Source organism: Triticum aestivum, chromosome 6B, assembly GCF_018294505.1.
Source record: "Triticum aestivum cultivar Chinese Spring chromosome 6B, IWGSC CS RefSeq v2.1, whole genome shotgun sequence".
Taxonomy (NCBI): Eukaryota; Viridiplantae; Streptophyta; class Magnoliopsida; order Poales; family Poaceae; genus Triticum; species Triticum aestivum.
This window is the reverse complement of record NC_057810.1, coordinates 253,506,059-253,650,237: the sequence shown is the minus strand read 5'-3', so window position 1 is coordinate 253,650,237 and position 144,179 is coordinate 253,506,059. Positions and strand designations below refer to the sequence as shown.

The 144,179-nt window shown below is 45.3% G+C and overlaps 1 protein-coding gene across 1 annotated transcript; it reads right to left on the bottom strand.

The window, feature by feature from the left end:
* Positions 1-85,536: 85,536 nt before the first annotated feature.
* LOC123139137 (uncharacterized) lies at positions 85,537-133,453 on the bottom strand. Its single transcript, XM_044558936.1, has 9 exons — positions 133,283-133,453; positions 132,581-132,668; positions 132,414-132,484; positions 88,428-89,070; positions 87,930-88,048; positions 87,111-87,297; positions 86,763-86,945; positions 86,459-86,651; positions 85,537-85,925 (listed from the first exon to the last, which is right to left on the bottom strand). The coding sequence occupies exons 1-9, from the start codon at positions 133,451-133,453 to the stop codon at positions 85,877-85,879; spliced, it is 1,704 nt and encodes a 567-aa protein (XP_044414871.1). The 3' UTR covers positions 85,537-85,876.
* Between the last annotated feature and the right edge of the window lie 10,726 nt (positions 133,454-144,179).

The following is a 144,179-nucleotide window of genomic DNA, read 5'->3' as shown; positions in this document are numbered from 1 at the left end:
GCACAGCCATCGTGGCCGGCAAGCACGGAACGCGCTCTCTGTCGCCGACGGGCCCGCGCCACCCCGTTCCGTCGAGCTCGCCCTTAACACCCAAACCCCGGCCAGTTTAACACCAAAACGGACCCATTGAACCTCCGTGATGACGCTCGACCCCCTAACCACCCCGACCGAGCACTGCGCCACCGTAATCGCTCGCCGGTGATCCTCGTTCACGGCAACCGCCTCGGACCGCCTATATAAAGGGGTCCCGAGCTCACTCTCGTGCACGCAGCACCTCCACTACTCACCAACACCCCGCCAGGCCACTAGGGGGACCCCGAGGAGGTCTCCTCCCCCAGCTCCGGCCGCCTCGCCCCGCCTCGGCCTCTAGCCCGATTCGTTCTGGTGAGGCCATCTCCGGCGCTCAAACCCCGTTTGTTACCCTCTCTAGCTTCCAGGAGCATAATCCCCTCTTCAATTTAACCTTTGCAGCCCTCTCCGACGAGCCCCTCGACCACCCGAGCCGCCGTCCGCCGGAGCAGAGCTCGCCGTCGACGTGGTGCTCGCCGACCGACTCCACCACCATCAACTGACGCGGAAGGGTACCCTGGGCACGGAGGTACTCTCCGATCTCTCTGCCTTGCCGTGGATCGCCGCCGGCGACCACCGCGGCTCTCGGGCGCCGGCGAACTCTGCCGCCCCGTTTGAACATTTGAACCTGACGGGTGGGACCCCACCGTCAGCCCCTCTGCTCTCTCTTCGAATCGTTTTCTGGAAGCGCCTTCGGGCAGAATGCGTTTTCTCTTCGGGCTGGCGTAATCGCTACCGAAGCGTTTTCTGTTTTTATAAACTAGCCCCTGGAAATCTTCTGTTTCATTACAGATAAGTCCCTGGACAAAAACCCTTATAACTTTTAATCAGAAAAGTATTTTTGATTGATTCTTTTTCCGTTCTCTTTAAAATTTTGTCTAGTTTTTTATCAGATTTATTTAAGAAATATTTGGTTTACCTTCTGTGCTCTCCTTGGTATTTACGTTAGCGCATATATTTTCTTTAAACCGTAGATACCGAAGGAGGTGACGGAGCCGCGAACTTCACCGAGCTAGGCTCCAACTATTCTGAACCAGGCAAGCATGTTTGAACTTTTGATATGATGAGTGTCTTGGCATGTTTTGCATTTAGTTAGTTTCATGGCATGTCGGTGAGCATACCGATGAACATTATTTTATGTGATAATGAGGTAAGTGAGTTCGATGATCCATATGTGGATGAATGTGAATATGAATGGCCATGTGTTGGCATGAGGATGGGTACGATGGCAGTGTTGTAGCATGCCAGTCTTACGCCAGACTGTGAGACTTCAGTGTCAAACCATATCGGTCCAGTACCTATCATTTTCCTTCCTTGTACTACCACATGTTTTCCGCAAGGAATATGGTTTAGTAAGTTGCAAACCGCTTTCATGGTACACACCAAAGAGGAGAGGCCGTGATGATGGTTCCATGGCCCTGGATTAAAGCCAGTCATCCGGTCAGGGGGCATGGGTGTTTCCGGTTGGGACTGAGAGGGGGGCACCCCTTAGAGCGCGCGTATATAAATTTTGATCCCATGCTATTCGAGATTGTGATCTCCCCGTCTCAAAAGTTTTTCTTGGACGATGACTAGGGTGATTCCTAGCATCGAGAGGTAGGATGGGTGTGTACCGGTTAGCTGTGTTTTCTTCCGAAATACCATAAACGGAACTAGTCCTTCGTGACTACGGAAATCCGTTGGCTATGGGAAAAATTTTGTACAAACTCTGCAGAGTCATATATTTCCCCAAATCATCCATTCCATGCCCATATTCGTATTATCTTATCCTGATCAAATGTCAGTTTTGGTGACAGACTCCGGTGAATCGCATGAGTGCTAAGTCCGGTTAAATGATTACTCCTGTGGATGGACTAACCCGTTTGTTTTCATGAATTGAATGTTTATTATGAGTATTATTTACTTGTGAATAAAAGCCCTTTCCGCGATGTCGCTCAGACGTCCGACTGTGGCAATTCTTTTAAAGCCCTTTATGTGATGTCGCTCAGACGTCCGACTATGGCATTTCTTTTAAAGCCCTTTATGTGATGTCGCTCAGACGTCCGACTGTGGCATTTCTTTTAAAGCCCTTTATGTGATGTCGCTCAGACATCCGACTGTGGCATTTCTTTTAAAGCCCTTTATGTGATGTCGCTCAGACGTCCGACTGTGGCATTTCTTTTAAAGCCCTTTCTGCGATGTCGCTCAGACGTCCGACTGTGGCATTTCTTTTAAAGCCCTTTAAGCGATGTCGCTCAGACGTCCGACTGTGGCATTTCTTTTAAAGCCCTTTCTGTGATGTTGCTCAGACGTCCGACTGTGGCATTTCTTTTAAAGCCCTTTTTGTGATGTCGCTCAGACGTCCGACTGTGGTATTTCTTTTAAAGCCCTTTATGTGGTGTCGCTAAGACGCCCGACTGTGGCATCTTTTTTCCTTATTTTTATTTTGTTCACCTTTCGAGGCATCGCTTCAGACACCCGATCGGTCTTCATTTGTGTTATGTTGGGATCTCAGGCGGACTACCGCCGTTTCCCTTTTTTCTTACCCCGTTATGCTATTTTTATTTTAATGTGCACTGATGAATTAATCATGTCGCATCCATGCATGCATTTGTTATATCTTACGTCCGAACTGTCTTGCGAGTACTTTCAAAGTACTCACTGGCTTGTTGATTTGGCCAGATGCTGACGAAGGCGATCTCATGGATGAAGAGTTTGATAGCGAGTCCGACACCTAGAGGAGTCCCAGTCAGTCTTGTGCGACCCTGGATTTGGTCACTATATTATATCCGCTTCCGCTACCAAATAAATTCATCGAGCCTCTCCTCGACGCTCGATGAGATGACAGACGTAGAGTCTTGTATTTCTCTCCCCGCTGTGTTTTTCCACCACCGTCCTATCCTCGAGTCAGTAGTATGCCTACACACCCCTGTGTCATGTCCGCCATTATGTATAATTATTGGCATGCTTGTAATAATTTGGTTGAGCAACCGTAGTTCGACCCTGTAATATATTTTATGCTACTGGCTTATTGTATCAAGAATTTGTCTGCCAGTGTGGAGGATTTCTCTCATACTGGACTTAAAAGATTGGCTTTTCAATAAATATTTTTATTGGAAAACCGGTCGTGACAGTCCGGCGCCTGCGCAACAAGAAAGGAGGTGCCAGGAAATCCCTTGTCCCCACGAAGGTGCCCGTGTGCTCCTAGCACCGGTGTGCCATGATCGCATCCCTGCGCCACCACGTCAAGAACCCGCGCTGCTCCAGGCAACGGCACACGGGAATCCCCAGGAGCAAGCCCTGCATCAGCAGAGAGCTCCGGTGGCCACTTTAGGCTGCCGCGCCTTCACCTCTGAGATGCGTAGCATCGCATGGCCCGGGAAGCTCAAGCCAGACCTGCCTCCTCGCTATGATGGCACCGCCGACCCCGTGGAGTTCCTCCAGCTCTACGAGCTGGGCATCGAAGCTGCCAACGGGGACGAAAAGGTCATGGTGAATTGGTTCCCCATGGCGCTCAAGGACGGTGCCCGCACCTGGCTCCTGAACCTGGCTCCTGGCACGATCTCCTCCTGGGACGAGATGCGCACCCGCTTCATCGCCAACTTCCAAGGCACTCGCGACCGGCCCCCGGCCATGAGTGACCTACGCCGCATCAAGCAACAGCCAGAAGAGACCCTGCAGAAGTACATCCAGCGCTTCAACAAAGCCCGCCTCAAGATCCCCAGGGTGACTGAGGAGGCCATCATCTCAGCCTTCTCCGGTGGTGTGCGTGACATCAAGATGAAAGAGGAACTAGCAATCCATGAAGACCTATGCACATCCCTGGAGCTGTTCAACTTGGTGACCAAGTGCGCCAGGGCTGAGGAAGGGCGCCTCTCCCTCCTCGAGCTTCTGGCTGCCGATCCAGAAGAGAAGAAGCCCAAGGTCAAGGACGTGAAGCGCAAGGGGGCTGCTGTGCTCGCAGCAGAGCCAGACACCAAGCGAGGCAGGGATCAGCCTGAGTCATCCAAGGGCATCCGGTACTGCGTGTACCACGACCTCCACACCCACACCACCAACGAATGCCAAGAGCTCAGGGCCGTGCGAGATGGGCGTATCGGCCGACGCCCCGAGCGCAATGATCGGGGCTATGGCCGAGGACGAGGAAGAGGTGGAGGACGCTGGGAAGACCGTGGCCCTCGCCAAGGGTGGCGCGACCGACCTCGCAAGGACCACTGGCAGGACCAGCCTCGCTAGGGAGGTTGGAGGGATCAGCCTCGTGAGGACCGCCCTCAAGGCAACGCAGGCCTCCCTCTTCTGCCACCACTGCCAAGGAGGAATGAAGACCGTCATCAGGACGAGGGGGCTGGGGGCTTCCAAGAGCCGCGTGCAATCGCTTGCATCCTGGCCGGCGCTCAGGCCCCAGCCTCTCAGCGCATCTTCAAGTAGTTTGCTCGCGATGTGAATGCAGTCCTCCCCAAGCTTGAGGCCACGCGCCCTCTCAGGTGGTCTGCGTGTGCTATCACGTTCAGCTGAGCGGATCAGCTCAAGTGCGCAGCAACGGCCGGTGTCCTCCCAATGCTTTGTTCCCCAGTCGTCAGCAGTGTGCATGTCACTAGGACCCTCATCGATGGCGGAGCTAGACTCAACATCCTCTCTGTCGAGACATTCAACAATCTCTAAGTGCCATACGATCAGCTTCAGCCAACCAAGCCTTTCTCAGGAGTCACTGATGGTTCCACTGTTCCGATAGGGCAAGTTCGCCTTCCTGTCACCTTTGGGCAGCACAGCAACTACCGCACCAAGCTCATTGACTTCGACGTCGCCCACATTCGCCTGCCATACAATGCCATCCTCGGGTACCTAGCCCTGGCCAAGTTCATGGCAGTGACTCACCATGGCTACAATATCCCCAAGATGCCAGGAAGTGGTGGAGTCATCACAGTGCCTTGTGAGGAAAGGGATGCAGTGTTTTCTCTTGAGCGTGCCTTCCAAGCCGCGGCAATCGAAGACCCAGATCACAGGAGCGGGAGACTTCCCGCGGCGGTCCCTAAGAAGAAGAAGGCTTCACCTGGCCCAAACCCTCATGAGGTAGGCATCTCCGGAGGCGTTGCATCAGGATTCGCGCCCGTTCAAGGGGCGCCATCCTCTGTCGCTTAGGAAGGCACGCCCGGCGCCCTCCTTGGGCAGGGCTCGGGGGCTCTGTCTTGGAGAGCCACCGACTTTGCCAAGGTCACGAGGGAGGCGCTCGGGCACCACTTGGAGGCGTGCTTCAAGGCACGTTTCCCTCAGTAAAGTATGAGGCAAGGAGGGCCAAACCCTCAGGAATTCATCGTGAGGAACATTCAGGAGCTACAAGAGTCAAGAGTCTTGCACGGCAGCCGCTGCCTACCCATCGCAGCCCCCCATCCAGGCGAGGATGGCGGGCTACACGTCTGCATCGATGTGCCAGGGCTCAACCGAGCCGCGTCTCAGGAGCGCCTCTGGCCTTCACGCGTGGGGTGTTGCGAGGGTCCACCTCACAGCTAAGTTCGCATGCCTTTCGGCCTGCCGAATGCTGCCACTGCTCATTAGCGCCTGATGAGGAGCATTCTGGAGGCTCGGGAGGTCAGACATCACGCGGTCTTGGCGGAGATGGAGATGGCCCTCGAAGATCCACCTGTGCCACCGGAGCCTCCCGAGGCTCCTGGGCTCGGGAGCTCATGAAGGTCGGCCTCCTCGCCGTGCGTCATCCGCTACTTCAGCATCCTTTCATCTTCAACCGTATTAGGTGACATCTTTCAAAGTTCCATTTTTAGCTGGGAGCGCCCGCAGGGCTGCATCATTCCCAAGTCGCGTGGGTTCGTCCCTGCGGCATGTATCTGTTTTGCTTATGTTCTTTACCTACCTTGTTGGGGGCGTCCCTCGGGCTGCATCATCCCCAAGCTGCTCGGGCCTGACCCAGTGGCGTTTGCTTTCCCACATCTATCTAAATGGATTTGCTCCTCCGCACTTAACCTGATTCCCATGGTTATCATCTGTTGCTTACCGCGGACTGCTCTGCTCTCATGCAAAGCGCTTGCACGTTAAAAGGGGGGTACCTGAGCATCGCGACTCATGGGCTCTTACTGGCTCTCCAGCCCTCACCCCCTGGCCTTGACCTACGGCATCGCGACCCGTCATACCAGCGGCGGCTGAGCTCGCTCGAGGGTCGGGACCTGAGGACGTAGAGCATTTGCACTCTAACCACCCTGTAGGAACACACCATTGATAAAGGCCCAGAGCCAGACGCAACCCGCCTCGAGGTAGGGCCTCGTGAGTCCCGCGCTGGCTCACGGGTGCCCAGATACACCTCTCCTAGCCCTACTGTGCCGGCCACGTGTTAGGGCGGGGCTGTACACGCCCTGGGGGCTCCTCCCGGAGGGAAGCCCCCTCCCACGTACCAGTGGAAGCACCATGCTCCGTGCTGGCTGACTACACCGCCGAGGAGCGGCTATGCCTGTACACGTATGGAAGCACTATGCTCCACACTGGTGATAAACAACTAAGGGCGGCCCATGGCCGTATCAACCTCAGGGAGCCCAGAGCTCAATGTCTGGCACCATCGCAAAGCCTCCCCTTGGGAGTGCCGCGCGAGGGGGCTGGACACGGGGGCTGCACCCAGGCCACGCCTGAGCACATGCCACCCAGCCAGGTCCCTCAGACCTGGTCATCGCGTGCCCCTCCCCGAGCGGAGCCAAGGTATGAAGACTCGTTTGAGCGTCAAGGGGACCTCCTGAGCATCGCGACTCAGGAGCCTAACTGGTCACGTAGCCCCTCACTCCTTAGTCCCGTCCTGGTTTCTGGTCGGGGCTAACGGCGGCTGAGGTATGCGCGGGGCCGGGCCCTGCCGACGTAGAACAACAAATCCACTCCTACGCCTCCCTTCCCTACTTGCTATTTGCGCGTCAAGGGGGACTCCTGAGCATCGCGACTCAGGAGCCTAACTTGCCACGTAACCCCTCACTCCTTAGTCCTGTCCTGGTTTCCGGTCGGGGCTAACGGCGGCTGAGGTATGCGCGGGGTCGGGACCTGCCGACGTAGAACACAAGCAAATAGGAGGGGGAAAATGCAAATTCTAGGGAATTCGAAAGAAAATATTACAGGCCATAAATTGTTTCACAACGCCAAACACAAGTTTAAACGCCTCCACGAGGCATGGTGCATGTTGCAGGAATTAAAACAGAACAGAAGCTGCGAAGGGATCACTTTCCAGTGGCGCCGCCGCCTGTGGTGGAGTCGTGCTGGGCGGCTCCGCCTCCTGAGGCCGCGGAGCTGACGGCACCGCGCCCGGGCAAGGTGCTGAAGGCACGGAACCTCCCCAGCAAAGCCTTGGCTCGGCCTTTCACGGCCTCAGCGGCAGCAGCGGCAAGGTCGCCGCTCACAGGCTCCAGCAGGCTATCGAGGTTGACGTTGGGGTCGCGAAGGTAGATGTGGCTGAGGACATGCGTCAACGATGCAGAAGACAGGGCACGCGCCTCGGCTTCGGCCGTGGGGCCAAGGTCGTCCGCGACATATTCAAGTGCACGGACCAGGAAGGGAGGCATCTCGGCAGGGCCGTCCTCTGCACCAGCCAACGGCTTCTCTAAGCCACCCTCATAGAGCGTCTTCAGCGCGGCGCAAGCTTTCTCCTCCAGCCTGGCGAAGGCCACTCGATCCTCAGCCAGGACCTTTGCCTTGTTGTCTAGCTCGGTCCTCTCCGCCTTCAGCGATTGCTCCAGCGTCTCCAACCGGCCATGGCAGTCATCAAGCTCGGCGTCCCGGTCCCTGACGGTTGCCTCCCGAGCCTTCATCTCCTCCTCCTTCTCCTGGCGGCCGTGTACCTCCTTGGCAAGCCATCGCGCAGGCCTTGCAGCTCAACCTCCAGCGCCTTGCAGCGGCCCCAGGCATCCGCAGCGTTGCCCTGGGCAGCATCGCGAGCGGCCTTGTCCTGGCAGGCGGCTTGCTTCTCCTCATCGGAGGCCGACATGGCCTGGCTCAGCGCCGCTCGGATGGAGGCGGCAGAACGGGCCCAGCCAGAAGCTAGCTCCAGGCGCCCGACCATCAGGCGGGGGTCTGCGCTCCGAATATCCTCCCGCAGCCGGCTCAGTTCGTTGGCAGCCTGGTCTAGGACGCCAGAGGGATCATAAGAGATGGGAGCTGGTGGAGCAGGCGGAGAGGATGGCGGTGTGATCATGGCTTGGGAGGAAGGAGCCCCCTGGGCCTTGGACAACTCAGCGGCAGCATCAAGCACAGGCACCTCCAGAGTCGGCGAGGCCACGGGGGCTGACTCCTCGCCAGAGTGTCCCTGCTGGGCTCGCGAGGACGACCAGGCAGGGGAGGCACAAGCCTCGCTGCCTCCTTTCCCCGCGGATGAAGGCACTTCCCCGGCAGACGAATCCACCTCAAGCAGGGCTGCAGAAGCCCCTTTCACCCTTTTTGCTGCAGGTGCCGGCCTGGCCAAGAGAATCCATACGTCAAGCCTCGGCAGCAGAAACAAAGCAAAGCACGGATCGAGCACTTACTGGTCGTCGTTCGCGGACTCAAGCAGCCTCCGGCCAAACTTGAAGCCCGAGAGCCTGCAGCTGGGATCGGCTTTGGCAGGCCCGGAGGCAGAAGGCGCGCCGGGAGGGCCGGAGCTGGCCTCAGACCACCCTGGGACTAGAGCAGACCCAAGGAGAACCAGCCACGACCTGCCCTTCCTCGGGACCAAAGGAGAATCCTCCCCTCCACGCCTGGCGCCGGCCTCGTCGTCGTCCGGCATGGAGCGGAGGGCGCAGGACCTGTGCCGGGGGAAGGACTCCTCCGACTCCTCGCCAGTCACCTTGGGGTCAAACTCTTCTTCCTCCTCCTCCTCTTCTTCCTCCTCACTCCCACTGGAGTCGCCGGAGGACACGTTCACCGTCGTCAACGCCGCCAGATCCCTGGGAGCTTCTGCGGGCACCAGCCCCTCACCGTTGAAGGTGGGCATGGCGTTCACCACCTGCTCCCAGTCGCCGCAAAGGAACAGGGGGACGGGAGCACCCTCCGGCCTCGCCATGTCTCCCCCAACCTAGGAGTGGAGAGCCGCAACCAGATCTTCGTCGGCCAGGGCCTCGGAGCTCAGGCGAAGGGCAGCACCCGCTTGCCCCAGCCTCCACAATGGGAGTGAGTGCTCCCGGAGTGGAGCCACCCGATGCTCCAGGAACTCCCTCAGGAGCGTAGCCTCGGTCAGCTTCGCCGCCCCCAAGTTGCTTGGCCTCAGGTCCGCATTCATCCTCTTCAGCACCGCCCTCGCACGGGGGTCGACAAGCTCCGCGCGAGACCATGCATCAGCAGCCTTGGGCTGCCCCGTAGGCAGCAGTCGGGGGTGGAGACGCCCGATATCCACCATGACCCACTTGCTCCGGAAGCCTTCAATCCTCTTCCTGGGCATCGAGATGGCGTTGGAGTTGGAATATGCGATAAAGCTCGCGCATGCAGTGATGGGGCCACGAGAAACCCGGAGGTAAAAGTAATGGCGCAGCAAGGCCACTGAGGGCTTTACCCCAACATGAGCCTCACAGTAGTAGGCGAAAATCGCCAGGAGAAGAACAGAGTTGGGGTGGAGGTGCAGAGCTTGCAAGTTGTATTGGCGAAGAACAGTAAAGAAGAACTCGGAAAAAGGGGCACCAGACCGGCGATGATGGCACTCACAAAGAGCGGTAGAAGGTGCTCCCCTTGCCTTCAGGCTGGTCGGAGCCGGCCTTGAGCACAGTCGCTCCCTCGTTGCCCTGTGCCACCATCCTCACGCGCATGAGGGCGGGATTCTTCTCCGACACATTCAGGGGATCCAGAGCTGGCGAGTACCAGGCCTTGGTCGGAGTCTTGCGAGGCGCCATGGCTTGCCAGATGGGAAGGATTGAGACAGATCTGGAGGATTTCAGAAGCAGGAAAGAGAAGGGCAAGAAAGGGGATCTGGAGCAAGGTGAGCGAGAGCACGGCAAGTAAGTCTGGCCCGGGCACCCCTTTTGTCAGAAGGACGATTGTCGAGGCGTCGTGGGGAAGCGGAGACGCCCACGTCCAATCAACTGCCATGCGGCGCCCAAGGCCGCAGGCTGTTGGGGCCTGCGGCGCTTCGCACTTGCCCCTTCGCTTCTCTGCTAAGCCAAGCCCGGGCGCGCCTTGGGCCCGGGGGCTACTGTCGGCATTCTGGGAACGGGGGTCCCCAGACTTGCCTGTCTGCGGCCTGCGGCATGGCTCAAGTGGGGGCCCAGTGCGGCCCAGCTTCATCAGCTCAAGCTCAAGACCCTCGCGAGGGGCCAAGCCTCGCAGGGCAGACGACAGGAAGCTTCCTCAGGAGCAGCCTCACCAGGCAGGCTCGCGAGGAGGCGGAGAAATCAAGGCAGGGTACCTCGCGAGGAGCCCGTGACGCAAGCCATGACGATCGAGACCAGGCGGGCGCCAGGCGGGTGCCGGCCTGTGCAGTGTCCTTGTTTCCCCTTCGGTGCAAAGGGGGCAAGCACAGGCCAAGGCATCAGGCAAAGGTTACCGTTTTGGTGCAACAAGACCAAGACCAGCAGAACAGCAAGATGGAGGTCATCGTGGAGCCCAGGACAGCGTCATCGTCAGAGCCTTTGGCAGCCAAAGACCAACTTTAGTCAGGATAAGTGTACTAGATGTTCCCCTTCAAAATGGCCAATTGTTGGCGCCCTTCCCGCTCATTATTTGGGAAGAGGCCCAGGGCCTCCCTCTATAAATAGGACTAGCCACCACAGAGTAGAGGCATCTGGGAGATCAACGAATCAACTAGAGAGAGAGAGAGAGAGAAGCGGCTGAACTCACTGTCGGGGATATACCCCGCGGTGTAAACCGCCAGAATTATGACCCGCCTGGAGCTTGGAAATTCACGGGTAATCCGCCCGAACTTGGCGGCTCATAGTAACCCGGTGGGCGGGTCAGATGGATGACAAGGCCCAAGGCCCAGAAGGCCGGCTCATGTTAATGGTGAGCCGGTTTATGAGGAAAGCACAAGGAATATTCTCTTAAAAAGGAAGCAAGACTAGGACTCCACTTGTAATAGAGTAATTCAAATCCTACTAAGACTAGTCATGTAACCCGCCCCTTCAACTTATATAAGGAGGGGCAGGGCTCCCCAAAGAGGGACAGGCAAGAAGAACAATCTCTAGGGCTAGACACAAAGAGCCGGCTTACCGGCGACTCCCTCATGATCATAATGAGACCTAGCCACAAACAGCATGTAGGGTTATTACCGGATGATGTTTCCCGGGGCCCGAAGCTGTCTATCCCCTTGTCTTGTGTGTTGATCCACGACGCGTCTCTCGATTCCGCCCAACCCCTCTCAAGCTACCGCATAGATGCGTTGGCCTCGCGACTAAGTCCTCACACTAAGGACATCTGCCGTGACAATTCCACGACAGTTGGCGCCCACCGTGGGGCTTGCGCGCGGTGGTGTTGAGTTCTTGGAGGGATCTTAATTAGGGTTTCAAGAAAGCTCGTAAATTTTTGGATGAAGAAAAGTCAATTTTGGAAGAAGCTTACAATCTGTCGGGTCAGCATATAGAAGGACTTGCATCAACTCTAGTCTCATCAGTTGAGATCGAGGAAATTATGTTGAGTCGCCATGGACGCAACCTGTGTGTATCTATTTGAACCGATCTACAGCAAAACCGATTTGAAGTATAAGGAACCGAGGGCTTGACCCTGGCTTGGTCATCATACACTATGGATTAGAAAAAGGAGAAAAATAGGCACGCAGGATAACCCAGCATAGGGTAACTTTGGGCCAGAGCCAGCAAAGTTCATAGTTGGATCATGACTAACTTTTGGAGCGGATAGTACAAGGTTGAAATTCAAGAAGAGTTAGGGTTGCTGCGCTTATGTGCGTCCGCTGCTGCCGTCCTACGATCTGTCGAGTCCGAGTCGAAAGAGATTCTGACTATGTCGTTGCAAGTCCCAAGGAATTCCATAGCAACGATGGCAGACAAAAACCGAAAGCGTATCGTCGCTGTTACTTTTTATGGAAATACAAGGTTGAACCATCAGACTAGAAGAAAGTATTAGGCCAGACTAATTCCATCTCAAGCCAATCAATCATGGGTTGATGTCATCGGCCGTCCTGTTCCAAGCTAAAGCTGCTACTCCACACCACGTGATCTACTGAGATACCGCCTTACTACTGTCATTACAAGCAATTACAGGACTAGGTTCCCGAGAAGAAAAATCCGTTGGTTGTGGCCGCTGTTCTACACGTGAAGGGCAACTATCGAAAAGTCAATCATCATATACCCAGTCAAAAAAGGGGGGTTGGTCAAAGCAACTAGTATGACCTGGAGTAAGACGGGAACTTGGGTTAGTCTCTGCCGCGGTCTCTGCCTCCGCTGCAACCGCGACTGCGCCCAGACCCGCTGGGTTTGCCTTGGGCATTGACCCGCTGGTGCGCTCTTGCTGCTGTACTCCAGGCACGGGCTCGTTTTCTGCCGCTCTCGCTGACCGCCCACGGCAGACTCCGACTCATTTTTTCTGCAGTCGTTCGCCTTCAAGCGTCGTCATGGCCGTTGGGCCGCCAGTGCCCAGCAGGACTTGCCTCCGCCTTGAGCCGCTGTTGAGTCGTTGTATCCCGGTCTCCCCCGCCGGGTTACCAATGTTGCCCCGCTGGCTTACTGCCTCTCTGAGCGGCCTCACCTTGCCGCTGTGAGCCGCCCCGGTCGTGGGCACTTGAGAAATAACAGATGGGATCCAATCGAAAAAGTTTGCAGATGGTGGCAGTGGAGTGCACGGAAATGCGTGAAGACTTAATCTGCCGCTAAGTTTTTCATCACAGAGCCGGCCCGTCGACCCCGTGTCAAGCGGCCTGCCATCGTTGTCTCCGCCACTGCTTTGAGCCGCCAAGATTATATTGAGCCGCCTCTGACGCGGCATACAGATCATTTATCATTCACAAACATCAGGTGATATCTATCTGAACTTATCTTATTAAACACTTATTATTTTTTGTCAAAAGAACAATTACTCTGCCCTGTAACATTTTTACACAGGACAATTGTTTATGCCATTATACCGCGGATGCACGTTCGTCTGTGCCGCACAGTTTCACGGACATGTGTGTTGCGGTCCATTTTGCATCAACACGTCGGCCGACTAGCTCGTCCGCACCGCCTTACAACGCCGCAGACGACTCACCCGTCCGCCCTCGCGTCTAGTTCACGCGTCCGCACCGGCTTACAACGCGGAGGACAACTTGCTCGTCCGCACCGGCTTACAACACCGGGCCGACTCATCTATCTGCTCCCGCGGCCGACTCACCCGTGGGTGATTTCGGTTTCACCTAGTGATCATCAACTTCATGGCGGGTTATTTCCGGCCTAAATGAATCAGGTGCTATTCATCCAAGTTTATTTTAGTGAACATATTGTTTTCATCAAAGAACAATTACTTTGGTCTGTATATTTTTATGAGCAAAGGTGGTGCCATGTTGTGCCTATGAAATGTGCGTCAGCACCATCACGCACCAGCGTCTGCGCCCGCTTACTAATGGAACAGGTGTGCGCAAATCGCCACCCGCGCAGCTTAATCTACATCAACCTGCCCGAGCCACGTTGAGCAGTCCTGCCGCTTTGAGCCGCCGGGGTTATACTAAGTCACCGGTCTGCCTGAGCCGCTGGAACTATATTGAGTCGCTAGTCTGTCTGAGCTACCTCTGTCGCGATAAACGGGTCATCCGTCGTCCAAACAAATCAGGTGATCTCCATCCGAGTTTGTTTTATTAGCATGTGTTGTTTTTGCCAAAGAACAAGTTTGTCTTGGCCTTGGTCTGCAGTATTGTTTATGCAGGGCAATTATTTATGATATATTATACCGCGGAGATGGAGGGCATGCCAACATCTTTGGGCATAGGCGGTCGTTGTTACTCAACGGACTCCCACACCGGCTTACAACGCCGTGGCCGTCTCCCACGACCACGCCGGCTTACAACAAGGAGGACAACTTGCCCATCCGCACCGGCTTACAACGCCACAGTCGGTTTATCTGTCTGTGCCGCCTCAGATGTTGCAGCCGTCTTTACCGTCCGTCTCTCGTGGCCTGGTCTACATCAACACATCGGGCCGCACCTGTCTACATGAGTTGTGTATTGAGTATGAGCAAGTCACTACTTGGGAAGCCCGGTTTTCTTCCAACAAATTGGAGGCAAATTATCATGTATTATTAGCCGCTGTCTGCACTGGATGGCTCAATGGGCAGGCGCACAAGTCGCCGCACTACGGTTTGGTTAACTTCAAACAGCCAGTTGGAAGGAACCATTGGCCGAGTTGCTGACACGGTTCATACGGGATCATTTATAACCCGCTGCAGTCACCTCAACCTTCTGTGGATTCACATCGCGCTATCAACGCCAATGATATACACCTTCTGCTATGGTCAAATATGGAGAATCTCAAGCCAACACTTCGAGTCATCTTGAGACTCGGGGGCTACAATGGTATGGCCCGGCAAAATTAGCCGGTTTCAATGAATTCAGGAACTCCGGGTCAAGAACTCCCACAAAGCTTTGAAGCTCTCAAAACTAGTTCAACATCCAGATCAAGGTAAATTTGTCCCTCACAAAGCTTTGAGGATCTCAATATCCGGTTTAAGAATTTACGGTTCAAAAATTAATCTCTCGCAAGTTCGAGTTCTCAGTCAAATTAATGGTTACCAAAGAGAATTTGCTGCCATGATGCACGGTTCAAAACATGGGTATCCTACCTTATGGCTTATCTTATTATGGTCTCTTGGGGGCTTCTTGCTCATCGGGCATAGCTATTAGTACCCTCTTGATCGGTGCAATGCCAAAATTTATATGGTCACTTGGGGGCTTCCTGTTCAAACATAGGTCGTATTCGAACCAAAGAGAACATAGCTGTCGATACCCTTTTGATTAGCAAACTGTTGTACCTACTTGGGGGCTTCTTGATCATATCTGAATCATAGCTCAACCCCTTTGGGAATCAACGTGGATCGTATTCGAATCAGCGTCGTTAAACAACTTTTAAGGTCATTTGGGGGCTTCCTGTTCAGACATAGGTCGTATTCGAACCAAAGAGAACATAGCTGTCGGTACCCACTTTGATCGGCAACGCCAATGCCACTAGGGGCTATATGATCGTATTCGAATCTTAGCTTAACCCCTTTGGAATGGTTTACTGATCGTATTCGAATCAGAAGCCTAAAAAATTTTATCTGTTTTTATTCAATCGCAAGTATTTGAGTTTTCACAAATATCATATGTGTCGGCTCTTACATAGTTGAGTTATCAACTTCACTGTCCGGGTCAAATAAGCCGGCGGTATCATTCAAAGGATCATAGGGATCTTGTGATCTACTTGTGTGCAGGATAAGACTACATTTGGGTGGTTATCCACCCTGGCTTTTGACATTAAGTCACCAGGGCATATGTTGTTTAAACTCTTTGTAGGGTTTGCAGAAATATGACATATAAATGATTAAGTTCAAGCTCATTACCAAAGTTGATGCTGCAAAATGATTATTTGTTCTGGATTTTTCTCAAAGGCTATAAACCTCCGGGTTATAAAAATTTCGGCCAAGAGCCGCTGGTTATTTAAACTCTGGATTTACATATCAATAGATGAGGTATTCAAAGTCGCTTTGGCGCAATAGCTATTATTTTATTAATGGATATGATTTATTCTACAATGGAAGGAATAGTCCCGAGTCGCTGCAGGCTTACGACCCGGCACTTGGGGGCTAATGCAATGTCATTTTTGTTCACGTCATTGAAGACCCGACTCATCACATCGTAATGAGCCGGCCCTTGGGGGCTACCAATTGCTCCTGTCAACAATGCAAGGTACACCAGTCTTAATCCATTATATTGAAGGATCCACTGCTCAGTTGGTAAAGCACAAAGCTCTTAACCTTGTGGACGTGGGTTCAAGCCCCATGGTGGAGATTACATCATATGATGTTATTATCAATGAATTATGTACAAAGTCCTAGCTCAGTAATATCTTACTGAGCCAGCCCTTGGGGGCTACACGTTGCTGCTCCAGTTTACATGATAATATTTACAAAGTCCCTGCTCATTATTGCATAATGACCCGGCCCTTGGGGACTACCAATTGCTCCTGTCAACAATGCAAGGTACACTAGTCTTAATCCATTATGTTGAAGGATCCATTGCTCAGTTGGTAAAGCACAAAGCTCTTAACCTTGTGGACGTGGGTTCAAGCCCCATGGTGGAGATTACATCATATGATGTTATTATCAATGAATTATGTACAAAGTCCTAGCTCAGTAATATCTTACTGAGACGGCCCTTGGGGGCTACACGTTGCTGCTCCAGTTTACATGATAATATTTACAAAGTCCCTGCTCATTATTGCATAATGACCCGGCCCTTGGGGGCTACACTGGTTGAAATTTTATGAGCATAAGGCAATTACAAGTCCCAGGTTGCTGCAAGCATGACAACCCGGCACTTGGGGGCTACAGGTCATATACATATATAAGAAAAAAATCTTCAAATTCTTAGTTTTGAGTAGGTCAGATTGACCCGGTGTTTGCAGCAATCATGATCCGGTGTCACCAATAATTATGACCCGACGTCGGAAACAGTTATTACCCAGTGTTATCAATATTTACAAGCTGGCAATTTTGGCAGTTATAACTAGCCAGCCTTTACATCTTTAAACCGGCGGATCACCAGATGAATCTTGAGTCCAATATGTTTATTAAGCCGGAGCTTTGGAAACCGACTCAAATGGATTATTTCTTATAATATTTCTCAACAAGAGATCAATGTCAACAAATTAACTCTGAAGCTGGCCTGTTGACCCAGATTTCTCAAAGGAAGTATCTGGATCTTTTACATTGGTAAAATTGGGACATATCTGCTAAGGAGATTTGCTATGACATCATGGATACATATCAAGGAAGAAATGTCAAGGACTTAAGGATGATTAGGTGCCGGCTTACAAGAATATTTAACCTGGAGTACAACCTATCAAATTTGTTCTTGTCTTTATGTTACAGATCAGTTTAACATGGATAAAATCCAAATTAAACTAGGGGCTAATATCGGGGATATACCCCGCGGTGTAAACCGCCAGAATTATGACCAGCCCGGAGCTTGGCGATTCACGGGTAATCCGCCCGAACTTGGCAGCTCATAGTAACCCAATGGGTGGGTCAGATGGATGACAAGGCCCAAGGCCCAGAAGGCCGGCTCATGTTAATGGTGGGCCGGTTTATGAGGAAAGCACAAGGAATATTCTCTTATAAAGGAAGCAAGACTAGGACTCCACTTGTAATAGAGTAATTCAAATCCTACTAGGACTAGTCATGTAACCCGCCCCTTCAACTTATATAAGGAGGGGCAGGGCTCCCCAAAGAGGGACAGGCAAGAAGAACAATCTCTAGGGCTAGACACAAAGAGCCGGCTTACCGGCGACTCCCTCATGATCATAATGAGACCTAGCCATAAACAGCATGTAGGGTTATTACCGGATGATGTTTCCTGGGGCCCGAAGCTGTCTAAACCCTTGTCTTGTGTGTTGATCCGCGACGCGTCTCTCGATTCCGCCAAACCCCTCTCAAGCTACCGCATAGATGTGTTGGCCTCACGACTAAGTCCTCACACTAAGGACATCTGCCGTGACAATTCCACGACACTCACCCAAGCAGTTCATCGCACCAGCTCAAGAACAGCCCTCGCGAGGCTGTTCTCCTTTTGTATTGTTCATCATCAGCCCCTGAGGCAATCCACCACACCACAAACTAGAGTAGGGTATTACACCACAACGGTGGCCCGAACTAGTATAAACCTCGTGTCCCTTGTGTGTTCTTCTTTCTAGCCTAGATCCTTTGTGAGACTTCGAGACATGAGCTGGTAGGGGAAAGATCTTCGCGCGCACCCCAGATTTCGAACCTCCAGGGTCTGCCGGAACCCGAAATCTGACAAAGTGTTCGGGAGTTGAGCGCTTACCGAGATATCCACACGGTTGCAGTCGAGGCCGATGTCCTTGGTGGTGTCCATCCATTGTTGTCGTTTCCCGAAAAACAACTTCCACATCCCTTTGTGCGTAGTGACGAAGAAGTGCTGGAGGGTATGTGGTCCTTCCGGATTAAACTCCCACATGCAGAGGGGCCTACGCTGGCATGGCAGGGCTCGGTGTACTAGCATTACTTGAATCACATTGACGAGATCGATGTCCTTCTCAAGGAGGGTTCGGACGCAGATCTGTAGAGTCTGCACTTCATCAACTGATCCGCAGTCCAGCTCCTTATTAATCCATGATGCAAGTTGTAAGGAGGGCCAGAACAGAATGCAGGTATAGCCTCCCACTTGGTACCACAGGGTTCCATGACGTAAAACCACTCCCATTGCCATTGGTTGGAAGTTTCGGTGAAAGAGCCTTTTGGCCACAGAGTATTGGTAAGCTTGCTCACTACAGCACCGCCACACTCCGCCTGTTTCCCGTCGACCACCTTCGGCTTCACACTAAAGGTCTTGAGCCATAAGCCGGAGTGTGGGGGAATTCATAGTAAGGCCTCACACGTGATGATGAACGCCGAGACGTGGAGGAAAGAATCTGGGGCTAGATCATGAAAATCTAGTCCGTAATAAAACATGAGCCCCCGGAGGAAGGGGTGAAGAGCGAACCCTAGCCCTCGGAGGAAGTAAGAGATGAATACGACCCTCTCGACGGATCTAGGGGTCGGAATAACCTGTCCTTGAGCAGGAAGCCTATGGGGGATCTCCACGGTAAGGTATCTGGCCGCCCGAAGCTTCGCAATGTCCTCCTCTGTAATAGAGGAAGCCATCCATCAGCCCTGTGGGCTGGGTCCGGACATGATTGGGAAGCTTGAAGCAATAAAGTTGAACCTAGGGTGCTAGAACTTGAGGTTGGAAAGGCCGAGGAGAGGTTTGGTGTAAACAGAGATGGCCCTTGGCTCCTTTATAAAGGCAACGGGTATCGAACGATTCCTCCTAAGCCTGAAAACCAGCCTATTCTTAAGGATTCTTCCCAGTGGAACGGTTGGCTTACCCACGCTCATATTGATGAGAATCCTGCAATAAGGGTACATGATCTTTGATTCGACAAGACATGCCAATAAAACCTGTGCCTCAAAACATGGAACGGCAGGACAAGAAACAGTTCGAAATAATGACCGGGCAAGCGTGATGTCACGTTACGAAAAGTTGTCAGCAGATGGGACTCGTTAGATATTACACTCTCTATGGCTGTGTGTGTGGTACTTGTGTTACAGATCCAAACACATTTGTTGCGTCCAAAGACTATCTTGGAGTATTCGGAAAGGGGAACCCGCCTTGCAATGCCGAAGACAATCTGCATGCCGGACACCTCGTCATTGAAGCCTGGTTCAGGGGCTACTGAGGGAATCCTGGACTAAGGGGTCCTCGGGCGTCCGCCCTGTTGGACATGGGCCGGACTAATGGGCTACGAAGATACAAGACCGAAGACTCTCTCCCGTGTCCGGATGGGACTCTCCTTGGCGTGGAAGGCAAGCTTGGCGACCAAATATGAAGATTCCTTTCTCTGTAACCAACTTTGTACAACCCTAGTCCCCTCCGATGTCTATATAAACCAGGAGGGCTTAGTCCAGAACGGATACAGTCATACAGGCTAGACTTCTAGGGTTTTAGCCATTACGATCTCATGGTAGATCAACTCTTGTAATATTCATATTCATCAAGATCAATTAAGCAGGAAGTAGGGTATTACCTCCATAGAGAGGGCCCGAACCTGGGTAAACATTGTGTCCTCTGTCTCTTGTTACCATCGACCTTAGACGCACAGTTCGGGACCCCCAACCCAAGATCCGCCGGTTTTGACACCGACAGGCTCCAAGCAGAGGGAGACCTCACCCACGCACTAGAGGAAGCACCATGCTCCATCCTGGCAGTCGACACGGTCGAGGAGCGGCTATGCCCGTGCAAGTGCGAAAGCACTACGCTCCGCGCTGGTGATAAAAAACTGAGGGCGGCCCCATGGCCGTACCAACCTCAAGGAGCCTTCGGGCTCAGTGTCCAGCCTCGTCGCAACACCTCCCCTCGGGAGAGTCGCGCGAGGGGGCTGGGCACGGGGACTGCACTCGGGTCACGACCGAGCGTACGCCACCCTGCCAGGTCCCTCGGACCTAGTCATCACGCGTCCCTCCCGGCGGAGCCTCGGCGAAGGAAAAGGTACGAAGGCCGTTTGGACGTCAAGGGGGACTCCTGAGCATCGCGACTCAGGAGCCTAACTGGCCACGTAGCCCCTCACTCCTTGGTCCCGTCCTGGTGATCCGGACGGCCCAACGGCGGCTGAGGTATGCGCAAGGTCGGGCCCTGCCGACGTAGAACACTAAGGCCGACTTTCGCATCTCCTTCCCGTAAGTCGTTTGCGCGTCAAGGGGGACTCCTGAGCATCACGACTCAGGAGCCTAACTGGCCACGTAGCCCCTCACCCCTTGGTCTCGTCCTGGTAATCCGGACGACCCAACAGCGGCTGAGGTATGCGCGGGGTTGGGCCTGATACGTCTCCAATGTATCTATAATTTTTGATTGTTCCATGCTATTATATTACCCCTTTTGGATGTTTATGGGCTTTATTTTACACATTTATATCATTTTTGGGACTAACCTACTAACAGGTGGCCCAGCCCGTATTGCTATTTTTTTGCCTATTTCAGTATTTCGAAGAAAAGGAATATCAAACGGAGTCCAAACGGAATGAAACCTCCGGGAGCGTGATTTTTGGAACCAACATGATCCGGAGAACTTGGAGTGCAAGTCAAGAAGCTTGCGAGGCGGCCAGGAGACAGGAGGGCGCGCCCACCCCCTCTGGGCGCGCCCCCTATCTCCTGGGCCCCACAGGCGGCCACCGATGTACTCCTTCCCCCTATATATACCTACGTACCCCGAAAACATCCAGGGTGCCAACGAAACACAATTTCCACCACTGTAACCTTCTGTATCCGCGAGATCCCATCTTGGAGCCTTCGTCGGTGCTCCGCCGGAGGGGGAATCGACCACGGAGGGCTTCTACATCAACACCATAGCCCCTCCGATGAGTTGTGAGTAGTTTACCATAGACCTTCGAGTCCATAGTTATTAGCTAGATGGCTTCTTCTCTCTTTTTGGATCTCAATACAATATTCTCCCCCTCCCTTGTGGAGATGTATTCGATGTAAACTCTTTTTGCGGTGTGTTTGTTGAGATCCGATGAATTGTGGGTTTATGGTCAAGTTTATCTATGAGAAATATTTGAATCTCCTCTGAATTCTTTTATGTATGATTGAGTTATCTTTGCAAGTCTCTTCGAATTATCAGTTTGGTTTGGCCTACTAGATTGATCTTTCTTGCCATGGGAGAAGTGCTTAGCTTTGGGTTCAATCTTGCGGTGTCCTTTCCCAGTGACAGCAGGGGCAGCAAGGCACGTATTGTATTGTTGCCATCGAGGATAAAAGGATGGGTTTTATATCATATTGCTTGAGTTTATCCCTCTACATCATGTCATCTTTCTTAATGTGTTACTCTGTTCTTTATGAACTTAATACTCTAGATGCAGGCAGGAGTCGGTCGATGTGTGGAGTAATAGTAGTAGATGCAGGCAGGAGTCGGTCTACTTGTTGCAGACGTGATGCCTATATACATGATCATGCCTAGATAATCTCATAAGTATTCACTTTTCTATCAATTGCTCAACAGTAATTTGTTCACCCACTGTAATACTTATGCTATCTCGAGAGAAGCCACTAGTGAAACCTATGGCCCCCGGGTCTATCTTTTATCATATAAGCTTTCAATCTACTTTTATTTCCATCTTTACTTTTTGCATCTATATTATAAACTACCAAAAATATATTTATCTTATCATACTATCTCTATCAGATCTCACTATCGCAAGTGGCCGTGAAGGGATTGAGAACCCCTTTATTGTGTTGGTTGCGAGTTCTTTGTTTGTTTGTGTAGGTGCGTGGGACTTTTGAGGAGACTCCTACTGGATTGATACCTTGGTTCTCAAAAACAGAGGGATATACTTACGCTACTATTGCTGCATCACCCTTTCGTCTTCAAGGAAAACCAACGCAAGCTCAAGACGTAGCAAGAAGGATTTCTGGCACCGTTGCCAGGGAGGTCTTCGCTCAAGTCAAGACATACCAAGTACCCATCACAAACTCATCTCCCTCGCATTTACATTATTTGCCATTTGCCTCTCGTTTTCCTCTCCCCCACTTCACCCTTGCCATTTTATTTGCCCTCTCTTTCCCAATCTTCTCCTCTTTCTTTCGCTTGCCTTTTTCTGTTTGCTTATGTGTAGGATTACTTGTTGCCATGGCGCAAGATAATACCAAATTGTGTGATTTCTCCAATACCAATAATAATGATTTCCTTAGTACTCCGATTGCTCCTCTTAATGATGTTGAGTCTTGTGAAATCAATACTGCTTTGCTGAATCTTGTTATGAAAGATCAATTCGCCGGCCTTCCTAGTGAAGATGCCACTACTCATCTAAACAACTTTGTTGATTTGTGTGATATGCAAAAGAAGAAAGATATGGATAATTATATTGTTAAATTCAAGTTATTTCCATTTTCACTTAGAGATCGTGCTAAAGTGTGGTTTTCGTCTTTGCCTAAAAATAGTATTGATTCTTGGAACAAGTGCAAAGATGCTTTTATCTCTAAGTATTTTCCTCCCGCTAAGATTATCACTCTTAGGAACAATATTACGAATTTTAAACAACTTGATCATGAGCATGTTGCCCAATCTTGGGAAAGAATGAAATTGATGATTTGCAATTGCCCTACTCATGGCTTGAATTTATGGATGATCATACAAAAATTTTATGCCGGTTTGAACTTTGCTTCTAGAAATCTTTTAGATTCGGCCGCGGGAGGCACGTTTATGGAAATCACATTAGGAGATGCTACAAAACTTCTTGATAATATTATGGCTAACTATTCTCAATGGCACACTGAAAGATCTTCTAGTAAAAAAGTGCATGCTATAGAAGAAATCAATGTTTTGAGTGGAAAGATGGATGAACTTATGAAGTTATTTTCTACTAGAAATACTCCTCTTGATCCCAATGATATGCCTTTGCCTACTTTGATTGAGAATAATAATGAATCTATGGATGTGAATTTTGTTGGTAGAAATAGTTTCGGTAACAATGCTTATAGAGGAAACTTTAATTCTAGACCGTTCCCTAGCAATTCCTCTAATAATTATGGAAATTCCTACAATAATTCTTATGGTAATTTTAATAAGATGCCCTCTGATTTTTAGAATATTGTGAAAGAATTTATGATTTCTCAAAAGAATTTTAATGCCTTGCTTGAAGAAAAATTGCTCAAAGTTGATGATTTGGCTAGGAACATTGATAGACTTTCGCTTGATGTTGATTCTCTTAAAGTTAGATCTTCTTCTCCTAAGCATGATACCAACGAGTCTCTCAAAGCCATGAGAATTTCCATTGATGAGTGCAAGGAAAGAACCGCTAGATTGCGTGCTAAGAAAGATTGCTTTATAAAGGCGTGTTCCTCTAGTTTCAATGAAAATAATGATGAAGATCTTAAAGTTATTGATGCGTCTCCTATTATATCTTTGTTTTGCAATATGAATCTTGATAATAATGGGACTGGAGATGAGTCAACTTTAGTTGGAAGGCGTCCCAAGAATTCGGAGTTTTTTGATCTTGATGCTAAATTTGGTAAAAATGGGATTGGAGAGGTCATGACTTTAAATAGTATTGAACCCACTATCTCGGATTTCAAGGAATTTGATTATGATAATTGTTCTTTAGAAGGTTGTATTTCCTTGTTGCAATCCGTTGTTAATTATCCTCATGCTTATAGTCAAAATAAAGCTTTTACCAAACATATCGTTGATGCCTTGATGCAATCTTATGATGAAAAACTTAATTTGGAAGTTTCTATACCTAGAAAACTTAATGATGAGTGGGAACCAACTATAAAGATTAGAATTAAAGATCATGAGTGTTTTTCTTTGTGTGATTTGGGTGCTAGTGTTTCCATGATTCCGAAACTTTATGTGATATTCTAGGTCTCCATGATCTTGATGATTGCTCTTTAAATTTGCACCTTGCGGATTCCACCATTAAAAAGCCAATGGGAAGGATCAATGATGTTCTCATTGTTGCAAATATAAATTTGGTGCCCGTAGATTTTATGGTTCTTGATATATATTGCAATCTTTCTTGCCCTATTATTCTTGGTAGACCTTTCCTCAGAACGATTGGTGTGATTATTGATATGAAGGAAGGGAATATTAGATTCCAATTTCCATTAAGGAAAGGCATGGAGCACTTTCCAAGAAAGAAAGTCAAATTACCTTATGAATCTATCATGCGAGCGACTTATGAATTCAGTGCCAAAGATGGCACTACTTAGATCTATCTTCGCTTTTATGCCTAGCTAGGGGTGTTAAACGATAGCGCTAGTTGGGAGGCAACCCAATTTTATTTGTGTTTTTTGTTTTTGTTCATATTTAGTAATAAATTTTGCATCTACCTTCTGTTTAGATGTGTTTTTATCTTTTAATTAGTGTTTGTGCCAAGTAGAACCTATAGGATAACCTATGATGATACTTGATTTGATTCTGCTGAAAAACAGAAACTTTGCACGCACGAAATTAGTTTTGTTAAATAAAAAAACGTGATTTTGCATTGATTCTTCTTTATTATGATCAATAAACAAATTTTCCAGGACTTCCTATTTTCGTAGGATTTTTAGTGTTCCATAAATTTGCGTCAGTTACAGATTGCTACAGACTGTTCTGTTTTTGACAGATTCTGTTTTTCGTGTGTTGTTTGCTTATTTTGATGCATCTATGGCTAGTAAAATAGTTTATAAACCATATAGAAGTTGGAATACAGTAGGTTTAACACCAAAATAAATAAAGAATGATTTCATTACAGTACCTTATGTGGTGGTTTTGTTTTCTTTCACTAACGGAGCTTATAAGATTTCCTGTTGAGTTTTGTGTTGTGAAGTTTTCAAGTTTTGGGTAAAGCTTTGATGGACTATGGAATAAGGAGTGGCAAGAGCCTAAGCTTGGGGATGCCCAAGGCACCCCAAGATATTCAAGAATAACCAAAAGCCTAAGCTTGGGGATGCCCCAGGAAGGCATCCCCTCTTTCGTCTTCCTTCATTGGTAACTTTACTTGGAGCTATATTTTTATTCGCCACATGATATGTGTTTTTCTTGGAGCGTCGTGTATTATATTAGTCTTTGCTTTTAAGTTTACCACAATCATCCTTGTTGTACACACCTTTTGGGAGAAGCCCACTTGATTAGAATTTGCTAGAATACTCTATGTGCTTCACTTATATGTTTTGAGCTTGATAGTTTTTGCTCTAGTGCTTCACTTATATCTTTTAGAGCACGGTGGTGGCTTAATTTTGAAGAAATTGCTACTCTCATGCTTCACTTATATTATTTTGAGAGTCTTTTAAACAGCATGGTATTTTCTATGGTTACAAATGTGGTCCTAGAATGATGAGCATCCAAGTTGGGTATAATAAAAACTACCATAGAAAGTGCATAAAACACTAGGATCAATTTGTTGCTTGATAATTGTTTTGAGATATAAAGGTAGTAATGTTAGGGTCATGCTAGTGGGTAATTATGAAATTGAGAAATACTTTTGTTGAAGTTGGCAAGTCCCGTAGCATGCACGTATGGTAAAAGTTGTGTGAGCAATTTGTTGCATGAGGTGCTCTTTTGATTGCCTCCTTATGAGTGGAGGTCGGGATCGCGCGATGGTTAACTCCTACCAACCCTTCCCCTAGGAGCATGCATAGTAGTACTTTGCTTCGAGGGCAAGTAGACTTTTGCAATAAGTATATGAGTTCTTTATGACTAATGTGAGTCCATGGATATACGCACACTCATCCTTCCACTTTGCTAGCCTCTATTATAACCGCGCAACTTTCGCCGGTATCATGAACCCATTATTTACCTTCCTCAAAATAGCCACCATACCTACCTATTATGGCATTTCCATAGCCATTCCGAGATATATTGCCATGCAACTTTCCACTGTTCCGTTTATTATGACACACTTCATCATTGTCATATTGCTCTTTTCATGATCATGTAGTTGACATCATATTTGTGGCAAGGCCACATTCATAATTTTCATACATGTCACTCTTGATTCATTGCATATCCCGGTACACCGCCGGAGGCATTCATATAGAGTCATATATTGTTCTAGCCTTGAGCTATAATTCTTGAGTTGTAAATCAATAAAAGTGTGATGATCTTCATTATTAGAGCATTGTCTCAGTGAGGAAAGGATGATGAAGAGTACGATTCCCCCACAAGTCGGGATGAGACTTCGGACTTTAAAAAAGAAAAAAAGAAAAAGGGAAAAAAGAGAAAGGCCAGAGAAAAGAAAAGAAAAGGAGGACAAAAAGAAAAAAATAAAATGAGAGAAAAAGAGAGAAGGGACAATGCTACTATCTCTTTTTCCACACTTGTGCTTCAAAGTAGCACCATGATCTTCATGATAGAGAGTCTCCTATGTTGTCACTTTCATATACTAAGTGGGAATTTTTTCATTATAGAAGTTGGCTTGTATATTCCAATGATGGGCTTCCTCAAAATGCCCTAGGTCTTCGTGAGCAAGCAAGTTGGATGCACACTCATTTAGTTTCTTTTGTTGAGCTTTCACATATTTATAGCTCTAGTGCATCCATTAAATGGCAATCCCTACTCACTCACATTGATATCTATTGATGGGCATCTCCATAGCCCATTGATACGCCTAGTTGATGTGAGACTATCTTCTCCCTCTTTTTGTCCTCACAACCACCACCTTATACCACCATAGTGCTATGTCCATTGCTTGCGCTCATGTATTGTGCAAGAGTTGAAAAAGCTGAAGCGTGTTAAAAAGTATGAACCAATTGCTTGGATGAAACCAGGGTTGTGCATGATGGGAGTATTTTGTGTAATGAAAATGAAGCATGGCCTAACTATATGATTTTGTAGGGATAAGCTTTCTTTGGCTATGCTATTTTGATAGGACATGATTATTTGTTAGTATGCTTCGAAGCATTATTGTTTTTATGTTTTATAAGCTTTTATCTTGAATCATTTGGATCTGAACTTTCATTCCACAATAAAGAAAATTACATTGAGAGTTATGCTAGGTAGCATTCCACATCAAAAATTCTGTTTTTATCATTTACCTACTCGAGGACGAGCAGGAATTAAGCTTGGGGATGCTTGATACGTCTCCAACGTATCTATAATTTTTGATTGTTCCATGCTATTATATTACCCCTTTTGGATGTTTATGGGCTTTATTTTACACATTTATATCATTTTTGGGACTAACCTACTAACCAGAGGCCCGGCCCGTATTGCTGTTTTTTTGCCTATTTCAGTATTTCGAAGAAAAGGAATATCAAATGGAGTCCAAACGGAATGAAACCTCCGGGAGCATGATTTTTGGAATGAACATGATCCGGAGAACTTGGAGTGCAAGTCAAGAAGCTTTTATGTATGACTGAGTTATCTTTGCATGTCTCTTCGAATTGTCAGTTTCGTTTGGCCTACTAGATTGATCTTCCTTGCCATGGGAGAAGTGCTTAGCTTTGGGTTCAGTCTTGCGGTGTCCTTTCCCAGTGACAGCAGGGGAAGCAAGGCACGTATTGTATTGTTGCCATTGAGGATAAAAAGATGGGGTTTATATCATATTGCATGAGTTTATCCCTCTACATCATGTCATCTTGCTTAATGTGTTACTCTGTTCTTTATGAACTTAATACTCTAGATGCAGGCAGGAGTCGGTCGATGTGTGGAGTAATAGTAGTAGATGCAGGCAGGAGTCGGTCTACTTGTTGCGGATGTGATGCCTATATACATGATCATGCCTAGATAATCTCATAATTATTCGCTTTTCTATCAATTGCTCGACAGTAATTTGTTCACCCACCGTAATACTTATGCTATCTTAAGAGAAGCCACTAGTGAAACCTATGGCCCCCGGGTCTATATTTTATCATATAAGCTTTCAATCTACTTTTATTTGCATCTTTACTTTTTGCATCTATATTATAAAATACCAAAAATATATTTATCTTATCATACTATCTCTATCAGATCTCACTATCGCAAGTGGCCGTGAAGGGATTGACAACCCCTTTACTGTGTTGGCTGCGAGTTCTTTGTTTGTTTGTGTAGGTGCGTGGGACTTTTGAGGAGCCTCCTACTGGATTGATACCTTGGTTCTCAAAAACTGAGGGAAATACTTACGCTACTATTGCTGCATCACCCTTTCCTCTTCAAGGAAAACCAACGCAAGCTCAAGACGTAGCAGGGCCTCGCCGACGTAGAACATCAAGGAAATGGAAAGGAAATCACGGAATCTTAACCAAATACTTTAAAGCATATTGTTCCCCAAACACCAAACAAAGTTTTAACGCCTCAACGAGGCACGTTGCAAACTGCAAGGAAGTTCGTAGGGAAGTAAAAATGGGAGGGAGCATCACTAGCAAGCCTCCTCTTCAGCCTCGAGCATTGTCGCCAGGAAGCGCGTCCCTGTCGGCAACATCACCGTCGCCCGTGTCGTTGGTCATGGTCACGGGAGCGGCAGCGCTGCCAGCCGGGTGTCGGTGTCAAAACCGGCGGATCTCGGGTAAGGGGTCCTGAACTATGCGTCTAAGGCTAATGGTAACAGGAGGCGGGGGACACAATGATTACCCAGGTTCGGGCCCTCTCGATGGAGGTAATACCCTACTTCCTGCTTGATTGATCTTGATGATATGAGTATTACAAGAGTTGATCTACCACGAGATCATAGAGGCTAAACCCTAGAAGCTAGCCTATGATTATGATTGTTGTTGGTCCTACGGACTAAACCCTCTGGTTTATATAGACACCGGAGGGGGTTAGGGTTACACATAGTCACTTATAGAGAAGGAGATCTACATATCCGAATTGCCAAGCTTGCCTTCCACGCAAACGAGAGTCCCATCCGGACACGGGACGAAGCCTTCAATCTTGTATCTTCATGGTCCAACAGTCCAGCCAAAGTATATAGTCCAGTTGTCCAGATACCCCCTAATCCAGGACTCCTTCAGTAGCCCCCGAACCAGGCTTCAATGACGATGAGTCCGGCGCGCAGATTGTCTTCGGCATTGCAAGGCGGGTTCTTCTCCAAATCCAGAGTACCTGTTGTAGCGAGTAGTGTCCGGCTTCCCATTAATGTTGCACTCCTCAGCTTCCGTACCTTAATAATGGCAATCTCCACGTGTCGAGCGAATGCGAGAAGTTGGGGCATTTTTACATTTGCCACCCTGACCATGTTTAGTAAATCGTCTATTAAAGAGACGGGGATCCTCAGATTCAAATCACACCATCTTCCCCAAGCGAGGAACCACTAGAGCGCGCCCGAAAAAACCATTCCATCATGGCTGGCCACCGCAGCTCCTCCTCTCACTCCCGTAGCGTTAAGCCAGGCGATTGGGTGAAGTGTATCGTATCCCATGGCCGATTGGTAGATTTGCAGACCCAGGGGTTTCTCCCGCCCGCATACATGGTCCTCGTCCGAGCCGGACTAGCCACCTATAATGGCGGGGAGCAAGCGGAGAGTTTTCCCAACCCATCCAGGGGGGAGCGAGTATGCCTTGTCCCCTACTTGCTGAGGTGCCTCGGATTTCCAATCCATCGTTCCTCCGCGGGCTCCTGGAGTTTTACGTCCTACAGCTGTATAACTTCACTCCTGCCTCCCTATTACACATCGCGGGTTACGACCCCCTTTGCGAGCTTTTTCTGGGCTGCGAAGCCCATTTTGAGCTATGGAAGAGGCTATTCTGCCTCGTCCCCCGCACTCAGGAGGGGTCGATATATCAAGTGGGCGGAGCCGAAATAAGGTGCATCGCCGGAACCGGATACCTGTCCGGTACTCCGAAGAAGACGTCTGAACTAGCCTTCGGAGTGGTTTTATATGGAGGACGTCCCCCTTCCGGACCCTGTTCGGATGGGCCTTCCTGAGTTTGCTAATGCCCCGTTTAAGAAACACCACAGCTGGCGCCCTCGGAGCCCCCAGGCGGAAGATAGCAGAGAAGTCCTTTACCTGATGGGCAGGATAAGAACGTTGGCCCAATCAGGACTGACAATAATCGAAGTTATGTCCATATGTATAATGCGGGGGGGTGCAGCCACTTCAGTATCAGGGGAAACCCATGCGGCACTTCAATGGAGAAGATGATGCCACACGCTGCGGTCGTAAAGGTTTGGACTCCGCCATCGCTCTGGCGAACATACTGTCTGATTTGTACAAAGGGGAAGAGGAGGAGTTCACCCGTATTAAACCACGGGATGGATTTTCCATGTACAATCCCCCAAGCTGGGTGAGCCACTATCTTTTACTCAACTCCATTCATTCCCGCATTCTTCATCACAAATATTTATTTTGCTAATTCCTGGCAGGAACTGCGAAGAGCTGTGAGGGAGGTCCACAGCCTGCCTCCACAACCAGAGGACCCTAACCGAGCCCTCGACCCCGGACTCGAAGAAGATCTGGACATATTTGTGGAGCTCGTCGACAGGACGTTTTATCAGTTAAGCCGTGATGGTGCTTTGGTGGCCATCATAGCTGATTATCCCGGCCTACTCCCTGCATCGCATGTAAGTAAAACCGGAGTCCTAACTTCTAAGAAGATCCCTTATGTGCACTTTACCCATCGCACATGTATTGCGTTTCATAATGAAGGCCATCAGGGCGCCGTGCCGAACGCAGCGACTCGCCAACAAGGGGCACCGAAACCGGGTAGGCTTAAAAGGAAGGCAGTTAGGACCGAGACGCCGTCGCAAAGGTATGATTTAAAACCTGCTCCATAATTGTTGTTTTTAAGATATAACAATGTCCCTTGTCCCCTGGCAGAAAAAGTACTCGTCGGACTATGACCAGGATCCTACCAGCCTCGCCTCCACCAACCAGACTCAAGAGCCGGACTTGAGAGCAAAGGCCTACATGGGGACAACGCCGGACAGTCCTCCTACAGAGGATGCAGATAGAATATCCGCTACAAATTCCGAAGTGGAGAGCGCCATGAATCACAGGCGTCGTTGGGCCGTACTCCGCAACCCTAATTTCTCCGAAGAGGCGTTTAATGCCTTTAACTCAGGAGACGCGTACATCCAGGCTGCTCAAGGTGGGTTTGCTAGAGCCACAGAGCAATATTTAAAGGATATACAGGTAAGAAAAATCTGATAATTATGTATACCAGTAGCCCCTGAGACTTGAACAGTTGGCACAACTGATTTCAGGGTCATTGTATGCCCAGGTTCTTACAGAGAAGAATACCCATTTGTCTCAAGAGCTGGAGGAGTGCAAAGCCCAGCTAAGGGCCGCAGTTGCCGAAGTGGAGGAATCCAAGAAGGCCTCTTCTGGTAATACTTGTCTCGATCAACAAGAATGTAATAACTTATACCAGTAAGTATTCGGCATGCTCGTGAATCTAACAAGAGATTCTGCAGGCAATCCCGGAGTGAATCCGGATATAGTACCAGGGGATGGGCAACGTGCTCAACAACAGCTAGAGGCTGGCGAGCGCATGCTTGCACGGGTTATTCAAGAGAAAAATAATCTCCAGGATGCCCATACCCGGCTGGGCGTTGAACTAAAAGATGTTCGGGCCCAGCTTGCTGACTCCATGAAGGGGAATAAGAGGCTTCAATGCGGCATTTTTAGTAAGTGCTCAAACGAACCTCTATACAGTTCAGCGAAGAAGCGGGTTAACAGAGTTATGTCTGTAGGTATGCTGACAGGTCTCCCTGAAGAGGAGATGCCCGGATCCATAGGCGATTTGCTACAAGAGCTTTCACAACTGTACGAACGAGTTCGGCAAGTGATGCAGGGTATTGCCCAAGCCTTGTGGCCATCCGCCTCCCTGCCAGGAGGCATGGAAGAGCTTGTAGAGATGCTCAAGGGAGCGCGGCAGCGCTTCCGGTTATGGATGATATTGGCTTGCCGACAAGGTGCGAGGGAAGCCTGGGCTATGGTGAAAACACGGTACACCAAGGTTGATCCGAATCACATGGCGCAGGTCGGACCTATAGGGTCATATGGGAAAGACATTCCCGTAAGTCTGGTATATGACCAGGTAGGATTAGCTGCAAAGTATTCCCAATAGGATTGTAGGCTAGACAGCCTGTTGGATGGTATAGAAGAAGAATTTAGCTAGTCTAAATGACCATGTACTTCAATGGACATATTTTGTCCCTAGCCGGATTGTAAATCATTTGTCATGGCGGACCTTTTCGCTTCAGCCTCCGGACCCGATAGTCCGAAGTGTATCCGAATACCCGCTCGGTTATGTAAAACTGGGTACGCGTGGAAACCAGGTGTAGGGGTCATAAGTGCTTGAACAGACAAGTACCCAACTAGTTATGTTATATTACATGGATAGTAAGAAATATCTTCCAGGGAGAATAGTTCCATTAAGGGTTCCTTTCCCTGGGTATGCATGCGTGAATAAGCATGTCCGAACTGCGAATAGAGACGCAGGACAAAAAACATCTGGGGGCTTATGTTGTAATAGGTAAGAAAACATCTTTTGTTCACCGACCGAATATTCCCTTAAGAATGCTAGCTTTCGGCTTCACTCAGTCTGAGGTACACATCTGGCTGAACCGGCAGTAACAATCGCAGAGGTGCTCCCCTTATGCCCTAGCCGAATTAACGGGAACGCAGGGCATAAATACAAGAGCCAGGCAACCCATCCTGGCCAAAACTTAAGTCATATTGATGCATATAATGGCGAAGAAAAGGTACATATGGAAAAATCACACATATGTAGTGGGCATAAAGCCCAGAAGATACTTATATTAAGCTTCTGTATAAGAAGCCCCCGGGTATATCGAGCGCACATAGCGCGGCAAGAGTGTGCGGTCGAGGAACGCTTGAGGTCTGTAAGGTCATAAAAAAGAAAAAAGAATGAAAGAAAGAGTATATAACTTAAAAAAAGGCGGAGGTAAGGAGACGAACACGGAGTTCTGCACTAGGCGTAGAATCTTCGGAGTCTCACCGCGTTCCATGGGTTCGGCTCGAGTCGATTATCTGATGCATCGCGCGGACAGTACGCTCCTCCGGTAAGAACTTGATCAATGATGAAGGGACCCTCCCACTTGGGCTTGAGCTTGTCCTTTTTCTTCTCCGGTAGGCATAGAACGAGTTCGCCAACATTATAGGTTTTGGCCCGTACTTCCCTGCTTTGATACCTTCGAGCCTGTTGCTGATAGAATGCGGAACGGGCTTTTGCAATGTCGCGCTCCTCCTCCAGGGCATCTAAACTGTCCTGCCGATCTAGCTCGGCTTCTCTTTCTTCGTACATGCGCACACGAGGTGAGTCATGAATGATATCGCAGGGCAATACCGCCTATGCACCGTACACCATAAAAAATGGTGTGTGTCTGGTAGTGCGGTTCGGCGTGGTCCGCAGCCCCCATAGTACGGAGTCGAGCTCCTCGACCCAGTGCATATCTGATTCCTTCAAGGATCGCACTAGTCTGGGTTTGATGCCGCTCATAATAAGACCATTTGCTTGTTTGACTTGACCGTTTGTTTGGGGGTGATAGACGGAGGCATAATTGAGCTTAATGCCCATGTTGCCGCACCAGGTTTTCACCTTGCCGGCTGTGAAGTTGGAGCCGTTATCGGTGATGATGCTGTGGGGGACACCGTAACGGTGTATGACCCCGGATATGAAGTCTATCACTGGTTCGGATTCGACCATTTTAACTGGTTTGGCTTCTATCCATTTGGTGAATTTATCCACCATGACCAACAAATATTTTTTCTTATGGCTTCCTCCTTTAAGGGGTCCGACCATATCAAGCCCCCAGACCACAAAGGGCCAAGTTATGGGAATTGTTTGGAGAGCAGTAGGTGGCATATGGCTTTGATTTGCAAAAAGCTGGCAACCGACGCAACGTTGGACGAGGTCCTGTGCGTCTGCTCGGGCTATCGGCCAGTAGAAACCTGTACGGAAGGCCTTGCTTACAAGGGCCCAAGCTGCGGCATGATGGCCGCCGAGTCCAGCGTGAATTTCAGCCAAGAGCTGCCTCCCTTCCTCTTCAGAGATGCATCTTTGGAGCACTCCGGTCGCGCTTTTCTTATAAAACTCTCCCTCATGAACCTTGTAGGCTTTAGAGCACCGCACAATGCAGCGTGCCTCATTTTGGTCCTCGGGGAGTTCTTGCCTATTTAAGTAGGCTAAGAAGGGTTATGTCCATGGGGCGATGATAGACATGATCATGTGGGCCGAAGGTGTTATTTCGGTGGCGGAGACTCCGATTACGTCAGAGTGTTCGGGATCAGGGGTTGTGTTCGGATCCGGACTGGTATTGTCGGTCTCTCCTTTCCACACCACGGATGGCTTGAATAGCCTTTCCAAAAAGATATTAGGTGGGACGGGGTCGCGCTTAGCGCCAATGCGGGCAAGGATATCCGCCGCTTGATTGTTTTCTCGAACCACATGGTGGAATTCGAGCCCCTCGAACCAAGCTGACATTTTGAGGAAGGCATTGCGGTAAGCCACCATTTTTGGGTCCTTGGCGTCAAAGTCTCCATTTATTTGAGATATTGCGAGGTTCGAATCCCCACACACTTCTAGGCGTTGAATGCCCATGGAGACTGCCATCCGAAGACCATGCAATAGAGCCTCGTATTCGGCTGCATTGTTGGAGTCTGTGTATAATATTTGTAGTACATATTGGACTGTATCTCCGGTGGGGGACATCAAGACAACGCCTGCTCCCAGACCCGCCAGCATCTTAGAGTCGTCAAAGTGCATGGTCCAATTGGAGTACGCGTCGTACTCTTTAGGGAGTTCGGCTTCTGTCCATCGGCGACGAAGTCAGCTAGTACTTGCGACTTAATGGCTCGTCGTGGTTTGTATATGATGTCGAACGGGAGGAGCTCTATAGCCCACTTAGCAATCCGGCCCGTGGCATCGCGGTTATTTATTATATCATTGAGTGGTACTTCAGAGGCCACTGTGATCGAACACTCTTGAAAGTAGTGTCGTAGTTTCCGGGATGCCATGAAGACCGCGTATGCTATCTTTTGATAATGTGGGTACCGTGATTTGCATGGTGTGAGGACGGTGGATACGTAGTATACTAGCTTTTGAAGCGGGAACTTATGTCCGTCCTCCTCTCGTTCGACGACGAGCACTACGCTAACAACTTGGTGTGTTGCAGCTACATATAATAGCATGGGTTCGTCGATGTTTGGCGCGGCCAGGATTGGGTTGCTGGCCAGGAGGGCCTTTATTTCTTCCAGTCCGGCAGTGGCCACGTCCGTCCACTTGGAGTGTTCGGTGCATCGAAGAAGGCGATAAAGAGGTAGTGCCTTTTCTCCCAATCGGGAGATAAAGCGGCTTAAGGCAGCCACACATCCAGTTAATTTGTGGATTTGCTTGAGGTCTGTTGGGGTAGCCAACTGTGACAAGGCTCGAATTTTAGCCGGATTTGCTTCAATTCCTCTATTGGAAACGATGAAACCCAGGAGCTTTCCGGCAGGAACGCCGAAAATGCATTTTTCCGGATTGAGCTTGATGTCATATGTTCGGAGATTGTCGAACGTAAGCCTCAGGTTGTCTATTAAAGACTCGACGTGTCTGGTTTTGATGACTACGTCATCTACGGATGCCTCCACTGTTTTGCCGATTTGTGTTTCCAGGCATGTCTGAATCATGCGTTGATAGGTTGTACCGACATTTTTGAGCCCAAAAGGCATGGTGTTAAAACAGAAGGGGCCATATGGAGTTATGAATGTCGTTGCGGCTTGATCGGACTCCGCCATCTTGATTTGATGGTATCCGGAGTATGCGTCGAGGAAGCACAATGAGTCATGTCCCGCGGTGGCATCGATTATTTGGTCGATGCGAGGGAGAGGGGAGGGATCCTTTGGGCAAGCCTTATTGAGGTCCTTGAAGTCGACGCATAGGTGCCAGGATTTGTCCTTCTTTGGTACCATCACCAGGTTTGCTAGCCAGTCTGGGTGTTTTATTTCTCTGATGAATCCGGCCTCGAGTAATTTGGCTAGCTCCTCTCCCATGGCTTGTCGTTTAGGTTCTGAAAAGCGCCATAGTGTTTGCTTGACCGGCTTGTATCCTTTTTGTATGCTAAGGCTATGCTCGGCCATCCTGCGTGGGATCCCTGGCATATCTGAGGGGTGTCAGGCAAAGATGTCCCAATTCTCGCGTAAGAACGCCCGTAGTGCAGTTGGGGTCCAGTTGTGCCCCAATGGTTGCTATTTTTGTAGAGTCCGTTGGGTGGACTTGGAATTTGATGATTTTGTCCGCTGGCTTGAAAGAGGTGGATTTGGATCGTTTGTCAAGTATCACGTCGTCCCTGCCCACTGAGGAGCACATCGCCGTTAATTCTTTGGTTGCGAGGGCTTCGGATAGTGCCTCAAGGGCTAGTGTGGCTGTTTTATTTTTGGCGCGGAGTGCTATGTCCGGATCACTAGCTAGAGTGATGATTCCATTGGGCCCGGGCATCTTGAGCTTCATGTACCCATAATGCAGTATAGCTTGGAAGCTTGCGAATGCATCCCGCCCTAGAAGGGCGTGGTATCCACTATTGAACGGGGCCACTTGGAATGTTATCTCTTCGGACCTGTAATTTTCCGGCGTGCCGAATACCACATCAAGGGTGATTTTCCCTGCACATCGCGCCTCCCGACTAGGGATAATTCCTCGGAAGGTAGTGCTGCTTTGCTCAATGCGGCCTTTGTCTATTTCTATCTTGTTGAGAGTTTCCTCATAAATGAGGTTTAATCCGCTGCCACCGTCCATGAGCACTTTAGTGAGCCAAAAGACGTCCACAATCGGACTAAGGACCAAAGCGGGTGGATCTCGGACTGTTCGGAATGGTGGTTCGTCACTGGCATTAAAGGTTATAGCCATGTCGTTCCAAGGATTTGTTGCTGCAACGCGGCAGACTTCGGCGAGGTTGCAGAGTGCTCGCTTGCACCTGTTATTTGAGGCAAAGGTCTTGAAGACTGTCAATACTATATTGTTGCTTTCTGCGAGATGATGCTCTGCGGTATTGTTGATGAGGAGATCCTCGCCGCTCTTGGCCACTTGCCGAAGTATCCAACATGCTCTAAGGCTGTGTGTTGGTATGGTATCCGGCGTGGTGTCAATTTTGCATGGCCCATTGAGCCATCCCTCTAATACGGTTCCACGCCCTGTAGTGGGCTTTGGTTTCTTTGTGATTGGATCGGGTGACTTGTGAGAGTGCACCATTTTACTTTGGACGAGGGGTTTATTGAGTACCGGTGGATTCCAGAATTTTGCTTGGGTCTTCCAGGCGCTTTCCATCGCATAGTACTTCTGTACTATGGCTGCCAAGTCAGCAAAGTGTACTATGTCACGGCGACGTATGGCGTTGAGGATTCCCTTGTCCGTGCAATTATTGCAAAATAACAAAATTCTGTCTTCCTCGCGACAGTCCTTGACCTTGTTCATTACAAGGAGGAATCTAGCCCAAAAGTGATGCACTGTCTCTAGGGGCTCTTGTCTAATGTGGGAAAGATCGCTTGCATCTGGGCGGGTGGGTAGATTTAGGTCCAAACCCTGGCCTGATCTAAGACTCAGAAGAGCTTCTGAACTTGACAGTTCGGGATCTGGGATATTGCCCAATTTTTCTGGCCCATTGTCCAGTTCTAAGTTCGGCACTTGGGCCATGTCCTTCCGCAGACGGGTATCTGGCTCGGAGAGCTCGGGAATCCGGACATAGTTCGTCCTCCAAATAGAGGAAGAATTTCTGCATTGCTCCTCCACCACCGCTATCTGATGGGTGACCGACGGAGTGTTAATCTCTCTTTGGTCGGGTTTAAGCCCGATCCGATCATAGTCTATAGCGACTCCCAGGGCGGCGATGTGATCCAAGAGCTCATTCAAAGATGAAAGCTCCATTGGATCCATCTGCTCGGCGTATTCCGGGCCGACATGGAGATTGTTTTTGATGACCCGAGAAGTCATCATCGGCGATGCGGCCGAACGGGCGGTCATGACGAAGCCGCCTAGTCGGAGAGTTTGGCCTGAAGCCAGAGCTCCCCCAGAGGTTATGTTGTCCTTAATAACAAGGCGAGCCATAAAACCTTACCGTGACGACACCATGGAACTCTCAATGAAATCACCAATGTCGGTGTCAAAACCGGCGAATCTCGGGTAGGGGGTCCTGAACTGTGCGTCTAAGGCTAATGGTAACAGGAGGCGGGGGACACAATGTTTACCCAGGTTCGGGCCCTCTCGATGGAGGTAATACCCTACTTCCTGCTTGATTGATCTTGATGATATGAGTATTACAAGAGTTGATCTACCACGAGATTGTAGAGGCTAAACCCTAGAAGCTAGCCTATGATTATGATTGTTGTTGGTCCTACGGACTAAAACCTCTGGTTTATATAGAAACCGGAGGGGGTTAGGGTTACACATAGTCGGTTACAGAGAAGGAGATCTGCATATCCGAATTGCCAAGCTTGCCTTCCACGCAAAGGAGAGTCCCATCCGGACACGGGACAAAGTCTTCAATCTTGTATCTTCGTGGTCCAACAGTCCGGCCAAAGTATATAGTCCGGCTGTCCGGATACCCCCTAATCCAGGACTCCCTCACCGGGGGCGCAGGATTGATGGCGAGGAACTTCTTCAACAGGGCCTCCACCCGGCCCTTCACGGCTTCGGCAGCGGCTGCGCAGCACTCTTCCTCCACGAGCTTGAGTAGCTCTCCAAGGTCTGCGTCAGGATCGTGAAGATGGAGGTGGCTAAAGACGCGCGTCAGGGCTGATGAGGAGAGCACACAGGCTTCCCCCTCCACCATGGGGCCGATCCCGTTGACGACGTCCTCGAGCGTCGCGGCAAGGTGAGGGAGCAGCTGGGCAGGGCCCTCGTCATCGGTCGCCAACGGCTTCTCCAAGCTCTCCTCATAGAGCCCCCGCAATGTTGCATGGGACCTCTACTCAAGAGGTTTGAAGGCCACGCGATCCTTGTCAAGAACCTTCACCTTGGCCTCCAGCTGGGCCGGTAGCAGCACCAGGCAGCGTCAGAGCAGGAGCATCACCTTGGGAGATCAGCACCATCTGCTCTTTGTCGAGACCCTAGTCGGTGGCTTCTTCGAGGGGGTGACCCTGGACCTCTTGGTGACCCCAGTAGGGGGCAGGACCTCCCTCACCGGGTGGTCTTCAGCATCATCATCATCGGGCAAGGCATGGAGGAGACCGGCCTTGCACGGAGGGGAAGTCTCCCCTGCCCCCTCCTGGGTCGCCTCCGAGTCCAGCTCGTCCTCCTCGTTGGAGTCATTGGAGGACACCATCACCGGAGCCGTCACCACCAGGGCCTTGGAAGGCACTGGCGGCACGAGCCAGCACCCGTCGAAGATAGGCATGGCGGCGGCTACCTTCGCCCCATCTGGGCGGCGGTACAAGGGAACATGGGTGTCAGGCGGATACCCCTAATCATTCCCGACCAAGAGGCGGAGAGCCGCGCCCAGCTCCTCATCCGACAAGGCACCCGGGCGTAGACGGAGGTTGTCCTCCTCGTCCCCGAGCTTCTACAAGGGGCGCGAGCGTGCCTGGACTGGAGCTACGTGCTACGCTAGGAATTCCTTGACGATCATAGCCCTCATCAGCTTCGCCACCTTCGGGTCGTCAAGCTTTAGGTCGGCGGTCATCTTCTCCAGCACCTGCTCCGCCCGGGGGTCGATGAGCTTCGCACGGAGCCACCCATTGTGAGGTGAGGTCATCTCCGTCGGCAGCACCAATCGAGGGCGGGAGCACTTGGCGTCCATGAGGACCCACTTGCTCCTGAAGCCCTCGGCCTTCTTCTTGGCCTTCGAGATCGCGTTGGTCCCGTTGGCCGCGACGAAGTTGGCACACCCCGAGCAATGGTCGTCCTTGTTCTGGAGGTAGAAGAAGTGGCAAAGCAGCGCCACAGATGGCATCACCCCCATGAATGCCTCACAATAGAAGGCGGAGATCGATAGGAGGAGGATGGAGTTGGGATGAAGATGAAGGGCATGCAGCTTGTAGTGGCTAAGGACGACATAGAAGAAATCGGAGAAGGGAGGACCAGCCCTGCGACTACACTACTCATAAAGAAGGGGTAGAAGGTGCTGCCTGAGGCCTCCGGCTCAGCGGAGCCGGCCCGGAGCGTTGTCTTTCCCCTCTCCTTGCTGCTCTCTGCCGTCATCAGGAGCGTGGCAGCGAGGTTCTTCTCTGAAACACTAGGTGCCCTCAAAGCCGGCTCGTACTAGGAGGGCGGGAGAGCGGCCTTTGCCTTGCTGGATGCCATCCGCTGCAGGCTCGAAGGGGAATTGGTGCAGATCTGGAGTCTTTGGGAGCAAAGAGTAGGAAAGGGGATCTGGAGCAAGATGAAGGAAGGCAATGAAGGCTCCGTGGCACGCGCTAGCCTCTTGTCAGTCAAGGACAGTTGCCGAGGCAGCGTGGGGAAGCGGAGACGCCCACATCCTATCAGTCGCCACGCGTCAATCAAGGCCGCAGGTGGTTGGGGCCCGCGGCGCTCCACACTTGCCCTTTGGCTTCGCCTCGAAGCCAAGTCCGAGCGCGCCTTGGGCCCGGGGGCTACTGTCGGTGTTCTGGGAATGGGGGTACCCAGACTTGTCTGCCTGCGGCCCACAGTGTGGCTCTACCCAGCGGCACGGTACGGCCCATCTCCATCAGCAACCACTCAAGACCCTCGCGAGGGGCCAATCCTCGCGAGGCGGATGACACAAGACCTCCTCAAGGGCAGCCTCGCTAGGCTGGCTCGCGAGGAGTGGAGATATCAAGGCAGGGGGCACCTCGCGAGGTTCCTGTGACGTGAGCCATGACGACCGAAGCCAGGCGGGCGCTAGCGGGCGCAGAGTACTAGTTTCCTCTTTGGTGCTAAAGAGGCAGGTGCAGGCCAGGAGTCCCGAGGCATCAGGCAAAGGTTTCCATATCAGTGCAACAAGACCAAGACCAGCAGGACGGAGGTAACCGTGGAGCCCACCGTTGCATCACCACCGGAGCCTTTGACAGGTGAAGACCACCTTTTGTCAGGATAACTTGTACTAGTTGTCTCCCTTGAAAATTGGTCGTTGTGGGATCCCTTCCCGCCTAACATTTGGGAAGAGGGCCAGGGCCTCTATAAATAGGACTAGCCACCACTGTAGGAGGCAACTAATCTTGGATCGGATCCATTCCACCAAGGCCACCTCACCAGCTCATAGAGCGCAAGAAGACCTCTCCTCCGGAGGCTGTTCATACCTTGTACCTGTTCATCCTCAGCCTACAAGGCAATCCACCACACCACACTGGAGTAGGGTATTACACCACAACGGTGGCCCGAACCAGTATAAACTCTCGTGTCTCTTGTTCCTTGGGTTCGGCGAGCTAGGCCTTGAGATCATTGTGCGAGCGAGCTAGGGAGATAGAGTTCTTCGTGCACACCCCAGAGTTCGAACCTTAAGGGTTTGACGGAACCCAGAATCCGACATTCACCATATTTGGGCCTAAGGGAATGCATTGTGGAGTAGCAATTAGATGATGGGTTGCGAGAGTGACAGAAGCTTAAACCCCAGTTTATGCGCTATTCCGTAAGGGACCGATTGGATCCAAAAGTTTAATGCTATGGTTAGAATTTATTCTTAATACTTTTCTCATAATTGTGGATGCTTGCGGGAGGCTTAATCATAAGTAGGAGGTTTGCTCAAGTAAGACAAGCACCTAAGCACCGGTCCACCCACATATCAAATTATCAAAGTAGCGAACACAAATCAAAGCAACATGATGAAAGTGACTAGATGAAATTCCCATGTACCATCAAGAACGCTTGCTTATCATAAGAGACCATTTTGGAATGTCCTTTGCCTCAAATGGATTGGGCTACCTTGCTTCATACTTGTTACTATTATTGTTACTTGATCGTTACAAATTATCTTGCTATCAAACTACTCACTACTTAAAATTTTAGCACTTGCAGACAATACCTTACTGAAAACTACTTGTCATTTCCTTCTGCTCCTCATTGGGTTCGACACTCTTACTTATCGAAAAGACCTACAATTGATCCCCTATACTTGTGGTTCATCGTGATCGGCTTTATATATTGAACTTTTGGCCTCGTGAAGGAGAAAGTATCGCTCTAGCTTGGGGGAGGCTTAAGTCAATGGTATATTCATGCCCAATCATGAGCTCTCAAGAGAAATTATTATCCATAATTTTTATGCTCGGCTTTCTCGTAATGATCAAACCATGCTTTATACTTCTTGTGTTGGTTCTTTTATGAAGAAGACTATGGAATTCCGGTGGATCTTTTGGAAAGAATTAAATGCAACTCTGAAGATTGGGAACTCGATGAATGTGAAGAGTCAGGTATTAAACTTAAGTATGATTGTGTTAAATCTTTTATGGATACCGATGCTTTTCAAAAGTTTAGCACTAAATATGGACTTGACTTTGAGATAGTAGCCTCCTTTTGTGAATCATTTGCTACTCATGTTGAACTCCCTAAGGAGAAGTGGTTTTAATATCACCCACCTATTAAAGAAGAAATTAAAAAACCAGTACCAGTTAAAGAAGAAACTATACTTTATAATGTTGATCCAGTTGTTCCTTCTGCTTATAATGATAAACCACCTTTCCCTGTTAGGATAAAGGAACATGCTAAAGTTTCAACTGTGGTTAACAAAAGCTATATTAGAACACCTAAACCTGATGAACAAATTAAAGTAGAACCTAGCATTGCTATGGTTAAAGATCTCTTGGAAGAAGATATTGATGGGCATGTTATTTACTTTTGTGAAGAAGCTACAAGAATTATTAAACCTGATAGAAAAGATAAACATACACATGTTGTTGGCATGCCTATTATTTCAGTTAAAATAGGAGATCATTGTTATCATGGTTTATGTGACATGGGTGCTAGTGTGAGTGCTATTCCTTACACTTTATATCAAGAAATTATGAAAGACATAGCACCTGCTGAGTTCGAAGAAATAGATGTTACTATTAAACTTGCTAATAGAGACACTATATCACCAATTGGGATTGTTAGAGATGTTGAAGTCTTGTGTGGGAAAATAAAATACCCTACTGATTTTCTTGTTCTTGGTTCCCCACACTCCCATTATCTTTGGTAGACCTTTCTTGAACACAGTTAATGCTAAGATAGATTGTAAGAAACAAACTGTTGGTGTTAGCTTTGGTGATGAGTCTCATGAGTTTAATTTTTCCAAGATTAGTAGAAATCTTCATGAAAAAGAATTGCCTACTAAGGATGAATTAATTGGTCTTGCTTCTATTGTTGTGCCACCTACTGATCGTTTAGAACAATATTTGCTAGACCATGAAAATGATCTACATATGCATGAAAGAAATGAAATAGATAAGATTTTCTTTGAACAACGTCCTCTGCTTAAACACAATTTCCCTATTGAAACTCTAGGAGGTCCACCTCCACCTAAAGGTGATTCTGTGTTTGAATTAAAACAATTGCCAGAGACTTTGAAATATGCTTATCTTGATGAAAAGAAGATATATCATGTTATTATCAGTGCTAACCTTTCAGAACATGAAGAAGAAAGATTACTGAAAGTTCTAAGGAAGCACCGGGCTGCTATTGGATATACTATTGATGATTAAATGGCATTAGTCCCACTCTATGTTGGCACAAAATTAATATGGAACCTGATGTTAAACCCATTGTTGATCACCAACGTCGGTTAAATCCGAAGATGAAAGAGGTGGTAAGAACGGAAATACTAAAACTTCTGGAAGTATGTATAATCTATCTTGTAGCTGATAGTAGATGGGTAAGTCATGTTCATTGTGTCCCTAAGAAAGGAGGTATTACTGTTGTTCCTAATGATAAGAATGAACTCAATCCACAAAGAATTGTTATAGGCTATAGAATGGTAATTGGTTTTAGAAATTAAATAAAGCAACTAGAAAAGATCATTACCCTGTGCCTTTTATTGATCAAATGCTTGAAAGATTATCTAAGCACACACACTTTTGCTTCCTTGATGGATATTCTGGCTTTTCACAAATACCTGTTTCTCAACCTGATCAAGAAAATACCACTTTTACTTGTCCTTTTAGAACCTATGCTTATAGATGTATGCTTTTTGGTTTATGTAATGCACCTGCTACGTTTCAAAGATGCATGATGGCTATATTCTCTGACTTCTGTGAAAAGATTGTTGAGGTTTTCATGGATGATTTCTCTGTTTATGGGAAGTCTTTTGATGATTCTTTAAGCAATCTTGATCGAGTTTTGTAGAGATGTGAACAAACAAATCTTGTCTTGAATTGGGACAAGTGCCACTTTATGGTTAATGAAGGCATTGTCTTGGGTCATAAAATTTCTGAAAGAGGTATTGAAGTGGACCAAGCTAAGGTTGATGCAATTGAGAAAATTCCATGTCCTAAGGACATCAAAGGTATTCGTAGTTTCCTAGGTCATGTTGGTTTCTATAGGAGATTTATCAAAGACTTTTCTAAAATTTCTAGGCCTCTTACAAAGCTTTTGCAAAATGATATTCCTTTTTTTATGATGATTGTCTTGAAGCCTTTGAAACACTCAAGAAAGCCTTAATATCTGCACCTATTGTTCAACCACCTGATTGGAACTTGCCTTTTGAAATTAAGTGTGATGCTAGTGATTATGTTGTTGGTGCTGTTCTAGGACAAAGAGTTGATAAGAAACTGAATGTTATTCATTATGCTAGTAAAACTCTAGACAGTGCTCAAAGAAATTATGCTACTACTGAAAAAGAATTCTTAGCAGTGGTGTTTGCTTGTGATAAATTTAGACCTTATATTGTTGATTCCAAAGTAACTATTCACACAGACCATGCTGCTATTAAATATCTTATGGAAAAGAAAGGTGGTAAACCTAGACTTATTCGTTGGGTTCTCTTGTTGCAAGAATTTGATTTACATATCATTGATAGAAAAGGAGCTGAGAACCCCGTAGCTGATAACTTGTCTAGGCTTGAAAATGTGCTTGATGACCAACTTCCTATTGATGATAGTTTTCCTGATGAGCAGTTAGCTGCAATAAATGTTGCTAATAGTACTCCTTGGTATGCTGACTATGCTAATTACATTGTTGCTAAATATTTACCACCTAGCTTTACATACCAACTAAAGAAAAAAAATCTTCTATGATTTAAGACATTACTTTTGGGGTGACCCACATCTTTATAAAGAAGAAGTAGATGGTATTATTAGATGTTGTGTACCTGAGCATGAATAGGGACAAATCCTACAGAAATGTCACTCCGAGGCTTATGGAGGGCATCATGCTGGAGATAGAACTGCTCACAAGGTATTGCAGTCTGGATTTTATTGGCCTACTCTCTTCAAGGATGCCCGTACGTACGTCTCATCTTGTGATGAATGTCAAAGGGTAGGTAATATCGGTAAGCGTCAAGAAATGCCTATGAATTATTCACTTGTTGTTGAACCATTTGATGTTTGGGGATTTGATTACATGGGACCTTTTTCTTCCTCTAATGGGTATACACATATTTTGGTTGTTGTTGATTATGTTAATAAATGGGTAGAAGCTATTCCAACCAGTAGTGTTGATCACAACACCTCTATTAAAATGCTTAAGGAAGTTATTTTCCCAAGGTTTGGAGTCCCTAGATATTTAGTGACTGATGGTGGTTCACACTTTATTCATGGTACTTCCCGTAAAATGCTTGCCAAGTATGATGTTAACCATAGAATTGCATCACCCTATCATCCTCAGTCTAGTGGTCAAGTTGAACTTAGCAATAGAGAAATAGAATTAATTTTGCAAAAGATTGTTAATAAGTCTAGGAAGAATTGGTCTAAGAAATTGGATGATGCACTTTGGGCTTATAGAACAGCATATAAAAATCATATGGGTATGTCTCCTTATAAAATGGTTTATGGAAAAGCTTGTCATTTGCCTCTTGACTTAGAACATAAAGCTTTTCGGGCAGTTAAAGAACTCAACTATGATTTCAAACTTGCTGGTGAAAAGAGGTTATTTGATATTACTCGTTAGATGAATGGAGAACCCAAGCATATGAAAATGCAAAGTTATTCAAAGATAAATTTAAAAGATGGCATGACAAAAGAATCCAAAAGCGTGAGTTTAAAGTCAGAGAATATGTTCTTTTGTACAACTCTCGTTTTAGAGTTTTTGCAGGGAAGCTCCTCTCGAAATGGGAAGGCCCATATGTCATCGAGGAGGTTCACCGGTCTGATGCCATCAAAATAAATAATTCCGAAGGTACTAACCCGAAGGTTGTCCATGGGCAACGAATAAAGCATTATATCTCAGGTGCGCCTATTAATTGAAAGTAATATTATCCAAACTTTGACACCGGAAGAACACATAAAAGAGTCCTTCCGGAACACTCCAGAATCGCCAGAATAAGGAGGTACATGATACGGTAAGAAAACGGACTCCGAGAAATCCACAAAAATATTTTTTGTCAGTTTTGGAATATTTTAGAATTTTGGAAATAAAGAAACTACCAGGAAGCATCCCCTGGTGGGAACAAGACACCAGGGCGCGCCAGGCTTGCCTAGCGCGCCCAGGAGGGTTGTGCCCACCTGGGACACCTTCCGTACTCCATTTTTCTTTCATGTACTTGTCCCCCAAGATAAAAAAATCTATGTGTACTTCCCGAACCTGTGAACCACCGTATCGCGAAGAAATCCTCTATTCTCTTTTTCCTTGTTGTTTTCTGTCAGATCCCATCTACCATGGCTGCTTCAAGCTCCTCCAAGGACAAGTTCTTCAAGAACGTCATCAACCCATATTTGCGGGGGATGGTGCAGCACCCTCCGGTCATTGAGATGCATGAGGGGGTGCTTCACCTTCGCGATGTGCCATGTCCCAAGGGGACGGGAACCATGGAGGCTAGGCTTGAAGCTCTGGAGCAAGATGTTTTCCGGTCCAATGGGATGGTGGAGCGTGGGCTCCATACCAATCACCTCATTATCACGGACCTCGCACGTGATCTCAAGCTGAATGGCAAGCGCATTAAGGACATCGTCTTCACCTTCGACGAGAAAATCAACTTCCTTCAAAGCCAGATCTATGACCTCCAGAACCAAGTCTTTGAATATGAGACGGGGTTTAAAGGTATGAGTTTGGCTACTAGTTGCAGGACCCGTGAGACTCGCTCTTCCTCTTATGATGGTGGACCACTGCCATGGAAATCTAAGGACAAGGCATCTTCTTCATCATCACCACCCTTTTCTTCACCACCAAAGGAGAACTGAGTATCGGGTACGGGCACTCCCCTTGGCTTCCGCCAAGCTTGGGGGAGGTGCCCCGGTATCATATCATCCCACTATCTTTTTGCTTTTACTTATCTTAGTTCGATCTTTTTGCTTTAGATGAAATAAAGTTTAGTTCGATCATTTCCTATTTGAGAGTTTGCTTAGTGATCTATCATTGTAATCGTGTGCAAGTTACATAATAAAGTTTAGTGTGGGTTTTTGCTTTCTTTACTTTCATGTTGCAAATAAAGAAAAGATATAAGAAAGAAAGAAAAAGAGAAAGGAAATAAATCAATAAGATTATATACTGATCCTATGGTAGGTGATAGCACCACATAAGGAAAAGTATAAGTAAGAAAATTTTATTAGAGATTGACAAACATAGCATTAGTCAATGATGCAACTCATGAAAGAGTTAATAAGGGAAGAGAAGATTCACATATAAATATACTATCCTAGAAATCTTTTGTGATTGTGAACCCTCATCAAATATTATATGCCAAAATTGTTGACGTTGGACAAGGAAGACAACTTAATGGTTTATGTTTGTTTATATTCACATAGAAGTCATATTGTCATAGATCCTTCAACATGTGGTGCTTGCCCCTATCTTTGCTAGCCAAAAATTCCGCACTAAGTAGAGATACTACTTGTGCATCCAAAAACCCTTGAACCCAAATCTTTTTCAAGTGTCCACCATACCTACCTAGGGATTGAGCAAGATCCCTCAAGTAAGTTGTCCTCGGCGCAAAAAGGCAATAAAAATTGCTTCTAAATATGTGAGATCATTTAGTGTAATAGAAAATTAAGCGTTGCACGAACTTGGATGACAAAGAATAAAAGCGACAGATTGCATAATAAAGGTCGTCATCTTAAGGGGCAATACAATGTGATGTTCTCTTGCACTAAGGGATTGAGCATGCAAACAAATAAGCGCATGGCAACCTCTGCTTCCCTCTACGAAGGGCCTATATTTTACTTTTATGTATTTACTTTTATGCAAAGAGTCAAAGTTTTCCTTCTATCCCTTTTTATTTTCTCTTTTGGCAAGCATCATGTGGTGAGGAGAGATCTAGGCACATATGTCCAGTTGAATATAGATAGCATGAGTTATTATTTTTGACATCACCCATGAGGTGAGTATGTTGGGAGGTGAAACTATAAGCCCCTATCTTTCTATGTGTCCGGTTGAAACATTTTGCTCATGGGTATGAGGTGAGTGTTAGCAATCATACAAGACTATATGATGGTTGAGTATGTGGACTTCCTTTAAACGCTCCGACACGTGACTCTTCCTGAAAAGATGATGAATTGTAGTTACAAAGTTGACTGAGAACATAATTTGTTGGTTTCTAATAGAGTTTTTGCTTTATACTTTGATTATGTGATGAACTGCTACTTATTCATGGGAAGTATATGATGCAAGTTCTATGATAAAAGGCTTATGTTTAATTTTGTTGTTGTTTTAATAATCAACATGATGCTTCTATGTTTGTATTTTTGTTTTTATCGACACCTCTCTCTCAAAGCATGTGAGCATGTTTTTCAATTTCGGTTTTCGCTTGAGGACAAGCGAGGTCTAAGCTTGGGGGAGTTGATACGTCCATTTTGCATCATGTTTTCTTACTGTTATTTATAATGTTTTTATCCATAATAATTCTTTTTGGAGTAATTCTAATGCCTTTTCTCTCATAACTTGCAAGGTACACACAAAGAGGGAGAATTCCGGCAGCTGGAAATTTGGACCTGGAAAAGCTACGTCAGGCCACCTATTCTGTACAACTCCAAATAAGTTGAAACTTCATGGAGATTTTTTATGGATTATTTAAGAAATATTGGAGCCAATAAACACCAGAGGGGGCCACCAAGTGGGCATAACCCACCTGGGCACGCCAGGCCCCCCAGGCGCGCCCTGGTGGGTTGTGGCCTCCTCGGCCCACCTCCGGTGTCCATCTTCTGGTATATAACTCATTTTGACCTAGAAAAATAAGGGGAAGGTTTTAGGGATGGAGCGCCGCCGTCTTGAGGCGGAACTTGGGCAGGAGCACTTTTGCCCTCCAGCGGAGCGATTCTGCTGGGGGAACTTCCCTTCCGGAGGGGGAAATCATCATCATCATCATCACCAACAACTCTCCCATCTTGGGGAGGGCAATCTCCATCAACATCTTCAACAGCACCATATCATCTCAAACCCTAGTTCATCTCTTGTGTTCAATCTTGTTACCGGAACTATAGGTTGGTGCTAGTGGGTGACTAGTAGTGTTGATTACATCTTGTAGTTGATTACTATATGGTTTATTTGGTGGAAGATTATATGTTCAGATCCATTATGCTATTTAATACTCCTATGATCATGAACATGTTTATCATTTGTGAGTAGTTACTTTTGTTCTTGAGGTCACGGGAGAAATCAGGTTACAAGTAATCATGTGAAATTGATATGTGTTCGATATTTTGATAATATGTATGTTGTGATTCCCTTACTCGTGTCATGTGAACATCGACTACATGACACTTCACCATATTTGGGCCTAAGGGAATGCATTGTGGAGTAGCAATTAGATGCTGGGTTGCGAGAGTGACAGAAGCTTAAACCCCAGTTTATGGGCTATTCCGTAAGGGACCGATTGGATCCAAAAGTTTAATGATGTGGTTAGAGTTTATTATTAATACTTTTCTCGTAGTTGCAGATGCTTGCGGGAGGGTTAATCATAAGTAGGAGGTTTGTTCAAGTAAGAACAGCACCTAAGCACCGGTCCACCCACATATCAAATTATCAAAGTAGCGAACACAAATCAAACCAACATGATGAAAGTGACTAGATGAAATTCCCATGTACCCTCAAGAACGCTTTGCTTATCATAAGAGACCGCTTTGGCCTATCCTTTGCCTCAAAAGGATTGGGCTACCTTGCTGCATACTTGTTACTATTATCATTTCTTGCTCGTTACAAATTATCTTGCTATCAAACTACTCGCTACTTACAATTTCAGCACTTGCAGACAATTCCTTACTGAAAACTACTTGTCATTTCCTTCTGCTCCTCGTTGGGTTCGACACTATTACTTATCGAAAACACCTACAATTGATCCCCTATACTTGTGGGTCACCGGGTAACACCTCCGAGTGGCCTATGTTTTGCCAGAGTGTTGATTAATTTCCGTTCCGGCAAATTTCAGGCGCTCGATATGTCCTTTTTTAGCAAAGGTCATGCCAGATTTTTTCGTGAATTTTGGCATGACTTGTGCTAGAATATGTAGGAAATATCGAGTGGCCTGAATTTTCTAGAAAGATAATTAAACGACATTTCGGGTTGACTTTAAGTCTGTTGAGGCTCCATACATGACAGTCAACAAATGAGTGAGGGAGAAAGTCTGCACCATTTATGAGAGAATACGAATCCCGACTGTTGTCATGGGCGTCGTTTTTCCTTCTTCTCCTTGTACTAGACCTTTTTTATGCACTAGGGGAAGGAGGAATAACGACCATCACCGACGGTCAAAAAATCAGTGAGGGAGTTTGTCCACCATATATGAGAGAGGACGAAGAATCCCGACTATTGTCGTAGAGGTCGTTTCTCCTTCTTCTCCTTGTGCTAGACCTTTGTTATGCACTAGGGGGAGGAGGAGTAACGACCATCACCGACGGTCGCAAATGTTAGAGAGGAATCCATGAGGGAGAGTCTACCATATATGAGAGGACGAAAAATCCCGACTGTTGTCATGGGGGTCGCTTCTCCTTCGTTCTCGTGTGCTAGACATTTTGCTGTAATGCACTCGGGGACGGAAGGACGAGCGATCATCACCAACGGTCGAATGTATACACCATGTGAGCTGAGAGTTTTCAAGAAAAGACTCGGCAGACCGATAGTCAACCCATGATGAATAATAATGATCTAATTTAGTTTTGTAGTACATATATTTAATTGTACAAGTTTAATCTTTGAATTATGAACCTAGGAAATGTTGTCATTGGACGACGAAAGTCTTCCGGGGGAGTGCGACTGCTGCGGCGATGACCGGGGTCTGTGCGACAGACCTCACCTGGACGAAGGTCGGCGCTTCAGCATTAAGCTCCAGGAGACCTTCAATGTTGAAACGGTACGCAAAAATGACAAAGTGTTTTTTTTGTAATTAAGCACGACTTCTGCTACTTCAATGTGCAATTTTCATCTTTTACAATTCGACTAGCTTATCCCATGCCATGCAAGACGCTATGTCTGGGAGAGGATGGATTTTGAAGATCATGAAAGTATGGAAACAAAGATAATTCACCTAAGGACCCATCATGGTATGGATTTTGATGTAAATCTACACAATTCTGAGAGCGTATCCCATTTTGGTTGCCACAATTTGGAAGCACTTTGCAAGATGTATGATTTTCATGAGGGTATGCTTGTCACCATGGATCTTGGTGATCCTGACATCGCCCAAGACAATATGGACATTTGGGTCCTTGTTGATACGCTTCCAATTCTACCGCTATGTGAGTTTCTCAAACATAGTTATTAAGTAATTTATATTGTTTATTTCATAATAGTTGACAGCTTATTTCCATTGATAGCTTATTTTCATTCTTTAAAGAATGTGTGGAAGATGGTAGACAGTACCTACTACACCGATGGCTCAGAATTAACTTATCAGGAGAAAAATCATCTGATCTCATTTATTACTGATCTTGAGAATTACAATATCTATTATCAAACTCCTCCACATTATGGTCAATGTGTGCCACTAGTGCACGTGTTGAACTACGGTAAAATCCATGGAGATGTCATAGTAAGATTTTTTACTATTACGACATCCGTGCATCTTTTGCATAAATTCTTCTAAAACTCAACTGCATTGCTAACTACGAAGTTATTACTATCTTTTTCAACAGAAAATTTTGAAGGATTGTGTGCTTCATCTGATGTTTCCGAAGGGTCGCCTTGATGTTATGAACTTACGTCCAGGTCATCCTACACATCACTGTTGTTCATACCGGATTTCTAAAACCGATGAAGACATGACAATCAAAGATTGGAAAAATGTATGGTCAATCGTAGGGAGCTACTTGGAAGCAACATTGTGCGAAGGGCAAGAATTGGAGACAGGACAATCTCCATTCTCCATAATGGAGAGTCAGGGCCTATCTTGTTTTATGCTATTTTACCTTAAAGAGGGTATTTAGGTCCTAGCTAATACTCATGATCATGTGCTAAGAACAATTAGGTAGGGTTGGTTAGATGACTATGATGATGATGAGTATGACTTGTTATTATGATAATGAGTAGAAGTTGTATGATGATGATGAGTAGTACTTGTTATTATGATACCAATGATGAGTTATTTATTATTATGATCGATGATGCATGATGCTAAGTTGTTATATGAGCATGATGAGTTAGTTTATATATATATATATATATATATATATATATATCTGGGCTATTCTGTTACGCGTAACAGAATATTATTCTGTTACCCTTTCTGTACTAACATAGTTCACAAGTTGGACTGACGTGTTTTTCAACAAGAACTGATGTTCCTGCATGCACGACGGACAGAAACATGGGATGCAACGTTGAACTTCCGGCCGTTCTCCGGCGTGTTGCTGCGGGCCATTCGTTGCTAGAGGAGACACATAAAGGGGTTCCGCACGTGCGCGCGCTCATCTGGATTTGTTTTGCGATTCGTAGTCACCGGAGGTGACGGTGTGGTCATTTTGGCGGCGGACGTGTTTTTTGGCGTCAGTGTTTTACTGTGGTGTTCGCGGACCTCAAATTATGTCGTGTTTGTCGTTTTTGATGTGAGAATTTATCGGTATGTTACGGTTTTTTGAGATTATTTTCCTCTGTAATTCATGATTACAAGTTTTGGTGTTCTTGGTCGTTTTCGACGCCCGCCATGGAATTCTGCTCTTCTTTTTCTGTTTTTTTACTTTCGAATTGGTGTTGCAGGGAGAGATATAAGGATTGTATGAAAAGATTTGCGTTGTTAATTTTGCTTTTTTAGTTGTTTCTACCTCGGATTCCCATGTTATTTTGTCGTTGGCGGAGGTGGTGTATGGCGGCTGACTGTAAGCTGCGATTTCTTGTAATCTGGTCAAACTGCGTAATTAATTTGCGTGTTTTTCAGTGTTGTTTTGAATTGCTGCCGTATGTGTAGTTGGACTGCTGCGTGTCAAAGTTTTATTACTGTGTGTTGACATTGGAGCCGCACTGATGGCTCTGCACTTTGATTATAAAGCCCGAGCCCTCTGTCAGTTTCATTCTACGAGCTGCAACCAAAGAAAAGGGGGGATGGATCCTGAGCTGGGAGAGGTCACAGAGGAGGAGGGGGACGCCATAGATGTGAGGGCTGCAGTAGCGGAGCAGAGGAGGAGGAGGCGCAGGCGCAGGCAGATGGCGCGACGTGCTGCCGAGGAGGAACTGGAGGCAGAGTTCAACAGACGGCTTGCGCGTGAGGTGATGGATACTTGCGACTCCAATGTATTGGATCTTCTTTTCCCAGAGGGCAGGGGAAGGAACCATATTAAGATCATTAGTTGGGCTAGGGCGAGAGCAGCCACGGCTCCACATCCATCCACCAGGGCAAAATGGCGTCGTTTCTTTGATCGTTATGACTGAAGTAGTGAACATTATGTTTTTAAGATTTTTGTTGTGGGGGAGCAGATGTTCGAATGACTAAATGAATTCAACTTGTTTTTGTCTCTGAATGTGTTGTTTTGTCTGCATATGTTCGACATGTGCACCTTTGAACTACTTGTTTTTCTGAAGTTGTACTGATTTGCAGACAAATGTTGCATGGCTTGTGTAATAACTATTTCCTACCAGCTGGCTGCCCATCTTCCTATTTATTATTTTTATAATCTGCGAGTGTCCCTGACTATAAACGCTATCCATCTATGTGTGGTGTGTGGCCAAGTCTTCCCCCTCCCTTTTCTTCCTTCTTCCAGAATCAGATCTAGGTTCCTCTCTCTTCTCTTCGTCGCCTTTTTCTCTGTTCCTGTGTGTTCCATGGAGGATTGTTCATGCGGATGCCTAGCAAAGATGGCGCGCATAGTTGATGGCTGTGTGTACGAGTCTGGTTTGGAGCTCACTCAGACTCAGCGGCGAGGGCAACTTTCTTGTTTGCTATACAGCAACCATGGGTTTCGTACACCCTATGTTTGTCGCCTGACGGATGGTGACTTGAAGGAATCATGGGTATGTGTTTCTATTCGTTTTGGTTCCTACTTTCTTGATGGTTTCTGTTTGAATCCCATGGACTGGATCTGCAGTTTTGTCTAATGAATAGCTTGTCTATATTTTTTTAATTTGGTTTTGTGAGATTTTAACAATAGGGATTTCTGTGTGTATTTGTTCATTACTTAACAGTATTTTAACCATTTTTTTGTATAATCCCTGATCTGTTTATGAATAGATGTTTTTACTGTAGGTGTATTGATTTGTATATTTCTTCAGTTTAGTCAGTTCACATGTCTAGTTAGTTTTGTGTTATTGTTTTGGTTCAGATTTTTTCCATTTTAGTTTGTTATGCAAATCGTTCCTATATCTGTGTAAAAATTCAGTTATGTCAGGTGTTCATTTTGTTTTGTACTCCCATGCCCATTTGCAGAAAATGTCATCGAGGATCAGGATTGTTGCTCCTAGTTCCGATGTTCTGAAGATGGAGACTTCAGACAAGAATGGGTATCAGTTGATGGATGTTGCCTACCACATCGACTTTGATGGTTGCCTCAACTTAACTACTGGGTGGAAGGAGTTTGTTGCTGAGTCTGGATTTGAGGATGGTGATGTGGTTATGGTTATGTTCTCGAGAGAAGACGACTCTCTGACGTTCAGAATCTATGTGCTGTAGGTTTAAATGTGGCAAATGACGCCGGTTTTGCGAGATTTGTGTGTGGTTGATTATGTTGCAGTATTTTTTTCTTTTAAAACATTTGCATGTGAGATGGTTGAATTGTGTGGTATTATCAGAATGGTATGGAACTAGTTATGTAATGTTATTCCTATTGTTCTGCTCAAGTATAACTGCTTTTTTTACATTGTTTATATTAGTTATGGAACAATTTCTATAGTTGAACTGATGGGCATCCTTTGTTTTGACTGATATATTTTTCATGTTCATAACTCGCAGACGGTGCTATACGCTGATGAGTTTTTTAGAACCGCTTTTTTGTTATTTGAGTTTTGCTGAACTTACATCCTTTTAATGATAGTACTGATCTATTTTAGTTTGTCAATTACCGATCAAATTTGTTTGTTGTATAATATTTTTTTCCTTACTTTTTTACATGAATTTTGGAGAACGTTTTTTCCTTTTTTAATAGATGAACAATGATAGTTTTAGTATTTCATAAAATAAAAAAAATTAATCTTCGCTGCACAGTACTTATTTTTATTTTGTACTTGAACCCTTATGAATTGTAGTAGTTGATTTTTTTTGTAAATTCGTTCCTGAAATTTTTATTTACAGTCTCATATATATATATTTTTTAGTTCTTACCATTAAGATGTGTTTGAACTTTTTACAATATTTTTGTTTATTAACTGGGTTTTTTTAAAAAATTATCTTCATTTTTATTTTTGTCATGCGTGATCTACTGGATTTTGTTATGGGGCGAAGTACTTTGTTGGGCCATCGGCCTGGGTCGTTGTATTCGGCCCGAATAGTTTCTCTCGCGCGGCTGTGGAGCACGGCGTGCGTGTGCGCTCTGGGTTTAGTCCCACCTCGCTAGTCGAGGGGGCTCCGGTCCTGTTTATAAGCGCAGCCGACGCTCACTAGTCGAACTCATATGAACACTTACCAGAGCGGTTATACACGGCGCTCGCTATCTCTTTGTCGACCTGTGGGCCCTGGACGGCAGGCCCATGCGTGTGTGGGCCTGCTCCTGTCCTTGGGCGGTCAATTTTTTTTATTTTTTGTTTGTTTTTTATCTAGTACTTGACTAGACCAGTAACTTGGACTGGTACTTTTTTGTCATTGGGCGGTCAATTTTTTATATTTGGTTGTTTTTGGGATCTAGCACTAGACTATACCAGTATCTTGGACTGGTACTTTTTTGTCCTTGGGCTGTCAATTTTTTTTCTTTTTCTTTTTCTTTTTTGTTTGTTTTTATATAGTACTGAGGGTCGTGACTTGCCCCCTCACCGCACCGTACCGAGGGGCATAGTTGTACTGACACATCTTCCTTGTATGGACTTTGCCCCATTTATCTATCTTAGGGGTGGGGGCGGGGGGGGGAACATGACTTGCCCCCGCACCGAACCGTACCGAGGGGCATAGTTGTACTGACACATCTTCCTTGTATGGACTTTGCCCCATTTATCTATCTTAGGGGTGTGGGTGCGTGGGGGGGAAACATGACTTGCCCCCGCACCGAACCGTACTGAGGGGCATAGTTGTACTGACACATCTTCCTTGTATGGACTTTTCCCCATTTATCTATCTTAGGGGTGTGGGTGCGTGGGGGGGAAACATGACTTGCCCCCGCACCGAACCGTACCGAGGGGCATAGTTGTACTGACACATCTTCCTTGTATGGACTTTGCCCCATTTATCTATCTTAGGGGTGTGGGTGCGTGGGGGGAAACATGACTTGCCCCCGCACCGAACCGTACTGAGGGGCATAGTTGTACTGACACATCTTCCTTGTATGGACTTTGCCCCATTTATCTATCTTAGGGGTGTGGGTGCGTCGGGGGGACAGAATAACTGCAATGCGCTTGTCAAAACGAGCGCACTGCCGCGTTAGCGCGAGGCCGAGACGGGGGGGTGTGGAGGAGGTGTGGTCGGGGCCCGCCCTCCCCCATCCCGACGAGGCCGAGCTAGGAACGAGCCGTAGCAGGCGACGACGCGGCATGCCGCAGCGTCGCATGCGGAGGTGAGTCTGTAACATGACTTGCCCCCATTATCTTATCTTTATTTTTTAGGGGAATAACCAGCACCGTTATGAATTATTTTTTCATTTGTACTTTTTTGATAATTTTTTCTGTATTGATGTGAGTTATTATTTGTACTTTAGCCGTTTGTTTTCTCCATCTGTATTAATTTTTTATTTTTTATTTGATTATTGGTATTATCTTTTGTAATTGGCCAGAGATAGTGGGCTTCGCCACGGTTGTGGGCTTTAGCCGTCCGTTTTCTCCCACTCATCTTTTAACCCTCCCACTCACCTTTTAACCTCCGATCTTTCCCGTTCCGCTCCTCTCCCGTTCCGCTCCTCTCCCGTCCCCAAATCGGCTCCGTCTTCGTTCCCCTCTTCTTTTCTCGCAGGGGGAGTTGCTACTCCTGTTTCGCCGTGGGAGCATCGGCCGGAGGGTTCAACCCCAGGGGTGGAGGTCCGGGTGCTCTGTTTCGTTCCTTTTTGCTCTGCCATTGACTTTTGCTTGCGTCCTGTCATGTTGAGATTTTCCCTCTATTTCTAATCTGTTGCTCTCTTTGCTGTCCCAGGCTGCACTCGCTAAGGTTCCTTTGTTGTTGAACGACCGTTTGGCGGCAGTGATACTGGATTTGCGTGGCGGATTTTGTGTTTGCTGGTAAGAGTTTTGCTTTTTCTATGGCGTGCTTCGTTTCTGAAATAGTTCAAATCCCTAATTGTTGTTCATGTGTCTTGCAGATCTGGTTCGGCAGATTTTAGGACTGTAGATTTCAATGGGTACATCATCCAGTCCGGACAAATTGAATGCAGGTGATTTTCCCTGTATTTTGGATGATGTACTAACAGATCTGGTTTTTAGGGTGTATAGTTGTTTGCCGTATCGACTTTATAAGTTGTATGTATTTTGATATGTGTTAATTTTGTCCTGGATTGTATGGTGCGTATGGTTTTGGCAGTTGATGCAACCTGCAGAAAGTTTGTAGTACTTATCACCACGTGTATTTTGAACTGTTGTCCTCACATTTTGAATAGATTGTAGTAGTCAGTGAAGAACTAGTATGGTGGTGAAAGAGTTGTGTTTTCTGAAGTTTTGTTCTGCAAGTGGTGGGTTCATATTTTGTTTTATTCGGGTGAACTTGTAGTGTTCACATAGTTGAACTGACTGATTGTTTTTGTGCTTTTTTGCTAATTATGATGTTGTTGCAGATGTTGGAGTGTCGGTGCCTCCTGATTCTGAGAAATCAGAATGCTTTCAAGATCTTGTGAATGTTATTTTTGAGACACCAAATCCTCTAGAAGAACTTGCGAATGTTGCTGGTGTTTCCCTTATATTTGCTCTTTTTTTATCAGCCTTTAATACATATATATGCTTGGTTTCATTAGTTGTTCCTTTTTGTTTGTGTCTGATGGTATGCGTTTTATTTATTTTTGTGTCTGCAATGTTAATTGTGTTTTAATTTTTTATGTGTGTGGTTATGTTATTGGTTTATGCAGTTAATGACAGCCATGGTGTTCCAATGGACATTTTTGATGTTGTTAAAGATATTAATGATGGGATGTATTCAATAAATGTTGATGATGGTGATGGCAGCTTGCAGTTGTCTGTTACTCAGTCTCAAAGTGTTGATGGCACTGAGCCTGTAACCCAAGCTGAGGATGTTCCTATGCAGTTGCAGCTCGAGGATGAAAGGATAAGAAAGAAGAAGTATGAATTCCAAAAGAGGAAGGAATTGGAACGGCGTCAAAAGGCTGCATGTGTGCCAGAAAGTGATGTTGATGTTGCTCAAGCTCCTAAATGTGTAGGCGATGAAGGTGGTGACGCGGGTTTATCAACTGTTCATGCCGGATCTCATGGAAGTGACATGCCTGTGAAGACAAACTTGATGCAAACTCGGTTGGCGCAAGCTTTTGATCGTGATGGAGTTAAGGTGAAGAAAGATGTTTTGAAGAGGTAGTTGTCAGATCGAAATGCTGACGGCACACATAGGCGTAGCCCACGTGTGAAAGCTGGTCACCAACCTGGTAGTAGCAAAGGTGATGTGGATAATGTTGCTGTGAAAATTGGTCCAAGCAAACTTGGTGGCTCCGTTGTTCGTCGTAGTCCACGAGGTTTGACAAATAAGAAGCCTTCTTCTCCTCCTCTTCAAGAGCGGTCTTTGTTGAAATAAAATAAGAAGCGTAAAGTTCATCCTGCAAAGGTGAACAAAAGTGGGAAGAAGCTTGCTTGTGTTGAAGCTGAAGATGCTGCATCTAAAGAAGATGATATTGAAGTTGATTCAGAAGATGAATTTGCAGTGGTATGTGCTTTGTACTGCATGTGACTTGCTAGTTGTACTTGCAATGATTTTTAATTTGTGTTTGTGCTGGCATGCTGGCCAGGTGAGGCTGGTCATTGTTTTCATCAATCGAGGGGGGTGGTACTGATGTTGTTTTAATAGTTGAACTTGTGTAATCTCTTTTTTTACTAACATTCATATGCTTGTTTTGTTTTCTATATTCATTGTTTGCAGTGGTATGTGTTTTTGTACTGCATGTGACCTACTAGTCGTACTTGCAACTATTTTAATTGTGTTTGGGCCGGTATTTGCGGCCAGGTGAGGCTGATTATTGTTTGCATCAATTGAGGGGGTGGTGCTGATGTTGTTTTAATAGTTGACCTTGTACAATCTTTTTTTTCTTTTTACTTGCATTCATTTGCTTGTTTTGTTTTCTAAATTCATTTTTTTAAGGTGTGGCTTTTTTGTTTTCATTTACAGCCTATTAGCATTAGGAGTCCGGTTAAGCCGGTGGGAGGCAATACTGGAAAAGTTGCCTTGGATGAAGGTGACCAACGGAAATTGAACTTAACTGTGCAATGTTCATTGAGAGAGGTTGAAGATTGCACTAAATTGCTCGAGAGTCGGCATGTGGCTAGGGTTCATGCATCTAGTTTTGGTTCTATTTTCAATTGGAGGGTGAAGTCTAACATTTCCCGCCCTCTGATGGGAGTTTTGTATCTGAGGATAGATTGTGATACAATGACTCTTGACATGAGTGAGGCTAATAAGAAGCTTCGGATCACTAGTGACGGTATACAGTAATTATTTGGTTTCCCTCGTGGTGGTCGTTCTACGCCAAGGCCGTCAGAGGACGGATATGACGACGCTCTGATGAAGTTAAGATCGGAGCTTGACATTAGAAGGGACAGAGATATCAAGACAAAGGATTTGAGGAATAAGCTCAAGGTGCTCGTCAAGGATCCTAGCAAAGATGACCTTGCTCTGAAAGTGTTCTTCATGATTGTGTTTATGAAGGTTGTGTTGCCTGGTTCTGCCCCGCGTGTTTCCAGAGAGGCAGCAATGTTTGAGGGTCTCGTCTTTGAGGACATGGCTAATATGGATTATTGCCAGTTGATGGTTGATGAGCTTAGAAGGGCTGTTGCCAAGTACCAAAATGGTGATACTCTTGGGAAGGCAATCATAGGTTGTGCCATAGGGCCTGTACTAATGTACCTTGACTGCCTTATCCGTGGCAAGACCGTGGAGCCTGACATGCGAGTCCCCCGCATATGTTTCATGGATCCTGCCAAGCTTTCCGATCTGGTTGATGCAGATTTGATAAAAAAAGGCAATGCAGATCCAAAGACTTGGGTGTTTGGGAAGCTTCCGGTGAGTTTTGTTTGGTTTGTGTCTTGCAGAACTTTTTTTAATTTAGGTATAGCTATTTTTTGCTGTAGTGGACATGTGTACTGTAGAGTTGTCTGTTTATATTTTGTATGGTTTAGGTATGGTTTTTTAGTACTGTTGGTTCTTGTGTGGTTGAACTGAATAACTTTGTTAAACTGGCCTGTTGGTAAATAGTAACAAATTGGCAATGACAGCTAAAGTTTTTTAGTGGTGTTGATTTTAAATCTGTTAATATCATGATTTATTTTTCCCAATGTGTTGCATTGATTGATTAACTATTTTTTCCCTTTTGTTTGTAGTGGAAAACTCAAGAGGAGGTTGTTTTTTTCCGAGTGTATAAACGACCAGTCCTGGAGATGCCGTCGTCTCAGGTTCCGAAGTCTTCATCTTTGTCCGATGAGTTGAGGGATGGTCATGGTGTTGAGGGTGCTGGTTATGCCCCTCCTGGCCCTAGTAATGCTAGTGCTTCACAAAGGCAGGGTTTTGGTATTGATGTTGCTGTCTCGGTGTTGGAGCGCGCTGAGCATATCTTAAGTAATGTGTGTGTTCTGAGCTGCAAAAGGTCCCAACGACAGTCGAGCGTTTGAGCTGTATAAATGGTATCCTTCCTGAAGGTCATCAATTTAACGCTGAGGAAGCTGTTGACTACATTGAGATGGAGAGAATTTTAATCGGTGACATGCGTGACGGTGCCGCTAATCTAGTTCAGAGCTCGGTTCGTCTGTTGAACAACATGAAGCGTTTCAGAACTACGCAAAACTCTCGCCGCAAGCCATATGAAGAAAGATCAAATGTTGTTATCAAGCAGTTTGAGCAGGATGAGGCTGCTGCCACCCACAGCAGGGCTGGTGATTGTACAGAGGCTAATGTTTTTGATCACGAAACGAATGATGTTGGCTTTGAGCGCCCTGATGTTGATGTGAGTCAATTATCGGTGTTTGCAATTTTTACTTTGTTGTCCTGCTGTCAGTGTTGTAGTTGAACTTCCTCATCTTCATCTATTCATTAGTAATTTTCTTTTCATGCAGATTGATCATGATGAGGATGTTGGCACCGACAGCAGGCCCGATGATCGTACTGAGGCTAATGTTTCTGATCAGCATATGAACGATGTCGGCTTGCAGCACCCTGTTGTTGATGTGAGTCAGTCCTCGTTGTTTGTATGTTTTTACTATGTTTGTTCTGCTGTCAATATTGTAGTTGAACTGCCTGATCTACATCTGGTTATTAATTTTTCTTTTCATGCGGGAGACCAGTCATAATGTTGAAGCTGATGTTGACCGTGGAGTTAATGATCCATCCACTGATAAGTGCAAGGTTATTTTTATTTTCATTGTGGTTATTCATATTCTTTTTAATTTTCATGCGCACCAATGTGTCCTCCTTGTTCATTTTTCTATCCCACACCGTTTAGAGTTTGCAAGGGGGTAGCTACCTTTTTTGTTACTGTTGTTTTAATTCCTTGTGTTTATTGTTGCTCATAATAGCATTGTTTTTTGCCTCATTACATTTTGAATCAGGGTGCTATTGTTGGCGATGAGCCTTGTTTGCCCGTTGGCAATGTTGCTTTGAATGTTAGCAGCAGCAAGTTCGATGATGTTGCAGCGAATGCTTCCAAGGTTTATTTTTTTGTGCACATCTTTGGTAGTTTATTTTTTATTGTTAGTTTTGTTCATATTATTCACTTTTGCTGGAAAAAAATTCGTCAGATTACTGATGTTGAACGTGGGGTTGTCCTTAGTGGCGTAGATGATGCTCGTGATGCTCCATTGAGTAGTGGGCGCAATGTTGGCACCAAAGTTGCTGATGAGGATGCTGGTGCTGCCAGCATACCTGATTCCAAATCGCCTGGTGTTGGTATTGTTGGGAATGAGAATGTTTCTGGTTGTGAAGATTTGCCGCCGGAGAATTTCCCGCCTGGAGGTCTTGATTACGGTGATGCATTGCAAGATGCTTCTAGCGTGGAGGAGGTGCCATCCGAGGATGATGATTTACTTCTATCATTTTCTTCTGACCCCTTGACGCAGGAGGCGCAGTTGTCGTCCCAGGATTTTCTTTCTACAGACCCTGAAAGTGCAGCAATATTGGTGTCCTCTCAAGATGTCTAATCGTCAAACCCTGAAACTGGAGGCATAATGGTTTCATCACAGGAACTACCGTTGTCGTCAAACCCTGATAGTCCAGGTAAGCACTTGTAAATTGGGCGTACTTCTCAAATTTTCATTTTGGACATGTTCTCTTGTAGTTGTTGAACTTATTATTTTTCATCATTTTTTCTGCAAGCAGAAAGTGATAATGTTGTCAAGGTTGATACATTTTTCTTCGCTGTTACGAGGTTGCGCACGAACCGTACTAAATGGTTAGTTTGGGATTTTGCCCCGTAACATTTTTGTCTCTTTTTTTTCTTTCGTATGATTATTATTGTTGTTGCAGTAGTCTTAATTCATGTAATTTTTTTGAGTTTTTCTAGTCACAAGCCGATGTTTCAAAATAAAGAATGTGATGCCAGTGTTGGTTCTATTGCTAAAGCGTTTGTCCCCACTGGCATGCTCAACTCAGACAGTGTTGATGTTGTTTTATATTCTCTACGTCAGAAGTACCGAGACACTGACAAGTTGATAGTTCCCAGATGGGTGACGGTCAGTATTTTGCTTTTTTTGTAAATAGGGTGATAACTTCTTTTGACAATTTTCTAACTGTTGTTGTTCTTTTTGTACAACAGACCAAGATCCATGATGGAAATATTGATTCCAATGTGTTAAATTGGTTCACGAGATCAGGTGCTGATGGTTTCGATCAAGTAGGTGAACTTGGACTTTTTGTACTAATTAACTAGAACTGTCATGTTTTTCTTTTCAGTTTAGGGAGGTGTGGGAATGAACTTGATTAGCCTGCTTTTTACACCTGTACTTATGAATGATCCATGCTTTTTATTAAAGATGCACTTATTGTTGCAAGGAAACTGAACTGATATGATTGTTCCTCATCTTTGGGCGGTGGATATAATTTCATTATGATTATGTGATTTTTTGTTTGTACTTCTGAATTTAATTTTCCATCTTTTATTTTATTGATTGGAGGCTGAATTTTTTGTTTCATTATTACTTTGGTAAATTCATTTTTCTTCTGCGATTTTTTTTCCAGCTTCTTTTCCCTACATTTGATCCGCCGTCATTTTTGCCTACCATGAATCCTAGCGACGAATCTGGGCATTGGTGCTTGGTTGTTCTGAATTTGAGGTTCCATCGTTTTGAGTGTCTTGATTCACTCCGTGATGAAACCGCGGGTGATGCACTTAGATTCTTAAGGAATATGACAGATAATATAAAGAAGCTTTGGAGGGAGTCCAGTGTAGACAGGGCCAAACCATTCTCACCGGTGCATATTGATGGTTTCTCTTGTGAGTTTGTGCGGGTGCCTCAGCAGAAAAACACGTGAGTATCTGTTTTTTAATGATTTTTGGTGGTTCTTTTTGTTGCTGGGTGGATGTTGTTCCTGTATTTTTTGGATTTTGTGTTGTACCATTTTTTTGTTTCTTCCTTTGTTCTACAGGCATGATTGTGGATTCTTTATGCTACAAAACTGCAAGACCTATTATTGCCGGGAGGATGGTGTAATTGAAATGGTCGATTACAGCCATGAAGACATTCTGGACATTAGGAAGACTTTGCTGTACACCTGCGCAACTAGTGATGTGTTTGATGTTGACTTCAGGGGTTTGTTTGGCATCGAACCATGTACGTGTGCATGGACTTTAGTTTTTTTTTGCAGTTTGTACTTCTCTGTTCAATACTGTCGTGAAATGTGTATTTGAACTTACGCTTTGTGTGGACTCTTTTTTTTATTTTTTTCAGGTGAGTGGTTGGATCTTGGTGAGCATGACTATAGGTTCTTTGGTAGCCAGTTCTCGGAGCTCGAGCGCGTAGCTATTGATCTTAGCCAGGGCGTTCTCCAGAAAAGACAAGATCTGGTGTTATGAAGGGGCGGTTGGGAGCTCTGAGAAGTTCTACGGCTGCTTGTGCAGAGAGCCCTACTACACCCAAGAATCCCATTGTCGAATTGATAGACAGCGATGATGATGTGTTTGACAAGATTGCTGGTGTTGGAAGAGTCACGAGGAGTGCTGCTGCCAAAGGTTTGTCTCCCCTTGCTGGAATAGTGGCTCGTAGAGCTGGTGGTGCTAGGAAAGATCCTGCTTTGGAATCTGGCAATGTTGTAAGCACGAAGCGTGTGCCCAGAGCTCCTATAAAGTTTTGCTCCCCTGTGCAGCAGCTTCACCCTCATAAATTCCCTCACCTGGACAAGGCTCGCAGGTTGTATAAGCTGTTGCTTAGTGATGAATGGCGTGAGAAGTATGCCGAGTGAGTATCTCTCATTATTTTTCCTCGTCTTTTTCTTTTGTTGTTTGTAACTGCTAGGTAAATACGACCTGAACTGTTCCTTTTTATACAACTCGAACTGCTATGAATGCCTTATCTTGCTTATGCTTCTTTTTTGTTCTTGTGTGTGCTGCAGGAATACATTCTCAATGATACCCTAGCCTGATGGAAACGTAACTGACTTCACTGGGAATCGCAACTGGGAAGTTTTTTCACCTGGCCAAATGATGGAGGGTGATATAGTGGACTTCCTCATTGATGATTGGAAGCAAGATCCTAAGAGAAATGTTGATTTCGCATCTGGGAAAAGGATATTGCTGAGTCCATATTTCATCTCGGTAATCAATCATATCGGTTTCTTTTCTGTTGAACAAGACTGCCTATTGTTTTTACGAGTTTTAATAATACTTTTTCTTGTTGATCCTTTACCGTTGTCTATTTTCTATTTTGGCTTTTTTGCAGGTTGTGCTTGACTGTTCGTTTTACGAGGATGAAAATAAAGAGTTTAATGTGGAGAGTGGAGCGAGAGATTTCAAGACCTATGTTAAAGCTAACGAAGACTTGCTCAGTGCCGACCTTGTGAGATCTACTAGCTGATTTTTGGTTTTTATTTTTTTGTTGTGATGCTGGTTTTTATTTTGAATATTTAACATCTCTTTTTTGGTCATTTGTTTTTAGATCATGATGCATCTATTCAAGCCTATGGTTTTATCAAAGGATAGGAAAGTGAACCACTATTCCTTATATGTCATGAATCGGTATCGAAGTAGTGTTGACATCCTTGACTCTTTACCTTATCCGAAGAACCACCGTCCTTCGAAGAACACCTATCACAAAGACTGCGAGAAGATTGTGAGTGACATTTATCATCTGTACTAGATTAATATTTCTACATCTTTGTTTCTGCTTTTTTCTGAGACCTAAAACTGTGTGGGTTGTTTTGTTTTTTTACAGATTTCTAGAATGGTCAAAGTAATGAAGGCTATGTATGGTGATGCTCAGTACAATGCGAGCAAGCAGCCCAATTGGGAGCCGTTTGCAAAGAAACCAACGTTTGTCAAGGTTCCAGTTCAAGGGGAAAATGAATGTGGCCATTATACTCTGAAGTATGCGGGATGCTACGATGGTGAAAAGATCGTTGAGAACATTCGAGATTATGACGTGAGTTTCTTGTTGTGCTTTTCAATTTCTTTTTTTTTTGGCTTATTATGCATCCTTTTTTTATGTGTCATAATTTTTTATAATTTTGTTTTATTGTTTTGCAGCCACGCATTGTTGATTGGAACGCTGAGGATCTGTATAGAGTTGTGTTCAACCGGAATAACCATCTTATGGTTACGGAGCTTCCCAAGGAGCTTCAGGCTTTGGCTCCTGATGCATAGTAGAAATGGTCATCATTTGCATAGTGAATTGGATAGTTGTGTGATATATCTCTTGAAAACATTGTAGGCTCTATTTTGTAGTGTTTGATGTCTTGTCGAGTACTATGTAATAACTAGTATATTTTGTGTTGTGTTTGAAGGGTGGCACAATGTTTAACAAACTTTTTTCCCATGATGATTGTGCGGTTGAATAGCTGTTTCACTTGTGTATGTTTCATCGGGAATTCGTTTTGGTTAAGCTTTATTTTTTGTACTGAAGTCTTATATACTAGTTGAACTGAAAACACCTATTTTTTTAAGTGTATTTATGAGTTGTTGCTGAGAAAGTTAGATTTTATTTTACTTTTATGTGATTCCATCCTAAGTTCGACCTTTATAGTTTCTGTACTCTCGTTTTCTTGTACTTATGATATAGTTCTGTTAGTACTGATTTGTAATCTCATTCAGCGTAAGGCTGTTAAAACAAAGTTAAAGCACTGGTTTAAATTAGCTACGTTTAAGAGATACCCTATTAAGTTCAAAACTACTTCTTTTCTCAAGGCATTAATTGAAATCATGATAGCACTTACCGAATAAACTAAGTTGTACTGAGATTTCAATCGTGCTAGTACTTTGATTAATTATTTACTTTTTGTGTTGTTTGAGGCTAGTACGTCTTCCTGCTGTGTTTCTTGTGATTTTTCTCCTTTGTCGAACTTATATCTTTTTGATTTAGTTTTTGGCCTTCTTTTTTTCTAGGCTGTGGTTCTTCTACAGGCAATGTTTGGTATAATCCTAGCACTCGCCGTATAGTCTTAGTTGTACTGAGATTTCAGTTGTATTATTACTGTTATTTTTAGTGTGTCACTGCTTTATAGTTTCTGTACTCTTGTTTTCTTGTACTTATGATATAGTTCTGTTAGCACTGATTTGTAATCTCATTCAGCGTAAGGCTTTTAAAATTTGGCGCCTAATTTTTGTTTGAACTTATCAAACTTTAGCAGTTGAACTTCATAGTACAAGTTAAAGCACTGGATTAAATTAGCTACGTTTAAGAGATAGCCCTATTAAGTTCAAAACTACTTCTTTTCTCAAGGCATTAATTGGCATCATCATAGCACTTACCGAATAAACTAAGTTGTACTGAGATTTCAATCGTGCTAGTACTTTGATTAATTATTTACTTTTTGTGTTGTTTGAGGCTAGTACGTCTTCCTGCTGTGTTTCTTGTGATTTTTCTCCTTTGTCAAACTTATACCTTTTTGATTTAGTTTTTGGTCTTCTTTTTTTCTAGGTTGTGGTTCTTCTACAGGCAATGTTTGGTATAATCCTAGCACTTGCCGTATAGTCTTAGTTGTACTGAGATTTCAGTTGTATTATTACTGTTATTTTTAGTGTGTCACTGTTTTAGGGAATGGGAACCGAAGCTTCCCGTTCCTTTTTATATTTTTGTAGAATGAATGTACCGTGTGTTCAAGTGTACCAGAAGTTTCAGTCCTAGCATGCTAGTTACTAGGAAATACGTACTGATGGTTCTTTTCTTTTCCTGATGCATTACTTAGTGAATTTTCTAATTTCTATTTTAGCATGATGCTTTTAGTACTGCATGTTGTCCTTGGTCAAAACTTAGTCTTTTTAGTGTTCTTATGAAACTAAAAACTTGTTTTTTAGTGTGATAGTACTACCGTTCATGTCTAAGCTGTACTGAGCGTCCAAGGCTACTATCAATTTCAAATAATGGTTCAACAAAATAGGAAGCTAGCAAACTTGTTGGATGACATAAGCAAACGATGTACTTGATAGACATAGGCAAATTTGTTCAAACCCTGACACACATAGCATAAAGTAGCTGGTTCAACAAAACGAAAGCAAATTACAAATCTGAAACAACAAGACTAAGGACACACATAGCATATGGTAGCTGATTCAACATAACGAATGCAGACTTTCATGCATCTTCATCCGTGAAGTTGCAGTGGTAGTAGGGGTCAGCCTCCTGCTCTTTTGAAATATCCCAACCTGTCATGATGTTGTCGATTGTCTTCCATGACTTGTACGTTGCGTATGCATCTATTCCTGCGTACGTGATGAGGTTGTCTGGCAGCGGGCTGGTCGCCCACAGTTTGTGGTCTTCCCTCTTCATCTTCTTCTTCATGCGTTCGTAGAATGGGTGGATGACGTCGCCTGCAACATCGGCCAAGGAGTCGTAGTATTTGTCGTTCTTTGGATCTTTCCACTTGCACTGCATGTTGATGAAGTTGTTGGGGTTGATTTCCAAACCAGACTCCCCCAGCTTCTGCTTGTCACCTCCAATGCTGAAACCAACAAATGTGTACAATTTCTCCTCCTGCAGGAAGTCTTTGAGGCGCTTGGGCCTGCAAGGGTGGAGACACACATTTTCTAAAGATTAGTCTTCTTTTTGAGTATTTAATTCTACTGTTTTTTTCTGTTTTACAAGTGATAATCCATGAGGTAGATGCTTATATATTATGAGGCATGCATGAATGTAGTTCAGAAACTAGTACAAAAAGTCCTTAAATTAAATTCAACTACACCGTGTTATATTTTTCTTTTTTGCTATCTTCGTTGCTTCACCAAATGCTTCACCAAATTAGAGAATCATTTTTTACCAGAGTCAATGATTCATGCGCTGCTTGATTCAAGTTTAGTTTCCTTTTTTGTTGAATAAAAGGCCTATACCAGTGCTTGATACATCTTTGTGCATTAATTCTATATCAAGTTCAAAATTTAGTTTGAGAAACTTGTGCATCAAGATATGGACCTATAAGACTTCACCAAAGATCTTTTAATACATCAATTCTATAAACTATACTAGTACAACAAGATCAGAAACTATGCTAGTACATCAAGTTCAGAATGCTATAAACTTTTTTTCAGATGCTAATCTGGTGAAACAATCCAGTTCACAGTTCCAGAAATGCATGTAACTTGAGAAACATGTAATCGTGCATCCACTTCATAGACTATAGTAGTTCATAGCATTCAATGAACTACTGGTACAAACAAATGACTATAATCGTTGGGAAACAAGTTTTAATTAAGTTTTTAGTGACTAGTACTAGTACAACAGATGAATGAACAGTAGTATGGGTTACCATTTTTGTTGCTGCTGCGATGTGGTACACCAAGCAGAGTTCCTCGACGCACAACTGCAGGACTGCCACCATCTGTGGAGGTTTTTCCTCGTCGGTGTACTCCACATCAACTCCGATGAAGCTCGGATACAAGTCGCCGCCCTTCATCCTGAGCCTGCTCATCATCTGGTCGGCCTTGTCTGGTTCGCTGGTGCAGACGATCTCCGGCGTCTCTTTGCCGTGGAGCTCAACCCCTTTGAGCGTTTTGGTGTACTCGTGCTTCTTGCCGGGGACGTGAACGTCGGCGAGGTTGCTGCTCTTGTTCGAAGTGTCGCCATGGTGACGTTTGGCGGACGGTTCCTCCGCCATCGCCTTGCTCCGGCGACTGTGGGCTTTGGGAGAGAGAAGTTTTTGGTTTGTGTGCAGTGTAGATGGAAGCGGCAATGGTGGTTCTGTGAATGAGGTAGAGATGGAAGACAATGGGGTATTTTTGGAGTGCATCGACGGTGGTGTGTTGGAGGCGGTTCGTCGGGGACATGGGTGTAGTGGTCGTGGGGGTCGCCGTTCTGCAGTGCGTCGTGGCAACCACCCAGTGGGTGGCGCGGGTGGTGGCCTAGAAGAACTAACGTCCAAGACAAAAAAAATTTACTACTGCCTTGATTAGTCTTGTCAAGCTGTCCTTACAATCTGCTAAATCCCACTTGCACGTCTCTGCGGTGGTGATGATGGCATTTTTGCACTGTTTAGGTGATGTATGGCTCTGTGATGTTTTTCCGTGTGGATGTTTAAGCATTGTTTTTTCTATTGAAGTCTTTATACACTAGTTTATGTCAAAACATTTTTTCAGTGCCCTGGGAGTTGTTGCTCAAAAGTTGTACTTATTTTATTTTCATCTGTACCAACCTAGGTTAGGCCTTTATAGTTTTTGTATTCTCATTTTTAGTGCACTTATGTTTTAGTACTGTGTGAACTGAATTGTAATTTCATACAACGCACGGGTTTGAAATTTGATGTCACAGTGGTGCGAGCGGCCTGACTGATCCTGCTGTTTCAGTACTGTTGTCGTATGTGTAACTTAGGTTGGGTGTTTGAGATTATTTTACAACCAGATTGTTCGTTGTGGTGTGGACATATTTTATATAAATAAGAAATTTAGCAGAATTGACAAATATATTCTATTTGAACTTTTTGAATTTTAATAGTTGAACTTGTCAGTTTTTATATAAATAGGAAATTTAGCATAATTGACAAACATTATATGTTTGAACTTTTATAGTTTTTAGTAGTTGAACTTATCAGATTCTATATAAATAGGAAATTTTAGCATAATTGACAAACATTATATGTTTTGTACTTTTAGATTTTTAGTAGTTGAACTTGTCAGTTTTTCTATAAATAAGATATTTAGCATAATTGACAAACATTATACGCTTGAACTTTTTGAGCTTTAGTAGTTGAACTTGTCAGATTTTATATAAATAAGAAATTTAGCATAATTGACAAACATTATATGTTTTGAACTTTTTGAGTTTTAGTAGTTGAACTTGAAACTAATATTTAATTCGGTTTTTTAAATTATGTACATTTAACAGATAGGCTATTAAGTTCTGTTCTTTTTTAGAGGTTCATTGTTTTTGTATCATAATTTTTTTCCTTTTTTCTTGTACAGGTTAATTGACAAACATTTTTCTTGTAGTTTATTTTTCTTTGTCCCGCCATCTGGTTTGTATACCTGGGCTTATTGGTGGGGTGTTTTGTTGATGATGTAGGCTATTGGGCCGTTTTTCGGCCCAGATAGCTCGTCTGCGCGGCTATGCAGTGCGTCGTTCACATGCGCTCTGGGTTTAGTCCCACCTCGCTAGTCGAGGGGGCTCCGGACCTGTTTATAAGGGCAGCGGAGGCTCACCAATCGAACTCCTCTGAACACTTACCTGAGCGCTTATACACGGCGCTCGCCCTCTCTCTTGACCTGTGGGCCCTGGTCGGCGGGTCCTCCGTTGTGCGGATTACTAGGGATTCCCCCACGGGCTCGAGTTCAAGTATCTAGCATTGTCAGGGCCTGTGCCTGACCTTGGGCGGTCATTTTTTTGTTTGTTTTGAATCTATTACTTGACTCCACCAGTAGACTGATACTTTTTGTTCTAATTCTTGTCAGTTTTGTGTGAGTGTAATCTTTTTCATTTGAGTTTTTTGCCTTCTTTTTTGTGTTTGTTTTTGTGATTATTCTCAAGTGTCTTCTGGTGTCATTTTCAGAACTATGGTACTTGCGTGCAGACTAAGTTGTACTGATAGTGCATTCATAGTAGCGCTTACGGACTGATGCTTCTTTGTACTTTTTATTGTAGTAAGAATGTACTGTCCGATCAAGTGTACTGAGTTGTACTGACACGGAACAACGTTGTGTGATTAGTTGTATCATAACTAGTACTTTAGAGCAACGACAACGTTCCATTCAGAAGCTACTTTTTGAATTTTTGAAATGATGGATTAACAACATATGAAGCTACAAAACCAAACTTATATAATGAGATAAGCAAAACATTGTACTTGATGACGCAACTAAACTTGTTCAAACATGACAGGCACGACATAATCATACTGGTTCAACCCAACAAGAGCAAACTACTAATTTGAAACAACAAGATAAAAGGCAAGCACAAGTGGAAGTAAAACGAAGGCAGGCTCTGATGTTATCTTCATCCAGCAAAGGGGCAATAGGGGCGGTCGTAGAAGTTTTCAGCCTCCCGCTCTTTCGCATATTCCGAACTGTCTGTGATGTAGTCGATCATGAACCATGACTTGTACGCGTCGTACGCATCTAATCCTGCGTACTCGATGAGGTTGTCTGGCAGCTCGCTGGTCCCCCACAGTTTGTAGTCTTCCTGCGTGTTGATCTTGTTCTTCATGCCTTTGTAGAATGGGTGGATGACGCTGGCTGCAACATCAGTAAAGCAGTCGTACTCTTTTCCGGTGTATGGAACTCTCCACTTGCGCTGAATGTCGATGAACTTGTTGGGGTTGATCTCCATACCGGACAACTTCAGCTTCTCTTTGTCGCTTTCAATGCTAAAACCGGCAAATGTGAACAACTTCTCATGCTACAGCATCTCGGTCAGGCGCTTGGGCCTACAAGGGCAGAGACATTTTGAATATTTAGCATTACTTTGATGTTTGAATTATTCATTTTTGTTTTTGTTTTACAAGCAATTAATCCATGAAGTAGTTTTTTATGTAGGATAAACAATGGATGAATGTACTTCAAAAACTAGTAAAGAAAGTTCTGAAATTAAATTAAGTACATCATGTTATTCTTCTTCTTGGATTATACATAGTTTCAATTAATGTTGTATGTTCTGCATTGGTACTAGTTTAGTCTATTCTGGTTGAAATGGGATAACACAGAACCAGTGCTTCACCAAGTCCTTAGTTTTTTTTCTTACGAAAATAACATTAGATCAAATTCAGAAAATACTTCATTACATCAAGTTCAGAAACACCTTTTTTAATACATCGAGTACATAGACTACTCTATTGTATCAACTTCAGAAACTTCACTAGTCGATCAACTTCAGAATTTAATCTTCCGCTAGATTTTCCAAATAGTAATCCATTGCATCAGGTTCATAAATACATTTTATAGTATATCTACTTGAGAAAATGCAGTAGTGCATCCACTTTTCACAAACCACACTAGTACATCTAGTTGGGAAAGCAAGTGTGATTAATTTTTCAGGAAACAGTACTAATAAAAGAGATAAACCATATCCAGGGCAAATGAGTAAGATTGCTCACCATTTTGTGGCCACTGCGATGTGGTACACCAAGCAGAGTTCGTCGACGCACAACTGCAGGACTGCTGCCTTCTGGGGAGGTTCATCTTTGTTGGTGTAGTGCACACCAACGCCGACGATCCTACGAACCCTGCCGCCAAGCATCCTCCAAAGCCTGGAGATCACCTCGTCGGCCTTTTCTGGTACGCTAGTGCAGACGATCTCCAGCGTCTCGTTGCCGTGGAGCTCAACCCCTTTGAGGGTTGTTGTGTACTCGCGCTTCTCACCGGGGACGTTAATGTCGACGAGGTTGCTCCTCTTGTCCGACGTCTCGGCATGATGACGCTTGGCGGACGGTTCCTCTGCCATGGCCTTCCTCCGGCGACCGTGGGCTTTGGAGAGAGAAGTTTTTGGTTTGTGTTCAGTGGAAATGGAAGCGGCAATGGTGGTTTGTGGGAACGAGGGAGAGGTGGAAGAGAATGGGATTTTGTGCAGTGCGTGGACGGGGATTTTTTTGCAGGAGGCGGTTCGTTCGGGGTCATGTGTGTAGTGGGTGTTGTGGCGTGGGGTCACATTTTGCAGTCCCTTGTGTCAATCGCTCAGTGGGTGGCACGGATGGTGGCGTGGAATAACTAACCGTCCATGTGAATAGTTTTTACTGTTGAACTGACTAGTCTTGTCAAGCTGTACTTATGACCTGCCAAATCCCACTTGCACATCTCTGCGATGGTGATGATGATATTTTAATGTGGCACCGATTCGTATAGTCAAGCTGTACTTATCAGCTGCTTATCCCACTTGCACGTGTCAGCGTCGGTGTTGATGGAGGTCTGAACTCCTCTACTGTCACACTCGGACTGGTGATTGAAGTGCAATTGAACGTACCAAATACCAGTGAGACCATGTCTGGTGCTAATGTTTTTTTAAAACAATTTTCGTATTTTTTAAAGGATTGTTTATATCAAGATAATCTGTGAGTAGTTTTTACAGATAAATTAGATTTTCACCAGTACAGGATGTATTATATTCGCATTTTGCTTGAGGTAATTATTTTCATGTACTGATGGTGTTTCTGAATTGGGACTGGCATGAGCAGGCATAGCTTTGTTTTTTCAAAACGATATTTTTTTGAGTCGTTAACTGGTGTGTTTGTTTTACTATGCCTTTTGTACTACCGACTGAGATTTATCAGTACTGATGTACTACAAGAGTTTATATTTTTCCTTGGCATTTTTTTTTGTTGCTGAGTTACTGGTTGACAGTAGCGTTTTGCGTCAGATATATCCAGATAAGTTTTTTCAAATTTATTTGTGACTGCATTCAAAAGGATTATCAAATGGTTTAAATAATAATGTCACTGCTTCAGCGGGCACAAATCAGAAATTATATCAGTACTGATGTGTACTCAGCCTTGTACTGACGTCTGAGAGTTATCAGTACTGATGTACTACAAGATTTTAAATTTTTCATTGACATATTATTTTTCCTGAGTTACTGGGTCACAGTATCGTTTTGTGTCGGATATATACAGATAAGTTTTTTCAAACGTATTTTTGTGACTGCTCCAGCGGGCACAAATCAGAAACTAAAAAATAACTTTAGTTCTGATCGAGAGTAATCGACGTTAAAGCTAAATAAGTCTTGGTAACGACAGTGTTTGTGAAATGCTTCATCATTGTGTGCTGATGCGACTGAGACTACAAGGTTATTTTTTAGTTGACGCGGCAGGATAACCACTATGTATTGTTCAGTCTTGAGCTTCTCCTAACTGTCCCTGAATGTTGTGCCTTGCCGGCGCTCTTTCCAGGTCGAGCCTTGGCAGCTTCATCGTCAGTTTCAGTTTCCTCGCCTCTGACACTGTCATCTTCATTGTCTTCGTCTGATTGGCCATCATTCTCATCAAACTCTTCCTCTTCATCATCTTCATTTGATTGCTTGGAACTCTGTACCTTGCCCTGTTTATGTTCAGCTCCACCAACCTCCTTGCCCACTTTGCACGTGCGGGCATTATGTCCGTCAGTTCCCCCACACTTGCGGCAAGTGTAGCTGTTACGTGTGCTGTCTCCATTTGTAGAAAGTTGGGTGGCTTCAATCTGTTTGTTCTTGTTGACAGTGGCATCTGTGCGGAGTGGGCATGTGCGGTAGTTATGCTTGCTCACGATGTTGCAGAAACCGCATGCCCTTATCCCGAGGGGTTTGCCGTCCGGGCCAAATTCCACGCGCTTGATGGGGCGTGGTGGCTTTTTGGTTGCTGCTTTCGCAGCTTTCGCCGCTTGCGTCTTGCTCTTCCTCCCCTTTGTGTTTGAGAATATTGGGGGTTTAATCACCCTTTCCTGCTGCTGCTGGTAGGATGTGCTATTGTCATGTCGTTCGCCTACAGCACCATCAAGCTCATGATCTCGCATGTGAGTTTGTCGGCGCTCTTGAGTGTGCACATGGGCAAGCTTCGGTTGCTGCTGCTCTTCTTCCTCGTTCTCAAACGGGTCAATAGATCCCAGATGGTTCATCTCGGATAACATTGCAGCAATATCCTAGTCAATGGCTTCATTGTCCGCGACACCTCCATTTTCAGCAGAATGCATGGCGTCGAGTTCTTGTTCAAGTTTGTCCATGACGACCCGCGACCTTGCCATTTGCTCTTGGCTTCTCAAGCTTTTTATGTGCACCCTCATGTTTAGCGTCAGCAGTGAGCTTTCAATGCAGTATTGGGATGCCTTGTTTGACGCTACTGTCCTCAAGTCATTTCTGTCAAATCTTGGCTGGATGTTCGGGCGTTTGGTGTATCTCCTGAGTATGTATTTCTCTGGAATGCTGGCAGCCTTAATTGTCTGCATCATGCACAGGACATGCACGCAGAAAAGACCTGTATTTGTTTTTGGAAGAGGTGCATGTTTTTTGTCATTTCATTCGAACAAAAACTTTTTGCAAAAAAAGTAGTACAGTATGTAACATCTTTTTTGCACTCCTCACCTGTGTGGTCCCATAGCCTGCACTCGCACTCATATGTTTCTCCCACGGGGTCTGCCACCACCTGGAACGCGTGCTGAGCCCAAACAGACAGTTTTTGCGGGTGGTTGTAGTGCACTAGGTACTTTGTGGGCTCTTCCGTCTCTGTCGCCGTGAAGAGCATGCTCAGTTTCAGCCTATCTCTGATCTCGCTGTACACAGCTCGTGTGTACAGCTTTGCCATCTGGGTGTCAAACCCATAGTAGGTCAGCGTGTTTTGCTCCTTCTGCAGATGCAAGAATGATGATCATATTGTTAGTTTTCTCACAGGAAAAACTTCCAATAAAGTTTTTACTTTAGTAAGCATGTTATTTTTATGTCTTACGACAAGTGATAGAGATATACCCGGTTACCCATTGTCTCCTGGTTCTCTGTCTGCCTCCTGGTTTTGACGCATGAGTTTACCTGACTGACAAACCTGTGTAGGTTATGTCTCTCATTAACGTAGTTCTTCTTGAGCACATAGTTCATGCTCTCACTTTGCTGTGTGGATATCATCTTGGCGCAGAAATTTTCCTTGAAGTAGGCTGATATCCACTTCTCACGCTCGTTCCACATGCCCACCATTGTGGCATCATCATGGAGGTTGTACTTATCCATGAGTCTTTTCCAGGCATCCTCAAACTCAGTTGGCATGAGGGGCCAGTTGAGAATTGATGTGAATTCATCTTTAAGGTCCTCGTGCAGGAAATACAGGTACGCAAGGTGTTCCCTGTACTTCTTCATAATGTGCCAGCGGCATGGCTTATGTACTGTGTTCTTGAAAACATCTGTGATCGCCAAAGCCATTGCCGGGCACTGGTCTGGTAATGAGAAAATAGACTCTGAGTGGTCAGCAGAGATGGTTGTGCATATATACCAATAGAACTGACACAACATTTTTTTGTGTTACTTTACTTTTCGTTTTTGGAAGGGGGGTGGTTGTTGGGGGTGGTTTTAGCGGTTGTACCTGTGAGGATGCATGTAGGAGCCTTCCCTCTCATGCACCTTAAAAATGTCTTGAACAGCCACTTGAATGAATCTGCATCCTCATCTCTTATCAGGGCAAAAGCAAAGAATGTTGTCTGTAAGTGGTTGTTAGTTCCGACAAACACCCCAAGTGGCATATGGTACTTGTTGGTCTTATATATTGTGTCAAACGTTACGCAGTCTCCGAAGTCCTGATACGCCCCTCAGCAGCTTGCGTTCGCCCAGAATATGTTCTTAACTCTGTCGGACTCATCGAGTTGCATGTCACAGAAAAATTCCCTGTTTATAGCTTTCATCTCCCTAAAGAAGTTGACAGTCTTTAGGACATTGTCCACATCATCAATCCTTGAATTCTTTGCTTTCCTGCATATCAAAAGTTCATTTGAATAATGCATGTTGAACTGGCGTCAGGTCATGCGTTGCGTGATATGTTTGTACTGACAGAGGAAAAAATACGGAGACGGTTTATGGGAGGAGAACAAGTTTGTACTTATAGGTTAATCAGGTCTTTGGCATTCATTTCGAGGAAGTAGCTACTAGGGTCATCACCGCCCAGTATGCTCATGATTTGCGCGTGTTCAATGCCTTTGAACTGCAGGTACTTGACGTACTCCAAGATTGTTTTGTCAAAGTTTTTGTGGGAGTGCAAGAAGACAAGCATTTCTGCGGTGAGCTGTAGCCCGTGGTTGTGTTCCCAGACTATCTCTTTTACGACAAATATTCCATTTTTTCCTTCTTCAGCCTCATTTTAGCCCCACAGTTAGTTCTGGCTGTCGTCTTGTTACGTTGTCTATTTGCTTCAGACACCTTTGATTCATACACTCCATGGCACGTGCAATAAAGGTAGGCTCTGGTCTTAAACTTGGGGCCTTCCCTGACAGCAAAACCAGCGTGCTTTGCATATACGTTGTAGAAGTTCTTAGTTTCTTCGAAATTTTCAAACCTCATCTCTAGCCTTGGCAGAACATAAGCTTCAATATCAGGTGGCTGCACACAACAGTGACCAAACAAAAATGTTAGATGGGGTGGTCACAGCACCATGGTATGGACTGTGCTTATGTTTTTTTTTCTTTTCTATATGGATACTTACATGTGTATAGCTCTGCGCTGCATCTGGTGTTTGTTGTTCTCCCTGGTTTATGGGCGCCGGTGGTGTCACCCTTGGCACATGCAGCAATGCATCTCTTGGAGGGAGCAACGTTGACTAAGATCTCCGTCTTTCGCTGTACGGCTGTCTCCCCTCAGATTCATTGTGAGGTTGTTCCTGTCTATATGGCTCATATCTTGTACCTTTGAACCTGCTAGATTGGCCAAAATTTCTGTCTTTTTGCCCTGGTCTTCCCGTCGCAACTGCCCTTGCAACACGGATGATTGATGTTGAAGGAGCGACTGGTGGAAGCCTTGTTGCAACCCATCCACGGCTTCCTGTCCTTGGCTTTTTGCATGCACTGGGGAAGGAAAACATTTGTTGTTGGTGATATTGTTGTCCTTGTTGCAACCCAGCAGCGGCAAATCTTGCATTCCCAGATATTTGTCTTTGCTGTATAGAAGAACATGTCCGTGCTTCTGATGTTTGCGGTGTATCTTCAAATCTGCCTGTACTGTTGAAATATCCAGGCGGTATTTCTGGTGTTACCCAACCAGGTGGTGCCCCATATCTGTCCGGCTCATGAAATTCTTGTTGCGTGCGCCGCCTTGCATGCTTCTGCAAACAACATTCAACAGTTTAGAGATTAATTGGGTTCGTTCTCAGCCGAACTGATGAACGTTGATGCTCAAACACGTATGTACTGATGTACTGTTTCTTCTACAACTTATGCAACTACAGTAGAAGTACTCCTAGTTTATGTATCTTTGAACTTACTGTGTAAATGTGGCACACTCTTATCACTATATACTTGGACTGGCGCATATGTTTTTAAGTTTTTTTTACTTGAACTGAAGATAGCATATCAGATGCACTGACAGTAACCCCGACATCCTAATCGTGCATCGATGCATCTACATTACAAGCACTGCCAGCTTATGTATCACAGAACTTACTGTGTACCAATTGTATATTATTATTTTCAGTAACAGTTTTGTTAATCGTTTGAACTGACGCAACTACATGACTTGTACTCTTTAGAGATAGCAACATACAACTTTTCAATGGTAGCTGAACCTTTTGTCACTATATACTTGGACTGACGCGTATGTTTTTAAGTTTTTTTACCTGAACTGAAGATAGCATATTAGATGCACTGACAGTAACCTCGACATCCTAATCGCGCATCAATGCATCTACATCACAAGCACTGCGAGCTTATGTATCACTGAACTTACTGTGTAGCAATTATATATTTTTATTTTCGGTAACAGTTTTGTTAATCGTTTGAACTGACGCAACTACATGACTTGTACTCTTTAGAGATAGCAAACATACAACTTTTTCAGTGGTAGCTGAACCTTTTGTCACTATCTACTTGGACTGACGCATATGTTTTTAAGTTTTTTTTTAGCTGAACTGAAGATAGCATATTAGATGCACTGACAGTAACCTCGACATGCTAATCGCGCATCAATGCATCTACATTACAAGCACTGCCAGCTTATGTATCACTGAACTTACTGTGTAGCAATTATATATTTTTATTTTCGGTAACAGTTTTGTTAATCGTTCGAACTGACGCAACTACATGACTTGTACTCTTTAGAGATAGCAAACATACAACTTTTTCAGTGGTAGCTGAACCTTTTGTCACTATCTTCTTGGACTGACGCATATGTTTTTAAGTTTTTTTTACCTGAACTGAAGATTGCATATTAGATGCACTGACGGTAACCTCGACATTTGTAATCGCGCATCAATGCATCTACATTACAATCATTTCTAGCTTATGTATCACTGAACTTACTGTGTAGCAATTATATATTTTTTTCGGTAACAGTTTTGTTTACTCGTTCGAACTGATGCAGTTACATGTCTTGTACTCTTAGAGATAGCAAACATACAACTTTTCAGTGGTAGCTGAACCTTTTGTCACTATCTACTTGGACTGACGCATATGTTTTTAAGTTTTTTTTACCTGAACTGAAGATAGCATATTAGATGCACTGACAGTAACCTCGACATGCTAATTGTGCATCAAGTGGCAGGGGTGAAAATGAACTGATGCAAGCATTTGCTATGTACTGATGCAGCACAGATGCATCACACAATTTTGTACTCATGAACCCAATAGTGTAACATGCAGGCAGAGCATAGCAGCACAGATAAACTGATGAACTGATAAATTGACAGAAACATGGTACCTATCTTCATTCAAACCCAGATCTCAAAAACTTTGGTGTTGTTAGTAATGTGTGTGGGAAGAATTCATCACCTGCATCTTGTTGCATGTGACTCCATCTTCGTTTCGTTGGCGGCGTATTGGCAAGAAGTTGGGAGGTGGAGCCATTGTTGTTGGGGAGACGATCGTGCTTGTGGTGGAGCTCTGTCGACGAGGTCCGTCGAGGGGCGGAGGCAGGAGGCGTGGATCATGGCCCAGGCGAATCTCCGGCGCACGGCGGCGGCAAGGCGCGCGGGGAAGCTCCTGCACCAGGCGGCGGGTAGGCGAGCGGAGAGGCTCCTGCACAAGACGGAGGGAGGCGTGCGGGGAGGCTCTGGCAACATGTGGTGCACACCGAAAGTACTACTAATCCAAACTAGATCAAGTTTGGATTAGTAGTACTTTCGACATGCACCACATGTTGCCTCCACCTGAATCTAATCTGCATTCATTTAACCCACTGTTATATATAATAACTAATCATGGTCATAAAATCATATGATGAAAGTACTGTATATAAAACCTAGAGCGAAAATAAGCTGCATTTTCAAAAATACAGGAAAAGTTAGCAGCAACGTTTTTCAAAAGAAACGCTACTGCTACTTACTATTATCAGTAGCGCTTTCTGCTACAAAGCGCTACTGCTAACTAGGTATAAAACAAGCGAGCGCTACTGCTACCAGTTAGCTATAGTGCCTTAGTGGTAGCACTAGTACAAGCGCTATTGCTAGCTATAAAACAAGCGCTACTACTAGAGTTTTCCCTAGTAGTGAAAGATCCCTATTCTAGGCGGGGCGGGCCATCAACCTTCAAGTTGGTCCTATGGATTGTGAACGGATTCCCCTCTGGCCTCTGGGCACGTCGGAACCGCATGAGTTCACCGGGGTGGAGCATGGTCCGCCAAAATCGGCATAGGTTAGGTGTTATTGATGGAACATGGTAAGCCCATCTTTCTCCATATGAAAGTGTTGCGGGCACATAGTAATGTGGGTAGAGGAAGTCTCAAAAAGCGAAGGCCGAGCTGTAGGTCACGTGACCTGCATCGAAAAGGTGGTTGACTGGGCTTTCTCCTGGATCAAAGCGGATCAGCTCGCCAAATTCGTCGATCGAATCGGGCGCTCCGGAACGTCGAATGAAAGTGGTCTTTCTACAACCCTATTTATATGATTGTTAGGGCCCCTTTCCCCCTATCCCTCCCTTATGTTTAGGAGCCGGATCTGCCCGAGAACGACCTGTGGTGGTACGGAAGGCACGGACTCCGCAAGCATCCCGCACCCTCTGAGAAAGAAACTCCTCAACCATCACAAGATAAAGAAGTATGATGCTTTGTGTCTGACTCTATTGGTCATAGTTCCTAGCTGTTGTGGCCGGTGCTCATTTGCGCGCGTGTGAACCACCAGATCATAAGGAAAGATGCCTCTCGGGGCATCTGAGAATGATTTGAGTCGTATGAAGGGAAACTCCCACGTATAGTTTGTTTTGGGGGGGGAGCCCGACGGGGTCCCCCCACTGACTTGGCCCGGGCCTAAGTGAAAGTGCAAAAGTGAAGTGGTGGGCCTACCCATCCCAACCTGGGGTATCCTGGGATTCGCGAAGAGCAGCACCTTACGATGTTCATGACCAATCGGATCTTGATGTACCAGTAGGTACCAGAGGAGATCGCTATGATCGTTACTGTATCCGTATCGAAGAGATGCAACAAAGTGTTCGGATCATTGTGCAATGTCCTAATCAAATGCCTAGTGGCATGACCAAAGCCGATGATCATAAGCTATGTCCTCCATCAAGATCTCGAATGAAACTATCCATGGAATCGTGCGCCGTGTGAAACGTAGATCATCGTCATTCGAAGCCGCCGTGGGGTTAGGAGTAAAGCATCCCGAGGTTGGCACCTCTCGTTGGGCGTGGAGAAGCATTGGGAACCCCAATATGTTTCTTTGGAGCAATTTCTTTTCCCGTCCCCTCCCCCCGGCATAGCGCTTCACTTCCAGTTCTTCAGAGCAATCAACTGACTTGTCCCTTCTTCATTGATCCGGGGGAAAGGGAACCGTCTACCAGTTGGGAAGCTAGACATCAAGGTTGTGGCTTGATGAGGATAACTAAGCTGACACGCCGGAGTTGGCTGCTGGCACAACAGGGTGGTGCCTTACTGAACCGCAGGCGCACGCGCGGTAGCATTCATGGTGGTGCTTCAGGATTCCAATGTATTGCACCCAGGATCACAATGAGCTTGTCGGCGGACCACTCCCGTCACATTCTTTAGTGAGATGGAGCGCTATCATCTTATCCGTGGAAAATGCATCAAGCTATCGCTTCGGGTCGAAGCATTAAAAGAAAAGGACCGGGAAACGCAGCGGCATAAGAACCACGAGAACCCAGAAGGGAGAAAGACGATGTACGGGATACGGGATCCTCGCAGTAGGTTGGACCAAAATCCAACGAGAGAGGGCAGCCTTTAGAAGCAACAGGTTGGGAAACCAAGAGAAGGCTTCGCCTTTTCTTATCTTCTTCCCGGCACAAAAAGAGGGATTAGCATTATTGACCCCATGAGAAAGCACTAACACCTTCCTCATCGGGGCTCTGCGCACTGGGAAAAGGCTTCCATGACAGGAAACCAACTACTAGTTAGGAAGTGAACATAAGGTATCAAGAGGTCCCTCACAGTCAGGTGCAATGCAATTGCCCCCTATTAGTCAAGTACCCCTCTTCCTGTTTAGTTTAGGGGTTAAGGCGAGAAATGGATTGATGAACCCTTCCGTTCACCACGCACCGACCCCATTCACTTGCAACTCGTAGAGGTTGTAAGTAAACAGTGCCCCACTAAATTCAAAGTGACGGTGGGGTTGAAATACATGAGTGCCTACCTCCGCACCGAGAGTGCCCGCCCTTTCTGTCAAGTAGGCTACTTTTTTCGGAACACGGTCCGGAATAAGTGTTCTGGTGTATATAGATATCTTCAATGTTGTCATTTCGACATGTCCGCTTCAACCCCTCTTTCGCCTCCCAAAAGGCAAAGTTGGCTTAACGAGCGTAGATGAGGAAGCGGGAGCAATAAAACCAAGAATCTCTTTCTTTTCTTTCCAAATACTTTATGAAGTTAAGGGGCAAAGAGAATGGTCAGCGCGAGGGCTCGACGACTTAGCCGAGCTTTAGCGATGCGTCATTCTCATAGCGAGGTGCTTCGAGTTAGCAAAGCGTTGTAGTAGCATCGGAGACTATGTGCTATAATGCTGAACTAAGGACGTCCGCCTTATCTATAGAAGCAGTCGACTGAGTTCTGAACGAATGGGATCCTGGGTGGGTAATGGCTCAATCTATAGATGGAAAGCATTATGATGGGAACTAAAACTTATCCACTAATCTAGCGGCTTGTCGAGCATTGACAAACTTACACCATCCATTTCAAATGGGATTTGTCCCGTGGACACATGAGCAATCCAACCCGTCGGATTTCCTTTTCCTCGGTATTCTAGCTGTACCAAGTCTTTTTCTTCACTCTTTAGAGGGAAAGTATGCTTTGGATTTGTTCACTGATACAGGTATGCTTGCCAACCCTGCTGCATATACATTTGATTTACAGAGAAGTTAGAACATCTTATATTTTTGAACCGAGGGAGCAAATTTTTAGCTTAAAGGCTGGTTTGTTTGTTGCTGTCTTTTGCAACCAGTGCGTAGACTAACCTTTGCTTCAAGAATAATTGCAAATTAATAGAATATCCATTTCTAAGCCCATCCTCATCTGCACTCACGTTGAAGAAAAAACTCAGAACAAATACTGAAAAATTGGAAAATTTCTAAAAAAAATTGCATGATAGATATTTGATGCTTGAGGTCAGCTTCAATTTTCAGATCATTTGAACATCTGAGCAGCTCTCGGCAAAAAAGACAAATTTAGGATATGTAAAAATGTTTACTGTTCATGTGATGTTCTGACTCAATTTGTCTTTTTGCTGAGAGCTACTCAGATGTCCCAATAATCTGAAAATTGAAGCTCATGCAATGAATTATCTATCATGCAAAAGAAAAATTGGATTTCAAAAATGAATTATTTTCTGACCTGATGCAGATGAACCTAGGGACCGAATCGCTACTCCAATCAGTGTGGTACCATAGGACAAACAATGTCAAGAGATATAACTAATATAGGGTACACACATAAATCTATGGGGCGGCGCATGGTTCCTAGGATTATCAAAACGATGTTGGATTGAGATGGTGCTAAACTAATGCAAAGTGAGGACTAGATAGCAGAAATAATATGCTCTTGCTAGCAGTTAAAGGAATCCCCTCAAAAACCATAGTACCAAACAAGGCTTACACTGGAAAGGTGTGCCCAGGTGAACCAGAAACAACCAAGCAACAACGTTCGCTGCGTCGGAGAGCGTCACCGTGAGTGGAAACGTTCAGACATCACGAATAGATTTTCACGGCATGGCAAAGGCACACAGAGCGCACCAAAGCATGATGAGTTTTGTTCATAATTTTCATCATCATCCAACCAAATTCTCATGTGCTTGAACTAGCTATGGACAGAGGCACGTGAAAGCTTTGCTATCCATGTACCCGAACCGTGAGTTAGTCACAAAATCTTATGAGTTTCACTTCTAGCCTACCCAACTTGTTTTGAACCGTGAGTTAGTCACAAAATCTTATGAGTTTCACCTCTAGCCTACCCCAACTTGTTTGGAACTGAAGGCTTTATTGTTGTTGCCGTCCACCCAAATTCTCGACAATACACATGAGAAAATATACACACTTAAAAACAGAATAAACAACAAAACGAAAATGAGCCAAATAATTGCAGAATGACAGGCACAATGATTCCCGAAAGATGCGTGCTCTATTAGTCTTAAGAACAAAACAAAAGCAGACAATAATCAAAGGCTCCCAAAAGAGTTAAAGAACAGTGAGCTATTCATGGACTTCCATACAAGGACATATAACACGAGTAGAAATGTACATATGTCATCACATGAATAGGTCGACCAAAAGACCATGCGCATTGATTAACAAATACTCAAGTAGAGTTCACTTCAACATCTAAGAGAGTTGCACCGTTCCGTGAAGCTTCACTGCCAGAAGGAAAAAGTAACTCATTGATTCAATCACTGAACCAGTGCTCTCCGTTGAGACAAACTTCAGTGTAAAGCTCCTGTGAGAGAAGCAGCATCATCTACCTCCAATCTACTGAAAAGGGCATAGAAGAAAAAAACATGTCAATATCTACATTTCATATATAGCTCAGAAGGGGGAGAAAAGCCAACGTTCATGCCAACAATATTAGCAAATGACTTTTTAGCACTGATTTGATAAGATGCAATGACAAAATAATGCAAGTCCAACAAAAAATTGAAGATGGAAGTGTAGTTGAAAGTATTCTTTAATTTGAGTTGGTACCCTAAGATTATTTCTCTACCAACATAACTTTCAAGCAAACAAATAACAAGGTTAAATCTCACGAATTGACTCTTGAATCTGACATGGAAGTGTAGTTCAAACTATTCTTTGATCTGGGTTGACGCCGTAAGATAATTCGGACTACGAAATTTCACAATAGCAAACTTACAATTCAAATATCAGGCCCATACAAAAATTATTTTCGAGCAAGCGTAGTAACAAGGTTAAGAGAACTCAGACCGCAAACTGATTTCTTAATTCAAAAAATCAGGCCCCTACCAACATTATTTTTAAGCAAGCACAATAAGAGGTTAAGAACTCACAGACAACCAACAGATCGCTTGAGTTGATTCAATTCCTCCTGAAGAGATTCCAGCGACAGCTTCTCATCAAATTGTTCGCTGACGCACTGATTCGCAAGCATTGTGACTTTCTTGAAAGAGCAACTCTCTCTGTCGGAAGCATTCATGCACATTTCTAAGACAATGAGTCCAATTGCACGGACGGCATCAGTTTCTGCAATAGTAGTATCCTATAGATTAGTACTGTACTAACTGCTAAGCAAAGTTATGCCCAAGGAAACAAAATGAAATGACTTATGACTTAAATGCACTTTTGCATAAGTACCTGCAGAATCATCACCCAATCCAGAGACATCAAGCAACAACGGTGTACCATCCAGTTTAAGCCAGATATTGTCAGAGCTGGGACAGGCAGACACAAATCCACAAGATATATTGTAAAGAAACCCCTCGCATATTCCAAGAGCAATATCCACTATTTGGCAGCATTGTAAGGAACCAGCATCACCTACACAGCATTAAATATACACATAAGCAAGTCACACGTGAAAATGGACTAATGCACAACTAGATTCGGATGGCATATAAGCGTAATTAAACCTTTGATGGCATATAATCAGACTTAATGGGATATGCACATACGTAGACATGTAGAAAGAACAGAAAATTATACCCTTTAGCTTTTCATAAATTAAAGAACCAGCGGGAAGGTCAAACACAACGTAGGCTCTATTGTCATTGATGCAAAGTCCAGTAAGATGGAGAACATTTTCATGTTCCCTCAGAGCAGCAGTTGAAATCATGAATTCCAGTTCCTGAAATTCATGATTGGTTTGTATATCACATGCTGTTATCAGAACCTGAAACCAATACGCAAGATGTTAGATAAGCAAAAATAGACAAACTGCTTACTAAAACATTTTGGCTCCTCTATGTTAATGTTTGCCAAGGATGAGTTGATCCAGGCACTCCTTACAAATGAGAGCATTAGAATACAGTTAACAAAAGCACACCATCAATTTAATAATTTCCCCATCAAATCTGAAGTAATAATAACAATCATCATAGTTAAAATGGCTGGGACGTCCCTCATATTTATATGAAGCATACCTATGCTACAAGAAGCTTAACGAGAGTCAAGGAATGAAAAAATTACTGGCATTAAATTAATACAGAGATATCCCAATTTTAACAGCAAGCTGGTTAAACAGTGCGACCTTCCAGATAAGGTTGCGTCCACAACTAATCACATTACAGAATTTAGCTCATGCAGTGCAGAACTCTTGGCCACAGATTTTAGATCAAGATTAGCCTATCTAGCAAACCATTTTTAGCACGAAATCAGATCAAGACATGGACAGTTTAAAAGGCTTGGACTGTGTAGACAAATTGATCATGGAACTAACAGACTTCAGCTTATGTGGTGGAGAAATAACTGCCACAAAATTATACAGTTAAGATAAGAATAAGCTAAACCAGGAAAAAAACTGACCTGCCTTTCCTCCACAACAGCAATGAATAAGTTTGGAGGCAAATAACGAGAGCATCTTCTCATCGTTGGTAGGAAAGTATCAGATAGGATTTTAATATTCCAGTTACTTATAGCAGAGTCTGCAAATAGTAAGGCAGCATTAGAATAAAGTTTTGTCTAGGAAGACAATGGAACCATAAAATATATAATAACTTAGCAAATGGATCCATCATAAACCCATTTTTTCTAGTAAATTGTTCAAATCATTTTATCAATATGAGTGTTCAATAAAAATAAATATGCCCTGCCTTGCCTCCATAACAGGAGTAAATATGTTGGGAGGTAAATTAATGAAAACATCACGCAGCAATTTGGAATATATACTAACTATTCGAATGAAACCTCATACATGTACTCATGCTGCTAGTTGAAGCAAGTAAACACAACAGACATGTATCCCAGTGATAAAATGGTATTCAACAATGGATCGTGCACGGGAGAATAAGGGAAGATGTAAACCTGCTAAACCAGCAATGAGGGAGGCCTCAGTATTCAGATCCTCTGGCTCTTGAGGGTCGTCTCCAAAGATCTCTTTGTCGCTGTTCTCGTCCTTGTCCTCGGGGGTAGAGCTGTCACATGTGTCTTCCAGACTTGTGGATGGCCATGGACTGGAGGGCCCAAGGATGCGGGTCTGGAAGCCACGAAGGCCTGGAGAGCCATACCAAACCGGGTGTGAAGATAAGATGTGGCTCGGGGTATGGACGACCGGTACAGGAGAGCGGCCCAGAGCTGCAACCAAATCCAGAGACAAACGTGGGCGAGGAGAGTTGGTGAAAGCCCGTGAACGACGTGGCCGCAGCGATGGCTGCGGCGGAGAGCTCCGAGCTGTCGCCGCGGCCGCGAGGGACAGGCGGAGGAGAGAGGCTAAGGCCGCGGCCGCGAGCACCAGGCGGAGGAGACAAGCTGTGGCCGCGGCCGCGAGCGCCTGGCGAAGGAGACAGGTTGTGGCCGCTGCCACCACCACGGCCGCGGGACATCGGGGCTGAGGGCTAGGGTTTCTCTGGCGAGAGAGGAGGGGCAGGGTTAGGTTTCCGCGAGAGAGGAGGGGGCGGAGGGTTAGGGTTTCGGCGGGCTCGGAGTTGCCACGGCGAAGTTTTATATGCTACGGGCGGGACCCCTTTTGCCATTAGATCATATAGTCGGATTAATCTGAGACGTCCACTCTAACCCGCATAAGCCCACCGCTCTAGGTTTTCAGGCCCGTGTAAATCCGGAGACTCGCAGCGGGCCGCCCGCCTGGCCTGCCCCTATAGGCCGCTCGCTGCGGCAAAGTGCCGGCGGCGCGGATAGCCTGGGCCGGCCCACAGTGGCACGCGGCGGCACGTTCCTAAGTTGAAAAATCGCAAAAAAGAAAATAGCGGTAGCATTGTAACTCGATCAAGCGATTTCAATACTGATTGACCTGGCGTACAAACCACTGCGTCCTAGACATTCTCATGCTCAATTTGCAGTGAGACTGCTAAAGACGTATACGACAGCCACAAAACTTAAACATTAATTCGCAAAAAAACCCAAAAACTACAGTCCATGTATTGAGTTGAACCGATGACCACCTACAACTGAATTTTTCGAAATAATGAATATTTCTTCAAAATAAAAGTATTTTCCAAATTTTCGTACGAATTTTGTAAAATAGGAACATTTCGATGATCTGAACAAATTTTGGAAAAGGGGAACATTTCTTGAATTTTTGAAAAAAAAAGTGTTTACATTTTTTTAAACTTCTAGATTTTTTTTTGAATATGTGAACAAAACTGAAAAGCATGAACTATTATTGAATTTGTGGACAAATTCGGAAAGCTGGACCATTTTCTTTCAATTCCCAAACATTTTCTGAACTTATAAACAAAACTTGAAATTTGAGCAACATTGAATTTCTGGAAAAAAATGTAAACTGTTTCGAAATTTACAAAGAAATTTTCTAAGCACAAACATTTTTTGAATTTGTGAAGAAAATGGGAACAATTTTTTAAATGGCAAACATATTTTGCATCTTTTGAACAAAATTTGGAAACGTGAACAATTTTTTAATTGTCAACTTTTGAATTTTGATTAAAAGTGAACAAAATACAGAAAAAAATGAATTTTGATCAAAAATACAAATTTTGAATATTGATCACAAAATAATTCTGAAAACCTAATGCTCTATGAAACCGCAAAAACTTTTAAAAATCATGAAAAAAATTGAAAAGACTCAAATATTTTGAAAAATGTAAACAATTTTAGGAAACAAGAACATTTCTTAAACTACCCATAAAATTGAAAACACAAACATTGTTTAAAATATCGCAAACATTTTCTGAAAACTCCGAACAAAATTTGAAATTTGTGAACAAATTTGAAACAAGAACATTTTTCAATCTCGTGAAATATTTTTGAAAACACAAACATTGCTTAAAATATTGCGAACATTTTTTGAAACTCCCGAACAAAATTTGAAATGTGTGAACAAATTTTTGAAACGGGAACATTTTGCAAAACTCACGAACAAAAGTTTCAAACACGATTTTTTTTAAATTGCGAACAAAATTTGAAATAGGAACATTTATTGAAACTCATGAACAAAAATTGAAAAAAATAACATTTTTCTTAAATATGCGAACAAATTTTGCAAAGTTGTGAAATTTAAGAAAACATAAAGAAAAGAAACAGAAACTACAAAAAGAAAAGAAACAGAAAAGGAAAAAAGAAAAAATTAGAAATAAAAAAACAGTAGAAAGCTAAAAAGAACCAGAAAAAACGATACAGGAAAAAACACGGTTTAGAGAACCTTCTAGATGGTTCCCAAAACCGGTTGGACGCACTATGTATAAGTGGGTCGGCCCATGTCTGTCGCTCGGTGCGCTGCTCTATGCGATTGCTCGACAGTTCGCCGCAGCGAGCGGCAAATGGAATTTTCTGATATTGCAACTTCTATGTTCAATCAAATGTTCAGAGTTCTCTGTTAATCTTGTCCATGCATTGTCAGTCTTCTACATACATTGTACTGAATAATATTGTCGAGAAGAGAAGCCAAAAAAATGTATTGTGGCCAATTTTCCCTAAATTAGTTGGTTTCTGCTGGTTTATGTGCCATGTCAGAGTAGCTATGCTGAATTGGGTTTACCACTTTCTGTCTTTCTTTATGACACGTTGGCGTCTTCCCTTCGTCTTCTACACGTGCCTAGAAACTATCACTGACTTGAACATACATGGAACACTAGATAACTAGACTAGAACCCACTTGTTAGGATGTATTTTGTCAAGAAGCAAGCACCTATCAATTTTTTTAACCAGCATGTGAATTGTTTTATCTTGTCATGTGAGAGTTGTGTGTAATGTCTGTTGGGGAACGTAGAAATAATTCAAAAAATTTCCTACGTGTCACCAAGATCAATCTCGGAGATGCTAGCAACAAGAGAGAGGGGGTGCATCTTCATACCCTTGAAGATCGCTAAGCGGAAGCGTTACAAGAACGCGGTTGATGGAGTCGTACTCGCGGCGATTCAAATCGCGGAAGATCTGATCTAGCGCCGAACGGACGGCGCCTCCGCGGTCAACGCACGTACAGCCCGGGGACATCTCCTCCTTCTTGATCCAGCAAGGGGAGAGGAGAAGTTGAGAGAAAGCTCCAGCAGCACGGCGCCGTGGTGATGGTGGAGCTCGTGGTTCTCCAGCAGGGCTTCGCCAGGCACTATGGAGGAGGAGGAGGTGTTGGAGGAGGAGAGGCTTGCGCCAGGGGAAGGGGTGCCGCTGCCCTCTCTCTCCCTCACTATATATAGGGGGAGGGGAAGGAGGAGGCGCCCTAGGGGAGGGGCGGCGGCCACAGGGGAAACCCTAGATGGGTTTGGGCGCCCCCACCCCTAGGAAACTTGCCTCCCAAGCCGGGACGGGTGGCTGCCCTAGGGGAGGCGCCCCCACCTTGATACGTCTCCAATGTATCTATAATTTTTTATTGTTCCATGCTATTATATTACCCCTTTTGGATGTTTATGGGCTTTATTTTACACATTTATATCATTTTTGGGACTAACCTACTAACCGGAAGCCCAACCCATATTGCTGGGTTTTTTTTGCCTATTTCAGTATTTCGAAGAAAAGGAATATCAAACGGAGTCCAAACGGAATGAAACCTTCGGGAGCGTGATTTTTGGAATGAACATGATCCGGAGAGCTTGGAGTGCAAGTCAAGAAGCTTCTGAGGGCCCCACGAGATAGGGGACCGCCCCTCCCCCTGTAGGGCGCGCCCCCTGTCTCGTGGGCCCCTCGGCCGGCCACAGACGTACTTCTTCCTCCTATATATATCTACGTACCCCGAAAACATCCAGGAGCACCACGAAACACAATTTCCACCGCCACCACCTTCTGTATCCGTGAGATCCCATCTTGGAGCCTTCGCCGGCACTCTGCCGGAGGGGGAATCAACCACGGAGGGCCTTTACATCAACATCCTTGCCCCTTCGATGAGTTGTGAGTAGTTTACCACAGACCTACGGGTCCATAGTTATTAGCTAGATGGCTTCTTCTCTCTTTTTGGATCTCAATACAATGTTCTCCCCCTCTCTTGTGGAGATCTATTCGATGTAAACTCTTTTTGCGGTGTGTTTGTCGAGATCCGATGAATTGTGGGTTTATGATCAAGTTTATCTATGAATAATATTTAAATCTTCTCTGGATTCTTTTATGTATGATTGCGTTATCTTTGCAAGTCTCTTCGAATTATCAGTTTGGTATGGCCTACTAGATTGGTCTTTCTTGCCATGGGAGAAGTGCTTAGCCTTGGGTTCAATCTTGCGGTGTTCTTACCCAGTGACAGAAAGGGTTGCAAGACATGTATTGTATTGTTGCCATCGAGGATAACAAGATGAGGTTTATATCATATTGCATGTGTTTATCCCTCTACATCATGTCATCTTGCTTAATGCGTTACTCTGTTCTTATGAACTTAATACTCTAGATGCAGGCAGGAGTCGGTCGATGTGTGGAGTAATAGTAGTAGATGCAGGCAGGAGTCGGTCTACTTGTTATGGACGTGATGCCTATATACATGATCATGCCTAGATAATCTCATAACTATGCGCTTTCCTATCAATTGCTCGACAGTAATTTGTTCACCCACCATAATACTTATGCTATCTTGAGAGAAGCCTCTAGTGAAACCTATGGCCCTCGGGTCTATCTCTTATCATATTTGCTTTCAATCTACCTTTATTTGCATCTTTACTTTTTGCATCTATCTTATAAAATACCAAAAATATATTTATTTTATCATACAATCTTTATTAGATCTCACTTTCGCAAGTGGCCGTGAAGGGATTGACAACCCCTTTATTGCGTTGGTTGCGAGTTCTCAATTTGTTTGTGTAGATGTGTGGGACTTTTGAGGAGCCTCCTACTGGATTGATACCTTGGTTCTCAAAACTGAGGGGAATACTTACGCTACACTTTGCTGCATCACCCTCTCCTCTTCGAGGAAAACCAACGCAAGCTCAAGACGTAGCAAGAAGGATTTCTGGCGCCGTTGCCGGGGAGGTCTTCGCTCAAGTCAAGACATACCAAGTACCCATCACAAACCCATCTCCCTCGCATTTACATTATTTGCCATTTGCCTCTCGTTTTCCTCTCCCCCACTTCACCCTTGCCGTTTTATTCGCCCTCTCTTTCCCAATCTCCTCCTCTATTTTCGCTTGCTTTTTTCTGTTTGCTTGTGTGTTGGATTACTTGTTGCCATGGCGCAAGATAATACCAAGTTGTGTGACTTCTCGAATACCAATAATAATGATTTCCTTAGTACTCCGATTGCTCCTCTTAATGATGTTGAGTCTTGTGAAATCAATACCGTTTTGCTGAATCTTGTTATGAAAGATCAATTTGCCGGCCTTCCTAGTGAAGATGCCGCTACTCATCTAAACAATTTTGTTGATTTGTGTGATATGCAAAAGAAGAAAGATACGGATAACAATATTGTCAAATTGAAGTTATTTCCGTTTTCACTTAGAGATCGTGCTAAAGTTTGGTTTTCGTCTTTGCCTAAAAATAGTATTGATGCTTGGAACAAGTGCAAAGATGCTTTTATCTCTAAGTATTTTCCTCCCGCTAAGATCATCACTCTTAGGAACGATATTATGAATTTTAAACAACCTGATCATGAGCATGTTGCCCAATCTTGGGAAAGAATGAAATTGATGCTTCGCAATTGCCCTACTCATGGTTTGAATTTATGGATGATCATACAAAAATTTTATGCCGGTTTGAACTTTGCCTCTAGAAATCTCTTAGATTCGGCCGCGGGAGGCACCATTATGGAAATCATGTTAGAAGATGCTACAAAATTGCTTGATAATATTATGGCTAATTATTCTCAATGGCACACCGAAAGATCTTCTAGTAAAAAAGTGCATGCTATAGAAGAAATTAATGTTCTGATTGGAAAGATGGATGAACTTATGAAGATGTTTGCTACTAAAAATTCTCCTCTTGATCCCAATGATATGCCTTTGTCTTCCTTGATTGAGAATAATAATGAATCTATGGATGTGAATTTTGTTGGTAGGAATAGTTTTGGAAACAATGCTTATAGAGGAAATTTTAATGCTAGACCGTTCACTAGTAATCCCTCTAATAATTATGGAAATTCCTACAATAATTCTTATGGTAATTTTAATAAGATGCCCTCTGATTTTGAGAATAGTGTGAAAGAATTGATGGTTTCTCAAAAGAATTTTAATGCTTTGCTTGAAGAAAAATTGCTCAAAGTTGATGATTTGGCTAGGAACGTTGATAGACTTTTGTTTGATGTTAATTCTCTTAAACTTGGATCTTCTTCTCCTAAGCATGATATCAATGAGTCTCTCAAAGTAATGAGAATTTCCATTGACGAGTGCAAGGAAAGAACCTCTAGATTGCGTGCTAAAAAGGAAAGCTTTATAAAAGCGTGTTCTTCTAGTCTTAATGAAAATAATGATGAGGATCTTAAAGTTATTAATGCGTCTCCGATTAGATCTATGTTTTGCAATATGAATTTTGATGATTATGGGAGTGATGATGAATCAACTTTGCCTAGAAGGCGTCCCAAAAATTCGGAGTCTTTAGATCTTGATGCTAAATTTGGCAAAAGTGAGATTGGAGAATCCTCAACTTCTAATAATATTGAACCTACTATCTCAGATTTCATGGAATTTGATTATGATAATTGCTCTTTAAAAGGTTGTATTTCCTTGTTGCAATCCGTTGTTAATTCTTGTCAGGACCCCGACTCGATGTCACATCGATCCAGCTTGTAACACCTCATATCACTTTGCGGCCTCACGCACGGTATCCCCACGGGTGTCGCCTTACCTTTGCCCGGGACCGTTTGCGCCTTTTGGCTCACGTATATGATAGTGTCGCTAGCATCCATATGATAAAGAGCCCGGGCTGACATGACTAGTCGTAAACCCAAAGTGGCACAGACTTACAGGGACAGGCATCCATGACCCAGCAACGAACGTGTCGGTCATCAGCAAGTGGGTCCGGGCTGTAGCACTGGGCTAGCAGGACTCCGGTAAACCGGGCTGTAGCGGGCTAACAGGACTCCGGTACTCGATGCGTGACATTTCCCCGAAGGGACAGACACAGGAACGAAGAAGGACACATGCCGGCCAGCCTAAGTGTTCCGGAGCAGTAGCAAGCTACCATGGCTCAGTGGAGACACTAGGAGACATTTCCCGGTAAGAGAGGCTACTAAGGATAAACAACTAGATAGTCAGATCCCACACATACCAAGCATTTCAATAACATACACACAATATGCTCGATATGTGCAAATACAACATGGCATCACAACATGACTCTACGACACAAGTACTTTATTTAAGGCTCAGAGAGCCATACATAACATACACATAGGTACGGGTCACACGACCCAGCATTCAAGTCATACAATCATACAAACCAGCAGCGGAAGTAGCTTGTCTGGGTACAGACAACTAGTAAAATAAAAGAGGCTTGGAAAGCCTAGCTATACTACGTGGTCCTTCACAAGCTCAGGATCACCACCTGGGCCTTAGCCTACTCAGTGATGTCAACGTCTACGTAGAACCCATCAGAAGGGGTTGCAGCGTCTTCTGTAAAAATGTAGATTATAGCAACATGAGTACAAAGGTACTCAGCAAGACTTACATCAAATCCTACATACATGCACATTATCAAGAAGGGTTGGTGGAGTTGTTGCAGCAAGCCAGCTTTGACTCTTGGCTAGGCTAACCTACGAGACTCCAACTTGAAATGGTTTTGCGTACACGAGTCCACTACTCACCACTTCAATACACTACCGAGGATCCACCTCCGTCTTCCTACGGAAGAGCCATCCTCGGCACTCACACTTATCTTGAGGCTTTTAGTAGTTTCCATTTACTTGTCTATGAACTGTATAGGCAACCAAGTAGTCCTTTACCGCGGACGCGGCTATTCGAATAGATCATGATAACCCTGCAGGGGTGTACTTCTTCATACATGTTTCCACCACTTAGCGTCTGCACACGACATGTGCTCGGCAGACTTCAAGCGAAAGCCGACGTGGGTGTAGACCACGACCTACCTAAACACCTAAGTCTCTAGTCCAGGTTTATCGCCTATCCAGGTTCCATCCGCAGGGAGTCCGGCCGAGGTTTCCCATACGGCCCCGAACGATGTGAACAGGGTTCCCGAGATACCTAACGGGTATTCGGTACACCCGGCCACGTACCTACCGCATCACAGCCCACCCCTACGGTCAGCGCTGTCCACGGCCTCCAGTAGGCTACAAACACCAGAAACTACTTGCAACTCCTGGACAGAGAGCTAGGGTGAATAAGAAGTCGAGCGGGGTCATATTTCAGGGCCCAATGCATGGTAGTAGCTGTATCTTAAATCACACATACAGATCTCAGTGCTTAAGGTCGGCTTCAATGAAACAACCCACCATGTACTCCTACATGGCCTCTCATCGATACCTTTACCAAATCGTGTTCACCACACCACTCTCATTACCGACATAATCATTTCACTCTAGCCCATCACCCAGATGAACCAGACCTGACACGACTCTAAGCATAGCAGGCATAGCAAGGTAGGAACAACACATACATATGGCTCAATCAACTCCTACACATGCTAGTGGGTTTCATCTAGTTACTGTGGCAATGACAGGTCATGCAGAGGAAGTGGGTTCAACTACCGTAGCACACAGCAGTTTGAAACGCGTTGTCTTAATGCAGTAAAAGAGAGCAGGAGCGAGAACATGGGATTGTATCGATATGATCAAATGGTTGGTTGCTTGCCTGATGGTTCGATGCACTGATACGGTTCTTCGTTAGGGTAATCACGGTACTCCTCGGAGGCAGAACCTGCCGCAAAGAACACCGATACACAACCATCACCAAACAATGTGCAACAATATGATGCATGCATGAAACATGGCAATATGAGTGTGTTGGGCTAATGCAACTAAGACCAGAAGGGTTTGAACCAATTTGAATCAAAGATTCAAATTTCAAACTCAAACATGGCCCTTTAAAGTGTTTTTCCTTGTTCTGCATTAAACATCAGGTTAACTTGTTTAATCATGCATGAAAATAGTACAGATGGATAGATTGGATTTTTCTGATCATTTTTCATATATAATTTGTCTGATTTGGAGTTACAGAATAAAAGTTATGAATTTTTAAAGTTTAAACTATATTCTGGAATTTCCTATATTAGATTAAATCCAGAAAATCAATTACTGCGTCAGCCTGACGTCAGTGTGACATCAGCAGGTCAACGGGACACGTCCGGGTCAAACCTGACAGTGGGTCCCGCGTGTCAGTGTGATTAATTTAATTAAAGTTTAAATAAAACTAAACCTGTTTAATTAACAGGGCTGGGCCCCACCTGTCATTGACTCAGGGAGTCAACCAGGGCCCACCCGTGGTCAAACCCGGGTCGGCTGCACCGGCGTTTAGCCGCCGGCGAGCCCGACGCGGCGGCGGAAGTGGTTTTTGCCGTTCCGGCCAACCAAATGAGCCGCGGAGGCCACCGGAGAGGAGCTGAGGTCAAGCCGCAGCTCTTGGTGGAGTCCGTTGGGGTCGGGGTGGCCGGAGTTGGCGCCGGCGACGACTTTGGCGGCCACCGGAGTTCGGCCGAAGTCGAACTTGTCGCTAGGGGGTCGGTGAGGTGCGGGGAGTAGCTAGTTAGGTGCTACGTGACGCGGTGAGCATGATGGACACCGTGGAGTGGTCGGAGGATGACCGGGAGCACGTCGGCGACGAGCTCCATGGCGGTGGGTGCGGTTGAGCTCTGGGAGGTCGCTACACGGCTCGGGAGCAAGAAAAGAAGGGGGGGAAGATGGCTAAGCTCATAGTGAGTGCGACGAAGCCCTTGCTGCGGCCGGGGATGGACCGGACCGACGACGGTGTTGAAGGGGATCTCCGGCGACGGCGGACTCGGGCGAGGTCGGTGCGGTGGACTCGGGCGTTGCGAGCGCTCGGGGCTCGGCTTGCTCGATGAAGTGGACAGCGGCGGAGCTCCTGGACACGACGAGAGGACGCACGGGCGGTGGGGAGCGCGGCTACGACGCAGGCACGGCGGCGGTAGCGTCGGCCATGGCTGGGGGGCGCGAGGGGGAGGAGCTGGAGAGGAGAGGGGGTGTCTGGGGGGTTCGGGGGAGAGGGGGAGGGCGATCCACGACGTCACCGGGCGAGGGGAGCGGCGAGGCGGCGAGCAGGTGCGTGGCGCGCGCTGCGGTCGCCGTCGGGCACCTGCCTGCCTGCCTGGCCGGCAAGCAGCTCGCTGGAGCGGCGCTGGGCTGGGCCGGCAGGTGGGCCGGGTGCTGGCGCCAGGTAAGTTTTTCTATTTTCTCTGTTTTCTGTTTTTTTAATACTTCTGCAACTTTGTTGAATTAATAAAAATACTTAGGCAACTCCTAAAATCACCAAACTACTCCTGGTCCATAGTTGGATTATTTCCAACATGAAACATTTTAGTTTGGAGATATTTGAGCATTTAAATATTTTATATAATTTTAAATGCCCAAATTCAAATATCTATGATTTAATTCACAAACCCTAAGATGGCCTAGGAAAATGTGCATCACTTTTGGCAGAGGTTCTGAACCAAGACAAAAATGGTGGGCATTTTAGAAGGGCATTTCAGGTTCATTGAAAAAGTTTTTAGTAAACCCAAATTGGTTTCAGAGGGGACTGGGGGTTCTGTCATCCCCATTTCAGGTTTCTGATGCAAAAATAAACATGATGCAACACTCTAATGCATGACTAGCTAGGGTGTGACAACTCACCCCCACTCAAAAGAATCTCGTCCCGAGATTTGGGTTCCTCTGGGAAGAGGGCGGGATACTCAAGTCGAAGACGATCCTCCCTTTCCCAAGTTGCTTCATCCTCAGAATGGTGAGACCATTGAACTTTGAGAAACTTGATATTATGACGTCGAGTGGTACGCTCGGCCTGATCGAGGATACGAATGGGGTACTCTCGATATGTGAGATTATCTTGGAGATCAAGCGTTTCGTGGTCCACTCCACGGATAGGATCCGAGAAGCAACGCCGGAGTTGAGAAACGTGGAAGACATCGTGGACTCTGGAGAGATGCGGAGGTAGTTCCAACTGGTAGGCAACTTCTCCTCGTTTAGCGAGAATGCGAAAAGGTCCAATGTAACGAGGAGCCAATTTGCCTTTGATACCGAAACGATGGGTTCCCTTCAGAGGGGTAACCCGAAGGTAAGCCTTCTCGTCAACCTCGAAAGTCATAGCCTTATGTTTTCGGTCATATTGACTCTTTTGACGAGATTGGGCTGTTTTCAACTTTTCACGAACGATGCGAACTTGCTCTTCTGCTTCCTGAATCATATCCGGGCCAAAGAATTGTCTTTCCCCGGTTTCTGACCAGTTAAGGGGTGTTCGACACCGTCGTCCATAGAGAACTTCAAAAGGGGCTTTACCCAAGCTAGATTGATAGCTGTTGTTGTAAGCAAATTCGGCAAATGGAAGGCATTTCTCCCACTCCATTCCGAAAGAGATAACAGAGGCTCGAAGCATGTCTTCTAGAATCTGGTTGACGCGTTCTACTTGACCACTCGATTGAGGGTGAAAAGCGGTGCTAAAGGAAAGGCGGGTTCCCATAGCGTTTTGGAAACTTTCCCAAAATCGAGAGGTGAAAAGACTTCCTCGATCCGAGTTAATTTCCAAAGGAACACCATGGAGAGACACTATTCGGGAGATGTATAAGTCTGCCAGCTGACTAGCGGTTATACTCTCACGAACAGGTAGGAAATGGGCCACTTTGGAAAGACGATCGACAACGACGAAGATAGCATTATTCCCTCTCTTGGTCCTGGGAAAACCGGTAATGAAATCCATACCAATTTTATCCCATTTCCATTCAGGAATAGCTAAGGGTTGAAGGGTGCCAGCAGGCCGTTGATGCTCTGCTTTTACACGACGGCAGACGTCGCAATTAGCAATATACTGAGCAATTTCTCTCTTCATCCTAGTCCACCAGAACCTCTGGCGTAGGTCCTGATACATCTTGGTACTACCGGGATGAATGGTGAGAGGAGATTCATGAGCCTCCTTAAGGATCAACTGCCGTAGATGCTGGTTCTTGGGAACCACTAAACGGTTCTCAAAGTACACAACACCATGATCATTTGTGGAGAAACAACTAGCACCTCCGCTAGCAATGTTCTCCTTGATTTTAGATATTCCCTTATCTCGCTTTTGGGCAGCGATAATTTGATCCGTAAGAGTAGGTTTCGCCACCAAGGTGGAAAGAAATCCTTGAGGAACAATGTGAAGGTTAAGCTTCCGAAATTCCTCATGGAGAAGCGGTTGACTTTGTTGTAACATCAGGTTGTTACAATAAGATTTACGACTTAGCGCATCAGCCATGACGTTGGCTTTCCCTGGGGTGTAAGTTATTCCTAAGTCGAAATCCGTGATCAACTCGACCCAACGTCTTTGCCTGAGATTCAAATCCGGTTGGGTGAAGATGTACTTCAGACTTTGGTGATCAGTGAATATTTCGCAACGATTACCAAGAAGGTAATGTCGCCAGGTTTTAAGTGCATAGACTACGGCTGCAAGCTCTAGATCATGAGTAGGATAATTCTCCTCATGTGGGTGCAATTGCCGTGAGGCGTAAGCAATTACGTGTCGATCTTGCATGAGAATGCAACCTAGTCCTTGTCGCGAGGCGTCGCAGTAGATAACAAAGTCCTTAGAGAAGTCTGGCGGTACCAGTACGGGAGCAGAAGTCAGGCGTCTTTTCAGTTCCTGAAAGCTGTGCTCACATTGTGGAGTCCATTCGAACTTCTTATCTTTCTTGAGGAGTTCGGTTAGAGGTTTAGCAACTTTGGAGAAGTTTTCGACAAAGCGACGGCAATAGCTCGCTAAGCCCAGAAAACTCCGAACTTGCTTGACCGATTCAGGTGGAGTCCAATTAAGGACGGCTTGAACTCGCTCAGGGTTAACAGCAATACCTTTACCAGATATTACATGACCCAGATAGGTCACTTCTGACAACCAAAATTCACATTTAGAAAATTTGGCATAAAGGCGGTGCTCTCGAAGTTTCTTCAACACTAGCCTTAGATGTTCGGCATGTTCTTCCTCGTTCTTGGAGTAGATGAGTATATCATCGAGGTAAACAACGACGAATTTATCCAAATACTCCATGAAGATTGAGTTCATTAACCGAGAAAAGGTGGCTGGAGCGTTGGTTAAACCGAAGGACATGACGGTGTACTCGTATTGGCCATAACGAGTAACAAAGGCCGTTTTAGGAATGTCCCCGTTTCTGATTTTGATTTGATGGTAGCCCAACCTCAAATCCATTTTGGAGAAGACTGAGGATCCAGCGAGCTGATCATACAGGTCGTTGATCCTGGGGAGCGGATATTTGTTCTTGATTGTGACCAAATTGACAGGTCGATAATCTACAACCATCCGGTCCGTACCATCCTTCTTCTTGACGAAGAGGACGGGGCAAGCCCACGGAGATGAACTAGGTCGGATGAAACCCTTTTTCAAGGACTCATCGAGTTGTTTCTTAAGCTCGGCTAGTTCTAGTGGTGCCATCTTATAGGGTCTTCTAGCAATCGGGACGGTTCCTGGAATGAGGTCTATTACGAACTCAACATCCCTGTCAGGTGGAACACCTGGCAATTCCTCTGGGAAGACATCCGGGAAGTCACGGACTACCGGAACGTCCTCAAGGTCTGGCAAAGGGCTGGCGTTAAGAGAATATAACTGTCGCTTGGCTATTCGGGTCAAGACATTGACTATCTTCCCGAAGGATGAGTGAGTTGAACAGTCCTAGAGAAGCAATCAATTTTGGCATGATGAGCTGACATCCAGTCCATACCCAAAATGATATTAATATCTGAAAATTTGAGAGCTATCAAAGATGCAAGGAAAACAAGTCTGTCGACTTGGATTTCATTTCCATAACTTACCCTGGAGGTTTGCCATCTAGAACCGGGAGTAGAAATTTCCATAGTGGATGGCATGTCACAGAATGCGGTGTTATGCAAACGAGCATAGTTCTCGGATATAAATGAATGAGAGGCTCCTGTATCAAAAAGAACAGATGCCGGGTGGCAATTAACAAGGAGCGTACCGAGAACGACGTTGGGATCCTCTTGAGCTTCTTCGGCAGAGATACAGTTGACATGGCCACGTGTAGCGGTGGCCGGCTTGGCGTGGAACACTTTCCCTGTCGGCTTGCCACGGCCAACAGCTTTAGCAGATTGGTTGGGGTTGGTCTGGGGACACTCACGCATATAGTGGCCAGATTCCCCACACTTGAAACAAGTCACGGAACTGGTACGTGGAGGAGCACTGTTGGTTGGACCACCATAGGGCTTGGCTGGTGCAGACTGTTGAACGGGGCGAGGTGCCTGGAAGGATGGCCTCGGTGTGAACCTGGGTGGCAGGGCGGTGTTGGGCACCCACACGCGGCGCTTCTGAGGACCAGCACCGGATGAGGAGCCCATGTCACGGCCATGCTTGCGTGTTGCGTCATAATCAGTCTGACCAGTCTCAGCACTGATGGCCTTGTTAACAAGTTTCTGAAAAGATGTGCACTCATGCAGACGGAGGTCGCGGCGAAGCTCAGGACTAAGCCCCTTACGGAACCTTGCTTGCTTCTTGGCATCGGTAGAAACTTCCTCAGTGGCATATCGTGCGAGGTTACCGAACTCCCTGCTGTAAGCATCCACAGAGAGTCGGCCCTGAGTGAAACTGCAAAATTCCTCACGTTTACGGTCCATGAGACCCTCCGGAATGTGATGTTCACGGAAAGCCTCGCTGAATTCAGCCCAGGTAGTGACATGGCCCGCTGGACGCATAGCTCCATAATTCTCCCACCATAGACTGGCGGGGCCTTCAAGATGATATGCAGCAAAGGTGACCTTGTCAGCCTCAGCTACTAGCGCGGAACGCAGTTTGTGAGAAATACTGCGAAGCCAGTCATCAGCGTCGAGAGGCTCGACGGAGTGGTGGAACGTGGGTGGATGTAACTTGATGAAGTCACTGAGTGACACCACGTTAGTCCTCTGATGGTGTGCTGTGTTCTGTTCAATACGCTCCAACAAACGGTTGGTCTCCCGCTTATTTCTCTCAGCTTCCATCATAACCTCGGCTAGGGAAGGAGGATGAGGCAGATTTGCATTCCTGACTTCACTGCCTTCGGCCTGCTCTTGAGGAGCAGGGTTAGTGCGCGTGTTGACCATCCTAGGTAAACAAGACAATGATTTAGTCAGAATGATAAAATTCCGACATAGAATACAGAATGTAAGGAATAACTCGGAATGCGAGATGATCATCCGTATGACATGGTAAATACAGAAACTGCTTCTTTATTCCATCGTCATACACACCATACAAGGTTTAGTACAAGACCAAACAAGGTACTATTACGGCGAAAAGAGGATTACATCTCATCGGAGGCATCCCAAGCTCCTATACATTATTTTTCTACACCTCCGGAAGGCGGTACAAACTAGGTCATATCCCACGAGTCACGCAGGACGATAGACGACACAGCTAGCACGAACTAGGGATACTACCACTAACTCAGACCGATCCGTAGTAGTCCTCGTAGAAATCACCTCCATAGCCTGGAAGCTCAACATGATCATCCGGGAAACAGACGATCTCGCGGAGCTTGTGGACCATAGGGGCTAGGATGAGGTCTTGGACCAACAGACGGTGGCCTGCGGGGACCGCGAGGTGGGGTGATGCCTCCTACATCACGCCAACCCATCACGTCTGGCAGAGCAGATCTCACAGGATAGAGATCGCGCATATCCGAATATCCAGCTTGCACCGCCGGTGCAAACCGAGTCAACGTGGCCCAATGGTCAGCACGGGTATTAAAAAGCTCTAGCCTCAAGGCCCGATTTTCACGGTCCTTATCCTCGAGCATCTCAGCAGTGGTGCGAGTCCGTGAATCCTCCTGAGTGGGGTCAGCATAGATAGCCTGGAGATACCCTTGTGCTCCCGGAAGTGATCCTGGCATATACCGGAAATCAGAGTCCCGAAATAGGCCAGACCTGACTCGCATGATGGTCATCATAGAGTAGGCGGCGTCCTGCACAGCCATCTCAATAGTAACCCCGAGTCCATAGGAGCAGTGAAGGGGCTCGGTGGATCCAGGATAAGATGGAAATATCCTGACAGTGCAGAGATACTGGCTTTGATTAAAGTCCCGAAATTGCTCTTCGACCGTGTACTCAGGATACCAACGGTATCCAGCCTCAGTCATTACCCTGACCAACATGGCGGTATGGCCGGGTACATCTAGGCATCGAGTCAGGCGAACCACTTGATTGAGGTCGCGAGTGGCCATCTGAAAGCACAACCATAATGCAAAGGCATTAGAATTTCTAGCAAAATTTCGGCAGCATAACAGCTGTAAATGCTCAAGAAGGATTTTGAGACATTTGACAAAGGATTTCATACACACTCAACATCATCATATCAAGTTCTGAGTCCATCCTAGCAACATAATGTGGTAGTAGAACTGAACTAGGCTTGTATCCATCAAACCTATAAGGTACTACTGATTAGTAACACGTGAACCTGATAGAGAGAAAAGATCCTAATTCCTTAACCCCCGGTGGAAGAATAGTCTGACTCAGATCAGAATGTCATAAGATAAAGGAGTAAAAAGAGCCTTACGTTCCAACCCACAAACAATTCCCCTACATATAACTAAAGAATTTCTAGACTCAACATCGACCAGTTTGGCTTGGAGAACCTACAGGCAGTCCGGCTCTGATGCCAACGCTGTCAGGACCCCGACTCGATGTCACATCGATCTAGCTTGTAACACCTCATATCACTTTGCGGCCTCACGCACGGTATCCCCACGGGTGTCGCCTTACCTTTGCCCGGGACCGTTTGCGCCTTTTGGCTCACGTATATGATAGTGTCGCTAGCATCCATATGATAAGGAGCCCGGGCTGACATGACTAGTCGTAAACCCAAAGTGGCACAGACTTACAGGGACAGGCATCCATGACCCAGCAACGAACGTGTCGGTCATCAGCAAGTGGGTCCGGGCTGTAGCACTGGGCTAGCAGGACTCCGGTAAACCGGGCTGTAGCGGGCTAACAGGACTCCGGTACTCAATGCGTGACATTTCCCCGAAGGGACAGACACAGGAACGAAGAAGGACACATGCCGGCCAGCCTAAGTGTTCCAGAGCAGTAGCAAGCTACCATGGCTCAGTGGTAACACTAGGAGACATTTCCCGGTAAGAGAGGCTACTAAGATAAACAACTAGATAGTCAGATCCCACACATACCAAGCATTTCAATAACATACACACAATATGCTCGATATGTGCAAATACAACATGGCATCACAACATGACTCTACGACACAAGTACTTTATTTAAGGCTCAGAGAGCCATACATAACATACACATAGGTACGGGTCACACGACCCAGCATTCAAGTCATACAGTCATACAAACCAGCAGCGGAAGTAGCTTGTCTGGGTACAGACAACTAGTAAAATAAAAGAGGCTTGGAAAGCCTAGCTATACTACGTGGTCCTTCACAAGCTCAGGATCACCACCTGGGCCTTAGCCTACTCATTGATGTCAACGTCTACGTAGAACCCATCAGAAGGGGTTGCAGCGTCTTCTGTAAAAATGTAGATTATAGCAACATGAGTACAAAGGTACTCAGCAAGACTTACATCAGATCCTACATACATGCACATTATCAAGAAGGGTTGGTGGAGTTGTTGCAGCAAGCCAGCTTTGACTCTTGGCTAGGCTAACCTACGAGACTCCAACTTGAAATGGTTTTGCGTACACGAGTCCACTACTCACCACTTCAATACACTACCGAGGATCCACCTCCGTCTTCCTACGGAAGAGCCATCCTCGGCACTCACACTTATCTTGAGGCTTTTAGTAGTTTCCATTTACTTGTCTATGAACTGTATAGGCAACCAAGTAGTCCTTTACCGCGGACGCGGCTATTCGAATAGATCATGATAACCCTGCAGGGGTGTACTTCTTCATACATGTTTCCACCACTTAGCGTCTGCACACGACATGTGCTCGGCAGACTTCAAGCGAAAGCCGACGTGGGTGTAGACCACGACCTACCTAAACACCTAAGTCTCTAGTCCAGGTTTATCGCCTATCCAGGTTCCATCCGCAGGGAGTCCGGCCGAGGTTTCCCATACGGCCCCGAACGATGTGAACAGGGTTCCCGAGATACCTAACGGGTATTCGGTACACCCGGCCACGTACCTACCGCATCACAGCCCACCCCTACGGTCAGCGCTGTCCACGGCCTCCAGTAGGCTACAAACACCAGAAACTACTTGCAACTCCTGGACAGAGAGCTAGGGTGAATAAGAAGTCGAGCGGGGTCATATTTCAGGGCCCAATGCATGGTAGTAGCTGTATCTTAAATCACACATACAGATCTCAGTGCTTAAGGTCGGCTTCAATGAAACAACCCACCATGTACTCCTACATGGCCTCTCATCGATACCTTTACCAAATCGTGTTCACCACACCACTCTCATTACCGACATAATCATTTCACTCTAGCCCATCACCCAGATGAACCAGACCTGACACGACTCTAAGCATAGCAGGCATAGCAAGGTAGGAACAACACATACATATGGCTCAATCAACTCCTACACATGCTAGTGGGTTTCATCTAGTTACTGTGGCAATGACAGGTCATGCAGAGGAAGTGGGTTCAACTACCGTAGCACACAGCAGTTTGAAACGCGTTGTCTTAATGCAGTAAAAGAGAGCAGGAGCGAGAACATGGGATTGTATCGATATGATCAAATGGTTGGTTGCTTGCCTGATGATTCGATGCACTGATACGGTTCTTCGTTAGGGTAATCACGGTACTCCTCGGAGGCAGAACCTGCCGCAAAGAACACCGATACACAACCATCACCAAACAATGTGCAACAATATGATGCATGCATGAAACATGGCAATATGAGTGAGTTGGGCTAATGCAACTAAGACCAGAAGGGTTTGAACCAATTTGAATCAAAGATTCAAATTTCAAACTCAAACATGGCCCTTTAAAGTGTTTTTCCTTGTTCTGCATTAAACATCAGGTTAACTTGTTTAATCATGCATGAAAATAGTGCAGATGGATAGATTGGATTTTTCTGATCATTTTTCATATATAATTTGTCTGATTTGGAGTTACAGAATAAAAGTTATGAACTTTTAAAGTTTAAACTATATTCTGGAATTTCCTATATTAGATTAAATCCAGAAAATCAATTACTGCGTCAGCCTGACGTCAATGTGACATCAGCAGGTCAACGGGACACGTCCGGGTCAAACCTGACAGTGGGTCCCGCGTGTCAGTGTGATTAATTTAATTAAAGTTTAAATAAAACTAAACCTGTTTAATTAACAGGGCTGGGCCCCACCTGTCATTGACTCAGGGAGTCAACCAGGGCCCACCCGTGGTCAAACCTGGGTCGGCTGCACCGGCGTTTAGCCGCCGGCGAGCCCGACGCGGCGGCGGAAGTGATTTTTGCCGTTCCGGCAACCAAACGAGCCGCGGAGGCCACCGGAGAGGAGCTGAGGTCGAGCCGCAGCTCTTGGTGGAGTCCGTTGGGGTCGGGGTGGCCGGAGTTGGCGCCGGCGACGACTTTGGCGGCCACCGGAGTTCGGCCAAAGTCGAACTTGTCGCTAGGGGGACCGGTGAGGTGCGGGGAGTAGCTAGTTAGGTGCTACGTGACGCGGTGAGCATGATGGACACCGTGAAGTGGCCGGAGGATGACCGGGAGCACGTCGGCGACGAGCTCCACGGCGGTGGGTGCGGTTGAGCTCCGGGAGGTCGCTACACGGCTCGGGAGCAAGAAAACAAGGGGGGAGATGGCTAAGCTCACAGTGAGTGCGACGAAGCCCTTGCTACGGCCGGGGATGGACCGGAGCGACGACGGCGTTGAAGGGGATCTCCGGTGACGGCGGACTCGGGCGAGGTCGGTGCGGTGGACTCGGGCGTTGCGAGCGCTCGGGGCTCGGCTTGCTCGATGAAGTGGACAGCGGCGGAGCTCCTGGACACGACGAGAGGACGCACGGGCGGCGGGGAGCGCGGCTACGACGCAGGCACGGTGGCGGTAGCGTCGGCCATGGCTGGGGCGCGCGAGGGGGAGGAGCTGGAGAGGAAAGGGGGTGTCTGGGGGGTTCAGGGGAGAGAGGGAGGGCGATCCACGACGTCACCGGGCGAGGGGAGCGGCGAGGCGGTGAGCAGGTGCGTGGCGCGCGCTGCGGTCGCCGTCGGGCACCTGCCTGCCTGCCTGGCCGGCAAGCAGCTCGCTGGAGCGGCGCTGGGCTGGGCCGGCAGGTGGGCCGGGAGCTGGCGTCAGGTAAGTTTTTCTATTTTCTCTGTTTTCTGTTTTTTTAATACTTCTGCAACTTTGTTGAATTAATAAAAATACTTAGGCAACTCCTAAAATCACCAAACTACTCCTGGTCCATAGTTGGGTTATTTCCAACATGAAACATTTTAGTTTGGAGATATTTGAGCATTTAAATATTTTATATAATTTTAAATGCCCAAATTCAAATATTTATGATTTAATTCACAAACCCTAAGATGGCCTAGGAAAATGTGCATCACTTTTGGCAGAGGTTCTGAACCAAGACAAAAATGGTGGGCATTTTAGAAGGGCATTTCAGGTTCATTGAAAAAGTTTTTAGTAAACCCTAATTGGTTTCAGAGGGGACTGGGGGTTCTGTCATCCCCATTTCAGGTTTCTGATGCAAAAATAAACATGATGCAACACCCTAATGCATGACTAGCTAGGGTGTGACAATTCTCCTCATGCTTATAATCAAAATAAAGCTTTTACCAAACATATTGTTGATGCCTTCATGCAATCTTATGATGAAAAACTTAATTTGGAAGTTTCTATACCGAGAAAACTTAACGATGAGTGGAACCTACTATAAAGATTAGAATTAAAGATTATGAGTGTTTTGCTTTGTGTGATTTGGGTGCTAGTGTTTCCACGATTCCGAAAACTTTATGTGATATTCTAGGTTTCCATGATCTTGATGATTGCTCTTTAAATTTGCACCTTGCGGATTCCACCATTAAAAAGCCTATGGGAAGGACCAATGATGTTCTTATTGTTGCAAATAGAAATTTGGTGCCCGTAGATTTTATCGTTCTTGATATACATTGCAATCTTTCTTGGCCTATTATTCTTTGTAGACCTTTCCTTAAAACGATTGGTGCGATTATTGATATGAAGGAAGGGAACATTAGATTCCAATTTCCCTTAAAGAAAGGCATGGAGCACTTTCCAAGAAAGAAAGTCAAATTACCTTATGAATATATCATGCGTGCTACTTATGAATTTAGTGCCAAAGAAGGCACCCGTTAGATCTATCTTTGTTTTTATGCCTAGCTAGGGGCGTTAAACGATAGCGCTAGTTGGGAGGCAACCCAATTTTTATTTATGTTTTTTTTGCTCCTGTTTAGTAATAAATATTGCATCTACCTTCTGTTTAGATGTGTTTTTATCTTTTAATTAGTGTTTGTGCCAAGTAGAACCTATAGGATAACCTACGATGATAGTTGATTTGATTCTGCTGAAAAACAGAAACTTTGCGAGCACGAATATAATTTTGTTAAATCACAGGAACGTGATTTCGCATTGATTCTTTTTGATGCTGTTCAATAAACAAATTGTCTAGGACTACCTATTTTTGTAGGATGTTTAGAGTTCCAGAAGTTTGCGTTAGTTACATATTGCTACAGACTATTCTGTTTTTGACAGATTCTGTTTTTCGTGTGTTGTTTGCTTATTTCAGTGCATCTATGGCTAGTAAATTAGTTTATAAACCATAAAGAAGTTGGAATACAGTAGGTTTAACATCAAAATAAATAAAGAATGAGTTCATTGCAGTACCTTATGTGGTGGTTTTGTTTTCTTTCACTAACGGAGCTTATAAGATTTCCTGTTGAGTTTTGTGTTGTGAAGTTTTCAAGTTTGGGTAAAGCTTTTATGGACTATGGAATAAGGAGTGGCAAGAGCCTAAGCTTGGGGATGCCCATGGCACCCCAAGATATTCAAGGATAGCCAAAAGCCTAAGCTTGGGGATGCCCCGGGAAGGCATCCCCTCTTTCGTCTTCGTTCATTGGTAACTTTACTTGGAGCTGTATTTTTATTCGCCACATGATATGTGTTTTTCTTGGAGCGTCGTGTATTATATTAGTCTTTGCTTTTTAGTTTACCACAATCATCCTTACTGTACACACCTTTTTGGAGAAGCCTATTTGATTAGAATTTGCTAGAATACTCTATGTGCTTCACTTATATCTTTTGAGTTTGATAGTTTTGGCTCTAGTGCTTCACTTATATCTTTTAGAGCACAGTGGTGTCTTAATTTTGAAGAAATTTCTAGTCTCTCATGCCTCACTTATATTATTTTGAGAGTCTTTTAGAACAGCATGGTATTTGCTATGATCATAAAGTTGGTCCTAGAATGATGAGCATCCAAGTTGGGTATAATAAAAACTATCATAGAAAGTGAATTGGATGCTATGATCAATTTGATGCTTGATAATTGTTTTGAGATATGGAGGTAGTGATATTAAAGTCATGCTAGTTGGGTGATTATGAATTTAAAGAATGCTTGTGTTGAAGTTTGTGATTCCCGTAGCATGCATGTATGGTGAACCGCTTTGTGATGAAGTTGGAGCACAATTTTATTTATTGATTGTCTTCCTTATGAGTGGCGGTCGGGGACGAGCGATGGTCTTTTCCTACCAATCTATCCCCTAGGAGCATGCGCGTAGTGCTTTGGTTTTTGATGACTTCTAAATTTTTGCAACAAGTATATGAGTTCTTTTGATTAATGTTGAGTCCATGGATTATACGCACTCTTTCACCCTTCCACCATTGCTAGCCTCTCTTGTACCGCACAACTTTCGCCGGTACCATACACCCACCATTTACCTTCCTCAAAACAGCCACCATACCTACCTATTATGGCATTTCCATAGCCATTCCGAGATATATTGCCATGCAACTTTCCACCGTTCCGTTCATATGACACGCATTACTTTTGTCATATTGCTTTTTGCATGATCATGTAGTTGACATTGTATTTGTGGCAAGGCCACCTTCATAAGTTTCATACATGTCGCTCTTGATTCATTGCATATCCCGGTACACCGCCGGAGGCATTCATATAGAGTCATATCTTGTTCTAGCTTTGAGTTGTAAATCCATAAAAGTGTGATGATCTTCATCATTAGAGCATTGTCCTAGTGAGGAAAGGATGATGAAGACTATGATTCCCCCACAAGTCGGGATGAGACTTCGGACTTTACAAAAAGAAAAAAAGGGAGAAAGGCCAAAAAAGGAGGCCAAAGAAAAAAAGAAAAAAAAAGAAAAAAAGAAAAAAAATGAGAGAAAAAGAGAGAAGGGACAATGCTACTATCTCGTTTTCCACACTTGTGCTTCAAAATAGCACCATGATCTTCATGTTAGAGAGTCTCATATGTTGTCACTTTCATATACTAGTGGGAATTTTTCATTATAGAACTTGGCTTGTATATTCCAATGACGGGCTTCCTCAAAGTGCCCTAGGTCTTCGCGAGCAAGCAAGTTGGATGCACCCCACTTAGTTTATTTTTATTGAGCTTTCATATATTTATAGCTCTAGTGCATCCGTTACATGGCAATCCCTACTCACTCACATTGATATCTATTAATGGGCATCTCCATAGCCCGTTGATACGCCTAGTTGATGTGAGACTATCTTCGCCTTTTTGTCTTCTCCACAACCACCCTTCTATTCCACATATAGTGCTATGTCCATGGCTCACGCTCATGTATTGCGTGAAAGTTGAAAAAGTTTGAGATTATTAAAGTATGAAACAATTGCTTGGCTTGTCATCGGGGTTGTGCATGATTAAATACTTTGTGTGGTGAAGATAGAGCATAGCCAGACTATATGATTTTGTAGGGATAACTTTCTTTAGCCATGTTATTTTGAGAAGACATGATTACTTTGATTAGTATGCTTGAAGTATTACTATTTTTTATGTCAACATGAACTTTTATTTTGTATTCATTTGGATCTGAACATTCATGCCACAATAAAGAAAATTACATTATGAATTATCCTAGGTAGCATTCCACATCAAAAATTCTCTTTTTATCATTTACCTACTCGAGAACGAGCAGGAATTAAGCTTGGGGATGCTTGATATGTCTCCAACGTATCTATAATTTTTTATTGTTCCATGCTATTATATTACCCCTTTTGGATGTTTATGGGCTTTATTTTACACATTTATATCATTTTTGGGACTAACCTACTAACCGGAGGCCCAGCCCATATTGCTGTTTTTTTGCCTATTTTAGTATTTTGAAGAAAAGGAATATCAGACGGAGTCCAAACGGAATGAAACCTTCGGCAGCGTGATTTTTGGAACGAACATGATCCGGAGAGCTTGGAGTGTAAGTCAAGAAGATTCCGAGGGCCCCACGAGATAGGGGGCCGCCCCCTGTCTCATGGGCCCCTCGGGCGGCCACCGACGTACTTCTTCCTCCTATATATACCTACGTACCCCGAAAACATCCAGGAGCACCACGAAACACAATTTCCACCGCCGTAGCCTTCTATATCCGCGAGATCCCATCTTGGAGCCTTCGCCAACACTCTGTCGGAGGGGGAATCAACCACGGAGGGCCTCTGCATCAACATCCTTGCCCCTTCGATGAGTTGTGAGTAGTTTACCATAGACCTACGGGTCCATAGTTATTAGCTAGATGGCTTCTTCTCTCTTTTTGGATCTCAATACAATGTTCCCCCCCTCCCTTGTGGAGATCTATTCGATGTAAACTCTTTTGCGGTGTGTTTGTCGAGATCCGATGAATTGTGAGTTTATGATCAAGTTTATCTATGAATAATATTTGAATCTTCTATGAATTCTTTTATGTATGATTGAGTTATCTTTGCAAGTCTCTTTGAATTATCAGTTTGGTTTGGCCTACTAGATTGGTCTTTCTTGCCATGGGAGAAGTGCTTAGCTTTGGGTTCAATCTTGCGGTGTTCTTACCTAGTGACAGAAAGGGTTGCAAGACACGTATTGTATTGTTGCCATCGAGGATAACAAGATGGGTTTTATATCACATTGCATGTGTTTATCCCTCTACATCATGTTATCTTGCTTAATGCGTTACTCTGTTCTTATGAACTTAATACTCTAGATGCATGCAGGAGTCGGTCGATGTGTGGAGTAATAGTAGTAGATGCAGGCATGAGTCGGTCTACTTGTTATGGATGTGATGCCTATATAAATGATCATGCCTAGATAATATCATAACTATGCGCTTTTCTATCAATTGCTCGACAGTAATTTGTTCACCCACCGTAATACTTATGCTATCTTGAGAGAAGCCTCTAGTGAAACCTATGGCCCCCGGGTCTATCTCTTATCATATTTGCTTTCAATCTACCTTTATTTGCATCTTTACTTTTTGCATCTATCTTATAAAATACCAAAAATATATTTATCTTATCATACAATCTTTATTAGATCTCACTTTCGCAAGTGGTCGTGAAGGGATTGACAACCCCTTTATTGCGTTGGTTGCGAGTTCTCAGTTTGTTTGTGTAGGTGCGTGGGACTTTTGAGGAGCCTCCTACTGGATTGATACCTTGGTTCTCAAAACCGAGGGAAATACTTACGCTACACTTTGCTGCATCACCCTCTCCTCTTCGAGGAAAACCAATGCAAGCTCAAGACGTAGCACACCTCTCCACGTTACGTGAGATGGGGTGGGAGGGGTGCACAACCCCTTAGTGGGCTGATGTGCCCCCTCCCATTGGCCCATAAGGCCCCCAACGCTTGCCGGGGCCTCCGAAACCCCTTTCGGACACGCTGGTCGTCACCCGGTACCCCCGGAACAATTCCGGACTCCAATACCCTTCGTCCAATATACCGATCTTCACCACCGGACCATTCCGGAGTTCCTCGTCACGTCCGGGATGTCATTCGGTACTCCGAACAACCTTCGGTAACCACATACTATTTCCCATAACAACTCTAGCGTCACCGAACCTTAAGTGTGTAGACCATACGGGTTCGGGAACCATGCAGACTGACCGAGACGTTCTCCGGCCAATAACCAACAGCGGGATCTGGATACCCATGTTGGCTCCCACATGTTCCACGATGATCTCATCGGATGAACCACGATGTCGGGGATTCAATCAATCCCGTATTCAATTCCCTTTGTCTATCGGTATGTTACTTGCCCGAGATTCGATCGTCGATATCCCCATACCTCGTTCAATCTCGTTACCAACAAGTCTCTTTACTTGTTCCGTAACGCATGATCCCGTGGCTAACTCCTTAGTCACATTGAGCTCATTATGATGATGCATTACCGAGTGGGCCCAGAGATACCTCTCCGTCATACGGAGTGTCAAATCCCAGTCTCGATTCGTGCCAACCCAACAGACACTTTCGGAGATACCTGTAGTGCACCTTTATAGCCACCCAGTTACGTTGTGTCCAGGAGTTGCACAATATCATGGTCTAAGGAAATGATACTTGACATTAGAAAAGCTCTAGCAAACGAACTACACGATCTTGTGCTATGCTTAGGATTGGGTCTTCTCCATCACATCATTCTCCTAATGATGTGATCCCGTTATCAACGACATCCGATGTCCATGGCCAGGAAACCATGACCATCTATTGATCAACGAGCTAGTCAACTAGAGGCTTACTAGGGACATGTTGTGGTCTATGTATTCACACATGTATTACGGTTTCCGGTCAATACAATTATAGCATGAACAATAGACAATTATTATGAACAAGGAAATATAATAATAACCATTTTATTATTGCCTCTAGGGCATATTTCCAACAGTCTCCCACTTGCACTAGAGTCAATAATCTAGTTCACATCACCATGTGATCAACACTCATAGTTCACATCGCCATGTGACTACCACCCAAGAGTTTACTAGAGTCAATAATCTAGTTCACATCACCATGTGATTAACACTCAATGATTTCTAGTGTTTGATCATGTTATGCTTACGAGAGAGGTTTTAGTCAACGGGTCTGCAACATTCAGATCCGTGTGTTCTTTGCAAATCTCTATTTCATATTGTAGATGTTGCTTACTATGCTCCACTATATGTATCCGGTTTGATACTCAGAGTCATCCGGATAGGTGTTAAAGCTTGCATCGACGTAACCCTTTACGCCGAACTCTTCATCACCTCCATAATCGAGAAAACATTTCCTTATTCCCAAGGACAATTTTGACCGATGTCCAATGATCCACTCCTGGATCATTCTTATACCCCCTTTCCAAACACGTGGCAAGGCACATCGTGGTACACAACATGGCATATCGTATAGAGCCTATGGCTAAGGCATAGGGGACGACTTTCATCCTTTCTCTTTCTTCTGCCGTGGTCGAGCTTCAAGTCTTTACTTCACACCTTACAACTCAGGCAAGAACTCCTTCTTTGACTGATCCATCTTGAACTCCTTCAAGATCATGTCAAGGTATGTGCTTTGTGAAAGTCTTATCAGGCGTCTTGATCTATCTCTATAGATCTTGATACCCAACATGTAAGCAGTTTTACACAGGTCTTCCTTTGAAAAACTCCATTCAAACAACCCTTTATGCTTTCCAGAGATTCTACATCATTTCTGATCAACAATATGTCATCCACATATATTTATCAAAATGTTGTAGTGCTCCCACTCACTTTCTTGCAAATACAAGTTTCTTGCAAACTTTGTACAAACTCAAATGCTTTGATCACCTCATCAAAGCATATGTTCCAACTCCGAGATGCTTGCTCCAGTCCATAGAAGGACCGCTGGAGTTTGCATACCTTTTAGCATCCTTAGGATCGACAAAACCTTCTGGTTGTATCACATACAGCCTTTCCTCATGGAAACCGTCAAGGAAACTTTGTTTTGACATCCATCTGCCAGATTTCGTAAATGAAAATGCAGCAACTGCTAACATAATTCTGACAAGCATCGCTATGATTGAGAAAGTCTCATCACAGTCAACTCCTTGAACTTGTCGGAAACTTCTTTGAGACAAGTCAAGCTTCATAAATGGTGACATTACCATCAGCGTCTGTCTTCTTCTTAAAGATCCATTTATTCTAAATGGCTTGCGGATCATCGAGCAAGTCTACCAAAGTCCATACTTTGTTCTTATACATGGATCCTATCTCGGATTTCATGGCTTCCAGCCATTTGTTGGAATCCGGTCCCACCATCGCTTCTCCATGGCTCATAGGTTCATCGTTGTCCAACAACATGACCTTTAAGACAGGGTTACCACTCAGAAGTTGTACACACCCTTATCGACCTATGAGGTTTGATAGTAACTTGATCTGAAGCTCCATGACCATCATCATTAGCTTTCTCTTAACTGAGGTAGGTGCCATAGAAACATTTTTCTGTGTTGCGCTACTCTCTGGTTGAAGTAAAGGTTCAACAACCTCATCAAGTTCTATCTTCCTCCCACTCAATTCTTTCGAGAGAAACTCTTTCTCGAGAAAGGACATATTCCTAGCGACAAACACTTTGCCCTCAGATCTGAGATAGAAGGGATACCCAATCGTCTTGTTTGGGTATTCTATGAAGACACAATTTTCCGCTTTGGGTTCGAGCTTTTCTGGCCGAAGCCTATCGACATAAGCATCGTAGCCCCAAACCTTAAGAAACAACAACTTAGGTTTCTTGCCAAACCATAGTTCATACGGTGTCGTCTCCACGGACTTAGATGGTGCCCTATTTAAAGTGAATGTAATTGTCTCTAATGCATAACCCCAAAATGATAGCGGTAGATCAGTAAGACACATCATAGATCGCACCATATCCAATAGGGTGCGACTACGATGCTCGGACACACCATTACGCTATGGTGTTCCAGGTGGCGTCAACTGTGAAACGATTCCACCTTGTCTTTAGTGATTGCCAAACTCATAACTCAGATATTCTCCCCTTGATCAGATCATAGGAACTTGACCTTCTTGTTATGATGATTCTCAAATTCACTCTAAAATTTCTTGACCTTTTCAAACGTTTCAAACTTATGCTACATTAAGTAAATATACCCATATCTACTCAATTCATCGGTGAAGATGAGAAAATAGCGATATCCACTGCGTGCGTCAACACTCATCGGACCGCACACATCAGCATGTGTGATTTCCAGCAAGTCACTTGCCCGTTCCATTGTTCCAGAAAACGGGGTTTTAGTCATCGTGTCTATGAGGCATGGTTCGCATGTGTCAGGTGATTCAAAATCAAGTGACTCCAAAAGTCCATTAGCATGGAGGTTCTTCATGCGCTTTACACCAATATGACCTAAGCGGCAATGCCACAAGAAAGTGGTACTATCATTATCAACTCTACATCTTTTGGCATCAATGTTATGAACATGTGTAACACTACGACTGAGATTCAATAAACCATTCACATTGGGTGCATGACCATAGAAGGTATTATTCATGTAAACAGAATAACCATTATTCTGTGACTTAAATGAATAATCGTATTGCAATAAACATGATCTAATCATGTTCATGCTCAATGCAGACACCAATGCAAACAACATTTATCTGGGTTCAATACTAATCCCGAAGGTAGAGGGAGCGTGCGATGGTGGTCATATCATCCTTGGAAACACTTCCAACACAAATCGTCACCTCGCCCTTAGCTAGTCTCCATTTATTCCGTAGCTTTTGTTTCGAGTTACCAATATTAGCAACTGAACTGGTATCTAATACGCATGTGCTACTGGGAGTACTAGTAAGGCACACATCAATAACACATATAGCAAATATACTTTTGTTGAAGTTGCTAGCCTTCTTATCTACCAAGTATTTGAGGCAGTTCCGCTACCAGTGACCGTTCCCCTAATAGAAGCACTTCGTCTCGGGTTTGGGTTCTTGGGTTTCCTCACTAGAGCGGCAACTGGCTTGCCATTCATGAAGTTTCCCTTCTTGCCCTTGCCCTTCTTTGAAACTAGTGGTCTTGTTAACCATCAACAATTGATGCTCCTTCTTGACTTCTACCTTTACGGCCTTAAGCACGACGAACAGCTCTGGGATCAACTTCCCTTGCATGTTATAGTTCATCATGAAACTCTAGCAGCTTGGTGATAGTGACTGGAGAACTTTTGTCAATCACTCTCTTATCTGGAAGATTAACTCCCACTTGATTCAAGTGATTGAAGTACCCAGACATTCTAAGCACATGCTCACTGGCTGAGCTATTCTCCTCCATCTTGTAGGCAAAGATCTTGTCAGAGGTCTCAAACCTCTCAACATGGGCATGAGCCTGAAATACCAATTTCAGCTCTTGGAACATCTCATATGTTCCATGGCGTTCAAAATGCTTTTGGAGCCCCGACTCTAAGCCATAAAGCACGGCGCACTAAACTAATAGGTAGTCATCAGAACGTGTCTGCCAGATGTTCACAACATCCACGGACGACGCCAAAGGGGTTGGCACACCGAGCGGTGCATCAAGGACAGAAGTCTTCTGTGTAGCAGTGAGGACAATCCTCAGACTACGGCCCTAGTCCGCACAATTGCTTACAATATCTTTCGACTAAGTCTTTCTCTCGGAATATATTAAAACAAGGAGCTAAAGCGCGAGCTATTAAACCACAACATAATTTGCAAAGACAATTTAGACTAGGTTCATGATAATTAAGTTCATCTAATCAAATTATTCAATGAACTCCCACTCAGATAGACATCCCTCTAGTCGTCTAAGTGATACATGATCCGAATCGACTAGGCCGTGTCCGATCAACATGTGAGACGGACTAGTCATCAACGGTGAACATCTCCATGTTGATCGTATCTACTATATGAGTCTTGTGTTCTGAGGCCATGCGTGTACATGCTAGGCTCGTCAAGTCAACCTAAGTGTTTCGCATGTGTAAATCTGGCTTACACCTGTTGTATGCGAACATTAGAATCTATCACACCCGATCATCACGTGGTGCTTCAAAACAATGAACCTTCGCAACGGTGCACAGTTAGGGGGAACATTTTCTTGAAATTTTAGTGAGGGATCATCTTATTTTATGCTACCGCCGTTCTAAGCAAATAAGATGTAAACATGACAAACATCACAAGCAAATCATAGAGTGACATGATATGGCCAATATCATCTTGCGCCTTTGATCTCCATCTTCGAGGCGAGGCATGATCACCTTCGTCACCGGCATGACACCATGATCTCCATCATCGTGTCTTCATGAAGTTGTCTCGCCAACTATTACTTCTACTACTATGGCTAACAGCTAGCAATAAAGTAAAGTAATTACATGGCATTTTCATTGACACGTAGGTCATACAATAAATTAAGACAACTCCTATGGCTCCTGCCGGTTATCATACTCATCGACATGCAAGTCGGGATTCCTATTACAAGAACATGATCAATCTCATACATCACATATATAATTCATCACATCCTTTTGGCCATATGACATCACATAGCATACCCTGCAAAAACAAGTTCGACGTCTTCTAATTGTTGTTGCATGTTTTACGTGGCTGCTATGGGTTTCTAGCAAGAACGTTTCTTACCTACGCAAAAGCCACAACGGTGATATGACAATTGCTATTTACCTTTTATAAGGACCCTCTTCATCAAATCCGTTCCGACTAAAGTGGGAGAGATAGACACCCGCTAGCCACCTTATGCATCAAGTGCATGTCAGTCGGTGGAACCTATCTCACGTAAGTGTACGTGTAAGGTCGGTTCGGGCTGCTTCATCCCACAATGCCGCCGAATCAAGATAAGACTAGTAACGGTAAGAAAATTGAACAAATCATCGCCCACAACTACTTGTGTTCTACGCGTGCATAGAATCTACGCATAGACCTAACTCTGATACCACTATTGGGGAACATAGAAATAATTCAAAAAATTTCCTACATGTCACCAAGATCAATCTAGGAGATGCTAGCAACGAGAGAGAGGGAGTGCATCTTCATACCCTTGAAGATCGCTAAGCGGAAGCGTTACAGGAACGCGGTTGATGGAGTCGTACTCGCGGCAATTCAAATCACGGAAGATCCGATCTAGCGCCGAATGGACGGCGCCTCCGCGTTCAACATACGTACAGCCCGGGGACGTCTCCTCCTTCTTGATCCAGCAAGGGGAGAGGAGAAGTTAAGGGAAAGCTCCGGTAGCACGACGGCGTGGTGGTGGTGGAGCTCGTGGTTCTCCGGCACGGCTTCGCCAAGCACTATGGAGGAGGAGGAGGTGTTGGAGGAGGAGAGGGCTGCGCTAGGGGAAGGGGTGCCGCTGCCCTCTCTCTCCCTCACTATATATAGGGGAAGGGGGAAGGAGGAGGCGCCCTAGGGGAGGGGCGGCGGCCACAGGGGAAACCCTAGATGGGTTTGGGCGCCCCCACACCTAGGAAACTTGCCCCCCAAGCCGGGAGGGGTGGCTGCCCTAGGGGAGGTGCCCTCACCTCTCCACGTTACGTGAGATGGGGTGGGAGGGGCGCACAACCCCTTAGTAAGCTGATGTGCCCCCTCCCCTTGGCCCATAAGGCCCCCCAACGCTTGCCGGGGCCTCCGAAACCCCTTTCGGACATGATGGTCGTCACCCGGTACCCCCGGAACAATTCCGGACTCCAATACCCTTCGTCCAATATATCGATCTTCACCTCCGAACCATTCCGGAGTTCCTCGTCACGTCCGGGATCTCATCCGGGACTCCGAACAACCTTTGGTAACCACATACTATTTCCCATAACAACTCTAGCGTCACCGAACCTTAAGTGTGTAGACCCTACGGGTTCGGGGACCATGCAGACATGACCGAGACGTTCTCCGGCCAATAACCAACAGCGGGATCTGGATACCCATGTTGGCTCCCACATGTTCCACGATGATCTCATCGGATGAACCATGATGTCGGGGATTCAATCAATCCCGTATCCAATACCCTTTGTCTATCAGTATGTTACTTGCCCGATATTCGATCGTCGGTATCCCCATGCCTCATTCAATCTCATTACCGGCAAGTCTCTTTACTCGTTCTGTAACGCATGATCCCGTGGCTAACTCCTTAGTCACATTGAGCTCATTATGATGATGCATTGCCGAGTGGGCCCAGAGATACCTCTCCATCATATGGAGTGACAAATCACAGTCTCGATTCATGCCAACCCAACAGACACTTTTGGAGATACCTGTAGTGCACCTTTATAGCCACACAGTTACGTTGTGACGTTTGATACACCCAAAGCATTCCTACGGTATCCGGGAGTTGCAGAATCTCATGGTCTAAGGAAATGATACTTGACATTAGAAAAGCTCTAGCAAACGAACTACACGATCTTGTGCTATGCTTAGGGTTGGGTCTTCTCCATCACATCATTCTCCTAATGATGTGATCCCATTATCAACGACATCCAATGTCCATGGCCAGGAAACCATGACCATCTATTGATCAACGAGATAGTCAACTAGAGGCTTACTAGGGACATGTTGTGGTCTATGTATTCACACATGTATTACGGTTTCCAGTAAATACAATTATAGCATGAACAATCACTACAAAAAAAGACACATCCGTGACATTTTGGGCCGAACCAAATTTTTTTCTGTCATACTTATGACACTTCTATGACGATAATTGTGACAAAACCTGGTATCATCATAGATGTGGTGGGCTCCTACTTCTATGACAAAAAATCATGACAGAAAATGGGCTTTTCGTCCTGGGCAGGCCGGAGACGCAGCTGCATGACATTCTTTGGGCCGTCCATGACGGAAAAAACCATGGTAGAAGCGAGGGGGAGGAAAATTTCAGGGAGTTGCCGGTTACGGTGGGAGGTCGGGGGCGGAGTGATGCGCGTTTCTCTCGTACACGTGCGAGGCGTTGGCTCTAACTGAACCCGAGCGAGGCATTGGGCTCTAACTGAACCCGGGCGATTGCATTGCAGGCTACGCGTTACTGAACCCGAGCAATCGATCGATGGCTGTTAACTGAACCCGATGGAGCGATTCCTTCGCTACTGCTGCTAATTGAAGCCGATCGATGGATGAATAGTGAGCGTTGGGGGGGGGGGTGGATGAACAGTGAGCGGTGGCGTTGCCTCTGGATGAATAGGAACCCGTGGTGTGGAGGGCTGGATGAATAGTAGACAATGGAGGGGTGGCCGTGGAGTGGTGGTTGAACAGGACCCCGTGGTGTGGAGGGCTGAATGAACAGTAGACGGTGGAGGGGTGCCCGTGGAGGGGTGGTTGAACAGTAGCCGGTGGAGTAGCGCGTGGTGGAGGCTAGATGAACAGGAGCCCGTGGAGGCCGGAGGAGGTCGACGGTAGCCCGTGGAGGCTGGAGGAGGTCGACGGTGGAGATGAACAATATCCCGTGGAGTCCCGTTTTGTGGTACGCCACACCCCTCCCCCCCGTTTCGACCGTAGCGCTCCAAACAAGTCCGTTTTGTCCATTTTGCGGTACGCCACACCCCTCCCGATCAACAGGACCCCCGTTTCGATCGTAGGAGGTCCGTTTCGTTCGTTTTGCGGTACACCACACCCCTCCCGATCAACAGGAATCCCGTTTCGACCGTAGGAGGTCCGTTTCCTCCGTTTTGAGGTACGCCACACCCCTCCCGACCAACAGGACCCCGTTCCGAACGTAGGAGGTCTGTTTCCTCTATTGTGCGGTACGCCAGGCCTCATTTCCATCGCCTGTTCCGTCCAAGCCGGTTGGCTCCCACGCGTTCCGTTGCCTCCCGATGAACACGACGCATTCCGTTGCCTCCCCATGAACACGACGCATTCCGTTGCCTCCCCATGAACACGACGACGACTCTGTTTCTCCGTTCTGACCCAGCCATGTACATATGCGCGAGTAGGCGTTCGAGACCCTGCCCGTATGTACATACATGGCCGTATTTTCTTTCTTGCACCCTGGCCGCTGTACGTACGTGTACATGCTACGTGCGCGCCTCTACTACGACATGTACGCGCCTCTACTATGACACGTACGCGCCTCTACATCAACCAGTATATATGTACATACATGTTCACGACCAGAATGACAACGTTACGTACGCTTCGACCAGGTGGGTCCCGACTGTCAGGCAGTTCCTTGCATGCGAAAATGTAGCTCGTGGGTCCTAGCAGTCAGAGGGGCGAATCGTTTTTTTTTGCCCGGACGCACTTCCTTTGCGTGCGAAGATGTAGCTGGTGGGTCCCAGCAGTCAGGGGGGCGAATCGTTTTTTTGCCCGAACGCACTTCCTTGCGTGCGAAGATGTAGCTGGTGGGTCCCAACAGTCAGGGGGGCGAATCATTTTTTTTCGCCCGGACGCACTTCCTTGCATGCAAAGATGTAGCTCGTGGGTCCCAACAGTCAGGGGGAAACTTTTTTTCGCGAAATACGGTGGCCCGTCCGATGGGTCCCTGCTGTGAGGTGGAGGAATCATTATTTTCCGTGTAATAAGGAGGCACTTCCTTGCTGCGGCCATGGACCCAGCTGTCAGCCTCTCCACGTACAGTCCATGTCCGATGGAAGTCGTTCCTTGACCACATTGACCACGCCACGCCGAGAGCACCACGGCGGTGGACGACGGCGAGGCCTAGGAAGGGGACGACTCGGAGCCGGGGAAGACGCAGCAGTGGATGCCACGCGAAGAGGAGTACGAGGGTTCACTGGTTCGGCTGCGGTGTGAGGCTGCTGTCGCCGTAGAATAACAGGGGGTGTGGGTGAGTAGAGAGATGGCCTGGCCAGCGGTGGGAGTAGTAGGGGGCGGTGAGGCCTCCGCGGCATCACAGCCGGCCATGGGAGGCAGGAGCACGCGGCACGACTGGCGCTGATTTGGGCGGCTGGAGCAAGAAGACCAGAGGTTGAAGAAGCACTACAACCGTTGGATGAACATCATACGGTAATAGGAGCTAGAATCGTTCATATTGACTAAGTTGACAAATCCCTCCGTCCCCGTCAACTTGGTAGGCCCACAAGTCAGCCTCCCAGTATGCTGGGTTCTATAGCTAGCAGGGGGACTATTCATTTTTTTGTGCGTAATAAGGAGGCACTTCCTTGCGTGCGAAGATAGCTGGTGGGTCCGACAAGTCAGCGGGGGCACGTTTTTTTCATGAAATACATAGGCCCTTCCGGTGGGTCCCAGATGTCAGGTGGAGGAATCATTATTTTGCGCGTAATAAGGAGGCATTTCCCTGTGTGCGGCCATGGACCCAGCTGTCAGCCTCTCCACGCACAATCTACTTCTGATGGTGTCGTTTGTTGACCATGTTGACCACGCCGTGCCGAGCGCATCCAAGGTGGTGGACGACAGCGAGGCCCCGGACAGCAACGAGCCGGAGATGGGAAGACGCGGGAGTAGAGTCGCAGACGGAGAGGTGTACGAGGGTTAACTGGTTCTAGTGCGGTGCGGTTCGGCAGTCAGTGGAGAAGAACAGGAGGTGTGGAGGGATGGAGGGATGGCTTGGCCAACGGTGGAGTAGCGCTAGAGGAAGAAGATGAGAGATTGAAGATGGATGCCGGTCATTGGATGTAAATCCAACGGCTAACATGTCAGAATCATTTGTTGACTAAATTGACAACGACTTGCGTTGGCTTTGACCTATTGGCCCACATTTCAGCCTCCAAAAATGTGGCACGTATTCAACCCATTTTTTTTTCAGAATTTACAGTCTTTTTTTTGCGTGATAGAATTTACAGTCAATTTGATCTTTTTTTCTGAATTACAGCCATTAGCTGGGCTGGGTGAACAATTAATGTAGCGTCCATGCGGCCCATTTATTTTATTTCCTAAAAAATTACAGGCCATTTGCACTTTATCTAGATACATGATTTTGCTGGGCTGATTCTAATTATAATGTTGGGTTGGGCCAACAATGTTATCAAAAAATAAAAAATGGCTGAGCATTTTGTTATAAATATATTTAAATAATAAGTGATATTATTACATTCGTCCTTAAATCTTACCAAGCTTTTGTACAAAATCACTAGATTTTCGTGCCAAGACAATCCAGGATTTTATTTGTTAAGAAATTATTTTTATAAGTTAATAAGATGTGGGATATTGTTTTCTTACATATGTAAGTATCTGTTAAATATATGATGACAATAAAAATAATATATAATAACATATAAAATAATTTAAATATATATAATATAGTTAGAAGGGAAACATAAGTTGTACCTGGCGTTCCTATTCTTATATAGAAAAATAGAACAAACCTCTCGTTTCTTCAAAAAAATACATAAATTGGGCTGCCAAAAATAGAACCTCGGATGGGAGGTCCATAGGCCGGTCGATACATGATGGCCCTAAGAAAATACAAACAGGCCCTCCCATCCGAGGTCGTGGGCTGCGCATCTTAAAAATAAAAGCCTAGACGGGGCAGCCCAAAACCACGTCCAACACTTGCCAAAACTTCGTCCCTCGTTTTCTCTGTGTTTCGCACACTCAACATTGTGTGGGCATTTTGACTGTGCATCATATGAAGATGTGCTATGCATGAATGTTGATCAACATGATGTTAACTGGCTGGTAGTTCCATTTTCGACCATGAATATAACTTCCAACATGATGTTAACCCTGTTTGAAAAGGCCGTGTTAACATAAATGCTCTGCCTCTGAAAGTTGCAGTTTCTTATCTGAAACTGAACTTGCAGTTTCTTATCTGAAACTGAAACTTGCAGTTTCTTCTCGTCTGCACTTTTATACTCCTATGAAACTACATTTTTTAAGTGCTAAAAATAGATCTCTAGAATTCATAAAATTCTTCATATGCTCAATACTGCAAATCTGAAATTCAAAAGACATTCATATCTGAAAGTACTCTCAAAATACACAACACAAAACACAATTCACAACTTGCAAATACTGACAACCCTAAGCTCCTCCTGACAATTCACAACCTGCTCGACTATTGGGCTGGGGGGGGGGGCAGCCCCCTCCTATTCCTCGGCGGCAGACAGCCGCTCCGTGAGACTATGTGAACGGCGAGGGAGACGATGGCGGGGAAGCGTCGTCGGGCCAACTACTTTTCTCTTCTTGCAGTTGGGTTCGGTCGATGAAGACTCCACCGGCTCGCTCTGGCAGGACACCCTCACAAACGGCACCCTGTAGATGCTCGATCCTTCAATCTCTGGTGGATGCTCCATCTGGGATCGATACTCCCACCACCGCTCCCTCACGATCGGATTCGGTGAATCTGTTTGCTCCATGGCCCAGAGGAGTAGCTCTATGTACTCCGGCGCGACTCCCTCCGGGAGTATCGCCGCCTTTTCGCTCTGTTGCAGATATTTGGCCATGGATGTCGCCATCGCCGCTAATTGGTCCTTGTTGTCAAACCAAGACTGTATCTCCAACATCCTAGCTAGCTTCACAGGGTCGCCGTCTGCGATCCTCGCGTATCGGTTGTACTCCTCCATAGATCTACTTCTCCACAACACCTTCACTCGCCGGCGGTGGTTTTTGAATGGAAGAGGAGAGGAGTAGCGCTGGTTTTGGATTAGAACAGGAGAGGAGCGACGCTGGTTTTGGACTGGAACAGGAGAGGAGGGTGGTGGTTTTGAAATGGAAGAGGAGAGGAGCGGCGCTGGATTTAGATTGGAACAGGAGAGGAGCGGCGGTGGTTTAAGAGAAGAATTGCGGAAGAGCGGCGCTGGTCTTGGAAGTATTTTTTTGTTGTTTTGTGTATTTTGGGTCAAAGTTTGACCACGTACTGTATGTGACAAGCAAAATGTGAATGCATGTCACCCAAAATTGTATTGTTTGGTTCGTATCTGAATGTACTTTCAAATTATATTATTTTTGCAACGTATAACATATATTTTATGTGCGAAAATCATGGTCAATTATGACCTAGAATAAAAGGTAGACTAGTTAATGTGGGGCCGCTTTCTTAATTGAAGGGTAAATTGATTTTGATTTTGATCCAGTCACAGCGCGCCGGCCCTCTCGCCCAATCCTAAATCGCTGCCGCACTCTCCTCTCCCTCTTCTCCATTGCAAAACCACCTCCTCTCCTCTCCATCATCTCCATTCCAAAACCACCGTCTCGCCTCTCCCTCTTCTGATCTTCTCCATTGCAAAACCACCTCCTCTCCTCTCCATCATCTCCATTCCAAAACCACCTCCTCTCCTCTCCATCATCTCCATTCCAAAACCACCGTCTCGCCTCTCCCTCTTCTGATCTTCTCTCCATTGCAAAACCACCTCCTCTCCTCTCCATCATCTCCATTCCAAAACCACCTCCTCTCCTCTCCCTCTTCTCTATTGCAAGACCACCGTCTCTCCTCCCATCTTCCAAAGCTAGCACCAGACCACTCAGAACGACATCTATGGAGAGGATGTAGCAGTGAATCAGGCAGATCGCCGGCGGCGACCAAGCAAAGTTAGCCAGGTTGAAGGAGATCCTTAGTTGGTTTGACAATGAGTGGGAGATTTCGAGGATGGTGCGAGCCATGTGGCAATGTATGCGAAAGAGCGAGATGGCGGCGATGAGGGCGGCGATGTACATGTACTCCTCGGCGGCAGTCACGCTGCAGTCCTCCAAGTTCATCGAGTATCTCCTCACTACAAGAAATATGTCAACTTGTGACCTTGAATATTGGTCATTGAAAGGTCATGGTTTTTCATTTGCGACCTTTTTGTGACCAAAAAGAGAAGGTTAAAAGCTGGCGGTCGTAAACTGACTATAGCGACCTTTCTCCTGGAATGGTCGAAGACGTTTATGACCAAAATATGTCCACTTTGGCGTTTTGGTCACTAGCAACCTCCCCAGGCCACGTAGGCATCCAGCGTGGCAAGCTGATGTGGCACAAGATTCATCCCGGTCCAATTCGGTGTTTATATGGGCCGAGCCCACTAATTAGGCCTTTTTAATATTTATTTTTCCTATTAATTTTTGCTAGCTACATGGGTTGGCCCAGCAATTCGGCCTTTTTATTTCTAGATGCGGCCTTTTACAGCGTATGATCATTTATTTTTTGCCATTTTGTTTTCCACTGTTTTACATTTGTCCCAAATATCATAACATCATACACTGGTCCCACACGTCAGAAATTTCAAATGTGCTCAAATTATTTTGATAAGTTGGTCGCAGGAGTCATGTTTCCATTGCACACATTTTCAAATCACATACATAATTACTATTTCATATGAAACAGAAATTGTAATTCTGAAACATACATGAAATTCACAAACAAAGAGAAGATACATTAAATCACATACATAATTACTATTTCATTCACAAACAAAGAGAAGATACATTAAATTCCTAGATAACCCAGCTATTATTACAGAACTTGCTATATAAGAATGTCTTGGAGCTTCTTTGAACATCTTTCGTCTTGAATTTACTCAAAATATCTGCCAACAAGAAAACAGAAAACAACAGGTGAGCTATTTAGTAGTAAGATCAAGTCTGGAAAGAAACATGCATGAAAATTAAGAAGAGCTAGAGTATGGATGCCCAAACAGTTTTCGTGCACGTCATGCCAAGTAAGGCAACACATAGAATGCATATGGGCCATAAAAATGATCAAATGAGGAAGGGATGAAGCCAAACAATGGTTCCTCCTTGCAATGGTCACATTAGATAGCAGCGACCTACTACAGTTCATGTTACAACAACACTAGTTCATGTGAGAAACACACAGGGTCGAAAGTACAAACCAAAAACAATCTGACTTGGGTAAACCAGGACATGATGAAACAAAATTACTCATTTTGGGTTAAAAGAGGAGGTTAGCCTTGATGGCCAGGTGGTACCTCGGAAGGACACCTTTCGGTATTTGGGGTCAATGTTGCAGGAGGATGGGGGTATTGATGAAGATGTGAACCATCGAATCAAAGCCGGGTGGATGAAGTGGCGCCAAGATTTTGGCATTCTCTATGACAAGAGAGTGCCACAAAAGCTAAAAGGCAAGTTCTACAGGATGGCGGTTCGACCCACAATGTTGTATGGCGCAGAGTGTTGGCTGACTAAAAGGCGACATGTTCAACAGTTAGGTGTGGCGGAGATGCGTATGTTGAGATGGATGTGTGGCCACACGAGGAAGGATCGAGTCCGGAATGATGATATACGAGATAGAGTTGGGGTAGCACCAATTGAGGAGAAGCTTGTCCAACATCGTCTGAGATGGGTTGGGCATATTCAGCGCAGGCCTCCAGAAGCCCCAGAAGCCCCAATGCATAGCGGACGACTAAAGCGTGCGGAGAATGTCAAGAGAGGGCGGGGTCAACCGAATTTGACATGGGAGGAGTCCGTTAAGAGAGATCTGAAGGATTGGAGTATCGACAATGAGCTAGCTATGGACAGGGGTGCATGGAAGCTTGCTATCCATGTGCCAGAGCCATGAGTTGGTTGCGAGATCTTATGAGTTTCACCTCTAGCCTACGCCAACTTGTTTGGGACTAAAGGCTTTGTTGTTGTTGTTGTTGTTGTTGTTGTTGTTGTTGTTGTTGTTGTTGTTGTTGTTGTTGTTGTTGTTGTTGTTGTTGTTGTTGTTGTTGTTGTTGTTGTTGTTGTTGTTGTTGTTGTTGTTATTGTTGTTGTTGTTGTTGTGTTAAAAGAGGAATATGATGTCCACCTTATACTACTACATCATCATCAGGATTAAAACAACACATTTATAGAGAGAGTGTTGGATGAGACAAATATCAATTGAAAAAAAGACAAGGTAGCATCAAATCAGGTTATAGTTTGTGGGAATCAATGCACACAGCATGAACGACAAGGTAGCATCAAATCAGATGATGATTGCATACATACAAATCATGTGCTAGCAGAAAAAAATCCAAGCAGGAGCTCATCTTCCCTCTCTGTTTGGTAACTAACAACCTAAATAAAATAAAATAAAAACATGACTTGTTCATACAGATCCCTCTAAAATTCCTTGGGACAAGTGCATCACATATTCGTTAACTTAGCAGCAGAAGTAGTGAGCACGGGAAGAGGGGGAGGGAGATGGAGGAGCTACCTGCCGCGGTCGCAATGGAAGCAGAGGAGCAGACCCCTCCTGCCCCTCCCCCACGAGCAGGACAGGGCTGCCGGCTGGGCACGCCCCTACTCCTCCGCCTCCTTGATCAGGAGACCGCCTTCCCCTGCTGCTGCTGCTTGGCGCACCGCATCACTAGTCACCTCCTCATGCAAGAAGTACACAATAAATAGACAGACGGTCAGTGAGGTACATTTACACAGCAACATAAGCTTAAAATTAACACAAATACACACATCAAATGAAGTCACTAAGATACTTAAGTCCACCACATGGTGTAGAATTATGTGGTATATAATTGCAACACATGAACCAAATGAGGAATAACATCATCTCCAAGAGTTTTTGATGATAAGCATAGCTCCCTACAAAAAAGAACTAAGGGCACAATGACTAAAGCATGCAGAACACAATATTCAAAGCAGAAGCAAGCAGGCAGTATGAGCTACCTACTGGCAAAGTATAAAACCTGAATCATATAGTACAAATGAATCAAGAAAACAAGAACTAACAATGAGAACTGCATACTAATGCACCAGATGATCAACATCAAGTGTAGTATATTCACATAAGTTTGCTTATTTGTTTTTGCTTGGAAACTAAGACTGAGTTGCCGCCTAGCTAGTGGCATGACATGTTTGTAATGGCAGTTTGGTACTATTGGCTGTAGAAATATGGGAAAGAACACATTCAGGGTTGGAGGTGAGACACTTGCACGCCCATCTCCAAGGTTGGCTGCTAGTGCTCCATTTATTAATATATGAAATTTGAAAGGGGCTAATCTGACCATCAACCTGATTTTCTGAATACTATTACAGTCAGTTTGCAATAAATATGCAATAATAATGTATAGCCCCAGATTTTCTGAACTATAAAAATGATGTAGCAAAATCAGGGGTTGTAGTAAATACAGTATGAATTATGAATATGGTTCAGTTTCAATATATACCATATTATTTTGGTATAACTTCAGTAAATACCATATAAACAATAGTTGACGCGAATAATAGTGGCTTCACATAAAAAAATATCTTCTTCTTCTTCTAAGCCTTTTGTCCCAAACAAGTTGGGGTAGGCTAGATGAAACCCTTTCACGAGGACTTCCCAGGAGGTCACCCATCCTAGTACTACTCTCGCCCAAATGGGTTTCATACCCAAAGGACTGGCTAGTTTTTACGTTGGCTCGCCAAGCCTATAACAACCCTTATATATGAAACCCTTTCACGAGGACTTCCCAAGAGGTCACCCATCCTAGTACTACTCTCGTTCAAATGGGTCTCATACCCATGGGACTGGCTAGTTTTTACGTTGGCTCGCCAAGCCTATCACAACCCTCCTCCTTTACCCGGGCTTGGGACCGGCTATGCCTAAAAGACATAGGCAGAGTTTCACATAAAAAATATATATATACATGATAAATTGAGTAGGTAAGAAATTGTCTTTAACCTAAAAACTAACACCACCAACGCTCATTCACTAGTTCTATAGTACAGTAGTAGCACGCTAGCACTAGTTCTGTAGTACAAACAGTATTTACTCAAACCGTACCACTCTAAGCTAGCACAAACACTTGCATGCATTAATGTTCATTTTGTAGTAGCGCACTAGTTTGTGGGACAGGGCCACCAAGCTTTTACGTTGTAGCACTGTATAAGTAAGCACAACACTTGCACACACTAATCACTCATATGTAGTAGACTAGTAGTAGCACACTTGCACTTGGCAACATACTTTAATTTGTTCAATGCTGGTCTGACCCTCACAAGCCTAGGGGAGATGCATGCATGTTGATTAACCGGTCAGTAATTGCAGACAAACACATCATCCCAAGATTATTGGGGTTGTATGAATTTTGTATGATAAGCATCAATAACAAATGGAAGGTAGTTTTTACCGGCTTCTTATTTATTCCTAGTTCTGCCCACATGATGACTTCAACCAACTCCTCCAAGGTTCCATTCCTGCCTGCCAATTTAACTGGGTGTCAAAACACTAGTCTACAGCAAAAGGTATAATTGAATTCAGACATTTATTTCACTTGTGGAAGAATTTTATTGGTACCTAGTAAAGCAATAAAAGCGTCAACAAATTGAGCCAGCTGTTCGCCCTTCCCCTCATGCATGCCAGAAACAGCTCTAACTTCACCTACCTGATCGCCTAATACATATAGGAGCATGGATCAGGAACAGCAAGCTACGAAGCATGTAGCTGTAATAGAACTTCACCTACATAATGGCCTAATACCTATAAGAGCATGGATCAAGTTTGATCTAGTAAAAAACAGTATAAACCTAAAGGGTGGAAATAATGTACCACTAAGCAGTAGTGCTCCCCAGCCAGCTTCTTGCAACTGGACAGAGGGACTACCCCCCCCAAGACTCCAGCAAGCAAACCAACAGCAGGGTGACATTGATATCTATCAAGCCTCTAAAAATTTGGTAAATGAAACAGACAAATTTAAGTTGCTGATGTAGTACATGTTGAATAAAAAATGTTGCAGATTGGTTCGTAGGAATTGAATACCCAACTAATTTTATTTTCAATTTAAGAAATGCACATACAAATAGAAGTAAACCAAATACCCCAATACATGTGCGTCAAATGCTGTCCAAACTGAAACTCAACTGTAGGTGTCCCTCTCCTATGTTATAACCAAACTACATGGCAGGATTGGATCGGATTGGACCAACCAAAATCAAAACAACTACTAGCTAGCAAGGAAGGGAAGGGGTCATACTTCTCTTACCACCACTGTGGTCCTACAGCCGCAACTTCTGATCTCCACTGCCACATGACGCTGTACGTGCTGAAGATGTCGCGTACATCTCGACAAGGACGCCGTGGAATGCGAGATGCACTGCAGACCATGAGAAGGAACACCTCTTCCCTGTCTCGCTCGTCACAGATCAGCTGTTGTAGGGTGACCCGCGCCATGGATCCCACGGGAGGAGCGTGGCCTGGTGGATCTGGGAGGGAGGGCGGCCATGGATCCCATAGTGAATACACTAATTACACTAATTACACTAATTGATCTGCACATATGCTTCTGAAGTTCACAGACCGCATGGTATAGGATTGAGACAGGCAAAGAAAAAAAATACCCTAGGCGATGGCGTTGTCGAGCAGGAGAGTCGGAAGGACACCGGCGCTGCTCCCGGTAGGGCGGCTCGCGGCGCCCGAGTCGGAGGAGGCTCGCGGTGGCGCCCCCGAGTCGGAGGAGGCTTGGCGCAGGACGCCGGAGGAGGCTTTTCAGACGGTGCGGCATGACGCACACGCTGGCGCAACACCGAGATGAGCTGCCGCGGGTCTGTAGGGCGGGGGGGGGGGGGTAGCCGGCGATGGATCTGGCGTGGCGGTGCTGGTACCGCGCCGCAGTCCTGCTCGTGCGGCGGCCAAGGGAAGAGAGCGAGGGAAGGTGAGGGGAAGGGAAGAGGATGGGGGCGGCGCTGGTGGGGGAGAAGGGCATCGAGGTCATAGGTGGGGATGGGAGGCATCGAGGGAGATGAGGGGCGGCGGCGGTGGCGGCGTGTGGATCTGGATCGGGGAGAGAAGGTGAGGGGAGGCGGCGGGGAGGGGGAGAGGTGGATCTGGATCAGGGAGAGAAGCGCAGGGTAGGGTAGGATCTGGATCAGTGGGTTGGATGGACGATGGATGGCTATATGGATGGACGGATCTCCGCCATGTCATCGATCCATGCCATAGCTAATTCAACCAATCAGAATTAAGGTTGTGTAAAAAAATCTTTTGTTTTTCTTATAGTTTTTATGCTCTTATTCAGGGCAAACATTCAACATATTAACCACTTATAGTTTGTTAAAGTCAATCAATATTGTGCACATGTATGTATCTTAGGATGACAAATAATGTTGATTTGGGGGGTTTCATTTTCATTGCACAAAGAGCCATTTTCTATTTTTCGAGTGCCCAAAATGGGTTTTTTTGTGAATAACCTAACATGTATTTGTTACAAAATTGTACCGCATAACTTTTAGAAAATACTAAAGCATATTTAACGTAAAATTGACAAAATTGTTGGTTGTCAAAAGGTTCTATATACCTCTCGTGAAAAAGACAAATTTCCACCGATTTAGTTGGAAGCGGGTCAAATTTGAACTGCAGCTACCTTATGGTTTGCTCTTTATTTTTTCCAAAAATCATTTCTAGGTACATAAGTATCAATTTAATCAGAGAAACATCAAAAGTTTTTCAAGGTTCAACCACTAGCTAGGAACGGTCAAGCCCGCCGTTTTGACCGCATTTTGAAACGGGCATAAAAATTCAAAATAAATCACAAAATTGGGAAACCTTTGCATTGTGTCATTATATGTGACCAAGTTTCCAGGAAAAATAATAAACTTGTAATACGTCAATTATTTTAAAAAAGCGTTCTCAGAAATGAGCTATCATGCATGAAGATTCATGGTTTTCAAGCCAAATGATCAATCTTATGGCCACATTCATGGCATAGTTTGTTCAAATGATCTCATATTGTGCACAAGGGTGCATCTTGGAATTCCAAACAATGTTGCCTAAGGAATTTTTCATTTTCTTTGCACGGAAAATTCATTTTCCATTTTTCGAGTGCCCAAAAGGAGGTTTTTTTGTGAAAGACCTACCAAATAATTGTTGCAAAAATGGACCAAATCAATTTTATAAAATACTAGGACATATATAATGCACAATTGACCAAATGGTTGGGTGAAAAAAGTTTTGATCCACCTCTGGTGAAAAAGACAAATTGTCGTCGATTCAGTTGGAAGCGGGTCAAATTTGAACTGTAGCTGCCTCATAGTTTGCTCTTTATTTTTTCGAAAAATCATTTCTAGGTACATAAGTATCTATTTAATCATAGAAACACCAAAAAAATTCCAAGATTCAACCACTAGCTCGGAACGGTCAAGCCTGCCGTTTTGATCGCATTTTGAAACAGGCATAAAAAATTCAAAAAAAATCAAAAAATTGGAAAACCTTCGCATTGTGTCACTATATGTGACCAAGTTTACAGGAAAAATAATAAACTTGTAATACGTCAATTATTTTAAAAAAAGTGTTCTCAGAAATAAGCTATCATGCATGAAGATTCATGGCTTTCAAGCCAAATGATCAATCTTATGGCCACATTCATGGCATAGTTTGTTCAAATGATCTCATATTGTGCACAAGGGTGCATCTTGGAATGGCAAACAATGTTGCCTAAGGAAGTTTTCATTTTCTTTGGACGAAAAGACCATTTTCCATTTTCTGAGTGCCTAAAATGAGTTTTTTTGTGAAGGACCTACCATATATTTGTTGCAAAATTGGACCTAATAAATTTTATAAAATACTAGGCCATATTTAATGCACAATTGACAAAATGGTTGGGTGTCAAATTTTTTGATCCACCTCTGGTGAAAAAGACAAATTCCCGTCGATTAAGTTGGAAGCGGGTCAAATTTGAACTGCAGCTGCCTCATAGTTTGCTCTTTATTTTTTCCAAAAATCATTTCTAGGTAAATAAGTATATATTTAATCAGAAATACATGGTTTGATGGCGAGACATCGAGGTTTGGATGGTGGCCGAGGGCCCCAACTCTAGAGCGCGTAAGCTCGCATGCCCGCCGTGTGGTCACCGCATGACTGTGGCGTTGCCATGTGTTCTGGGCGGCCTAGGCATGTCTAGTGGGTTGGGCACTCCCCAGGTAGGTGCTAGGAAGAAAATCACAACATAAGATTCTCACGAGGAGACCGATCGATGCTCAAACATGAATAAGCAGCCAAGTGTTTGATTTGCGGTACGGGAAATGCACATGGCTAATGGGCGTGAGTTTTGGCTGAGGATGATCAGTTGCTAAGAAGACCGTCTTCACAAATTTTCACCTCAAAAGGAGGAGCCTAGGTGGTACTTGCTTTACAAAGTACCACACTGGACATAAATACGAATGTTGAAGCTAGGCTCAAAATAATGAATGGATTGAGCTGGCATTTGGTGGAGGATGGTTATTTGGGCATAGGAAAGCACTGTAGAAAATGGATACCATTTGGACATGCCAAAGTGGTACTTCCTTCACAAAGTGCTGCTCTAAACAGAATAGGAAAATGAATATTTTCGAATTATTTTTGAACTAGGCAAGGAATGTTTTTGACATATTTGATGAAGATATGATCCAAAACATTTATGAGAATTTTTTGGGAATTTTTGGAATAACAGAAATATAGGTTGCTTCACAACCTAGGGCAAAAACTGCCACATGGACATGACACATAGGCAAAACTGATGAGATGGCGCCTAGTCATCACAACCCACCACAATCTACAAGGCTATGACCATCTATATTGGTCATTAACAACTAGAAATAAGGCAACGGACTAGCACTATTTGCTTTGTGACCATTTCGTGTAAGGAAATTACGACCTTTCTGACCAAAATGGTCGCAATGGTTTAGGGTTTGGAGCCCCCCGAACAGCTTTTGACCAATTGGTTTGAAATGGTCATAGATCTATGACCAATTCTTCCAGGGTCAGTGACAGAAGGTCACTAGTTGACATATTTCTTGTAGTGCCTATGGGCGATGGAGCAGACAGATTCGCCCGAGGCGACAGTCAGGCGGAGGTGGTGGGCGTACAGGTCGAAGGTCGAGCACCCAGAGGATAACAAATCGATCGAGTATGGTGTGCCGTTCGTGAGGGTGCAGAGCCAGTCGGGGCCATAGGAGTATTCGTTCTCCCACCGCAAGAGGAGGCCAGATGGCGCGACGTCGCTTCCCCGCCGTTCTCCACGGTTCCCTCGATGCTCGCCTCGTTTCAACGGCGGCGGTAGGGTTTAAGGTAAGCTTCACACTAACCTAATCTTCCACCTGCTCATGCTTACAATCAGTGTGACAGCTAATGAAAATCATGCTTATAATCAGTCTCCGAGTACTACGCCAATCACCCTAAAATAGCTCTAGACCTTTGGGTCAAAGTTGTGACACAGTGTACGAATAAAGAAAAATAGATTGGTGCTTCTTTCAGAAAAGAGTACTCCCTAGAATACTGCCAATATAAGCTACTAGTATTTGGTTAGAGGATTTGCTGCCGAGAAAGATCCGTCCACAGAGAGCGCCACACATCCCACTGGTTGTGGTGGATGCCAATGCGTGCATGCAACATGGTTGGTGTCGGTAATTTTTACTTGGCACACCTCGCACTCTGCATATATGCCGGTTCCATATGTACATTTGTGCAGTTCCACCAAAATGCAGCTGAATAACCCTGTTTGCACAAATAATGAAAAAGCGTGATTACATTATAGTGGCACTAGTTGATGAAACACACAAAATAAATAGAAGAAAATATTGCGATAGTATCATAGTATGCCATGCTGCGAGGGCGAGATGGGCCCTGTGACGCCTCATACGGTACGCCTCATACTGGACATCGTCCCAAGTCTCCCAGATACACCTTCTGCTAGTGATGAGCATCAGTGTATAGCAGTAGTACAAGGAGGCGCCTTGAGACATTCAAATCTCTATTTTTGTACATATCAACTAAAATTAAGCACCCCACTTTGTAGAAACGCTTAGACATTAACAATGGGACTAGTTGATGAAGCATACTTTAACAAAGAGAAGCACTTTCTTTATCTACATTGGAAATGAAATGATAGAGATGACACTCGCTCTATTTTAACTGTATTATTACTTCATTTTATCAGTGACACTAGGGTCAAGCAGGTGGCAAACGAGGTGTACCGTGCATCGCAAGGATGGAGGCCGGGGGTGCTTAGACTGGGATGCTGAAGCTGGCTCTTTCAGTCACCAACATGGATGATTCAATTCATGGGACCTTTTGGTGCAGTTCACCTAAAATGAAGCAATGTCCCGTGAGCTAGCAGCTTCTTCTTCAATTTTTTTAAGAAAAGGGCTCCAGCCCCGGTTCCATTTCCATCAGAAAACGAAACCCACAGAGCTTCTTCTTCATTAGTTGCAATAAAATTGAGCAACATCAAGGTTGGTTGTGAAGCTCCTGGAATGCTCAACTATAATTTGGATATCATTTGTGTAGTTCAACTAAGATCGAGCGTGAAATGTATATCTCTGTTTGCACAAAAAAGGTGGAAAGGAGGGTGACTAACAAGTGATGAAACATGCATCAAATGAAAAGAAGCATGTTCCTTATCTGAATGGCAATCCTACAAGGACAGTAGCAATTTCTAAAGCAGTGGCATTGCTAGATATTAGTGTGGGCATTAGGATTAACTATGACAACCGTTAAATACGACATTACTTTGGGCACGGGAGAGTAGGCGGACCAGGATAGTTGCATTTCTAACGAAAAGAACCAACTTATCTTAATGGGAAATTTTAGCAGGACATGTAAAGAAGTGCCATTGATTCATATTACTGGAGGCATTACATTGAAAACAACATTGGTTTAACGTGTCCTTACTTTTAACAGTGCGACTGCTACATTTTACCAGTGGCATTACATAAGAGTGGCTCGGGGCAACAAACATCAGAACAGGATATCTGGGTTGGTCCCATTTTTGTTCGGTATAGCCACCTTATACTGTGTGAGGCTAGCAAATCTAGTGCTGGACTTACTCTGTTGACTTGTCCCCCAGTCCCCACTTTCTTTCCTTTTTCAACCAATAGATCGGGTTTATATTGAGTTTGTACTGCGTTTCCCTTTATTTCCCTATTAGACCTAGAGACCAGTTGGATAGCCAGTCTCTGCTACTTTTCGCCCCCATTATTTCCTCTTTCGACCAAGTCCTAGATTCAGGTAACAAATCCTCCCCCACCCCCACCCCCTTTCTTCCTTGTTTGAACCAAGTAGTACTAGATTCGAGTGCATGAACTAGTTTTACCTCTTAAACATAAAAAATTAGGTGGTTTTCGAACAGCCGATCGATCCTATCTACGAGGGGGCCTGAGAAATAGTAAAAGTTACAAATGCAGCGACGTCAGGAGCTCGGGAAGTAGAGCAAGGCCGGTTTCGAAGGAAGTTATACCTGATGGTCGCCGGGATGTCGCTAGGTGGGCGGCGGGAGGCCGGATCTGCCCACACTACGGCAGCGAGGAAGAAGGGGTCGGAGGCCCTCCCTCGCCAGCGGTGCTTGGGAGAGAACGACAAGGCAGGCTGATCGGGACGCGCCCAGCAGTGGGTAAGAGCCGTCGCCGAGGACGACCGCGTGAACATTGCACCTTCTCACCTTCCCCGGCGGAGAGGATCCGGCTGGATCTGTGACCAGCAGTGAGCAGAGAGAGAGAGAGAGTGTGTGGCCACCGCTGTCGTGTTTAGATCTAGAGAGGCCGAGACAGTGTGAAGAGAGCAACACTAGCAAGCAAGCGCGGAGGCTCCTGCCTATATAGTGGAGTAGTACTTAGTTTTCTTTTGTCTACCGGAGTCGGCTTGACCTCGTCAATGACTGTCGAGAAGTCTTCATGCACGTGGCCCAGAGGCGCAGTTGTCGTCATTTTGATCTAAAGCGAAGATTATAACATATAACACGAAAAAATGCCACATGACAAGAAATCATAAGCTCACTGCCCAAAGAAGACAACATGAATCTCGACGGACAAACTAGACGAGGAACAAAGCTCAAATTAAAGATAAACTTGTAGAAAAGGGGTCCGTCGATAGATGTCCTAATTAACATAGCCGGCTTGACCTAGATGGCAGCCGAGTAGTCACTGTTCGTGCATGTGCCCCCAATGACTAGCCCAACTTAGTTGTCGCTGTTTAACCCTCGCAGTGATCCGAAGCACATGACACCTAATTTTGCGAGATGACAAGAAACCTTTTTTTAGATTTCTCACCACAACTACAGCCATGTACAACACAGCCTGCACGATATGTAGACGATAGCCAATCCAGGCGTGTCTGCTGGAGTCTGGTCACATGCATGGACGAACTGATCTTCCGTGTCTTGCAGGGATCGTCCAGGCACCAACGTAGTACAACACTTCTCTAGTACTATCGCTCGTCTCCCTCTTCTATTAAGTCACCCGACTTGCGGGGCCGGGGAGTGTGCCTATGGTCGGTTCTCAATTGCCGTCCCACATGTGTGTGCGAACGCAATATGACGCGCGTTCCATTCGGAGAGCAGCGTGCCAGACCGACCGACCGTCTGGGGTGCGACGCGAACGCGACGGGCGTGCTGTATACTCCGTACATGTGTACCGCCGTTTTCTAGACGCTTTGCTCCATGGCGCGGGCGCAATCCATGGATACAAAATTAGTATACTGTATACTATTTAAAAGTCGAGGGCGGGGCTTTTCCTGCCCGGTAGGCGGCGGGACAGTTCCGCCTAGTCGGTTCGACAGAGACGCGAGAAGACGAGGGAGTAGGCTGCTGCAAACGTAGGGCTGTGTGATTTGACAGCGAGTTACTGCTGGACAGGTGGGGCCCCGTGATTTGACTTGCCATTATCATTTTAACTGCGGCGCTACGACCGGCGTGAGTCTCCCGATTCCTGACCACCTCCATACAGGTGCCTCTCCCAATGCTCCACCATGTAGTAGTAGAGGCTGGCTCTTGCATGAGAGCCCACTTCTCCACTTTTTCCTTGCCTCTCTTTCCTCCACATATGCAAAAATGCCATGTAAAGCGCACTATTGTACTTACTTGCTCCTACAGGTGCTTAAGCTTGCCACATAGGCATAAAGTCTGATGTGGCAAGTTAATCAAGAAGAGAGAGACTAGTTTGGTGACCCAAGGAAGAAACGGTGCTAAGCGCGTGTACCTAGGTGAAAAGACAATTTTGAGTCTATAGCTAATTAAATGAAGCAAACTTAGCAACACCATTTCATTGGAAGAGGTCACTCCTTGGCAAATGCAATAAATACTAGTACTCCCTGTGTCCCATTATATAAGAACGTTTTTGACACTACACTAGCTAGTGTCAAAAACGTTCTTATATTATGGGACGGAGGGAGTACGAAGAAAGAGATAGAGAGGAGTAAAAAAATACACTTATAGCCAACCTTATAGCCAACCTTGTTGTAGTATGAGTGACTAAGTGATGACTATGTATGACATGCCAACATCAGATAGCCTAACGCACCGTGTTAAATCTCCAAGGGCGCGACCACGCGAGCGACGCGACGGTCGTGGTAGGCGCGACCATGATACGGGCTGCTGGCAGCCCTTGGATCTGAGATCAAACGGTCGCATGCTAAGTTGCTGAAAATTTGCAGAATAACCCTCCAGGATAGGATATTCACCCATAGGTCTAGAATCACGCCATGCAACCGTTCGATCTCAGATCCAAGGGCTCTCGGAAGCCCGTATCATGGGAGAATGGAAAGCCACTACCCTGCCGTTCGCACGCTGGCAGTTCGCTCCTACTCGTCCCCGCACGTCCTTTAATACTACGGCGGTTCGCTCCTAGTCGTCCCGTCCATTCACATTACGGCAGTTCCACTAATCCTAACCCTCCTCCCAAATCCATGGCGTCCCAAATCTCCCCGATCGGCGGTGAGTACAAGGTTAGAACCATCACCGGCGATGAGTTCGACGTCATCTACACCCGTACTTCCGCGACGGTGAAAGGATGCCTTTCTCGCTTCAGACGCATGTTCGAAAACTCACATGATGAGTGGGTCGCTGGGCTAGATGTTGAGTACACCACAGTCGTGGGACGAGAGAAGGATCTAAAGGACGAAGAGAGGAAGAAGCCCGCCGTGATCCAGGTTTGCGTACATAACGTTTGCTTGGTCTACCACATATGCCATGCCGACGTTGAGTGCCAGGATTTTAAGAACTTCCTCGAGGACAAAACAGTCAAATTCGTTACTGTAGACTTTAAGAACGACAAAGAAGTCCTGCGTCGGATAGGCCTCGTTGTAGGCAACCCCTTCGACCTCCAGAAGAATCGGCTGGTGCCCTCTCGTCAGCCCTCAATGCTGACCCTGGCAGGAGCCATGGTTCATCCTTCGTACCGTAAACTGGAGAAACCTCATTACACGTTTCATCGTCATGCATGGCAGCGGAATGTACTAGATATAGACCACATCCACTACGCTGCAATGGATGGCTACCTTTGTTTCAATATCTACAAGGGTTGGATGAAGAGCAACAGCCAAGTTGGCGGTTCAAGCAAAGAAGTATCGGCCAAGAGGAAGAGGGACAAGGACGAAGTCGAGGACGTGGACGAGGACTCCGAGTAAGGTGGCAGTGTCGTTGCTCATGGCGGTTCTAAACTTCTAATGCAGTGTCTACCGGATTAGTTGCATAGTTTAATTTCAGGTGTGCTTAGTTTAATTTGAGGGGTGTGTTGTGCTGAGCCCCCAGCAGAACTATGTTATGTTTCTTCTCGTTACTTTAACTCTTCAGTATGTACATACTAGTACTAGTATTTCTTTAATAGAATTTAGCACCCCAATTAAGCACGTACTAGCTTTTTTAATAGTACTATATGCATAATTTGGCGACGAGTGCTCTCTATATGTACCACCTTTTTTTAAAATTTCAATTTTTGCTCAATGGCGCAATCCATCGATAGTACTACTGTACAAAAGTATACATTTTTTAAAAGGCCAGCGTACTGTTCATCACATATATATATAGCCAGTTAAATTCTCAACCTAGAACGACGTGCATGCCATGTAGTAAACCGATCCGGAGGAAGTATAGTAAAAATGAGGTGATTTTACCGAGCGATCGGCGGGGGAGCATGGCCTGTCATGCGGTCCCACGTGTCATGATGTACCAAGGCGATGCGCGTGTCCCTCTTGAGGCAGAAGCAATACTAGTACGTGGTTTGAGATGATGTCGAACCGAAGTGTGAAATAATGGTTGCTTCGTCCGTCTGGGAAGGTGCGGCATTGTGATTTGACGTCTCATTGCTCATTACTACTACTGGGCCAGTACGAGTGGGGTGCGTCCCCCTGCTGTTCTGCACTGTTATTTGGTGCTTGACACGTCGACCCGGTTGCTATATGTCCCACATGTCGGCGACAGGAAGTACAGAATTCATGAAAGGGAGCGTCGACGGAGGAGTATACTACAGAATTCATGAAAGGGAGCGACTTAGTTTTGGAAAAAATCTGTTTTTACGGAGTACGTACCCACTAGGGTTTATAGGGCTCATCTAAAAAACATTCGTTTTTCCATTTGATAAGTCTCAATTCTACTATACTAGTAGTAGTACCATTACATGTTGGATTTCGAGGTGCGTTAGATCACCCGACGCAAGCAGTGTCAAGAGGAAACTAACCAATGCATGTACAAGTTCATGGAAATTTAGTGGTCATTCATGCATTCGTTCTAATTAATGCCTCAGTAAACATAACTTCTTGAGAAAAACAATCGTACTGTGCAAACTACGAAATTAATTCAACCACTCACCGTGTACCTTGGTTGGGGAGATTTTGAAATTGAGCCATAAACTGGAAAGGCTCGATTACTATTTGTGGCCTTGTATAGATGCAAAATGTATTTTTTTATAGTGGCCTTGTATAAGTAAATGGAGGGAGTACTAACCAAAGTACATACGTAGTAGGGACGAGGAGTAAATGGAGGGAGTAGTAAATTTTCTCCCCTTATAGCTAACCTTGTTGTAGTATGAGTGACTAAGTGATGACTATGTATGACATGCCAACATCAGATAGCCTAATGCACCATGTTAAATCTCCAAGGGCGCGACCGCGCGTGCGATGCGACGGTCGTGGTAGGTGCGACCATGATACGGGGTGC

Bases quoted from the DNA above. Each gene is read 5' to 3' on its own strand.
- LOC123139137 (XM_044558936.1), bottom strand. From the start codon at position 133,453: ATGGCGCGGGTCACCCTACAACAGCTGATCTGTGACGAGCGAGACAGG. The intron at 87,298-87,929 runs GTCAGTTTTTTT...TATTGGTTTCAG, and splicing joins CTGTTGTGGAGGAAAGGCAG to GTTCTGATAACAGCATGTGA. The intron at 85,926-86,458 runs GTGAGTTCTTAA...TGCCCTTTTCAG, and splicing joins AAGCGATCTGTTGGTTGTCT to TAGATTGGAGGTAGATGATG.